Source organism: Zea mays, chromosome 10 (genome assembly GCF_902167145.1).
Source record: "Zea mays cultivar B73 chromosome 10, Zm-B73-REFERENCE-NAM-5.0, whole genome shotgun sequence".
NCBI classification, from domain to species: domain Eukaryota; kingdom Viridiplantae; phylum Streptophyta; class Magnoliopsida; order Poales; family Poaceae; genus Zea; species Zea mays.
The window spans coordinates 119,220,511-119,364,689 of record NC_050105.1 but is presented as its reverse complement, the minus strand read 5'-3'; the positions used below and the strand labels follow the sequence as shown (position 1 = coordinate 119,364,689).

General features: G+C 48.3%; 1 protein-coding gene, 1 long non-coding RNA gene and 1 pseudogene across 2 annotated transcripts; all 3 read left to right on the top strand.

The window, feature by feature from the left end:
- Positions 1 to 46,490: 46,490 nt before the first annotated feature.
- Positions 46,491 to 104,388, top strand: LOC103642748 (golgin candidate 6-like; annotated as a pseudogene).
- Positions 104,389 to 107,668: 3,280 nt separating this feature from the next.
- Positions 107,669 to 108,971, top strand: LOC103642747 (ethylene-responsive transcription factor RAP2-6). The gene has a single exon (XM_008665944.4). The coding sequence runs from the start codon at positions 107,957 to 107,959 to the stop codon at positions 108,734 to 108,736; it is 780 nt and encodes a 259-aa protein (XP_008664166.2). The 5' UTR covers positions 107,669 to 107,956; the 3' UTR covers positions 108,737 to 108,971.
- A 7,306-nt stretch (positions 108,972 to 116,277) lies between these two features.
- LOC118473587 (uncharacterized) lies at positions 116,278 to 119,874 on the top strand. Its single transcript, XR_004853267.1, has 4 exons — positions 116,278 to 118,086; positions 118,754 to 118,970; positions 119,060 to 119,346; positions 119,418 to 119,874. It is a non-coding gene; the product is annotated as an uncharacterized lncRNA (long non-coding RNA).
- The last annotated feature ends 24,305 nt before the right edge of the window (positions 119,875 to 144,179 follow it).

The window sequence follows — 144,179 nt, the reverse complement described above, 5'->3', positions numbered from 1 at the left end:
CCCGGAGGACACTCGGCAAAGATGCCTTTGCCGAGTGCCGCATCTAGGGCACTTGGCAAAGTGTATTTTAAAATTAAAAAAAATCTTTGCCGAGTGCCAGATCACGGGCACTCGGCAAAGACCGTTTACTTACCGCCAGTTAACCCTTTCTTCCTCACTCTCTCACTCTCTTTCACACGCACCCTCGCCGCCGCCACGCCCTCGCCGTCCGGTTCGCCGCCGCCGCGCCCCGCCCGGCCGCGCCGCGCCGCCGCGCGCGCGCTCGTCGCCGCGCCGCCGCCCCCCTCGTGCTCGCGCCCCTCGCCGCGCCCGCCTGACCGCCATCACCGCGCCGTCTGACGCACCCGCCCGCCGTCGCGCCCTCCACGCCGTCGCGACCTCCACGCCGTCGCGCCCGTTCGCCGTCGTGCACCGTCCACGCCGAGCAACTAGGTATAAACTCATTTTGAGATTTTAGTTGCTAAATATTGTCAAATAAATGTTTGCTTGTTGTGAAATAGAGTTAGGTTTCTTGTGTGTGATTGTGTATTGTGAAATAGAGTTAGGTTTTTAGTGGTCACTTTGCATGCATTAGGTAAGTCTTCTAATTGCACAAAAGATGTTTATGTGGTTATTGAGGCATTAATGTATATGTGTGGATGTCAGCCATCGTGCTGCTACTTATATTTACAGGCTTTGAAAACCTCCCCGTGCAGGGGAGGTGCTGCCGGATTTTTTTGTTGATAGGCTTTGGTTATATATGTTATAGGATGGAGGACTGTGAGTGGATGTACACGGGCCGTAGAGAAAGGAACGATGTCACCACTGAATGGATTAGAAAGACCGGTGATTTCGTGGAACGGGCATATGGCGAAGCTGCTAAAGGAGCGAGTCTAGTCCCATGCCCGGGCAGCAAATGTGCCAACCGGAAAAGAAAACCAAAGAGGGCCATGGTAGAACATATTTGGAAGAATGGATTTACGTTGGGCTATACTCGGTGGATCTTTCATGGTGAAGCGCATCGTACGAGAGAGGAGGTGTTGAGACAACGTGTCGAGGATTATGACGCGGATGCGGGGGTAGCGGATATGTTGAACGACTATCAGGAGGCACAGTACACGGGAGGTTGTATGGATGACGAGCCAGAGCCGACTGCAAAGGCGTTCTACGATATGTTCGACGCGGCATAGAAGCCCCTTCACGGCCAGACAAAGGTTTCTCAACTGGATGCCATTGGGCGTGTAATGGCGTTCAAGTTGCAATACAACATGAGTAGAGACGCATTCGATGGTTTGTTGACGGTTATTGGTAGCCTGCTTCCGGATGATCACGTTCTGCCAAAGAGCATGTACGAGGCACAGAAACTCCTTCGTGCACTCAAGATGACGTATGAGCAGATTCATGCTTGTCCGAAGGGCTGCGTGCTATTTAGGAAAGAATACACGGAGGCAAAGTACTGTCCCAAGTGTACATCGTCTAGGTTCATGGAGGTAGACTCTGGTGATGGACAGAAGAGGCAGCTCGACATCCCCTTGACAATCCTACGACACCTTCCGTTCATACCGAGGATCCAGCGTCTGTACATGACAGAGGAATCCGCGAAACAGATGACATGGCACAAAAATGGAAAACGATACAATCCTGACAAGATGGTGCACACATCCGATGGTGAAGCATGGAAACACTTTGATGCCATTCACCGTGAGAAAGCCGAAGAGGCTCGTAATGTACGTGTTGCGTTGGCCACAGATGGGTTCAATCCCTATGGAATGAGCGCTGCCCCATACACATGTTGGCCCGTGTTTGTTATCCCAATCAATCCCCCCCTGGTGTGTGCTTTCAAAGGCAGAATATATTTGTGTCGTTGATAATTCCCGGACACCCGGGGAATAAAATGGGCGTGTACATGGAGCCTTTGATCGATGAATTGGTACGTGCCTGGGAGGAAGGGGTATGGACGTATGACCGAGCTACAAAGACAAACTTTAGAATGCATGTTTGGTACCAGTACTCCATGCATGACTTACCGGCCTATGGGCTATTCTGTGCCTGGTGTGTTCACGGTAAGTTCCCATGCCCAGTTTGCAAGGAAGCTCTCAGGTTCATTTGGTTGAAAAAGGGTGGCAAACATTCGTCCTTCGATAAACATCGACAATTTCTTCCTGCTGACCATCCATTCCGCCTAGACATCAAGAACTTTACGAAAGGTGTCATAGTGACAGACCGCCCACCTGCAACGATGACTGGTGCCAAAATTCGTCAACAGATAGATGGGCTCGTGGCCAATACAGAAGGTGGTTTTGTGGGATATGGTGAGCAGCATATGTGGACACATAAGTCTGGCTTGACTCGGCTCCCCTATTATGACGACCTGCTCCTCCACACAACATTGACGTAATGCACACTGAAAAGAATGTTGCCGAGGCACTAAGGGCAACAATTATGGACATTCCTGATAAGTCAAAGGATAATGTGAAGGCAAGAGTGGATCTGGCAGCGTTATGTGATAGACCAAAACTAGAGATGAAGCCGCCAAGTGGCGGAAAGACGTGGAGAAGGCCTAAGGCCGATTTCGTCCTAAGCAGGGCCCAGAGGAAGGAAGTACTTCAGTGGATCAAGATGTTGATGTTCCCTGATGGGTATGCAACTAACCTGAGTAGGGGGTGAACTTATCTACTATGTGAGTCTTAGGGATGAAGAGTCATGACTTCCACATATGGATTGAACGGATTCTTCCTGTGATGGTTCGAGGCTGTCCCTGAGCATGTCTGGCTAGCGCTTTCAGAGTTGAGCTATTTCTTCCGTCAGCTTTGTGCAAAAGAGTTATCTCGGACCGTGGTTGCAGACTTGGAAAGATTGGCACCCGTGTTACTGTGTAAGCTTGAGAAGATATTTCCACCCGGCTTCTTCAATCCAATGCAGCATTTGATTCTTCATCTCCCCTATGAGGCACGAATGGGGGGGGGCGTGCAGGGACATTGGTGCTATCCAATCGAGAGATGTCTAAAGACTATTTGAAAGAAATGTAGAAATAAATGCAAAATCGAGGCTTCCATTGCAGAGGCATACATTCTAGAGGAGGTCTCAAACTTCACAATAACTTATTATGGTGACAAACTGCCGAGCGTGCATAATCCACCCCCTCATTACAATGATGGCGACAATGAATCGAACCTTAGCATATTTCAAGGCCAACTCGGAAGTGCAAGTGGCTCGACCACCAAGACCCTAACACATGAAGAGTGGCGGCATATCATGCTATACGTATTGACCAACCTTGAAGAGGTGACGCCATACATGGAACAATTTCTTCATGAATTCTGGCGTCGATCAAGGGACCCCACTCCACAGGAATATGACGCTCTTCTTAGAAAGGGTGCGAGAAATGGGTTGCCCGATTTCATTTCCTGGTTCAAACGTAAGGTACGTGCTTAGTTTGTAAAAGAGATACGTCTTTGAACTCAATTTAGCGTCTTTTAACTTGCGAATACTTGCAGGGCCAAAGAGATCCGTCTATGAGTGCCGAGTTGAGACAAGTAGCCAACCACTTTGCTTATAGGGTCAAGAAATATTCTGCGTATGACGTCAATGGATACCGTTTTCGCACAACAAACTATGACAAAAGTCGGCCCAATCAGAAAACAACGTGTTCTGGAGTCTTTACGCCCGGCCTTGACAATGTCGATTATTTTGGACGAATCGAAGAAATATATGAGCTCAATTTTTATGGTTCCAAACCTCTTACTCCAGTGATATTCAAATGTCATTGGTTTGACCCTCAAGTGACGAGACGGACACATTCTAATCTTGGAATAGTCGAAATTTGACAAGATTCCACCTTAGCAGGAGACGATGTCTATATCGTGGCCCAACAGGCCACACAAGTGTATTATCTCCCATATGCGTGTCAAACGAAAGAACATCTTAAGGGTTGGGATGTTGTGTATAAGGTATCGCCGCACAGGAGGTTACCTGTTCCTAACGATGAAGATTACAACTTAGACCCGGACACATATGATGGAGAGTTCTTCCAAGAAGATGGGCTAGAAGGGCGATTTGAGATAGACTTAACCGAAGCTATCGGAATGGACGTAGATATTGAAATGGTTGTTGATGAGGAGGATGATGAGGTGCAAAATGATAATGACTTAGTAATCCTTGAAGGCAATGACATTAATGACGAACTTGCGTCTTTCGATGATGTTGAGATTGAAATGGTTGATAGTGATGATGAGAGTTATGATCCGGCTAACCCCGACACATATGAAGATTATTTTTAATCGATGTAATGCTATATGACTTTTTATTTCGCACCTGTTTTTAAATACATCTTTTTATATGTGCTTATTTGTTTACTCTTAATTGCAGGTTGTTGGACAAATATGGTCGGCGGTAATTGGCTGAGTAGGAGGAGGGGAGGAGGAGTAGGACGGCGGACGAGGCAGAGCAAGCAGCGCAGCAGCAGGCAGCGCCTCACGACGATGACCAGCAGCAAGACGACGACGACCAGCAGCAGGACGCCTCAGGTTCAGGCGGCTCAAGTTCGAGGAGCATCTACCTGCGAGGCCCCGCGAGTCTCCCTCAGCGTCCCATACTTCGGGACAGGCGGTCGCTGATTCATCCAGAAGGGGAGAGGTATGTAACTTTATGTTCTTCATTCTTGTTCATATTATGTGTTCAAAATCATAATATAAACTAATACTTTTTATTTATCACTTGGACAGGTCTTGGACGGTTTTGGATTATGCTGGGGGTCATCATCGCCCCCCAATGGCATCCTCAGCCTGCTGTGCAGGGAACACTTCCCTGGACTTGTGGAGTACGCCGGAGTGACGGGCCCAGCCTTCACCTTCGACCACTACGCCGTCGCCCCCGATGAAGTTGACCGGGACGGCCGGGAATTCAATAACAAGGCGGAGCGGGTGAAGCAAGAGTTGTGGGTAAGTCTTAGTATAATGTAAAATATGTCGCATTCGTTGTAAATTCTTGAAATAATGTATGGATACATCGTTTTTGTATGCAGGATTTCTTTAGATGCGGTGCTGGATACGAGGCTAGGGCGGATGTGGTGGCCACCACGAGCTGTAAGAAGCTCGTCGTGGACATGCACTATGAGGCCCGAATCCAGGCCATCATCACCTACCACGGCTCCGTCCTTGGGGAGAGGGTGACCAAACCTCAAGCCCGAACCATGTCGTTGACCAGGGAGCAGTACCTGCAGGTAAAGTCATGCATGTTTGGTACCAGTACTCCATGCATGAATTTTATTTTATCTTCTGATATGCACTTTACGTGTTAACTTTATAGATGATTCCACATTGGTGTGCCGCACATCCTCTGTGCTGGGAGCAGATGGTGGATAGGTGGTGTTCGGCTGAGTGGGACGAGGCGCACACCGCTAGCCGGGAACGACGTTTGATGATGCAAGGCCCCTCCCACCACCAAGGCAGCCGGAGTCTGGGCCAATATGCCGAAGCATGGGTACGCCATCTTTTTTATTTAGATATATATCACTAAGTTAGATATTATTTCTAACTATCTCGTTGGTTTTCGTTGCAGTCGGCGTCACATGGTGGTCGGCCTTGCTCCACCTTCTCGGCCTATGCTATGGCCCATAAGGGTAAGGCGACGTCCGACGTCACCTACAACCCGGATGACGGGCCCGAGGCCTACACCAACCCCGTCGTCTACAGCCGCCTCCATGACTACACCGCCATGGCGCAGGAGGTCCATGGCCCAGACTATGATCCGAGCATCGAGCCGATCGACCCCGATGTGCTCATGAGGGTCGGAGGAGGCAAGAGACATGGGCGGTACTGGATTGCCGACGGGGCAATCAACTCGTCCTCCACTCCCACTCTGTCTCAGGTGAGAGCAAGGAGCACGGGCTCGAGTCCAGCCATACGACCTTGGCACGACAGCTCACATCATCGCATACAACAACTCGAGGTTTGTGCTTCTGTAACTCGTCCTTCCTTGAGTTATATACCTACTCTTTGAGTTACTATAACGTCGGCTTGTAATATTACAGACCCAACTAAAAGAAGAGAGGAGGGAACGTCACGAGATGGAGGCGAGGATGATGGCGGAGCGGGAGGCGGAGCGCCGGGTAGATCATCAGAGGATGGCGGAGATGTTCCAGTACATGCAGAGCCTTGGCGCCGCACAGGGCATCGCTCCGCCACCTCCATTGTTCCCTCCAGTTGACCCTGCTCTCTTCCACACTCCTGTGAGTATCAAAATTGTAGTTAGATGTTTGTAATGCATCTGGTATAACACATGCAATCTCTTCTCTGTGCAGGGCCAATCTGGGGCGGCATCCAACAACCCTTCGGAAGGGTTCAGCCCAATGCAGCCCCGGTCAAACAGCCCACCTCCATGAGTGTTGTGTTTTCATTGTTTTAGACTTCAGAACTTATGTATAATACTTATGTCTATGTTTGATACTTATGTGAGAGCTTGCGACGTTTGAGACTTATGTTTGTGTTTGATACTTGTGTTGAACACTTATGTTTGTGATGGATATTTATGTTTGTGGTGACGGTTTTATGTTTGTGTTGGCTATTTATGTTTGTGATGATATCTGTGATGTATATATGTGATATATATGTGATATCTTCTGTTTGTGTGGATGGAATACAAAAAACAAATAAAAAAGGTATATACTGGTCACTTTGCCGAGTGTAACACTTGGCAAAGAGGCGCTTTGCCGAGTGTCAGGGTCATAACACTCGGCAAAGAGCCAAAACCTGGGCACATGTTTAGGTACTTTGCCGAGTGTTATGTCGCTGGCACTCGACAAAGAGGTAGGTTTTGCCGAGTGTCGCACAGAGCACTCGACAAAGAGCCTGACATGGGGACCCTCCCTGGCGTGTTCTTTGCCGAGTGTCCCAGAGGGTGCTCGATAAAGATGTATTCTTTGCCGAGTGCCTCTAGGTAGACACTCGGCAAAGGTGACGCCTTTGCCGAGTGTCATGCTTGACACTCGGCAAAGAAGTCGTCTCCATTACCTCGTCGCCGTAACGGCCACTTTTCTTTGCCGAGTGCTCCCTGGCACTCGGCAAACCTCTTTGCCGAGTGCTCGAGAAAAAGTACTCGACAAAGAAGGCTTTGCCGATGTACTATTTGCCGAGCCTTCTTTGCCGAGTGTCACACTCAGCAAAGCCTTTGCCGAGTGTTTTTAAGGCTTTGCCGAGTGTTTCGGGCACTCGGCAAAGGGCCCGTTTCCGGTAGTGTATATTATACTCCCTTCGTTTTTAAATATATAACATCATTGTTTTTTTTAAAAAAACTTTAACCACTCGTCTTATTCAAAAAATAACGATTAAGGTACTTTGTGCTTGACTTAAAATTTTATATTTTTAATAAATATTTTGAATAAGACGAATGATTAAAGTTTTCGAAAAAAGTCAAGGATGACATATATTAATCAATCAAAATGTGCACGAGGTAACCATGTATACCGTACAAATATACTTATCTCAAGTTAATAATAGGTGGTTCAAATAAATCAAATCTAATGGAGCAAACATGAATAAAGTGGAAGAAAGAAAATAAATAATAGAAATGAGAACAAACTGAATAATGAATAAAGAGTCAACGACACATACTCATCTCCAAGAAGCATAAAGGAGTCAAATTTGAAATTATGATTGGTTTTATTTATCTCATGAGGGTAGGCATCAGGTAGATCTGGTGGTGGGGATGGCGCCCCTACCGTGTCGACGGGGCGACAACATTTGAAGGGAGGAAGGGGGGAACGCCGCCTAAGCCAGCAGCGGGACGCTATGGGAGGCAGGGAGATGGCGTTGTGACGTTCGAGGGAAGGGTGGGAGGGGGGATGCACTCCCGGTGGCGGACCAACGTCAAAATTCTCTCCGTCGGGGGTGGAGCATTGGAGCTCCATCGCGTAACAAAGAGGGCGCTGGCGACCAAGGGTCTAGAAGCATCACGTAGTGAAGATGGTGCACAAGATAGGAAAGTTCTCGCGGTTTGGGGAGGGGCGGCTGGAAGATGTTGAGACACGATCCAACGATTGGAACATTTATAGCTGACGTGGCCGCGCTCATCGCTTGCCAATGTACATATATATATATAATGAGAGAATTTCTAATTTTGCCCTAAAAAATATGGTTTCTTTGCTGGCCCAACAACTCTAAAAATTTCCCATTTGACGCTAGAAATTTTCTTGTTTCCTTTCTTGACACTTCTATTAGTTTGGAGAGATAATGATATTTCTTGCCCAGGCGTAAAAAATGTATGGTTCATTTCTTGGCCCAAGAATTCTAAAAGTTCCCTATTTGATGCTAGAAATGTTGTTGTTGTTTCCTTTCATGACACTTTCGTTAGTTGGGAGAGATAATGATGTTAAGTGCAAGGTAAAAGAAGGTTTTTCTCTACAATGTATATTGCTGATTTTATGTAAATAGTGGCTTATGGATAATTCAAAATGATGAATAGATATATATATATATATATATATATATAAATAATTATTTTTGCAAATTATAAATGTTTTAGCATGATTTTCTTGTTTTGTGTCTACCATTGTTGGTCACCTGATTTGGTCCCTGAAGAAAACCAAAATAGGGAACACTATTAGAAGTACAAAACCTTCGTCCATCTTTTCTTATCTCCTCATGGAAGATAAGTTATAGGGACAAAGGTATCATGTTTGGGGGTAACATTTTAAGGAAGAGTAAATTAAGTGGATATATGTGCAAAAATCGTTACTGCTGAGCTTCCCTTTTACTATTCTTTTTTTCTTACAAATAATTACAACGAATACCTTCGGCTACAAACGTATAAAAACACGAAGATAAATATACAAGTTCGAAGATAGAGAGTTCCCGATTTTTCCTCTAGGGCGTTCTCTCCCACGTGTGCACGACATTGTGCCTCTATTTAGGCATTGTTCGATTATTCTCATTCTATGTGGATTGGAGTGGATTGGGAGGGATTGAGGTGGCTTTTGACTTGATATGGATTTAAACCGACTCAATCACAGGCAATCCATGTGGAGTAATTTCAAAACGAACAAGCCCTTATAGTAGTGGCAATTTAGTGTATAACTTCGTACAAAATTACAATTGTGTCCTCAGTTCCTATACATATGAACTATAAAACATGTAAGGACATCATCAGCCTTCCTTTTTCAAGCGTGTTGGTCAAGCTTCTAGACCCTTCTTATTCACCTTCATCCATGTGCCTATGGAACTGAAGCTCTCTTCTTTTGCTATTGTTTACGCATTAATCTCATGAAGCCAAAGCTTCCTAGCTTCGTGTTGGTACATGCACCACTTCAGGCAAAGTTCAACCTCATTCCCATTCTGAAGCACCTAAAACATACTTGAAAGCCATTAGTGACATAATGTTTTGGCCTTCGACAAAGGCATTTTCCCCCAACAACCATTACGATAAAAATTGAGATAAATCACATTGATACCCAAATGAGATAAATAAACTTAGCATATACCAACGTATAAATTCTAAATACAATATGATTCAATAACAAGTTTCAACAGTAGGCACATATAAGTCAATATCAAGTGCATACATGTTGCATTATACAAGTTCATGTATAAATGAGAGATGGCCACAAACACAAGAATTCTCTAAACATAAATACAATTTCACATGTATACAAATTTTATACATTAATTTCATAAAGATATAGGCCAAAACTCCATATCATATGGGTTCCTCATCTTTGGAGTTAGAATGATAGTGGTGTGTTGACATCCTCTAGCACTACACCATCATTCAGAAATTCCAAAAAACCAGTAGTGATACTTGTGCTCAAATGATCCCAATGTAGCTAATAGAAGCTAGCGGTAAGCCATCTCGTCATGGAGCCTTGTTTGCGCCCATAACTGTACATTGTCTGCTCCACCCCTACAGTCAAGTGGGGGCAGACTAGCCGCTCATTCATCTTAGACGTAACATTTTTAGAACATGTTCTAGAATTAGGTCAGGCGCTAAATAATATTGGGATATGAAAATATATTTATAAAAAGTAGTATCAACATCTTCAAATTGTTCTTGAGTCATATTCATTGTTCCATCTGCCTTTTGAGAGAGATAGTTTTTGATTTCTCATGACGTTTGGCTTCAAAATAATGTGTTGTGATCCCCTTCTTTAAACCATTCAATCACAACCTCTATTTTTCCATTACTTCCTCTTGAGAAGAAGTTTGGATATGCATAACATAAGTTGGTTCTCCCTTCTAGTAGGATTCAAACTAATAGACTGCTCGTGTTCCTCTCTAACTCTCGATGGAGGAACACTACAGTTTTGTAGATATAACAAACACATTTTGATCCTACACTCTGAGGCTAGACTCAAGTTCCCTTAATATTGATTGCACTTCATTCAAATTTGCTCTACCTCAAAAGGATACCAATGCATCTCGAATGAGTGCCATGTGACTCGGATCATGTTGCTAGATATTTTCATAATGGAAATTCTTCTTGTGTCGTCTCCTCCTAGTGCCATGATTCTAGCATCCCACCACCAAGCACTTGTGGTCGGACATAGTTGTCTGAATATGCTAGACCATTTACCTCGTGCAAAAGGATCATGAAAGGGCAAGTAGAAAAAACCTACCAAAACATGCCTTTATGTTTCAATCCCATTATTGGTTATTATTCCATGTGAACAACAAGGTAATAAAACTCAAATTAGTGAAGTTGTAGACATACACCGTGTCGGTACCCTAAATCAGGGGTATCCTCTTCTACAACATGAAGGCGCCGCACCTATACGACGTCTCCTAGCCACACGAGGGACGACGCCTGACCCCACCACATGGGCAGGCCAAAGGGCGCCACGTGGCAAGGAGAGACAACACATCCCAGTAGGTCCGGGCCCCCACAGAAGGACACCGGACCCCGATATATATAAGTCTGGAGCCTCCGGGTAGGTCCGAACCTCAGCAGGGTCCCGAAACAAAGAGGACCCTGGTATGAGCAGGGGTCCGGTGCTAACACGTGTCTGGGCCTTGCCCTCCACTTCCCGCTCAGGTGGAGTCCCACTGTTTGTGGCCCATGACATAAACTATCGGGTCGAGCCTAACGTGAAGTCGTGCAGCCCCTGCATTTATTGAGGAGGGGACGCGCCGCCTGCCACTACGCTGACGGGCGACGTGCCCTCTCAGCATTTAATGTGTCCCGTCCCATCCGCTGGCAGGCGACGTCAAGGTCATCCAGCAGGTGGCGCGCCTGCTAGGTCTGCTGGCGAACAGTGCGCTCGAACCAAGCGGCGCGCTATAGCCATCCTTCCTTCTACAAGAAGCTTCCCCTGCACGCCGAAGATACGCAGATCTTGGGCACCAGGGCACAAGAAGATTGTCTCGGCAACAAACATTAGTAGGCTCCAAGCGCAATATTCTTTATGTCCCTGGGCCCACATGTCGGGGCCCAGTCTCTTTGTGCATGCCCCCCTTCAGCTATAAAAGAGGAGGCATGCGACGTTACACACACACAAACACACACACGTAATCTTAGGTCACACCTTAGACTCGCAAACTCATACAAGCTCACAAGCAATACATCTCACAGTGGAGTAGGGTATTACGCTCCGGCGGCCCGAACCACTCTAAATCCTTGTGTGTTCTTGAGATTCTTCCCGTTCATTCCGACGGTCAAGCAAAACGCCTAAGCCCCTCCTCATCTCAGGATTTAGGGCGGGTGCACTCTGCCACCCGGCCGAAGATTTGCTCTCCAACATTTGGCGCGCCAGGTAGGGGCCTAGTCATTAGGTTTTTGCTTGATCCCTTGCCTAGGCATGATGGTGCAGATCATTGAGCACCGCGCTGAGACTTCGGTTGACTTTGCGGTGGAGGGAGAAGTTGCTTCCTTCGCACCGCAAATTCCCAGTCGCCCAGCACCAGTCACTCCTGCTGTGCACGCCGCATGGCAACACACGGCAACGCAAGCGTTCCAGACTCCATCAAGGGCGTCTCCGGGGGCGTTGTCGGCGACCAGGGAGTTGTTGCGACACCCTCCAAGCTCCACGGCTTCACCAGGAGCCATGAAGCAATGGCGGGACGACGTCGATCGACTACTCGGTATGGCGCATTCTGCCTCGACCTGGTCGAAGACACGGTCATCGCGGCGCCAACACGAGACGTCATCATCTGTGCGCTCGCCCTCAGTGAGGGGCGCACCGACCAACGACCTCCGGGCAGAGCTCAACCGCAGGCGTGCGTGAGAGGACGCCCGAATATCCTTGGAAAGGGCGCGCGAGCGCCGCCAGAACATTGGTGGTCGCGACCTCGATCAAGACTTCGCTACGGTTGCACCGCAGACACCAATGGGCACCCGGTCCCAAACGGGTGTCCCCTTGGCCGGCGTGGGCTGCGCTGCTCTTGCGGATCATCTCCGTGCAGCGTCCTGGCCACCCAGGTTCTGGCCGCACCTGCCGAAAAAATACGGCGGAACGATAAACCCGTCGGAGTTCCTGCAGGTGTACGTTACCGCCATCACGACAGCAGGTGGAAACACCACTGTGATGGCAACATATTTTCATGTAGCCTTATCTGGACCTGCCCGAACCTGGCTCATGAACCTCACCCCGGGATCAGTCTACTGAGAGCACCTAGAGGGGGGGGGGTGAATAGGTGATCCTGCGAAACTTAAACTTATAGCCACAAAAACTTGTTTAAGTGTTAGCACAGTAATTGCCAGGTGGCTAGAGAAGAGTCTCACTCAACACAATAGCCACGAAGATATCAATCACAGAGATGGCACGGTGGTTATCCCGTGGTTCGGCCAAGACCAACGCTTGCCTACTCCACATTGTGGCGTCCCAACGGACGAGGGTTGCAATCAACCCCTCTCAAGCGGTCCAAAGACCAACTTGAATACCACAGTGTTGCTTTGCTTTTCTTAATCCCGTTTGCGAGGAATCTCCACAACTTGGAGCCTCTCGCCCTTACAAAAGATGTTCACAAAGAATCACGTAGCAAGGGAGGGATTAGCAACTCACACAAGACACAAAGATCACAGCGAATACGCACACACAAAACCCAGACTTGAGCTCAAGAGACTAGCACACTAGAATGGAGCTCAAATCACTAGAATGTCGAACAAGTGCGCAAGAATGATGTGTGAGTGATCAAGATTGCTCAAGGAATGCTTGGTGTCGTCCTCCATGCGCCTAGGGGTCCCTTTTATAGCCCCAAGGCAGCTAGGAGCCGTTGAGAGCAAATCTGGAAGGCCATTCTTGCCTTCTGTCGTCTGGCGCACCGGACAGTCCGGTGCACACCGGATAGTGTCCGGTGCCCGATTTCCTTCCTTAAATGGCGAAGCCGACCGTTGGCGGCCTTGGAGCCGTTGGCGCACCGGACATGTCCGGTGCACACTGGACAGTCCGGTGCCCCCTTCTGACCGTTGGCTCGGCCACGTGTCGCGCGCGGATTCCGCGGCCGACCGTTGGCTCACCGGACAGTCCGGTGCACACCGGATAGTCCGGTGAATTTTAGCCGTACGTCGTCGGCGAATTCCCGAGAGCGGCCACTTCGCTCGAGCCAGCCTGGCGCACCGGACACTGTCCGGTGCACCACCGGACAGTCCGGTGCTCCCAGACTCAGCAGAGTCTTGGCTGCTCGAGCCAAGACAATTCCAATTCGATTTTTCCTGTTTCCAGCACTTAGACACAATATATTAGTCCATAAACAATATACTAAGTCTGAGAAACATACCTTTATCCTTGATTTGTACTTTGTCCACCATTTTACACTTAAGCACTTGTGTTGGACACTAAATCACCAAAATACTTAGAAATGGCCCAAGGGCACATTTCCCTTTCAATCTCCCCCTTTTTGGTGATTTATGCCAACACAACATAAAGCAAGTAGAACAAATACAAAATCATTTCAAACAAGAACTCAAAATTGTTTTGGTTCAATTTTGGCATATATGGATCATCCTTTGCCACCACTTGGTTTGTTTTTGTAAATCAAAACTCAAATTTCTATCTCTACGTCAAACACACATGTTAAGGCATAAAGAGAGTCATTTCAAGAGTATTTGATTCAAGATTCCAAAAACTCCCCCTTTTTCCCATAATCAGCATTTCTCCCCACAAGAAGCCAACTTTTGACAGGATAGACAATAAAAGAGTTTTAACAAACAAAAAAGCTCTATTCTACTATTTTCAAAATATCTCAAGTGGTAGCTGATCCATTTATCGCTTTGGCCTTTATTTTCTCCCCCTTTGGCATCAAACACCAAAACGGGATCAATCTTGGCCCAAGAACCCCATTGCCTCACCAAAATCTTCAATAAGAATACAAAGGCAATAAGAGTACATGAGATGAACTTGGAATAAGTTACCCTCTCATCGGAGTGCAGTGGAAGTCTTTCATGGTCCAAGTCCATCTTTTCCCTTTCAAACTTCCTTTGAGACTAAAACAAGCAAACTCAAGCACATGGTTAGTCTCAAAGGGCAAGTTGTAACACATCTCCCCCTAAATATGTGCATCACTTTGCAACGGACTTGTGAGGTCCAGGGAGTGTTTGTACAACTTGAGCACCATAACTAAACAACAAAATGCATAGGGAACATGATCAAAGGCATAAACACATGTATGCTATGAGTCAATCTAGGTTCCGCGAATCTAAGACATTTAGCTCACTACGCAACCTGCAAAAGGTCTTCTCATCTAGAGGTTTGGTAAAGATATCAGCTAGCTGGTTCTCGGTGCTAACATGAAACACTTCGATATCTCCCTTTTGCTGGTGGTCTCTCAGAAAGTGATGCCGGATGTCAATGCGCTTTGTGCGGCTGTGCTCAACAGGATTTTCCGCCATGCGGATAGCACTCTCATTATCACATAGGAGTGGGACTTTGCTCAGATTGTAGCCAAAGTCCCGGAGGGTTTGCCTCATCCAAAGTAGTTGCGCGCAACACTGTCCTGCGGCAACATACTCGGCCTCAGCGATGGATAGGGCAACGGAAGTTTGTTTCTTAGAGTTCCACGACACCAGGGACCTTCCTAAGAATTGGCACGTCCCCGATGTACTCTTCCTATCGACCTTACATCCAGCATAGTCGGAATCTGAGTATCCAATTAAGTCAAAGTTAGACCCCTTAGGATACCAGATCCCGAAGCAAGGCGTAGCGACTAAATATGTAAGAATTCGCTTCACCGCCACTAAGTGACACTCCTTAGGATCGGATTGAAATCTAGCACACATGCATACGCTAAGCATAATATCCGGTCTACTAGCACAAAGATAAAGTAAAGACCCTATCATTGACTGGTATGCTTTTTGATCAACGGACTTACCTCCTTTGTTGAGGTCGGTGTGTCCGTCGGTTCCCATCGGAGTCTTTGCGGGCTTGGCGTCCTTCATCCCAAACCGCTTTAGCAAGTCTTGCGTGTACTTCGTTTGGGAGATGAAGGTGCCGTCCTTGAGTTGCCTCACTTGAAACCCGAGGAAGTATTTCAACTCGCCCATCATCGACATCTCGAATTTCTGAGTCATCACCCTGCTAAACTCTTCACAAGACTTTTGATTAGTAGAACCAAATATTATGTCATCGACATAAATTTGGCACACAAACAAATCATCATCACAAGTCTTAGTTAAAAGAGTTGGATCGGCTTTCCCAACCTTGAAAGCATTAGCAATTAAGAAATCTCTAAGGCATTCATACCATGCTCTTGGGGCTTGCTTAAGTCCATAGAGCGCCTTAGAGAGCTTACACACATGGTCGGGGAACCGTTCATCCTCGAAGCCAGGGGGTTGCTCTACGTATACCTCCTCCTTGATTGGCCCATTGAGGAAGGCGCTCTTCACATCCATTTGGTACAACCTGAAAGAATGGTGAGCGGCATATGCTAGCAAGATACGAATTGATTCTAGCCTAGCCACAGGAGCAAATGTCTCCTCAAAGTCCAAACCTGCGACTTGGGCATAACCTTTTGCCACAAGTCGAGCCTTGTTCCTCGTCACCACCCCGTGCTCGTCTTGTTTGTTGTGGAACACCCACTTGGTTCCCACAACATTTTGCTTAGGACGAGGCACCAGCGTCCAAACTTCATTGCGCTTGAAGTTGTTGAGTTCCTCCTGCATGGCCAACACCCAGTCTGGATCTAGCAAGGCTTCTTCTACCCTGAAAGGCTCAATAGAAGAGACAAAAGAGTAATGCTCACAAAAATTAACTAATCTTGAACGAGTAGTTACTCCCTTGCTAATATCACCCAATATCTGGTCGACGGGATGATCCCTTTGAATCGTCGCTCGAACTTGGGTTGGAGGTGCCTGAGGTGCTTCTTCCTCTTCAACTTGAACATCCTGTGCTCCCCCTTGATCATGCGCCTCCACTTGAGGTACCTGTTCGTCATCTTGGGTTGGGAGATGCACCATAGTTGAGGAAGACGGTTGATCTTGCTCCAAATGTTCCTGAGGCCGTACATCTCCAATCGCCATGGTGCGTATTGCAGCCGTTGGAACGTCTTCTTCATCTACATCATCAAGATCAACAACTTGCTCTCTTGGAGAGCCATTAGTCTCATCAAATACAACGTCGCTAGAGACTTCAACCAAACCCGATGATTTGTTGAAGACCCTATACGCCTTTGTATTTGAATCATAACCTAATAAAAACCCTTCTACAGCTTTGGGAGCAAATTTAGAGGTTCTACCTTTCTTCACAAGAATATAACACTTGCTCCCAAATACACAAAAATAAGACACATTGGGTTTGTTACCAGTTAGCAGCTCGTAAGAAGTCTTCTTGAGGAGGCGATGAAGGTAGACCCTGTTGATGGCGTGGCAAGCCGTGTTCACGGCTTCCGACCAAAAGCACTCGGGGGTCTTGAACTCTCCAAGCATCGTCCTCGCCATATCGATGAGCATCCTGTTCTTCCTCTCTACCACACCGTTTTGCTGTGGTGTGTAGGGAGCGGAGAACTCATGCTTGATCCCCTCCTCCTCAAGGAACTCCTCCACTTGAAGATTCTTGAATTCGGACCCATTGTCGCTCCTTATCTTCTTCACTTTGAGCTCAAACTCATTTTGAGCTCTCCTTAGGAAGCGCTTGAGGGTCCCTTGGGTTTCAGACTTATCCTGCAAAAAGAACACCCAAGTGAAGCGGGAAAAGTCATCAACAATAACTAGACCATACTTACTTCCTCCTATGCTCAGATAGGCGACGGGTCCGAAGAGGTCCATATGCAGCATCTCCAAGGGTCTTGATGTTGTCATCACATTTTTTGTGTGATGAGAGCCTCCCACCTGTTTCCCTGCTTGACAAGCTGCACAAGGTCTATCTTTTTCGAATTGCACGTTAGTCAACCCTATCACGTGTTCTCCCTTTAGAAGCTTGTGAAGGTTCTTCATCCCCACATGTGCTAAGCGGCGATGCCACAGCCAGCCCATGCTAGTCTTAGCAATTAAGCATGCATCTAGACCGGCCTCCTCTTTCGCAAAATCAACCAAATAAAGTTTGCCGTCTAGTACACCCTTAAAAGCTAGTGAACCATCACATCTTCTAAAGACAGACACATCTACATTTGTAAATAGACAATCATATCCCATATTACATAATTGACTAACAGATAGTAAATTATAACCAAGAGACTCAACTAAAAACACATTAGAGATAGAGTGCTCATTAGATATTGCAATCTTGCCTAAACCTTTCACCTTGCCTTGGTTCCCATCACCGAATATGATTGAATCTTGGGAACCCTTATTCTTGACGTAGGAGGTGAACATCTTCTTCTCCCCCGTCATATGGTTTGTGCATCCGCTGTCGATAATCCAGCTTGAACCCCCGGATGCATAAACCTGCAAGGCAAATTTAGGCTTGGGTCTTAGGTACCCAACTCTTGTTGGGTCCTACAAGGTTAGTCACAATTTCCTTAGGGACCCAAATGCAAGTTTTATCACCCTTGCATTTTGCCCCTAATTTCTTAGCAACTATCTTCCTATCCTTTCTACAAATAGCAAAGGAAGCATTTAAAGCATGATAAATTGTAGAAGGACCATTCATAACTTTTCTAGGAACATGATGAATATTTTTCTTAGGCACATGATGAATAATTTTCGTAGGCATATTTCTACCATGCATATAGGAAGAACTGGGGGCAAACATAGCATAGGAATCATAGGCATGTGAATCAAAAACATTACAACTCCTATGAGATTGTCTTCTATCATTGTACATAAAAGCATGGTTCCTTTTAGTACTACTTGCCATAGGGGCCTTCCCTTTCTCCTTGGCGGAGATGGGAGCCTTATGGCTTGTTAAGTCCTTGGCTTCCCTCTTGAAGCCAAGTCCATCCTTAATTGAGGGGTGTCTACCAATCGTGTAGGCATCCCTTGCAAATTTTAGCTTATCGAAATCACTTTTGCTAGTCTTAAGTTGGGCATTAAGACTAGCTACTTCATCATTTAATCTCGAAATTGAAACTAGGTGTTCACTACAAGCATCAATATCAAAATCCTTACACCTAGTACAAATTATAACATGTTCTACACAAGAATTAGATTTATTTGCTACTTCTAATTTAGCATTTAAATCATTGTTAACACCTTGTAAAGTAGAAATAGTTTCATGACAAGTAGATAGTTCATAAGAAAGCATTTCATTTCTTTTAACTTCTAAAGCATAGGATTTTTGTGCCTCTACAAATTTATCATGTTCATCATATAACAAATCCTCTTGCTTTTCTAAAAGCCTCCTTTTCATTCAAGGCATCAATCAATTCATTGATTTTATCAATTTTATTTTTATCCAATCCCTTGAACAAGCTAGAGTAATCTATTTCATCCTCATCACTAGATTCGTCCTCACTTGAAGAAGCATAAGTAGAGTTTCGAGTACATACCTTCTTCTCCCTTGCCATAAGGCATGTGTGACGCTCGTTGGGGAAGAGGGATGACTTGTTGAAGGTGGTGGCGGCGAGTCCTTCATTGTCGGAGTCGGACGAAGAGCAATCCGAATCCCACTCCTTGCCAAGATGTGCCCCGCCCTTTGCCTTCTTATAGTTCTTCTTTTTCTCCCTCTTGTTCCCTTGATCCTGATCACTATCATTATCGGGACAGTTAGCAATAAAATGACCAAGCTTACCACATTTGAAGCATGAGCGCTTCCCCTTTGTCTTGGTCTTGCTTGGTTGCCCCTTGCGACCCTTTAGCGCCGTCTTGAATCTTTTGATGATGAGGGCCATCTCTTCATCATTAAGTCCGGCCGCCTCAATTTGTGCCACCTTGTTAGGTAACGTTTCCTTGCTTCTTGTTGCCTTGAGAGCAAGGGGTTGCGGCTCGTTGATCGGACCATTCAAAGCGTCGTCCACGTACCTCGCCTCCTTGATCATCATTCGCCCGCTGACGAATTTTCCTAGAACTTCGTCGGGCGACATTTTGGTGTACCTGGGATTCTCACGAATATTATTCACCAAATGAGGATCAAGAACGGTAAAGGACCTTAGCATCAGTCGGACGACGTCGTGGTCCGTCCATCACGTGCTTCCGTAGCTCCTTATTTTGTTGATAAGGGTCTTGAGCCGGTTGTATGTTTGAGTTGGCTCCTCTCCCCTTATCATTGTGAACCGTCCAAGCTCGCCTTCCACCAACTCCATCTTGGTGAGCAAGGTGACGTCATTCCCCTCATGAGAGATCTTGAGGGTGTCCCATATTTGCTTGGCGTTATCCAAGCCGCTCACTTTGTGGTATTCATCCCTGCACAAGGAAGCTAGAAGAACAGTAGTAGCTTGTGCATTCTTATGTATTTGCTCATTAATGAACATGGGACTATCCGAACTATCAAAGTGCATTCCACTTTCTACAATCTCCCATATACTAGGATGGAGAGAGAATAGGTGACTACGCATTTTGTGGCTCCAAAATCCGTAGTCCTCCCCATCAAAGTGTGGGGGCTTGCCGAGTGGAATGGAGAGCAAATGTGAATTTGAACTATGTGGAATACGAGAGTAGTCAAAAGAAAAGTTCGAGTTAACCAGTTTTCTTCTCTCGTAGTCGTTGTGGTCGTCGTCCTTTTGGGAAGAAGTAGACTCATCGCTGTCGTCGTAATAGACGATCTCCTTGATGCGCCTCGTCTTCTTCTTCTTCCCTTCCTTCCGTCTATGGCCCGAGCCGGAGTCGGTAGGCTTGTCGTCCTTTGGCTCGTTGACGAAGGATTCCTTCTCTTTGTCGTTGATCACGATTCCCTTCCCCTTAGGATCCATCTCTTCGGGCGGTTAGTCCCTTTGTGAAGAGAACGGCTCCGATACCAATTGAGAGCACCTAGAGGGGGGGGGGGGGTGAATAGGTGATCCTGCGAAACTTAAACTTATAGCCACAAAAACTTGTTTAAGTGTTAGCACAGTAATTGCCAGGTGGCTAGAGAAGAGTCTCACTCAACACAATAGCCACGAAGATATCAATCACAGAGATGGCACGGTGGTTATCCCGTGGTTCGGCCAAGACCAACGCTTGCCTACTCCACGTTGTGGCGTCCCAACGGACGAGGGTTGCAAACCGTTGGCTTGGCCACGTGTCGCGCGCGGATTCCGCGGCCGACCGTTGGCTCAGCCGACCGTTGGCTCACCGGACAGTCCGGTGCACACCGGACAGTCCGGTGAATTTTAGCCGTACGTCGTCGGCGAATTCCCGAGAGCGGCCACTTCGCTCGAGCCAGCCTGGCGCACCAGACACTGTCCGGTGCACCACCGGACACTGTCCGATGCACCACCGGACAGTCCGGTGCTCCCAGACTCAGCAGAGTCTTGGCTGCTCGAGCCAAGACAATTCCAATTCGATTTTTCCTGTTTCCAGTACTTAGACACAATATATTAGTCCATAAACAATATACTAAGTCTGAGAAACATACCTTTATCCTTGATTTGTACTTTGTCCACCATTTTACACTTAAGCACTTGTGTTGGACACTAAATCACCAAAATACTTAGAAATGGCCCAAGGGCACATTTCCCTTTCATCTACTCCTAGGAAGAACTTTGTGTGCGGTTCGTGGCAAACTTCGCCAGTGCTTACCAACAGCACGGTGTGGAGGCCCACCTCCATGCAGTGAGGCAGGAGCCCGGGGAGACCCTCCGGAAGTTCATCTCCCGCTTCACCAAGGTGCGAGGTACGATACCTCGTATTTCTGATGCTTCTATCATCACGACCTTCCGGCAGGGAGTACATGATGAAAAAATGTTGGAGAAGTTGGCCACACATGACGTGGAAACTGTCCCCACGCTCTTCGCTCTGGCCGACAAGTACGCCAGAGCCGCCGAGGGCCGTGCATGGCACTCGGCCCCACAAACTGGAGCTGCCCAGTCGGGTGGCTCGGGGGCCGTCCTCTGGGACGGAAAGAAGAAAAAGAAGAAGGACCGCGACTACCAGAAGCCGCGGTCCACCGCTCTGGTGGTCGCAGCAGCGACTGGAGGTCAGGGCAACCGCAACAAACGCCCGTGGCCGCAGAGAGGTAGCAGCGGTTCATGCCCTGTGCACCCGAATGGTCGCCACAACGCCGCGGAGTGCCGCGAGATCATTGACCTTGCAAAACGCGTCAGCGAGCGGCGCGAGCAGTCTTCCAAAGACGGCTCCCCGCCTCGCCGCCGCCCCGGCAAGGAAAAAGTGGACGACGACGAAGTGGTCGCGGCTGAGCGGGACCTCGGGTATCAGTCGCCTGAGGGGGACCTAAAGGATATCTTCGCCGGAGGCTCCTACTCCGGTGAAGACAACTAGATGGACCTCGGAGGGACTCCGTGTTCCCCGACCTACGAAGTGGAAGCACGCCTTCCCCCGGAGGCCCTTCCGGACCCCCACGGGTCCAGGCTGCAGACAGGTACATACAAAAGTGACCACAACTAGAGACGGGGGCTCCGGTGTCAAATGCAGGCGGGAACCCTGGGTCGGGACCTAGCCCCACGGCAAGTACCATACCAAGGAGGGCTCCACAACTCTCCCCCAGCCGGGAAGGACCCTTTGAGGTAATGGGAGAGCACCAACCCAGGGGCAACCATCTAGCTACGACTAGAGGAGTACCTTACCCCGATACCAAACATCTCTGTAAGTTCTATCCATTGAGCAAGACTAAGGGGTCGAGTCTGTTCCCCATTTTTGTAACTAGATGATGCATACGTGTACGACAACCCGGTGGGGTCTGCCCCCATGAACCCGGCCTATTGGTCTGCACACATGCACGACAAGTTATAAAAAGGAACTACCCCCCTCAGCTGTGCTCTTGTGATAGTTCCAACTTGCTGCTCCATGGTCCTACCCTGTAGTTTTTTAGATAATGCTTTTTAGCTAACCCACCCGTACGGTTTCCATCTGTCTGATATGGCGACGACCGAATTGAACAGCCAGGCTTGTAGTTTAGGGCCCCTGATATGAAAGTAGGGAGGACCGATAGCCTGGGGGCCGACTCTAGAGAACGGGGCCCCGTTCCATAGGGTGGTCCGGAGCCCGTGTAGCCGCTCAGCCAGGTCTTGTACCGTGGGCCTACATGATCCGCCACCCCGTGACGGGAACTTAGTATCTAGAGTTATAAGTCCTGCGGGTCTGACAACCTCGGGACCGGAGCTAGAGAACGGACATTAGTCTCCTGGGGTGGTTCGAAGCCCGTGCAGCCGCTCAGCCTGGTCCCGTACCGTGGGCCTGCACGCTCCATCGCCCTGTGACAAGTGTCCTAGTATCTAGATGTGATATCTGGCCCCTGGGATGGGATGTCCTGGCCCAAGGCTTAATAGAATTAATAGTGTAATCATACCAACAAGGTGCATCTTCTTTTCGGAAGCCTATCTCGAAAGAACCTCCAAGTTAAGCGTGCTTGGCTTGGAGCAATTTGGGATGGGTGACCGATCGGGAAATTTTCTCGGGTGCGCATGAGTGAGGACAAAGTGCGCACAAAAGACTCGTGTTGGTCTGTGGGGACAATATATGATCCTAGAGAGCTGCCAGGAGTAAGTACCGCCGGTCCAGGGATTGGACGGGGTGTTACAAGTGGTATCAGAGCCGACCCTCACGGTTTCACGGGCGTGTGTGGGCTAGGGGGTTCGGGTATATGGCGCATGACGCATGTGGTCCCGGAGTGGTCACATGGCATGGGATATGACGGCACTAGACATACAGACGTGGCCAAGAGGGGAGGTTCCTGGATTGGGGTTGACCGACGAGGACGTCAGTCTGCTAAGGGAGGTGGATTGTGATATCCTGGCCCTTGGGATGGGATGTCCTGGCCCAAGACTTAATAGAATTAATAGTGTAATTGTACCAACAAGGTGCATCTTCTTTTTTGGAAGCCTATCTCGAAAGAACCTCCAAGTTAAGCGTGCTTGGCTTGGAGCAATTTGGGATGGGTGACCGATCGGGAAATTTTCTCGGGTGCGCATGAGTGAGGACAAAGTGTGCACAAAAGACTCGTGTTGGTCTGTGGGGACAATATATGATCCTAGAGAGCTGCCAGGAGTAAGTACCGCCGGTCCAGAGATTGGACGGGGTGTTACACTAGAGCCGCGTCCCAAGGGGGTCCGGACACGCAACTTGGCCACCCAGACTAAAACCTTCAGGTCCCGAGCATGTATCAAAGGGCGACTAATGACAGACAGAGAACCCTATGAGGTGTACTACTAATGCTTCCTAGCTAAAAGTTGTGCACAGATCCAGATCCCGGCGAGTTTGCCTCCCGAGGATTGTCGACAACCCTTTCAGAAACGCTGGTATCCAACCTCAACACATCGAGCCTGCATCCCAGGTGGGGGGCCAGGTACTAAGGAAGAGTCATCAACATCACACACAACAGGAGCAGGCGTTACACAGATAAGTGTTAAATACTGCTTAGAAAACAATATTTATTTGTTTACAAAAACAGGCGAAGGCCTGGGGGCCGGTTCTAAAGAACGGATGCCCGTTCCATAGGATGGTCCGGAGCCTGTGTGGCCGGTTAGCCTGGTTCCGTACCCAAAATCCTACACACTCCACCACTCCGTGATGGGTGTCCTAGTATTTAAAACTAAAGTCCTGTGCGTCCGACAACCTGGAGGTCCGGCTCTGAAGAACAGGCACTTGCCTCCTGGGGGGGGGTCCAGAAACCATGTAGCCGCTCAGCCTGATCCCGTACCGTGAGCCTGCATACTCCACTGCCCTGCGACAGGTGTCCTAGTACTTGAAGCCACCAGCTAGGGGGTTCGGACACACGACTTGCCTTCCTAGGCTAAAATCCTGCGTACATATGTTATTACATTTCACTCTCAAGCAAATGTTGTTACATTCCCTTACAAGCGGAACCCCAGCTCCATTTCTGCAGGAATGAACTGCCTCCACACCAGTAAGGGCCGCGGGATAACAAGCCCCGAGCGGCTCGCCAGCGGAGGCAACTGCGTCAGCACCAACGACGACGACCGCCTCTGCACTGACGACTCGCCGGCAGCGGCGATCATCTCAGCATGTGCGCCGCTGCGGATAGGTCCTCGCCCCGTCTTCCTACGGGGGGGGGGGGGGGCGACAACAGGCCATTAAAGCCAAAGAGTCGGAGGCCCAACGACGGGTAGCACTGATGGCCTCACCAGCGACGACAACCACCCCTGCACCGGTGGGCAACGACTGCCTTAGCACGCTTGTAGGTCCTCACTCCTGTCTTTGCTAAGGGAGTGAGGACATCCAAGAACACGGCCGCCGCTTCCGCAATGTACGACGCCATGTGCGACTCACCAGTACGACCGGCGACGCGAGAGAAGCCGTGGGTGTGGTGGACCTGCACATGGCGCAACCGTCGCCCGTGCGATGAATGGGTAGCCGCGCCCCGACCCAGTCGTAGAAGGCAGCGTCGGAGACAGTGCCGAAGCCATCCATGCCAAGGCATCGGGCACGCAGTGGCCGGCGACACCCGCAATCAGCCAGCCCTGCGTACCCGAAGTTCGCCTCCTCGCATGAACAGCGAACGCCCTTCTCCCCCGAAACACTGAGGGAAGAAGCGGGCCGCTACTCACGTGGAGGTGGGGCCCCAACTCGGCACACCCTCCTCCCCAGCACGGATGATGAACATCCTTGAAGCTGAGGGCAGGAGGGAGGCCGCAGCCCGGCTTGCTTCTCCCCACCACAAGGCTGGTAGTCATCCTTCTGGATGACCACCGGCGGGGGACTGCAGCCGGGCTGCATGATGAAAATCCTTGAAGCCGAATGATGGTGGAAGGATGCCAACTCCCATGGGGTTGCACCCCTCCAACAACAGCAAGAAGAAGACAAGACCAGCGACACCACCACGAGCACGCGCTCTCCGACGGTGAAGTCGCCGGAAGGGACGACCCTGGCACGGATCCCCCAGAGAACACCGGCGCACCCCATCTGGAGGCCCAGAAGGCGAAAGGGCGCGATGGTTGCAAGAGGAGCGAGGCATGTCTGCTGCCCGTGGATCGACCCCTTTTAAAGGCAGATCCTCCCACTCGCGCCCCTGAAGCGTCACGAGTGAAGTCTCCCCCGCCGTGCACCAAGGATCCCACCTTATGACATGGGGGCTAGGCCCCACGTGTCATACAGACTAACCCAAAGAAGGAGCGTGCAACTACCCTGCGGTTATGCGCCCCTTCATCTTCGAGGCAACCAACGGTCAGGAAGGCGAACCGCCGTGCAAGGGGCATGCAACTGCCCCACGGTTAAGCGCCCCTTCATCTTCACCATAACCAGCGGTCAAAGAGGCGAACCGCCACGCAAGAAGCGTACAACCGTCGCATGGCTGTGCGCCCCCTCATCTTCGCTGCAACCGGCGGTTCAACTCGGGGGCCCAGGCCCACATGTCATGCAACCGGTGCGCCAGCTACCGGGTGCGAAAAAACCGCACCGTCGCTTGTGCCAATGCCATGTCTCCTCGGGGCTGTCACGGGAGTCTAAAAAGGTAAAATTCTCAGAACCAGTGCAGCGACTCGAGGCAGCTCCGCGCATGGCCCAACAGTGCCATTAAGTACGATGGACACGGGCCAGTCAGCCGTGGGAATAGGCGCAGCAGCTGGCAAGGCCATAGGCGGGCCAGTAGTAATTGCAGCAACAGGCGCGCGAGAGCAGCGGTCCAACCGCCAACCAGACTCTGGTCCCGCCTGCAGGCTCGCATCCTCCTCTGAGGCGGGCCCGAGGGCCATTGTCGGTACCCTAAATCAGGGGTACCCTCTTCTACAACATGAAGGCGCCGCACCCATGCAACGTCTCCTAGCCACATGAGGGACGGAGCCTGACCCCACCACATGGGCAGGCTAAAGGGTGCCACATGGCAAGGAGAGACAGCACATCCCAGTAGGTCCGGGCCCCCACAGAAGGACACCGGACCCCGATATATATAAGTCCGGAGCCTCCGGGTAGGTCCGAACCTCAGTAGGGTCCCGGAGCGAAGAGGACCCTAGTATGAGCAGGGGTCCGGTGCTGACACGTGTCTGGGCCTTGCCCTCCACTTCCTGCTCAGGTGGAGTCCCACTGTTTGTGGCCCATGACATAAGCTATTGGGCCGAGCCTGACGTGAAGTTGTGCAGCCCCTGCATTTATTGAGGAGGGGACGCGCCGCCTGCCATTGCGCTGATGGGCGACGTGCCCTCTCAGCATTTAATGTGTCCCGTCCCATCCGCTGGCAGGTGACGTCAAGGTCATCCAGTAGGCGGCGCGCCTGCTGGGTCTGCTGGCGAACAGTGCGCTCGAACCAAGCGGCGCGCTATAGCCATCCTTCCTTCTACAAGAAGCTTCCCCTGCACGCCGAAGATACGCATATCTCGGGCACCAGGGCACAAGAATATTGTCTCAGCAACAGACGTTAGTAGGCTCCAAGCGCTATATTCTTTATGTCCTTGGGCCCACGTGTCGGGGCCCAGTCTCTTTGTGCATGCCCCCTTCAGCTATAAAAGGGGAGGCATGCGACGTTACACACACACACAATCTTAGGTCACACCTTAGACTCACAAACTCATACAAGCTCACAAGCAATACATCTCACAGTGGAGTAGGGTATTACGCTCCGGCGACCCGAACCACTCTAAATCCTTGTGTGTTCTTGAGTTTCTTCCCGTTCATTTCGACGGTCAAGCAAAACGCCTAAGCCCCTCCTCATCTCAGGATTTAGGGCGGGTGCACTCCGCCACCCGGCCAGAGATTTGCTCTCCGACACACCGCTTCCCCGAACCCTTGCATTTGGCATTCAATCTGACCAACTCCACCAAACTACTCACTAGCCTATAGAACATCATTAACATTCTCAGCACAACGCCATAAGAAGGATATATTGGCCATTGAGTAGTTTTAAAAATTCCCGACTCCATATAGAAGCCAGTAAACCTCCATCAATCACAATTCATTACATGGTCAACACCACCACATCAATGTGTATCTTATCCATATTTTGTAATATAATGCCCACCTCATCCTTCCACAACAAGGCTAGACCACAACCTCTGCCATAACTCCTAATGCTCACCCCATGCATAAATCCAAGTGATCCAAGAAGACTATCCACCCTATCAAAAAAGCATGTTTTTAAAGAGAAACACAATCACAAGGCAATGCGGCTAACATAGGCTACGAAGACCAAGAACTGCCTTGTGTGCTACATAGGCCCGACACTTTAAACACAAGATTTTCATTATGCCCGCGCGAGGGCTTCCACTTGTAGTCACCACCACTCATGCATTTTGACTGTTTTTAGATCCTTTTTCCTTCTTAATCATTGACTCCATCATGCCCCTAGAACTCTCGTAACCCCAGGCTAACTGGCACATCCATGCATACTGATGGAATTAGAGTAAAATCTGGAATTTTAGAGAACTCCATGCTAGTTGCTTTTTATTTTCTCTTCCATGTGAGAGGGTGAACGTCACCCTCACCATATGTGAAGAGCTTTGAACTTGCTAAGGATCTTGACACCCCTTTATTTTTGGGTAATCCTCTAATGGTTGCTTTAAAGGAGATTATACTTCCTAATTATCATCTGCCCCTACTAGATTTGATGAAGAATGACATGATCTGCCATATTTCATGGAGCCTTTCCCATCCGTCGATCTACCCCTACTGAGTCTAAGGAGACCTTAACCTCGAGGAAGAGACAATATTAATGAGTGAGTTGCTGCCTCAACAAATGACAATACTCTCCTCCTTTGATGCTCTTAAAGGGACATCTTAGGCTAGCTTGCCCATTTCATTGCAAGCCACTGGGTATGATGATTCCTCCTTTGAGTGCCCCATAGTTGGTTTGGTGAAAATTACGATAATTGCAACCGCTTCTAGGTCTATGCACGAGATCCTCTCTATGCCCGCTCTGTCTGATTTGAATGTTTAATTAGTATTTGAAAACATTGAACTAAAAATATGAGTTCAAGCTATATTTAAAATTGACAGCAAAAGAAAATGAAGGGAATAAGTGAAACAATTATTTTAAAAATAAGTAATGATAGACTTGTCTTTATGTATCATGAAAGATAAAACCAATGTTCTAAACATGCACACCTTTTTCCATAAAACAGTTTTTTAGGAACGGGGGATAGAAACCAGTTCTTAAAAACTATACTTCCAAACACACCATTAGATATTTGATGACATAAAAGGCTCTGTATAGTGGGATTTTGCTTTTATAACAATAGATTTGTTGGTTTAGAGTGTTTGGGTCACCAAGAGATTGTTTTATTTGAGTACTACCGGGGATGGACACAAAGAGGGGCAAAGTGGGCCATGGTCCCCTCAATTTTTTATAACTATATATATATAGTATACATTTACTGTTATTCATAAAAAACTAAAATTTTGATGGGCCAAAACTTGGTTGTGTGGGTCTCTAGACTAGCCATCGACCTCCTTCTCTGCTTACCCTTCACGTGACTGTGCCCTACACCGCTGCCCGCCTCCACTTCTTGCCTCCTTCATGTACGTCATTTTCTCCCTGTCCGTCTATCCCTAGCGCAGCAACAACCGTGCCCAAGGCCTGAGCCCTTCCCGGTGCGGTGGCGCCAACGGGAGCAGCCGACCAATGGATCGAGCCCCCGAGCCAGCAGGAGTAGTTGTCGTCCGCGAGATGCCCTGGCGGTGGCGTTGTCCTGACCAGCGGTCACGCCGCCCTGGGCTAGATGGCAACGACCCATCGACGCCTTAGACTGTCTTCAACGCATGCCGCCAGGCGCCCCCTCTCCTAACACTGTAGCCGTTTTAGGGGCTACAGTGCGACCCTAGCCCCTTCACCGGCATCCTCTTCCTCCTCCTCTCCCCTCCCAATTCCTTCTCTCTCCCGCTAAATGGATGGGCACGCTATGGCGGAAACCTCCCCCGCAGCCGCTTCCTTCGCACACAAGCGCGCGCGCTCGGAATACTCCGAGGAGGGAGCTCCAGGCGAACCAAGGGCGATGGAACCGCCGCCGGAGAAGGTACCCGTCGATCCGCCCTCGCCCGTGATTCATTTGTCTTGCTCCGGGCGGCGAGCAGCAGTGGGGGTCCCCCACGCGGATCCACTGTCCAGCTTCGCGGACCGGCGACCTGGCCGATCCGTGCGAAGACGCCGCCGCCGCTCGTCTCTGTCCGCCGGCACGTCGGCTGTGGGGTGGAGGTCAAAGGGAGTTCATCGATTCGGCGATAGATCTACGCTCAGCCGATCTCCCTCATTCGAGCTTCAAGGTCCAAGGTACGCTTCGTCGCTTCTCCAAGTTCTACACCTCGGATTCAATCCGTGTCCCAAAACGTACCTTGGATTACCACTAGGGTTTAGATGTACTTAACTTGTTTGACTGGTACGATTTATGTGTTCTTCGCCAACTTTGACAGTTAGGGTTAAGGTTAAGTCGGATCTTCGATTCGCCTATTGTTTATGTAGAACAACCAAGTTTGATATTATGGTATACTTAGATCTGAACCTATACTCAATCACGTTTTGCTAACTGATCCGTGCTAATCATGTACAACATTTAAGCTACTTTTAGTATGGTACATAGGAAACAACATTCAGACTGTTGTGTCATTTGCATATTCCTCATCCTCGTGTGCTGAATTTTGTGTAGCCACCATTTTGTCGCACGTGAATTCATTCGCAGTCATGTGGTTTGTATGTTGTTTGGTCAATGTTGCTGGTACACAAATGCATGTTAATCTTCCTATTCGAACAACTAAGTAGCAATACCGTTCAATTCCCCAACAGAACCCCTTGTTCCTTCCTTATCCATTTCTTTGAATTGGACTAAGTACCTCTGTCTATGAATTGGACTCAGTCAACCTACAATTTTGAGTAGTCTTTCCTTACATTACTAACCATTGCATGCAACTAACAAAACCTTTACTTATTATGCAGCTTGATAAAATTATTTGATTATTTGACGTCCACTTCAACTAATTGAGGTTCTAAATCCTTTTTTGCTATAGTACATTGTTTTTAATCAATTGCATAAGTCTCTTTCCATGTATGTTGTCTGTGCTTTAATGTTTTTTGTGCAACTTTAGTTTATTATATGCAACGAACATATCTACCAACAAATAGGTCAAAGTGTTTATATAATGTGTGTACATACTTTAGCATTTTAGGCCCAACAATTTATGGTGTTTGGTAACTGCCAAGAACACTTTAATTTCACTAATTAGTAACAACAGTGGCCCTATTTTTTTCATGTATGCACCTTGTCTAGCCAAGGAGATTCTGCTTGAGGATAGGAATCAAGATGAGTAGCCATGATGCCAAAGTGCTGCAAAACTTGGTCCTCAATCTTGCATCCTCAGTGGAAACTGGTGCATTCAATATTAGAAGCTTTCTAGAAGAAGCTTTCCGGCATTTGGGTGATGAGCATTACCTTCTTAATGCACTACTTGCAATTCGAAAGGAGGTCGACCTGATGGAGCAGGATGCACTAGAGAGCAAAGCAAGGTCAGACCCAGAGAAGGAGAGGATGGAGGAAGAAATTAAACTTGTGGAGCCTATGAACCCAGTTCCTAGACAATTTCCTTTCATCCCCCCTTCCTCACTAGAATTGTATGAGGCCAGTGACAATGACTCGTACGACTCCGACAGGTCCACTAGGTATAGCATTTGGAACCTGTAATTGTGGTTGCTAGACCAAGGTCTTAGTAGTAGTAATGCATCCAAATAAATAGGAGTTTCTATGTTATGTCTGTGATGCATTGGTAACCGATGTACGAATGCTTGAACCTTATGTTCCTTTTGTAGTAACCTTATGTGGAATGCTTGAACCTTATGTTCCTTTTGTATGAACCTAATGTGGAATGCATGAAACTTTCTACTTTGTACTACAAGTTTGTTATCTGTTGTCCAAATTAATTTATTGGTGTATTTCATTCCCAAAAAGGCTGAGAACAACAGAAACACACCTATTCGACCTACTGGTGCCAGCCCCAATACAGGTAACTAGATTTTCCCCCCACCAATGTGGGATCCTCAGTTGTGGCATCGTCCCATTATGTAACGGATCAAACACTGGTGAGCGATGAAGCACGTTGAGATCATTGTTAGTACCAGGCATTCCAAAGAAGGCATGCCAAATCCACAGGTCATACCCAGCAACTGCCTCTAGTATCATTGTTGGCCTAGAATTGCGCCCACAAAACTGTCCGCGCCATGCAGTAGGACAGTTGCGCCATTCCTAATGCATACAATCGATGGAGCGTAGCATACCCGGAAACCCCCTGTCGGCGTTTACACTAAGTATGCGAGCAATGTCTTCGTGGTTAGGGATACGGAGGTATCATTCGCTAAAGGAAGAGATGATTGCGCGACAGAAACGGATAAGACAGTCCCTAGCCGTAGTCTGTCCAATCTGTATGTACTCATCGACCGGATCAGTTGGTAACCCATACGCAAGGATACGCAAAGCATCACATATTTTTTTGCAATGGACCGAACCCTGCTAAACCTGTTGCATCACATCGAATAGTGAAATAATCGTCTTCTTGCTGAACGGCACGAAGGATGCGTAGGAACAAAGGACGATGCATCCGAAACCTAAAAACCAAAACAAAGCAAAAAATAAGAAAACGAACCTCGAAATCAAAATAAAAGTATTACTTAGGAAATGTACCTTCGACGAAAAACATGTGGCGGATACACTGGATTAGGTCCAAAGTAGTGGTGCTTGATGAGATTTTCTCCAGCAGCGTGGTTCCTATGGATAACTCGGCGAGGCAATGAAGAGCGCCTAAGCCGCGTGCTCGTGTCTCCTACTCCAAGGTGGTCCACATGTTGACAAACCAACAAGTTATCGATCTCATCGTCAAAATCATCGGATGACGAAGACAACACTAGGCTTTTGAATGAGTCCATGCCGAGCTGAACTAAGAGTACGTACTACGTACTTTTGATGGAATGGCGGATGATACAGAAGAGAGGAATGTGTAGATGAGTGGAGCATGCCCGCAGGGGTACCTTATTTATAGATGGCTTCGGTGTGTGAAGGAAGCCAGGAGGTCGTGGCTTGCCGTAGAAGCCAGTCGTGTGGTGGAAGCCACTCGTGTCGTGTACTAGAAGAATGCGAATTTCTAATTTTTAAAAAACATAAAATTCGAACGTTTTATTACTAACGTATTAATACTAATTATGAAGTTTGCTAATTAATTGTGGACCAAGTTACGACCGTGTACTGTGCATAGAACAAATAAAAATAAAATTAACATTGGATGATAGTTGAGTTAGTTGATGATGAAAGTATATAATATTGGTGTGGTGGGGTATAGAGGTTTGATATAGGGGGAACCGCTGTAGAGCGTGGAGATATAGGGGGAGAGAGAACGCTGACGTGACACGTGAGTGAGATATAGGGGAAGAAATTTAGGGGGAACTGCTGAACACAGTCTTAGAGCAACTCCAAGAGGTCACTAAAAAATTATTCCTCAAAACTTATTATTGGGGATTGTTGCAGAAAAAATTTCACTAAAAAAATGTAAACCCACAGCAGACTGCTAATAATCAATTCCTAAAATTTTTGAAACAACCTCGTCAGCAGCCAAGCGTGGAGGCTCCTGCAATTATTTTGCACACGGCGTTATGTGGCCATGAATGTAGTAGCTGGCTAGCTGCAACGTGTGGTCAGCGCCTTTCCTTTTTATTATAATTAAATTTTAGTCAGGATGAAGCTCTCCATAGTGGCCGAGCTCCCCATGGCGGCCTTGGAACGCCTCGCCCCAGCCTTCTTCGTCTTCATCAATGCCGCCTGAGATTGCTCTCCCGTCGCTCAATCCTCTCTCGATGTTATCGCCACTTCCCACCATCCTCCAACTAAACTGCGTGTGAGGCAAAATAAACGCGGGAACCAGCTACATACGCGTGCTAAGTCGATCGGGGAACAAATCTGTGAGACGCAAATATGAGGGAGGGAGGACATCAGATGAGGGACACGGATATTATAGGGCGAAGAAGAGGAAACTGTTGGAGCGTCGAAAATGTATTTTCTTCCTTAAAAACACTTTTGGGGTTGATTTACAGGTTTTCCTGGAGATGCTCTTAGACTGACCGCAAAGGCTGCCCCTACGCAGCCCCCTCCCCTTGCATGGCGCGTGCAGGGGGCGCTCCACGCGCGCAGCGGTGCCCCCTGCACCGCCCCCTAGCCCGCCGTCCTCCTCTCTCCCCCCCTCAATCTAGCGTGTCACTGTTCATCACCCTAAACACTGTGCTGTGGGTACACGAGTAATTGTTAGTAGATAAAAAATTGATAGTTGGTATAGAAAATGATATTTTATAGTGGTAGTGGGGTATAGGGGGAGTATTTAGGGGGAACCGCTGCGGGAGATGGAAAAATAAGGGGAAAAATAGGGGAGGAAAGTGATATAGGGGGAAAAATTTAGGGGTAACGGTTGTGGATAGCCTTATCCCGCCCCTTCGCTCTTCTCGGTGCGGTGGCGCCAGACCCGACCAGCGGACAAGGTAAGCACTAGGCCAGTAGCAATAGCAGTAGGATTTTTATTGGATATTTCGTATTTGGATAATTGGATTGATTATTGATAGATTAAGATGAAAATTTAGATTAGATAAATAGTGGATGTTTAATGCTGCTCTTTGCTTAGATAAACGAGGAGATTTTTTTCAACCGCTTTCGAGAGGTTCCGCAACTGGTGGTCACAACAATACTAATATGAACGATACGACTATTATGTAAGCCCGTCTGTAGCAGTCTACTGATAATCATTTATCTAAAACACTGTTTTGTATTGTTTTGCACTGTAGTCTATTTTATTGGCAGAGTAGAATTTGAATATGGAGATGTTGATGTATAAGCTGCTAGAGATAGTCTAACTAGTGGTCATGACACTAGTTTTTTTATAGTCTCGCTCGATTTTACTATCTAGGTTTTGTTGTCCCACCTGGTGAGTACTGCCCCTCCGTTTTTCTTAGAATTTTCGTTATTATCCATGCGATTTTCGCATTCCATGATTCTAGCGGACGTCTCGATCACAAGTACCCATCCGTAACTAGTGCACCATCACCCGCTGACGGCCCCACTACAGACCATGTGGGACGCGGTCAAGTGCAGTCCCCAAATCAAATTCCAACCACAAAAGACAGATGGCATGTACAGTAGCTTTCACGGTGTTTCCACCATCCTTCCGACCGTGTCCAGGTCTTCCTACCTCCAGATAATGCACATCTGCCACGACACATTTTCCGTGGCTGGCCTTTGTCTTTGGTTGTACTCATGTTTGTGCTTGTATACAAGTCATGACCGTCAAACTTGTTAGAATATTTGGAGTGAAATCTATTTATCTAATATTTAATAAAATTCCAAGAAAATTATGAGAGGTTCAGGATTAGTTTGGCAACACTATTTTTTCAAGAGTTCATTTTCACAAGAAAAAATGAACTATTTTTCTTATGAAAAAATAGAAATCTCTTGAAAAATAGGGTTGTCATGGCTTGATGAATGATAAGTAGTAGCAGCCATTTTTATATCTTGAAGTTAATAGTAACGATCATTTGATGGCTTACTAGTAATATATGTTTTTATGTCTTGGAGTTACTAGTAATCCTATATTGATGGGTATAGGTGTACATTTGGGCTAGACCTGAGGCTGGCCCGAAGCACGAAAAAAGCACGATCCAGACACGATACAATCCGATATATCGGGCCAAGATCACGGCCCATGGGCGGGCACCAATTGGCTCATATAAAAGGCACGAAAATGCCCATATATTCATTAGAACACACTTCATTCCACACTTTCATGTACTTGATAAAGAACACAAATCTAGAGATGATGCTAGTCAAATGTTTTTTTAGCTTTAAATTAGAGTGTGTGATATAATTTTACTTTTGTTATGAACATTAGATAATGAACTGAACTTACGAACTCTGTATATAGCTGATTATACACTTTTTCCTTCTAAAAAATGATTATACTTGATAAAGAACACAAAGCTAGAGATGATGTTAGTTATACCCTTTTATTTGTTTTATTAAATCTGTTTTGAATTTTGGTCTCTGATGTGAATTTGGGGTCCTGATTTGAATTTCTGGCCAAAAATCGAATTATGGGCCAAAAATCGAATTTCGGGCTTTTTATAATTTCGGTAAATCCGAAATAAGCCCGACATGTTTAAGCAATTACGTGCCAGACCGTGGGCTGGCCAAGCACGACCCGAAATTGAAATGGACCGAGTCAACCCAAAATTTAAATAGTCCGAGCCTTTTTGGACTTGGTCCAGGCCAGATCGGCCGTCCCGAATGTACACCTATATTGATGGATAGTTTATGGCTACCGTTGTACATGATGGCACCTCCTCACATTCGTGTGTGCGCCTATATAAGAATGGGTAGTTCTTTGATCTGAAGAGAGGAAGAGAATTTTCCATTGGTTCACACACATTGCTACGGTGTGTACTGCTTTCCCGACTATGTGTTCTTGCACGCACAAGACACGGAGTAAGCAGGCCTCTGAAACCATTGTCGTTGTAAGAGATCCTGCTCGGGATAGACGACCGATCAGGTTTTTGGGAAGCATAGCGCGGCTGCTTGATCGACATCGACTCGTTGGTGACATCGACTTGTTCGCGGGAACCCATTCGTCTTCTTCTTGGTGGCTGTTCGCGGGATTGTACTGCGAACATCATCCTGCATCAAATTCCAATCGACTGCATTGAATATACACACGAGACGTCTCATGTGAATAGAGCCACCGGTGCTTTGAGCATTGGTCCCTCTGCAGGGTACTCACTGTTACTTATTTTTGTACATGTTATTCTACTGTTTATTGCAACTGTGAGTAGTTATGCACACATGCACATATCTGTCATCACATTTATCGCGTTATATTTCTAGATTAAATGGAATATGAAAATGCCTAAATATCTAACAAAACTATCTTTATAGAACTTTTCTATAAAATATATATGTGAAATCAAATAGGTATCATATTAATATTTTATGAAGAATTTTATAATTTAAATATAAAAGTATCGTTTTATTGTTATATAAGTATTTTGACCTTATAAGTGTATCAGAGTTACGTTTTTATGGATAGTAGGTGCCGTTTGATTCATATATTGGTAACGTAATGGTCAACCGATAACATTAAATTGTGTTTGTTTAATTCCAACCGTGATTGGTACCACACTAGAAATGGATATCGGTTTATTCAAACTTGTTACCGACGGTATTCAAGTGTGGATCATTACCATTTACATTACATTTCGGTTTCTTTTTAAGAGTAAAAATCTGCTTTCTATAATACTTTTTATCTTAACTTCTAATCTTTCCGTACTTGGTAAAATCGATATAATCGCGTGAATACATAAACATGTATTCATCGGCCAATCTTAAAGATGGAATGTCACGAGAAAGAATAAAAAATATGAAATAATTTCTGATATAATAATTGTATAAGAGAGAACAAAATATAAAGATAGTTAGGATAACCTGGGAATAGTTCGAGATTCTTAACATAAAATTCTCTTATAAATTAATTTAGTATCCAAATTTTAACTTTTACACACCGTCGAAAAACCTAGCAAATATGATTTAACTTTTTTTGTCGATTATTTTTAAAACTATCGAAGACTAGTGCTAGATTACACAGGTTGGATTTGACCGACAAAATGATAGTCTCATACTAGTTTACTAGGTATATGCCCGTGCGTTGCAACGGATAATACTAATGCAGGCATAGGTCATTGTTTAGTGAGGTAATCAACCGGCAGAGTGACACTTGTGTATGTATAGGTCATTGTTTAGTGATGTTATCAACCAAACTTCATGTGTCGGGTCGACATGCGAGGGAGGTGACATTGGGAGGTAGGCTCGGGGGGTGGGGCGTCGGGTGTGTGGGACCGCGAATTGCGTCGGGAGGCATATTGGAGGGCGTTAGGTGGATGGAGGCTGCGACATGTGAAACATGGCGCGATTAGAGCGAGAGGCGAGAAGAGGTGGAGGAGGCCGGGTGAAGACAGTTCTGCCAAAATGGCCTTAGGCGAGTCGTGACTGCGTCTGCTACCCGAGCTTGGCCTTGGATGAGTCGTGACTGCATCTGCTGCCCGGGCTTGGCCTCGGATGAGTCGTGACTGGCTGTCCTGCCTGGGCTTGGCCTCAGACGAGTCGTGATTATGTCTCCCGCTCGAGGGTGTCCTCAGGCGAGTCGTGACTGCGTCTCCCACCGGGCTTGGCCTTAGGCGATTCTTGACAGCCTCTCCCGCCCGAGAGTGGTCTCGAGCAAGTCATGACTGCGTATCCCACCGGAGGATGGCCTCGAGCGAGTTGTGACTACTTGTCTTGCCGGAGGTTGGCCTTGGGCCAGTCGTGACTGTCTATCCCACTCGCAGATGGCCTCGAGCGAGTCATTACTGCCTGTCCCGCCCGCGGATGGCCTCAGGCGAGTTGTGACTATCTGTCCCACCTGAGGATGGCCACAGACAAGTCGTGACTATGTCTCCCGCTAGGGGTTGCCCTTGGGCGAGTCATGACTGCATGTCCCACCCGAGGGTGGCCTTAGGCAAGTCGTGACTGACTTTCTAGCCAGGGCTTGGCGTCAGTTGAGTCGTGACTGCGTCTCCCGTTGGGGGTTGGCCTCGGGTGAGTCGTGACTGCCTGTCTCGCCCGAGAATGGCCTCAGGCGAGTCGTGGTTGCCTGTCTTGCTCAGGCTTGGCCTCGGATGAGTCGTGATTGTGTCTCCCGCCTGAGGGTGGCCTCGGGCGAGTCGTGACTGCCTCTCCCCCCGAGGATGGCCTCGAGTGAATCGTGACTGCCTCTCCCACCTAGGGTTGCCCTCGGGCGAATCATTACTGCCTTTCCCGCTCGGGGTTGCCTCGGGCGAGTCATTACTACCAGTACCGCACGGGGTTGTCCTCGGGCGAGTTGTGTCTGCTTGTCCCGCCCGAGGGTGGCCACGGGAGAGTCGTGGCTGCTTGTCCCACCTGGGCATGGCCTCAGGTGACTCATGCCTATGTCTCCTGCCCAAGAGTGTCCTAGGACAAGTCGTGATTGTTTGTCCCATGTAGGCTTGGCCTCAAGCGAGTCGTCACTGCCTCTCCCACCCGAGAGTGGCCTCAGCCAAGTCGTGATTGCGTCTCTCGCCTGGGCTTGGTCTCGGGCGACTCGTGACTGCCTGTCCCATCTGGGCATGGCCTTGAGCGAGTCATGATTGCGTCTCACGCCCAAAGGTGGCCTCGGGCGAGTCGTGACTGCGTCTCCTGCCCGGGCTTGGCCTCGGACGAGTCATGATTGTGTCTCCCGCCCGAGGTTGGCCTCGGGCGAGTTGTGACTGCATCTCCCATTCGGGCTTGGCCTTGTGCGATTCTTGACAGTCTCTCCCGCCCGAGAATGGCCTCAAGCGAGTCGTGACTACGTATCCCGCCGGGGGTTGGCCTCGGGCGAGTGGTGACTACCTATCCCGCCAGATGATGGCCATGAGCGAGTCGTGACTACTTCTCCCACCCCGGGTTGTCCTTGGGTGAGTCGTGACTGCCTATCCCCCCCCGAGGATGGCCTCAGGTGAGTCGTGGCTAACTGTCCAGCCAGGGCTTGGTCTCGGGTGAGTTGTGATTGTGTCTCCCGTTGGGGGTTGGCTTCTGGCGAGTCGTGACTGCCTGTCTCGCCAGAGGATGGCCTTGGGCTAGTCGTGGCTGCCTGTCCTGCCTGGGCTTGGCCTCGGGCGAGTCATGACTGCCTCTCCCACCCGAGGGTTGCCTCGGGCGGACTGCCTGTTCTGTCTTGCCTTGGCCTCGAGCGAGTTGTAACTTTGTATCCCACCGGGGTTGGCCTCAGGCGAGCTGTAACTGTGTATCCCACCCGGGGGGTTGGCGTTGGGCGAGTCGTGACTGTCTGTCCCGCCCGCGGATGACCTCAGGCGAGTCGTTACTGCCTGTCCCGCCTAGGCTTGGCCTCGAACGAGTCATGACTGTGTCTCCCGTCCGAGAGTGGTCTAGGAAGAGTCGTGACTGTCTGTCATGTTTTGGCTTTGCCTCGGGCAAGTCATAACTACCCCTCCCACCGAGGGTTGGCCTCGAGCGAGTTGTTACTGCCTCTCCCACCCGATGGTGGTGGTGCATGCGGGGACGACGGAGGTAGGCCGATCGTGGGGGCGGTGCGCTCATCTCCTCGAGGAAGCTATCACCGCAGGAGGAGAGGGAGACAAGGAGGCACTACATATTTGTGACATGTCTTTAATTGGATACACGTACAAAACAATTATAAATATTGCATAAAAAATAAAATACATGCAAACAATAACCGTGTAAATTTCAAACTCATGTTTACCATGTCATGATCTAGGTAAAGTAAAACCCTTCATTCAGCACTACATATTTGTGACATGTCTTTAATTGGATATAGCTCGTCTGTTTTAGTTTCAACATCACCGTCTCGCTTTAGAAAGTTGAACTGAAAAGCATTTTCTATGTGGACACGACCTCTAGATTGGCACTTTAGATAATCTTGAGATTTTATTAAATTTATGCAATAGTCTATCACCTGCAAGTGTGTAAGTTGTTGTTAAAAATACCTATCACAATTATGAGACAGATATCACATCATATACTACGACCCTAATGTTGCAATACAACTCAAGCTTTTCCTCGATTGTTGTGAATGGCAAGGAAAAAACATGCCCTCCATTATTGACTATAGATGACAAAGGACGCAGTCCTCCAAGTAGATGATTTCAGACAATTTTTGGTAAAATGCAGAAATTAAGCCTCAATGGGGTATCTTTTTGGCTTTATCATAAATCGATTTTTTTCTAAAATTTCTGCATTTCGAAGGAGCCTAAACATATAAAACTACCATGTAATTAATCCACATTTTCCCTCCTGCGTTTTTTATGTGAACTAAACCACCTTTTCGAGTAAAATTTCCATGTGAACTAATCCACGTTTTTTTTCCTGCCACGCAAGTTTGTCATGTGAACTATTTTTTATAATGCTCAATTTTCCATGTGAACTATGCCCCCTGATGCGTAATTTTTGAGATTGTATTAAATTTATGCAATAGTCTATCACCTGTAAGTGTGTAAGTTGTTGTTAAAAATACCAGAGTGGATAAAAAATTATACATACCAGGGTCACCAAATGAAAAACTAAGCATCACTTAGATATCGTAGTTGAGGTTGAATATAAACTAACATGAGTCAAGTTGGCTAGTGGGTAGGAGCTTAGGTGTTCTGCTCAAGGCATCCAGGGTTTGATTTCTGAGCCTGGCAACAATTTTTTTTGCTGCGACAATAACGGACGGGGAGGGCAGAACGAGGGAGGGGCAGAACGGGGTGGCAGCCTACCCCCTTACATACGTGCTCAGCAGAAATAGCCATATGTGCTGGTACCACCTAGATTCTAGGCCATTTCTCTATCTCTACTATAAAAAACACTAGTTTCTACATCGTGTCCCTAACATTTAAATAATAAAAAGCTAAAATTATAAACAAATAAAGATTTGAATCATGATTGTTGACTCCGAACTCACATTTAAATCATATAGCCAACAAAACACATATATCATTATATTTTATACTCTGTACTAAAACATAAATGAAAATGTGCGAGCACTTTGCTAGTTCTTGTTTATTTTTCTGATCTGATTGGTGTGACATCGTTCATCACTTTCCTTCGGTTCACCTATTCTTGTTATCTATATTTAAATGGTAAAAAAGCTAAAATTATAAATAAATAATGATTTAGACCATGTTCGTTGGTTCTAAACCTGTATTTACATCTACCTATATAATAGAACTTACATGTCTTTTGTTTTATACACCGTACTCAAACATAAATAGGAATGGTAGTATTGTACGGACACCTGGTCGTTATGAGAGCCTGTGTTCCGGCTGCGACTGCCAGAGTGCCAGTGTCGCAATAAGGCATGAAAAGTTTTGCCTAGTACGCTGTGGATCTAGACGGGGAGGACAGAACGAGGGAGAGGCAAAACGGGATGGCAGCCTAACCCCTTACATTCTTCATAGTAGTATAGATAGATTATAGTAAGTATGACAGGTACGTGCTCAACAGAAATGGCCATATGTGCTGGTACCACCTAGATTCTAGGCCATTTCTCTATCTCTACTATAAAAAACACTAGTTTCTACATCGTGTCCCTAACATTTAAATAATAAAAAAGCTAAAATTATAAACAAATAAAGATTTGAATCATGATTGTTGACTCCGAACTCACATTTAAATCACATAGCCAACAAAACACACATATCATTATATTTTATACTCTGTACTAAAACATAAATGAAAATGTGCGGGCACTTTGCTAGTTCTTGTTTATTTTTCTGATCTGATTGGTGTGACATCGTTCATCACTTTCCTTCGGTTCACCTATTCTTGTTATCTATATTTAAATGGTAAAAAAAGCTAAAATTATAAATAAATAATGATTTAGACCATGTTCGTTGGTTCTAAACCTGTATTTACATCTACCTATATAATAGAACTTACATGTCTTTTGTTTTATACACCGTACTCAAACATAAATAGGAATGGTAGTATTGTACGGACACCTGGTCGTTATGAGAGCCTGTGTTCCGGCTGCGACTGCCAGAGTGCCAGTGTCGCAATAAGGCATGAAAAGTTTTGCCTAGGTACGCTGTGGATCTAGCCAAGGCTGAGAGCCCAGCCCAACAGTATTTTCAGTATGGTAGACGCCCGTGGAAGCCCATCCATCCACGCCAATTTGGAAAGTCCATTTGATCGACTTTAATCTTTTCTTTACTATATTAAAATATTAATATCAACAGTCATTCTGCGTCATCTTTTTACAAATAACTCCCCACGTCTATTTCAAATTAACATGTTGCTCATCCCACAGCCCGGCACGGGCCCGTTAGGCCCACACCGACCTGCTGACCGTGTCGGCCTGGCCCCGGGGGCCATTTAGTTAAATCAGCGTAACATGTTAAAAAGCGGTGCAAGAGATGAGGTTCGAACCAACGCCTTGATGGAAGAAGAATGAGAGAGACTTGGTGAAGCTATCTAACCATTAGAACATCATGCTCGGTTGTTTTTAATATTTAATATAAATTGTACATATGTATATACGATTTTTTGTAAAATAAAAAATAATCATGTCGGGCCAGCCAACACTACGGGCCGAGGCTACGACCCAAGCATGGCACGACGCTCGTACCGGACTGGCCCAGACACTATTAAATGGGCCATACCTCGGGCCGGCCCGCTAGACACAACCCATTTGGCCATATATACCTCCGCACGATAATGATGGTCATCGCCTCAGTTGCCGCCACCTCGTTCGCCATCCTGCTTCTTTTCTCTCAACCTCATGCCTCCGACTCTGCGCTACCCCATTCTCGGCAGAGGGCATGGGAGCAGGCGCCTCCTCTCCGTATTCATCCGACACCAGCCCCAACACCGACCCGCGCAGTGGTGAAAGTCACCTAGAGGGGGAGTGAATAGGCGAAACCTGAAATCTACAAACTTTAAACACGCACTAAGGCCGGGGTTAGAGTTGAAATTAAATCGGAGTGCGGAAAATTGTTTCTCTTGCTATGAGTTGCTCAAATTTGATGCAAATAACTTTGGGAGCAAACTCAGATCAATATTAGCAAGGAAACTTTAGAGAGAGGAAAGAGGGAAACAAATTAAGTGAAGATCAATGCAAGTGAACACAATGATTTGTTTACCAAGGTTCGGTTCCGAAGAACCTAGTCCCCGTTGAGGAGGCCATAAAGGCCGGGTCTATTCCAACCCTTTCCCTCTCTCAATCGGTCACACAGACCAGTCGAGGCTTCTACTTAATCACTTGGGTCACTAAGGCCCGCAAGGATCAACACACACTTAGGTGTCTCTTGCTAGCTTTACAAAGCACTTAGAAGAATGAGAATATGAAGGAGAAAGCAATCCAAGCAACAAGAGCAACGAAAGAACACAAAACGGTCTCTCTCAAGTCACTAAGCAATTGAGTTGATTTGGAGGCTTGGAGAGGATTTGATCTATTGAATGTGTCTTAGAGTGTAGCCTTTGGCTCTTGTATTGAATGTTGAGTTCAGAAAAACTTGGATGACTTGAATGGAGGTGGTTGAGGGTATTTATAGCCCCAACCACTATTCTAGTCGTTGTTGTCGATGGCACACCGAACAGTCCGGTGGTGCACCGGACAGGACACTGTTCAGTGTCCAGTGCGTGCCACGTCAGCTGCCCGTTGGGGTTTGGAACGGTTGACTGTTGAAGTTCTTTGTCTTGTAGCTGCACCGGACAGTCCGGTGACACACCAGACATGTCCAATGCGTTCTGACTTCGCAGCCTGTCATCTGACTTCTGTACTGTGCACTGTTGATCTGACATCACAGTCGACCATTGCCCTCAGTTGACCGTTGCTCCGCTGGCTCATCGAACATGTCCGGTGCACACTGGACACTCCGGTGAATTTTAGTGGAGCGACTCCAAAGAAAACCCGAGAGCGACCTGTTTGGATGGTGCTCGGCCTGGGCACCAGACAGTGTTCGGTGCGCCACGCTGGACAGTCTTTTGCTCTAAACTTGATTGAGTCCCCAACTTAATTTCTTTCTTGGTTTATGTTGAACCTTATGCACCTGAGATACATGATATCTAGGCAAACTAGTTAGTCCACATGGTTTGTGATGGACATCAAACACCAAAATCGATTATAGGAAATGATTAAGCCAATTTCCCTTTCAATCTCCCTTTTTGGTGATTGATGCCAACACAAGCCAAAGCAAATATAAAGAGTAGAGATGTAACTAGTTTGCAATTTTGATAGATGTGCATAAGTTACTTAGATTTCAACCAATTGAAAGAATTTCGATATTTGACTAAGTAAATATGATTGCTTTCTTCTATTTAACATTTTGGACCACCTTTGCTCCACTTTGCTTGTTTTTGCAAATCTTTTGGAAAAGTCTTTTCAAATTCTTTTGCAAATAGCCAATAGTATAAGAATATGATTTCAAAAAGCATTTTCAAGATTTTTAAATTCTCTCCCTATTTTAAATGCTTTTCCTTTGGCTTAACAAAAACTTCCCCTGAAAAAGTTCTCTCCTTAGCTGTCAAGAGGGTTTTTGTAATTGAAATGATTTCCATTTTTTAAGTAGATACCAAATCAAATTATACCAATTGAAACCAAATGAAATTTTGAATTTTAAAATGGTGGTGCGGTCCTTTTGCTTTGGGCCTATTGCTTTCTCCCCCTTTGGCAAGACGTATGAACCTACAACGAATAGAACAACACAAGTTTGGCAAGCCAGAACACCAACTTTTCAACCCTAGCATCCACCCTCTGCTCGATGAAAGGCGACAAGTAGGGGTCTAATCGGATCAGATATAGACGGATATCACTAAAATCATATTTGTTTTCATATTTTTGTTCGGATTCGAGTTCAAATAGGGATAGCTTCGGATACGAATACAAATGCGGATATTTTTGGATGCAAATACGGATAATCATATATCGAATACGGAACTAGCCGGAATGGATAGCGTGGGTAATGAATTTTTGTTGAATACCGTGTAAGACACCATTTCACACATACCATGGTTCTTGTAATCATTTAGTCACTCCTTGAGTCCAAATTTTTTAAGGATTATATGTGGACATATGTTGTGCCTCTGTAAACTTTCATAAATTTCTGAGGCTATTTATGTATTATTAATTTTTCATAAAAAATCATCAAAATACATTAAATTCATAAAATATTCCGGTGTCGACAAAAAATTGCAAATGAGTTACCAAGACTAATAAACATTTTATAAGAATATAACCACAAGTCCCCACATGAAAATGATAAAGTGAAGTATTGGCTATATTGAAACTTGGATACTTTTAGTGATTTCACATGTAACTTATGTAACAAGTGAAAGAGAAATGAAAAAATTACTGGTATCTTGTGAATTTTATGGTCTAAATATTTTTAAGAAATATATATATATTGTGCCTCCGTAAATTTTCATGAATTTATGATGCAATTTGTGTATTATTAATTTCTTTTTGCAAAATCATTGCAATGATCTATGGCCTTGACGAGTTTGATTGTGAGATACTTATTCCTGATCTCAACAAACTCAAGATAGATGGGGACACAATTATTCTACCTCCACATGGTTTAACGACAATTTCTAGCGAAAAACGTCCTGGGCAGCTGGACGCACGGTGCAATCTATACTACTATATTAAGACTGCAAGGGGTAGCCTGCCTCCACCTGGTTCTGTCTCGAGCCAATCTGGACTGTCCATCTATATCCATCAAATCAGCACCGTCCGATCCGTGCGCCGCGCCTCCTCCCCATTTCCTCCGCCTCCTCTCCTGCTATTCAGTTGCAGACTTGCTGCAGGTTCTCCCTCCTCACCATTTCCTCTCCCTCCTCTCTCGCTCACTAGCCAGATTCATTCTGCCTCTCCCGCATGCGCTCCCTCCCCACGCCCCGTCTCGCACTCTCGCCACACCTCACCGCGGGGAGATGAAGACGGTGGACGCGTCCTCACCTCCTCCGCCAGCTGCCGCTCTTCCATCCTCTTCAACAGCTTCTGCATAGGGAGAGGCGGTTCGGCGTCCCGACGCCGCCGCTGCTCCCCTCCCCATGGAGGACGAGGACGTCGACCTCGGTGGCGGGGCGATGCCTCCGCTCTGCATATACGAGGGTTGTAGTGGCAAGTCGCGATGCCAACACCGAGGCGGGCCAGGGCCAGGCACCAATAGGACAGCACACCCGGTTGCCAACGAGGTGGCGGCAGGGCGTGCCGCTACCGGACAGCATCTCCGGTGCAGGAGTCGGTGAGTTCCTGCGCCACCCGGACGACCTCAATGCACTGATATCTACCCGGTCTCCATCGCCGCCCTTCCTCCCTTCCCTCTCCCTGTGCCTCCCTCTCTTGCCCTCTCCCTTCCAACTGCTCCTGCCCCTGCCCCGGCCCAACCACCGCCCGCGCAAGGTCACCAATCGTGTGTGTAGGGTCGCTGCCGCTCCACACCAGGACTCCACGCACCCAACACCAACACCGGCGTTGGAAAAGCCCACCACCACCTGCGTCCCCATTCACCGTTGTGCCAGCACCAACACTAGCACGACCGACGCCCACCCGCTTCCTGCGTGACTTGTCTTCGTCTTGGACCACCGCAGGGGGACGCCTGTGTCATGTCCCGCACCATGGAGACCGACGCGTTGTTCGGCTGGTTCCTAGGTTAGTAAACCCTACGTTCAACAAGTTCCTTTCGTGTGGCGAGATCTCTCATTTCTCTGTTATGGTTGTGGGTTATTATCGACCTTGGCGAATCCGACGATGAAAAACCTGAGAAACTGGAATCATCGATTGGTGCTGTAAACAACAGTGATAACAATCACATTGTTTATGTATGTCAGCAGCATAGGTTTGCTCCTATTCTGCTCAATTTTCTTTAACTTCTGTGGCATCGCCTGGAGCACCGGCAACATCATGCAGGTTCATGTGCCTGATTCCCTCGCGCTCCTTATCTAAAACCCACCTAGGGGAACGACTGACCCACTGCGGCAGTCGTGGGGGCAAGTTGCTACCATGATTGGCATCCCCAACATATTGGATGGTAAGTCGATTTGATGCTTACTGCCTTATCCACATCAGTATTGTCGTGTGCCTTGGCAGGGAACGGGGAAATGCATTTTCAACAATGAGGGTATCGAGTCAAAGGAAGATAGGTAGACTCAGTTGTAAATTTCATGTTTGGTTTTTTACTTCACTTACTAACTCCTTGTAATGATGTCTACTCTTTTATACCAAGCAATAGTAACAATTGATTCATATGCACGTGCATCACTGTAAGTGCAATCAACCCTAATTGAGGGTTTTGGTGATTAAATGACAAAACAAATAGAGATTCTAACAAGTTTGCTCCTAGCATGTACATAGTAATTCTACAGACAGGTGAAGCACAGATCTTATGAGCATAAAAATATAAAGCACAACGGATTTAAATTCTACATCATATGGAGTGCTCCAACTGCTTGGAAACAACGGCAGTGTTCTTTTTATAATTCTTGAGTTATAGGAATCGCCGTTCAATTAAGAGGGATCCGCAATGGTTAAGTAAGTAATGCAATGAGCTAAGTTCAAAATCCTTCAAAATCATCTTAGAGAACACTTTTCTAGATCATGAATGCCTTTGAGAAAAACCATTTTTACTTCCCACAAGAGTTCCACCTTTGTTCACTTCAAAATGTTCAAAACTTGCTTTTCAGCCTTTGAAACTGGTTCAACCGGACCTAAAACCGGTTCAACCGGTTTCTGGACTGTTCCTCTGCCATCCCTGCTCTGACCTGTCTGATAGTCAGAGTTGTCAGAAAAATCATTGCAGATATTTTGTGAATCCGGTTCAACCAAAATTTTTCCCGGCTCAATCGGTTTTGGATCCGGTCGAGTCTCCGGCTGAGTATGTCAGTGAACCGAGATCTTTCTGGTGGAAACCAGTTCAACCGGTCTGTAAACCGGTTCAACCAGTTTTCGACTCTTTTCTCCCAACGGCTGTCAGCTTTTGGTGGGTCCTTTAAATACCCCCCACACTCTCTCTTCATTACTTCTGCTCTCTCCACGATTTCTCAGCTGACCAAACCCCAAACAAAGGCATTCAATTCTCATCTCACACCTGAAATCGCATCTCCTTCAATCGCTTGAAGGATCCCTGGTGTGAGGTGAAGTCAATCTAACGCGCTGTCAATTTCATCTTGATTCTCCCATTCCCTTTGTTCTTGAGCTCATTGCACACTTGACCTTGTGCGGATTTGTTACTCTTGGAGCCTTGTGTTCCTTGATGGTTAGAGGTTGCTTGGGAGTCTCCAAATTTGTGGACGACCCCAAGAAGTTTGTATTACCCGCTCTTTGAGCAAATTTGAGAAGAGATTGCCTTGACTTTTGTGGTCGGCTTGTGGAGGATTAGGGTTGGAAAAGACCCGGCCCTTTGTGGGCTCCTCAACGAGGAGTAGTGAGAGCACCTAGAGGGGGGGGGTGAATAGGTGATCCTGTAAAACTTGAAAACTTAAGCCACAAAAACTTGGTTAAGCGTTAGCACAGTAAATGCCAAGTGGCTAGAGAGGAATCTCAACAAAACACAATAACCAACAAGAGATCAATCACAGAGATGGCACGGTGGTTATCCCGTGGTTCGGCTAAGACCAATGCTTGCCTACTCCACGTTGTGGCGTCCCAACGGACGAGGGTTGCAATCAACCCCTCTCAAGCGGTCCAAAGACCCACTTGAATACCATAGTGTTTTGCTTACTTTTCTCAATCCCGTTTGCGAGGAATCTCCACAACTTGGAGCCTCTCGCCCTTACACTTGAAGTTCACAAAGAAGCACGGAGCAAGGGAGGGATTCGCAACGCACACAAGACACAAGAATCAGAGTGTCAACACGCACATAAGTCGCAACAAGAGCTCGCAACACAACTCAATGAGTTCACAACTCCACTAGAGCTCTATATGCTATCACAATGAAACGAATGCGCGAAATCGATGTCTTGGTGCTTAGGAATGTTGTAGGAATGCTTGGTGTGCTCCTCCATGCGCCTAGGGGTCCCTTTTATAGCCCCAAGGCAGCTAGGAGCCGTTGAGAGCAATCTAGGAAGGCTGATCTTGCCTTCTGTCGACTGGCGCACCGGACAGTCCGGTGCACACCGGACACTGTCCGGTGCCCGATTTCTTTCCATAAATGGCGCAGTCGACCGTTGGTGGCCAGAGAGCCATTGGCGCACCGGACATGTCCGGTGCACACCGGACAGTCCGGTGCCTTCTTCTAGCCGTTGGCTCGGTCACGTGTCCCGCGCAGATTGCGCGGCCGACCGTTGGCCCGGCCGACCGTTGGCTCACCGGACAGTCCGGTGAATTTTTAGCCGTACGTCGCCGATGAATTCCCGAGAGCGACGAGTTCGCCTGTGAACGGCCACCGGACAGTCCGGTGAATTATAGCCGTACACCGCCGTCGAAGTCCCGAGAGCAGCCTGTTTGCCAGAGCAGCCTGGCGCACCGGACACTGTCCGGTGCACCACCGGACAGTCCGGTGCTCCAGACTGAGCAGAGTCTTGGCTGCTCGAGCCAAGGCATTTTCAATTGGATTTTTCCTGTTTCCAACACTTGGACACAATACATTAGTCACTAAAACAATGTACTAAGTCTGAGAAACATACCTTTATCCTTGATTTGTACTTTGTCCACCATTTTACACTTAGGCACTTGTGTTGGACACTAAATCACCAAAATACTTAGAAATGGCCCACGGGCACATTTCCCTTTCAATCTCCCCCTTTTTGGTGATTTATGCCAACACAACATAAAGCAAGTAGAATAAGTACAAAATCAATTCAAATAAGAACTCAAAATTGTTTTGATTCAAATTTGACATATATGGATCACTCTTTGCCACCACTTGGTTTGTTTTTGCAAATCAAACTCAAATTTCTATCTCTAAGTCAAACACACATGTTAAGACATAAAGAGAGTCATTCCAAGAGAAATTGATTCAAGATTTCAAAAACTCCCCTTTTTCCCATAATCAACACTTCTCCCCACAAGAGGCCAACTTTTGACATAAGAGACAATAAAAGAGTTTTGACAAACCAAAATCTCTAATCTATTATTTTCAAAATTTCTCAAGTGGTAGCTGATCCATCTATTGCTTTGGCCTTTATTTTCTCCCCCTTTGGCATCAAGCACCAAAACGGGATCAATCTTGGTCCCTTAACCCCATTGCCTCACCAAAATCTTCAAATGAGAACACAAAGGCAATAAGAGTACATGAGATGAACTTGGAATAAGTTACCCTCTCATCGGAGTGCAGTGGAAGTCTTTCATGGTCCAAGTCCACCTTTTCCCTTTCAAACCTCCTTTGAGACTAAAACAAGCAAACTCAAGCATATGGTTAGTCTCAAAGGGTCAAGTTGTAGCACAACTCCCCCTAAATATGTGCATCACTTGCACAAGGACTTGTGAGGTCCCGGGAGTGATTGTACAACTTGAGCACCATAGTAAGCAACAAAATGCATAAGGAACATGATCAAAGGCATAAATACATGTATGCTACAATTCAATCCAAGTTCCGCGAATCTAAGATATTTAGCTCACTACGCAGCCTGCAAAAGGTCTTCTCATCTAGAGGCTTGGTAAAGATATCGGCTAGCTGGTTCTCGGTGCTAACATGAAACACTTCGATATCTCCCTTTTGCTGGTGGTCTCTCAAAAAGTGATGCCGGATGTCAATGTGCTTTGTGCGGCTGTGCTCAACAGGATTTTTCGCTATTCGGATAGCACTCTCATTGTCACATAGGAGTGGGACTTTGCTCAGATTGTAGCCAAAGTCCCGGAGGGTTTGCCTCATCCAAAGTAGTTGCGCGCAACACTGTCCTGCGGCAACGTACTCGGCCTCAGCGGTGGATAGGGCAACGAAAGTTTGTTTCTTAGAGTTCCACGACACCAGGGACCTTCCTAAGAATTGGCACGTCCCCGATGTACTCTTCCTATCGACCTTACATCCAGCATAGTCGGAATCTGAATACCCAATGAAGTCAAAGTTAGACCCCTTTGGATACCAGATCCCGAAGCAAGGCGTAGCGACTAAATATCTGAGAATTCACTTCACAGCCACTAAGTGACACTCCTTAGGATCGGATTGAAATCTAGCACACATGCATACGCTAAGCATAATATCCGGTCTACTAGCACATAAATAAAGCAAAGAACCTATCATGGACCGGTATGCTTTTTGATCAACGGACTTACCACCTTTGTTGAGGTCGGTGTGTCCGTCGGTTCCCATCGGCGTCTTTGCGGGCTTGGCGTCCTTCATCCCAAACCGCTTTAGCAAATCTTGCGTGTACTTCGTTTGGGAGATGAAGGTGCCATCCTTGAGTTGCTTCACTTGGAACCCAAGGAAGTAGTTCAACTCGCCCATCATCGACATCTCGAATTTCTGCGTCATCACCCTGCTAAACTCTTCACAAGACTTTTGGTTAGTAGAACCAAATATTATGTCATCGACATAAATTTGGCACACAAAAAGATCACCATCGCAAGTCTTAGTGAAAAGAGTGTGATCGGCTTTCCCAACCTTGAAAGCATTAGCATTTAAAAAGTCTCTAAGGCATTCATACCATGCTCTTGGGGCTTGCTTAAGTCCATAGAGCGCCTTAGAGAGCTTACACACGTGGTCGGGGTACCGTTCATCCTCGAAGCCAGGGGGTTGCTCCACGTACACCTCCTCCTTGATCGGCCCGTTGAGGAAAGCGCTCTTCACATCCATTTGGTACAACCTGAAAGAATGGTGAGCGGCATATGCTAGCAAAATACGAATTGATTCTAGCCTGGCCACAGGAGCGAACGTCTCCTCAAAGTCCAAACCTGCGACTTGGGCATAACCTTTTGCCACAAGTCGAGCCTTGTTCCTCGTCACCACCCCGTGCTCGTCCTATTTGTTGCGGAACACCCACTTGGTTCCCACAACATTTTGCTTGGGACGAGGCACCAGTGTCCAAACTTCATTGCGCTTGAAGTTGTTGAGTTCCTCCTGCATGGCCAACACCCAGTCCGGATCTAGCAAGGCCTCTTCTACCTTGAAAGGCTCAATAGAAGGGACAAAGGAGTAATGCTCACAAAAATTAACTAATCTCGAGCGAGTAGTTACTCCCTTGCTAATATCACCCAATATTTGGTCGACGGGATGATCCCTTTGGATCGTCGCTCGAACTTGGGCTAGAGGTGCCTGAGGTGCTTCTTCCTCCTCAACATGAACATCCTGTGCTCCCCCTTGATCATGCGCCTCCACTTGAGGTACCTGTTCGTCATCTTGGGTTGGGGGATGCACCATAGTTGAGGAAGACGGTTGATCTTGCTCCAATTGTTCCTGAGGCCGTACATCTCCAATCGCCATGGTGCGTATCGCGGCCGTTGGAATGTCTTCTTCATCTACATCATCAAGATCAACAACATGCTCTCTTGGAGAGCCACTAGTCTCATCAAATACAACGTCGCTAGAGACTTCAACCAAACCCGATGATTTGTTGATGTAATATTCAAAATTGTGTACAAGAAATACATGGTGATTTCCTTATTTTATGAGCCTCATTTTGCATCATAAAAAGAGCATACATGTTGAGAGTGATCAATTAAAACCAAAGACACTAAAATAAAAGAAAATGCATCATATTGGAGTTTTGTGTGTGCATTTAATAAAATAATAACATGGTTAAAATATAAAAAATGAGTTGGAGATTGGATTAAAACATAAATTTGAGTTGGGATTTAAAAAGGGTAAAGGAGAAATAAATATTATAACCTACAAAATAAATTCATATATAAATAAATCTTGTCTTGGTATGTTCAAATTGAATATGTGATCTGAGAATAAACTTGTCAACCAGTCAGGAATTTAAACTTGGGAAGAATTTGAAATTTGAATAGAAAGAAAACAGAAAAATAAAAAGAAAAAGAATAAAGGGGCTACTTGGGCCGGAAGGAACCAATTCGGCCCACACGCACACGCGCGGCCCGCTCACCAGCCCTTACGCGCGCGCTCGCCATCCCTCACTGCCGCGTGGGTCCCACCGTCCAGTCGTATCTCGCGCGCGCTCGGTCTCTCTGATCCGCGGGACCCGCATGTCAGCCGCGTACCCACCTCCCCTTTTCTTCGCTCGCCGTTGCGCGATGTCCGCCGCGAGAACGCCGGCGTTGACCGCCCTCGGACTTTGCCCGCGCTCAATAAAAGCACACTCGTTCCTTTCCCTACTACCTTCTCGCACAAGCCTAGCTTTCCCCTGAGCCAATCGACGCCGCCATTGCTACGCTCGCGGAAGGATTGTGGCCGCCACCGTTGACCCGGCCCGGTATCGCCGGTGGGTGGCCAGGGTGGTGTCAGGATTGTTCATCGGCGTGTGGGGATCGTCTGCGTGAAGTATTGCGCTCGGTGACCCGTCCAATCGTCCAGAATTGCTCGCCGTCGTCGGTAATCCGCCGTGCTCCGTGGGTAGAGGTCTGTGCCGCGCGATTCACAGTAAGTCCTCCCCATTTTGTTTCGCCTTACTCACAGCATCGTGTTGATCACCACGGGTAGAGGGATTAGCGCCCGATGCGTCACATTGGGATTCACCGGTGAGGTCTCCGCCGTGGAGGCCTGTGCGCCGCGGCGCGCGGCTGCTGGGGTTGGTGTAGCTAGGGGATGAACTGGGGGCCGTCGGATGACCATCGTACGGCTGCGGTTTGAGCTGGAAAACGATTGGGGTTGATTAGATCTGAATCGTTGGATCGTGATCCGACTGTCTTGGTTAGATCCGAGCACGCGTTACTCTGGGATCATTCGGACCGTTGATGTTGGATCGGGCGGCTCTGGGCGGGTACCGGTTCGGCCGAGATCCGATCTAATCCGTGCCCTTGGCAAGTGATCCAACGGCCAGAAAACATCCGTACCCCCTTCGCGGGTCAATTTTTATAAAGAGACCCTCACCTCTCTGGAAATCAACCCGCAGTCCAGACCAGTGGCGCGCTGTGTCTTGGAGATCTTGCGGGTTAGCCCCTGAACTTACCAGTAATTGAGGCCCGATCCAGAATTGTTTTAAATCAATTAAATGAATTAGAAATTGGATTTTTAATATGAAAATAAACCCTAGAACTTGTATAAATCATAGAAAATCTATTTTTAGTCCAAATTGAGCCATTCAAATTTCTAAAATTTTGTAATAATATTCTCTACCATTTAGTGCTTCTGTTTTGACATGAACTCTGTTAGAAAATTTATTTATCATTTAATCCTATTTCAAGCACATTAAACCTTAGGAAATTCATAACTTAAAATCTATAACTCCAAATTTAGTGTTTCCAGTTCCTATGATTTCATTTTAATGTGTAGATTTTACTGCGTATTTTATTTGCATGTTTGATGTGATGTTAATTTATGCTATACTGTGTATGTATTGTGTTGATGCGAGTAGACGAGCAAGCCACTGGGGAAACTGAGGTTCAACAAGTAGAGATAGCTGAGCAGGAGCTCATTGAAGGCAAGTTGTGCCCTTGATCACTTACTTTTCCCAGCCATGTTCTTATTAATTTTAATGATCTGCATGGGTTAATTTTGATGGGAGCCTTTATGTTACCCCAGTTTTGATTACCTCTATACCTTGTTCACCCCTGAAATATTTTTGGGTAATACTTGCTATTGCTTCATGTGGATTGGGTATGGAGATACACTATTCATGATGATTCTGTTATTATCTTGTTATTATTACTGTTCATGTTCATTAAATTAATGGGAACATGGAGCGACCACCCGGGAAAACAGTGCTACCACAAGGGTTTAATGGGACGCCCTTGGCTGATTAACTAGGAAAGCTAGTGGAGGGCTACCTTACTCGAAAGGGGCAAGGGCAGTAGGGGAGTGGTCAGTGTAGGGAGGTCCTTGTTTGATTTTGCTGCGATGGCGGTCAGGCAAGAACCCTGCACTGGAGCTTCCTATAAACTGTAGCGGGTAGTCTGAAGCTAGTGGAACTTTGTAAATGCCTCGTAGTGTTACCCTGCCTCGCTTCCTTGGTAGAGGTGTATGGGATTCATGACCCCTTGGCAGATGGGTAACACGGCTTGTGGGTAAAGATGCACAACCTCTGCAGAGTGTAAAACTAGTATACTAGCCGTGCTCACGGTCATGAGCGGCTCGGACCCTCACATGATTAATTTATGGAACCTAAATTCAATTTGTCATTTGCATTTGCATGGGATTTGTTATTAATTTTGTTCTATTATTTATTATGGTTTGGTATTTACTTACATCTAGTAATTGCTAATAAAAGTTTGACCAACATTAAAAGCAATGCTCAGCTCTAACCATTCTCTTTGATAAGCCTTACACTTCACATGAACTCCCACCTTTGGTGAGTTCATGCCACATTATTCCCCACGACTTGTTGAGCTATGAACGTATGTGAGCTCACTCTTGCTGTCTCACACCCCCCCACAGGAGAAGAACAGGTGGTCGAAGAGGAGCCGCCTAACACTGAGGCATTCGACTTGATCTAGGTGGCGTTTCTCAGTCGACATTGGCGCCGACGATCCTTAGTTCGTTTTATATTTATCTTTATTCTGTAATAAGTGTTCCGCTATGTAATAAATACTCTGATGTTTTATGACATTTATCTCTATACACTCTGTTATTATATATGTTGTCTTCCTGGCGCATGTATGAGATGCACCCGGCTTTGTCCTTTAAAACCGGGTGTTACAGAAGTGGTATCAGAGGAAATGTTGACTGTAGGATGAAACCTAGATAGAAATGGACAAAACCCTTACCTACTTATCTTATTCTGATTCATTCTATACTTACCTTACTCTGATTCTTTCTACACTCATCTTGATCTTGTCTCACCTTCTACTGTTCTACTCTAATCATTCTTACCTTTTATACTCTAAGACAAGATGGATTTCACACATTGGAATCCTATATTTATGATATTTTTAAGGGATAGGAAGCCTAAGACAAAATTAAAACTATTTTCTCTATTAAAAATGTTGGTTGATTGTTCTGATGATCAATGCCTGATTTGCTTCTTTGATTGATTGAAACATTATATATGGACATCTTAGCATGTGCCAGCATAAGGTAATAAATTAGCTATGGTAGGTAAACATTAAACTGTTTAGCTAATAAATCCCCCCCAAAGTAACGTGATTCATAGTTACTGCCTTGTCTACTATTTTCTTACCTTATGTATCTAACTCAGATGGTCAATACCAGGAGGGGTGGTGGAATTGATTTGCCTCCTAATCAACACACTCGAAGGATTTATAGACAACCTCAGCCACAGCCAGTAGGGATGAATCCTCCTAATCCTCCGCCAGGTGGAGTTGATCCACTGGTTGCTGCTCAGATGGCGGTGATGCAGCAAATGGCGGACACTATGGCTGATATGCGTGCCCAGATGCAGCAAGAACGCCAGGAGATGCGTCAGGAAAGAGAAGACATACGACATGAGTTAAGCCAGGAGCGAGAGGAAATACACCAGGAAAGGAGGGCACAACAACAGCAGATGCAACAAATGCAACAGCAACAACAGCAGCAACAGTAGCAACAAGTACCACTGCCTCCACCACCACCACCAGTCCCACCCCGAGACAAGCATAGAGAGTTCATGAGTCATAAGCCACCTACATTTGCAAGTTCGCCAGATCCACTTGATGCAGACGATTGGTTGAAGTTAATTGAGAAGATGCTGAACATTGCACAATGCACTGACCGGGAGAAGGTTTTATATGCTTCTGGACGTCTGACTGGTCCTGCTGCTGACTGGTGGGATTCTTATACTGCTGCCCACGATGCTGCTGATACTATTACCTGGGCAGAGTTCAGTACACAATTCAGGAACTACCATATTCCAGCTGGTATGATAAAGATTAAGAAGAAGGAGTTTCTGTCATTAAAGCAAGGCAACATGTCGGTCAGCGAGTACATGGACAAATTTATTCAGTTGTCGAGGTATGCTCCGGAGGAAGTTGTTGAGGATGAAAGAAAGCAGGAGCACTTTATTGAAGGACTTAATGGACCCTTGCAGTATGCACTGGTGGCACACACCTTTCCATCATTTCAGAGGCTACTGGATAAGGCTCTTGCTATTGAACACAAGCGTGTTCAACTGGGTGATTTGAAGAGGAAGGCTATCTCGCAGGGACAGGGTAGCAGCAGTGTTCGTCCCCGCTACGTTCCACCACAGGGTACACCGACTCGACCAGGAGGACCACGCCCAGTTCAGTATGCTCCACAGGGCTCTCCACAGACACCTACTCGTCAGGCTACCCCCACTGGCACCCCGACGAAGTTTTCAGGACAGAGTCCAGGCACTAATTGTTTCAAGTGTGGGAAGACTGGTCATTATGCAAATGTCTGCCCCCAGAGGATTGCTACTACTCTAGTTCAGAACAAGCAACAAACCCCTGGCAAGGGATATTCTATAGCCAGGGTGAATCAAGTCAGCGTTGATGATACTCCTGATGGTGGTGACATCGTACTTGGTATGTTTTATGTTAATGCAATTCCTGCAACCATATTATTTGATTCTGGTGCTACACATTCATTCATGTCTGCTAGATACGCCAACACAAATGAAATACCACTGCTTAATATGAGAAAACCCATGATAGTAATTACACCGAAAGGGCCTGTTGAGGCAAATCAAATGACACGTAGATTGACATTGACCATTATGGGTAGAGAATTTGGAGCTACTGCTATAATATTAGAGTCAAGCAGTATAGATCTAATACTTGGTATGTCATGGCTAAGAAAGGCAAAGGCCGTTATAGCATGTGGTAGAGGTACTGTAGAACTCACTACCACTAAAGGAGAAAGATTTCAAGTTAACATTGCAGTAACCTCCTCATCCATGCGTGCAATGTTCTTTATGCCTGAGGAGTTTGTTGGTGACAACATCCGGGTGGTTAGAGATTTTCCGGATGTCTTTCCAGAGGAGTTACCAGGGATGCCACCGGATAGAGAAATTGAGTTTGTTATTGATCTCTTACCTGGAACCGCCCCTATTTCTAAGCGACCATACAGGATGGCTGTAGAAGAACTGAAGGAGCTTAAGAAGCATTTAACTGAGTTACAAGAAGCGGGGTATATTCGTCCGAGTTCCTCACCTTGGGGAGCATCAGTGTTATTTGTACAGAAGAAGGATGGATCACAGCGGATGTGTGTGGATTATAGATCTCTTAATGATGTTACGGGGAAGAACAAGTATCCGTTGCCCCGTATTGAGGATTTGTTTGATCAAATGAGAGGAGCCAGGGTGTTCTCGAAGATTGATCTCCGATCGGGATACCATCAGATGAGGATTAGACCGTCGGATATTCCCAAGACAGCATTCTCAACCCGATATGGATTATACGAGTTCACTGTCATGTCGTTTGGATTGACCAATGCACCAGCCTACTTCATGAATTTGATGAATAAGGTGTTTATGGAGTATTTGGACAGATTCGTCGTGGTGTTCATCGACGATATTCTTATCTATTCTAAGAATGAAAGTGATCATGAACAACATCTAAGGTTGGTGCTACAGAAGTTACGAGATAATCAACTCTACGCTAAGTTCAGCAAGTGCGAGTTTTGGATTGACAAGGTGCCATTCCTTGGTCATATTATTTCTAATGGAGGAATAGCAGTGGATCCTGCTAAAGTGAAGGAGATAATGGAGTGGAGAGTGCCCACTACAGTTACTGAGATTCGGAGTTTCTTGGGACTCGCAGGATATTATCGGAGATTTATTGAAGGGTTCTCCAAAATTGCTAAGCCTATGACATCGCTTTTGGAAAAAGGAAGAGAATTCAAGTGGGATGAGAAGTGCCAAGAAAGCTTTGATCAATTGAAGGAGAGACTAATGTCGCCACCAGTATTGGTTATGCCAGATCTACAGAAGGGATTTGACATTTATTGTGATGCATGTGGCCAAGGACTTGGATGTGTGCTTATGCAAGATGGTCATGTGATTGCCTATGCATCTCGTTAGTTGAGGAAGCATGAATTGAACTACCCCACCCATGACTTAGAGCTGGCTGCCGTTGTGCATGCACTTAAGATTTGGAGACACTACATTATGGGAACTAAGTGCCAAGTATACACGGACCATAAGAGCTTGAAGTACATATTCACTCAAAAGGATCTCAACCTTAGGCAACGCCGTTGGTTGGAGCTCATTAAGGATTATGATTTGGAGATTCACTATCACCCAGGCAAGGCAAATTTGGTTGCAGATGCCTTGAGTCAGAAGGAACATGTTCACTCCGCTTTCGTTGTCCAGCTACCTGATGAATTAGCAAAAGATTTTGAGAGACTCAACCTGGGAATTGTTACACATACAGAAGGAGTTACCATTGAATTGGAACCTACCTTGGAGTAAGAAATTCGTAAAGGTCAGGTTGGTGATGCTAAGATTCAGGAGATCAAGGATCTGATAACAGAGGGTAGAGGCCCAGAGTTCACGGAGGATGAGCAAGGCACGATTTGGTTCAAGAATCGGATCTGTGCTCCCGAAATTGATAGTCTTCGGGAAACTATATTGAAGGAAGCACATGACTCAGTTTATTCTATCCACCCTGGGAGCACCAAGATGTATCAAGATTTGAAGCAAAAGTATTGGTGGTATGGACTAAAGAGAGATGAGGTTGCACATGTGACTATGTGCGATGTATGCCAAAGAGTTAAGGCTGAATACTAGAGGCCAGCCGGACTACTGCATCCACTAAAGATACCTGAGTGGAAATGGGAAGAGATTGGCATGGACTTCATTGTTGGATTACCCCGCACGTCTGCTGGATATGATTCTATATGGGTGATTGTGGACAGGCTAACTAAAGTGGCCCACTTTATTCCAGTGAAGACCACGTATTCATGAGCCAAGTTGGCAGAGTTGTACATGGCACGAATTGTCTGCCTACATGGTGTGCCAAAGAAAATCGTGTCTGATCGAGGATCACAGTTTACCTCTCGGTATTGGAAGAAGTTACACGAGTCCTTGGATACGAGATTGAATTTTAGTTCGGCTTACCATCCACAGACGGATGGGCAGACTAAGAGGACCAACCAAGTGCTAGAGGATATGTTAAGAGCTTGTGCTCTTAAGCATGGTGGTAGTTGGGATAAGAGTCTACCCTATGCAGAGTTCTCTTACAAAAATAGCTATCAGGCCAGTTTGAAGATGTCTCCGTTTGAGGCTTTGTATGGCAGAAAGTGCAGGACTCCATTGTATTGGGATCAAACTGGTGAAAGGCAGTTGTTTGGACCTGAGATTATACAAGAAGCAGAGGAACAAGTTCAGCAAATAAGAGAGAATTTGAGAACTGCACAGTCCAGGCAGAAAAGCTATGCTGATACCCGGAGAAGACTGCTTGAGTTTAAGGAGGGAGATTATGTCTATTTGAAGGTATCACCACTCCGGGGTATGAGAAGATTTAAAGTCAAAGGAAAGCTGTCTCCTCGCTTTATTGGGCCCTTTTTAATCTTAAAGCGAGTGGGAGAGGTTGCATATCAATTGGAGTTACCGGATCATCTTGCGGATGTTCATGATGTCTTTCATGTATCTCAGCTAAAGAAATGTCTTAGGGTACCTGAACAACAGTTACCAATGGAAGACCTTAGTGTTCAAGAGGATCTGACTTATGCTGAGTACCCCATCAAGATTTTGGATACATTGACTCGAGTTACAAGAAATAAGGTGATAAAGATGTGCAAAGTTCAATGGAGTCACCACGGTGAAGATGAAGCAACTTGGGAAAGAGAAGAAGAGCTTCGTATAGATTTTCCCCACCTTTTCCCTAGATCTTCCTAAATCTCGAGGTCGAGATTATTTTTAAGGGGGTAGGATTTGTAATATTCAAAATTGTGTACAAGAAATACATGGTGATTTCCTTATTTTATGAGCCTCATTTTGCATCATAAAAAGAGCATACATGTTGAGAGTGATCAATTAAAACCAAAGACACTAAAATAAAAGAAAATGCATCATATTGGAGTTTTGTGTGTGCATTTAATAAAATAATAACATGGTTAAAATATAAAAAAAATGAGTTGGAGATTGGATTAAAACATAAATTTGAGTTGGGATTTAAAAAGGGTAAAGGAGAAATATATATTATAACCTACAAAATAAATTCATAAATAAATAAATCTTGTCTTGGTATGTTCAAATTGAATATATGATCTGAGAATAAACTTGTCAACCAGTCAGGAATTTAAACTTGGGAAGAATTTGAAATTTGAATAGAAAGAAAACAGAAAAATAAAAAGAAAAAGAATAAAGGGGCTACTTGGGCCGGAAGGAACCAATTCGGCCCACACGCACACGCGCGGCCCGCTCACCAGCCCTTACGCGCGCGCTCGCCATCCCTCACTGCCGCGCGGGTCCCACCGTCCAGTCGTATCTCGCGCGCGCTCGGTCTCTCTGATCCGCGGGACCCGCATGTCAGCCGCGTACCCACCTCCCCTTTTCTTCGCTCGCCGTTGCGCGATGTCCGCCGCGAGAACGCCGGCGTTGACCGCCCTCGGACTTTGCCCGCGCTGAATAAAAGCACACTCGTTCCTTTCCCTACTACCTTCTCGCACAAGCCTAGCTTTCCCCTGAACCAATCGACGCCGCCATTGCTACGCTCGCGGAAGGATTGTGGCCGCCGCCGTTGACCCGGCCCGGTATCGCCGGTGGGTGGCCAGGGTGGTGTCGGGATTGTTCATCGGCGTGTGGGGATCGTCTGCGTGAAGTATTGCGCTCGGTGACCTGTCCAATCATCCAGAATTGCTCGCCGTTGTCGGTAATCCGCCGTGCTCTGTGGGCAGAGGTCTGTGCCGCGCGATTCACAGTAAGTCCTCCCCATTTCGTTTCGCCTTACTCACAGCATCGTGTTGATCACCACGGGTAGAGGGATTAGCGCCCGATGCGTCACATTGGGATTCACCGGTGAGGTCTCCGCCGTGGAGGCCTGTGCGCCGCCGCGCGCGACTGCTGGGGTTGGTGTAGCTGGGGGATGAACTGGGGGCCGTCGGATGACCATCGTACGGCTGCGGTTTGAGCTGGAAAACGATTGGGGTTGATTAGATCTGAATCGTTGGATCGTGATCCGACTGTCTTGGTTAGATCCGAGCACGCGTTACTCTGGGATCATTCGGACCGTTGATGTTGGATCGGGCGGCTCTGGGCGGGTACTGGTTCGGCCGAGATCCGATCTAATCCGTGCCCTTGGCAAGTGATCCAACGGCCAGAAAACATCCGTACCCCCTTCGCGGGTCAATTTTTATAAAGAGACCCTCACCTCTCTGGAAATCAACCCGCAGTCCAGACCAGTGGCGCGCTGTGTCTTGGAGATCTTGCGGGTTAGCCCCTGAACTTACCAGTAATTGAGGCCCGATCCAGAATTGTTTTAAATCAATTAAATGAATTAGAAATTGGATTTTTAATATGAAAATAAACACTAGAACTTGTATAAATCATAGAAAATCCATTTTTAGTCCAAATTGAGCCATTCAAATTTCTAAAATTTTGTAATAATATTCTCTACCATTTAGTGTTTCTGTTTTGACATGAACTCTGTTAGAAAATTTATTTATCATTTAATCCTATTTCAAGCACATTAAACCTTAGGAAATTCATAACTTAAAATCTATAACTCCAAATTTAGTGTTTCCAGTTCCTATGATTTCATTTTAATGTGTAGATTTTTACTGTGTATTTTATTTGCATGTTTGATGTGATGTTAATTTATGCTATACTGTGTATGTATTGTGTTGATGCGAGTAGACGAGCAAGCCACTAGGGAAGCTGAGGTTCAACAAGTAGAGATAGCTGAGCAGGAGCTCATTGAAGGCAAGTTGTGCCCTTGATCACTTACTTTTCCCAGCCATGTTCTTATTAATTTTAATGATCTGCATAGGTTAATTTTGATGGGAGCCTTTATGTTACCCCAGTTTTGATTACCTCTATACCTTGTTCACCCCTGAAATATTTTTGGGTAATACTTGCTATTGCTTCATGTGGATTGGGTATGGAGATACACTATTCATGATGATTCTGTTATTATCTTGTTATTATTACTGTTCATGTTAAGATCATTAAATTAATGGGAACATGGAGCGACCACCCGGGAAAACAGTGCTACCACAAGGGTTTAATGGGACGCCCTTGGCTGGTTAACTAGGAAAGCTAGTGGAGGGCTACCTTACCCGAAAGGGGCAAGGGCAGTAGGGGAGTGGTCAGTGTAGGGAGGTCCTTGTTTGATTTTGCTGCGATGGCGGTCAGGCAAGAACCCTGCACTGGAGCTTCCTATAAACTGTAGCGGGTAGTCTGAAGCTAGTGGAACTTTGTAAAGGCCTCGTAGTGTTACCCTGCCTCGCTTCCTTGGTAGAGGTGTATGGGATTCATGACCCCTTGGCAGATGGGTAACACGGCTTGTGGGTAAAGATGCACAACCTCTGCAGAGTGTAAAACTAGTATACTAGCCGTGCTCACGGTCATGAGCGGCTCGGACCCTCACATGATTAATTTATGGAACCTAAATTCAATTTGTCATTTGCATTTACATGGGATTTGTTATTAATTTTGTTCTATTATTTATTATGGTTTGGTATTTACTTACATCTAGTAATTGCTAATAAAAGTTTGACCAACATTAAAAGCAATGCTCAGCTCTAACCATTCTCTTTGATAAGCCTTACACTTCACATGAACTCCCACCTTTGGTGAGTTCATGCCACATTATTCCCCACGACTTGTTGAGCTATGAACGTATGTGAGCTCACTCTTGCTGTCTCACACCCCCCCACAGGAGAAGAACAGGTGGTCGAAGAGGAGCCGCCTAACACTGAGGCATTCGACTTGATCTAGGTGGCGTTTCTCAGTCGACATTGGCGCCGACGATCCTTAGTTCGTTTTATATTTATCTTTATTTTGTAATAAGTCTTCCGCTATGTAATAAATACTCTGATGTTTTATGACATTTATCTCTATACACTCTGTTATTATATATGTTGTCTTCTTGGCGCATGTATGAGATGCACCCGGCTTTGTCCTTTAAAACCGGGTGTTACAGTTGAAGACCCTATACGCCTTTGTATTTGAATCATAACCTAATAAAAACCCTTCTATAGCTTTGGGAGCAAATTTAGAAGATCTACCTTTCTTCACAAGAATATAACACTTGCTCCCAAATACACGAAAATAAGACACATTAGGTTTGTTACCAGTTAGCAGCTCATATGAAGTCTTTTTGAGGAGGCGGTGAAGGTAGACCCTGTTGATGGCATGGCAAGCCGTGTTCACGGCCTCCGACCAAAAACGCTCGGGGGTCTTGAACTCTCCAAGCATAGTCCTTGCCATATCAATGAGCGTTCTGTTCTTCCTCTCTACCACACCATTTTGCTGAGGTGTGTAGGGAGCGGAGAACTCGTGCTTGATCCCCTCCTCCTCAAGGAACTCCTATACTTGAAGATTCTTGAATTCGGACCCGTTGTCGCTTCTTATCTTCTTCATCTTGAGATCAAACTCATTTTGAGCTCTCCTTAGGAAGCGCTTGAGGGTCCCTTGGGTTTCAGACTTATCCTGCAAAAAGAACACCCAAGTGAAGCGGGAAAAGTCATCAACAATAACTAGACCATACTTACTTCCTCCTATGCTCAGATAGGCGACGGGTCCGAAGAGGTCCATATGCAGCAGCTCTAGAGGTCTTGAAGTGGTCATCACATTCTTGCTGTGATGTGCTCCTCCCACTTGTTTACCTGCTTGACAAGCTGCACAAGGTCTATCTTTTTCAAATTGCACGTTAGCCAAACCTATCACGTGTTCTCCCTTTAGAAGCTTGTGAAGGTTCTTCATCCCCACATGTGCTAAGCAGCGATGCCACAGCCAGCCCATGCTAGTCTTAGCAATTAAGCATGCATCTAGACCGGCCTCCTCTTTTGCAAAATCAACCAAATAAAGTTTGTCGTCTAGTACACCCTTAAAAGCTAGTGAACCATCACATCTTCTAAAGACAGACACATCTACATTTGTAAATAGACAATTATATCCCATATTACATAATTGACTGACAGATAGTAAATTATATCCAAGAGACTCAACTAAAAACACATTAGAGATAGAGTGCTCATTTGATATTGCAATCTTGCCTAAACCTTTCACCTTGCCTTGGTTCCCATCACCGAATATGATTGAATCTTGGGAATCCTTATTCTTGACGTAGGAGGTGAACATCTTCTTTTCCCCCGTCATATGGTTCGTGCATCCGCTGTCGATAATCCAGTTTGAACCCCCGGATGCATAAACCTGCAAGGCAAATTTAGGCTTGGGTCTTAGGTACCCAACTCTTGTTGGGTCCTACAAGGTTAGTCACAATTGTCTTAGGGACCCAAATGCAAGTTTTATCACCCTTGCATTTTGCCCCTAATTTCCTAGCAACTATCTTCCTATCCTTTCTACAAATAGCAAAGGAAGCATTTAAAGCATGATAAATTGTAGAGGGTCCATTCATAACTTTCCTAGGAACATGATGGATATTTTTCCTAGGCATATCTCTACCATGCATATAGGAAGAACTGGGAGCAAACATAGCATAAGAATCATAGGCATGTGAATCAAGAGCATTACAACTCCTATGAGACTGTCTTCTATCATTGTACATAAAAGCATGGTTCCTTTTAGTACTACTTGCCATAGGGGCCTTCCCTTTCTCCTTGGCGAAGATGGGAGCCTTATGGCTTGTTAAGTTCTTGGCTTCCCTCTTGAAGCCAAGCCCATCCTTAATTGAGGGGTGTCTACCAATCATGTAGGCATCCCTAGCAAATTTTAGTTTATCAAAATCACTTTTGCTAGCCTTAAGTTGGCATTAAGACTAGCCATTTCATCATTTAACTTTGCAATAGAAGCTATGTGTTCACTACAAGCATCAATATCAATATCTTTACATCTATTGCAAATAACAACATTTTCTACACAAGTTGTTGATTTACTAGCTATTTCTAACCTAGCATTCAAATCATCATTAATGCTCCTTAAGCTAGAAATTGTCTCATGGCAAGAAGATAATTCACAAGAAAGCATTTCATTTCTCTTAACTCCTAAGGCATGAGATTTTTGTGCTTCTACAAATTTGTCATGTTCTTCATACAACAAGTCCTCTTGTTTTTCTAAAAGCCTATTCTTATCATTTAAGGCATCAATCAATTCATTAATTTTATCTACCTTGGTCCTATCTAGGCCCTTAAATAAACATGAATAATCTATTTCATCCTCATCACTAGATTCGTCCTCACTTGAAGAAGCATTAGTAGAGTTTTGACTACATACCTTCTTCTCCCTTGCCATAAGGCATGTGTGACGCTCGTTGGGGAAGAGGGATGACTTGTTGAAGGCGGTGGCGGCGAGTCCTTCATTGTCGGAGTCGGAGGAGGAGCAATCCGAATCCCACTCCTTTCCTAGATGTGCCTCGCCCTTGGCCTTCTTGTAATTTTTCTTCTTTTCCCTCTTGCTCCCGTGTTCCTGGTCACTTTCATTATCGGGACAGTTAGCAATAAAATGACCAATCTTACCGCATTTGAAGCATGAGCGCTTCCCCTTGGCTTTGGTCTTGCTTGGCTGTCCCTTGCGACCCTTAAGCGCCGTCTTGAATCTCTTGATGATGAGGGCCATCTCTTCATCATTAAGTCCGGCCGCCTCAATCTGTGCCACCTTGCTAGGTAGCGTCTCCTTGCTTCTTGTTGCCTTGAGAACAAGAGGTTGAGGCTCATTGATTGGACCATTCAATGCGTCGTCCACGTATCTTGCTTCCTTGATCATCATTCGCCCGCTCACGAACTTTCCAAGTATCTCCTTGGGCGTCATCTTGGTGTACCTAGGATTCTCACGAATATTGTTTACAAGATGAGGATCAAGGACAGTAAAAGACCTTAGCATTAGACAGACAACGTCGTGGTCCGTCCATCGCGTGCTTCCATAGCTTCTTATCTTGTTGACAAGGGTCTTGAGCCGGTTGTACGTTTGGGTTGGCTCTTCTCCCCTTATCATAGCGAATCTCCCGAGTTCGCCCTCCACTAACTCCATCTTGGTGAGCATTGTGACGTCATTCCCCTCATGAGAGATCTTGAGGGTGTCCCAAATTTGCTTGGCGTTATCCAAGCCGCTCACTTTGTGGTATTCATCCCTGCACAATGAAGCTAGAAGAACAGTAGTAGCTTGTGCATTTTTATGAATTTGCTCATTAATGAACATGGGACTATCCGTACTATCAAAGTGCATTCCACTCTCTACAATCTCCCATATACTAGGATGGAGAGAGAACAAGTGACTACGCATTTTGTGACTCCAAAATCCGTAGTCCTCTCCATCAAAATGAGGAGGTTTACCAAGTGGAATAGATAATAAATGAGCATTTGTACTTTGAGGAATACGAGAGTAATCAAAAGAGAAGTTCGAATTGACCGTTTTCTTTTTCTCGTAATCATCGTCGTCCTTTTGGGAAGAGGAAGATTCGTCGCTGTCGTAGTAGACTATCTCCTTGATGCGCTTTGTCTTCTTCTTCTTCCCGTCTCTTCTTTTGTGGCTTGAGCCCGAGTCCGTAGGCTTGTCATCTTTCGGCTCATTGAAGATAGACTCCTTCTCGTTGTTGTTGACCACCATCCCCTTTCCCTTAGGATCCATCTCTTCGGGCGATTAGTCCCTTCTTGAAGAGAACGACTCCGATACCAATTGAGAGCACCTAGAGGGGGGGGTGAATAGGTGATCCTGTAAAACTTGAAAACTTAAGCCACAAAAACTTGGTTAAGCATTAGCATAGTAAATGCCAAGTGGCTAGAGAGGAATATCAACAAAACACAATAACCAACAAGAGATCAATCACAGAGATGGCACGGTGGTTATCCCGTGGTTCGGCCAAGACCAATGCTTGCCTACTCCACGTTGTGGCGTCCCAACGGACGAGGGTTACAATCAACCCCTCTCAAGCGGTCCAAAGACCCACTTGAATACCACAGTGTTTTGCTTACTTTTCTCAATCCCGTTTGCGAGGAATCTCCACAACTTGGAGCCTCTCGCCCTTACACTTGAAGTTCACAAAGAAGCACGGAGCAAGGGAGGGATTCACAACGCACACAAGACACAAGAATCAGAGTGTCAACACGCACACAAGTCGCAACAAGAGCTCGCAACACAACTCAATGAGTTCACAACTCCACTAGAGCTCTATATGCTATCACAATGAAACGAATGCGCGAAATCAATGTCTTGGTGCTTAGGAATGTTGTAGGAATGCTTGGTGTGCTCCTCCATGCGCCTAGGGGTCCCTTTTATAGCCCCAAGGCAGCTAGGAGCCGTTGAGAGCAATCTAGGAAGGCTGATCTTGCCTTCTGTCGACTGGCGCAATGGACAGTCCGGTGCACACCGGACACTGTCCGGTGCCCGATTTCTTTCCATAAATGGCGTAGTCGACCGTTGGTGGCCAGAGAGCCGTTGGCGCACCGGACATGTCCGGTGCACACCGGACAGTCCGGTGCCTTCTTCTAGCCGTTGGCTCGGTCACGTGTCCCGCGCAGATTGCGCGGCCGACCGTTGGCCCACCGGACAGTCCGGTGCACACCGGACAGTCCGGTGCACACCGGACAGTCCGGTGAATTATAGCCGTACGTCGCCGATGAATTCCCGAGAGCGACGAGTTCGCCTGTGAACGGCCACCGGACAGTCCGGTGAATTATAGCCGTACACCGCCGTCGAAGTCCCGAGAGTAGCCTGTTTGCCAGAGCAGCCTGGCGCACCGGACACTGTCCGGTGCACCACCGGACAGTCCGGTGCTCCAGACTGAGCAGAGTCTTGGCTGCTCGAGCCAAGGCATTTTCAATTGGATTTTTCCTGTTTCCAACACTTGGACACAATACATTAGTCACTAAAACAATGTACTAAGTCTGAGAAACATACCTTTATCCTTGATTTGTACTTTGTCCACCATTTTACACTTAGGCACTTGTGTTGGACACTAAATCACCAAAATACTTAGAAATGGCCCACGGGCACATTTCCCTTTCAAGTAGGACACCTTTGTGGTGGTTGCCGAACCTCGGGATAAATCACGTGTTCTTGTGCTTTCTTGTTAAGTGCCTTAAATTATTGGTTGGTTCATATTCATCTATTTAAGTGGATTTTCTGTAGGACAAGTCATTAGCAAAATCTTTCACTACTTCATAATATTTGTTTAACTGATTATTTAATCTAAGTTGAGTAGGTTCAAACTTGTTCAGTTGTAAACAAAATCAACTGAACCGGTTTGCACCAGTGCAACTTTAATTTGACCTATCTCAAAGTTTTTAGTGAAAAATTTCAGGTGTAGCCTATTCACCCCCCTCTAGGCTACTTTCAATTGGTATCAGAGCTTCGTACCTCATTTTACGCTTAACCGCGTGAGGAAACGATCATGTCTACTCAATAGGACCATGTGGATCCTCTCCTCGAGGAAATCCCCGTCACATCTTCCGGTGAGGAAGTGGACCCCAAGGTCCTCGACCTCGCCATGAAGATTGCCGAGAAGATGTTCCTCAAAATGAAAGAGGAAGATGCTAAGAAAAAGGCCAAAGAAGAAGAATCAAGAAGAAAGGCCAAATAAGATAAAGGTAAGGGAAAATTTTAATACAATGACGACCTAGTGGAACTTTTGGTGTCGAAGGTGATGAGCAAGGTAAGTCTCAACACCGAAGGATCATCTACCAAAAGTAAAGGTAACGAATTCAGTAAAGTTCAATTTGATTATTCTAGAAATTTTATTCCCAACTTCTCTTCCGCCCCACTTGGAAAGTTACCAAATCTTAGTGAGTTGAACTATAACGAGTGGGCCAATAAGATGAAGTCGCATTTAATCGGTGTACATCCTAGTCTTTGGGAGATTGTCAATGTAGGTATGTATAAGCCCGCCCAAGGAGAAGAGATGACTCCAGAAATGATGCCCGTGACATTTGGTCAAGCGGTGAGCATAATTAAAGGAAGTCTTTGTCCGGAAGAATACCAGAAAGTTCAAGGAAGAGAAGATGCCCGTGACATTTGGAATATTCTTAAAATGTCACATGAAGGAGATCCCAAAGCTAAGAGACATAGAATTGAAGCTTTGGAAAGTGAGCTTGCTAGATATGATTGGACTAAGGGTGAGTCGCTTCAATCACTCTTTGATCGATTGATGGTGTTAGTAAACAAAATAAGAGTGCTTGGAAGTGAAGATTGGAGTGACTCCAAGGTCACGAGACTATTCGTGAGAGCATACAAAGAAAAGGACAAGAGTCTAGCAAGGATGATAAGGGACCGTGATGACTATGAAGAAATGGCGCCTCATCAATTATTTGCAAAGATTCAACAACATGAATCCGAAGAAGCCCCTATCAAGACAAGAGACTCTCATGCCTTGATTACAAATGAACAAGACACACCCAAGAAGAACAAAGACCACAAGGCAAAGAAAGTGGTCGAGACATCAAGTGATGAAGATAGCTCAAGTGATGAAGACACAACTATGTTCATCAAAACATTCAAGAAATTTGTATGAAAAAATGACAAGTTTCAAAGGAAAGGAAAGAAGAGGGCATGCTATGAATGTGGCCAAACCGGTCATTTCATAGCGGATTGTCCTAACAAAAAGGAACAAGAGTCTAAGAAGGAATACAAGAAGGACAAGTTCAAAAAGGGAGGCAAGAACAAGGGGTATTTCAAGAAGAAGAAATATGGTCAAGCCCATATTGGTGAAGAATGGAACTCCGATGAAGAGAGTTCTAGCTCCAAAGAAGAGGAAGTGGTGGCAAACGTTGCCATCCAATCTACTTCAAGCTCGCAACTCTTCACCAACCTACAAGACGACTCCTACACTCCAACTTGCCTCATGGCAAAAGGAGATAAGGTAACTTTATTTAGTAATGATTTTCCAAATGATGATGAACAAATTGCCATGAAAAACAAAATGATTAAAGAATTTGGCTTGAATGGATATAATGTTATCACCAAATTAATGGAGAAGCTAGACAAAAGAAAAGCAACTCTTGATGCTCAAGAAGACTTGCTCATCCTTGAAAAGGAGAGAAACCTAGAGCTTCAAGAATTGCTACTCAATAAAGATGAAATGCTAGATGCCTTGACTAAGGAAGTATCCTTAGTCAAGGTAACTATAGAGGATAAAGAAAAAGAAGTAACAAATATGAAAACCTCTATAGCTAATCTTGCAAATGAAAAGGATGCACTTGAATCAAGCATGTTAAGCTTGAATGTCCAAAATCAAGAACTTCAAGTGCAACTTGAAAATTGCAAGAACATCAATGCCTCATCTTTATTGATTGAATCTAAGTCTATCTCCTCAAATAATACCTTTTGCAAACATTGTGCCAAATACCATGCTTCTTGTTGTTTAACTAACCATGCAAGGAAGAAAAGCCCACAGGTGAAGGTCAAAGAAATATTGAAGAGAAGCTCTAGCAATGATGGGTTAAAGAAAGTTGAACCCAAGTACAAGTCCTTAAAGTCCAACAATGGAAAAAGGGGCTTGGGTTCAACTCATCCAAGGAAAACCCTAGCATAGTGCATAAGGGGTGGAGATCCCCCAAGTTCATAGAGGGAACCACCCTATATGATGCCTTGGGGAGGATTCACTCCTCAAATGACAAGTCAACTCAAGTAAAGGTAAACTTGAGTTCCACAAAGAGTAAGATGAAGGAAGTGGGATCCACAAGTGGAGAAAAATTTAATGCTCCCATTTCTCACCCTTATCTTTGTGATTATATGTTGACTTGGGATTTAGGGAAATTTGTTGTTAAATATGTGGGTTCCTACACTAAAAGAAAAGTCATGAAAAGAAGTGTGTGGGTACCCAAGGCTATAACTAACACTGCAGGACCCAATTCAATTTGGGTACCTAAAAGCATAGCCTAAATTTGTTTTGCAGGTCTACTCCTCTGGTGGGTCAAGTTGGGTGCTTGACAGTGGATGTACAAATCACATGACCGGGGAGGAAGACATGTTTCATTCCTTGCAACTAACTCAAGAAGCACAAGAAATTGTGTTTGGAGATAGTGGCAAGAGTAAGGTGATTGGTATTGGTAAAATTCCTATCTCTGACCAACAATCACGCTCAAATGTTTTATTGGTAGATCCTTTAAGCTACAATTTGATGTCCGTTTCACAACTTTGTGGAATGGGTTATAATTTCTTATTTTTTGATGTGGATGTGAAGATCCTTAGAAGGGAGATTTCCTCAGTTGCCTTTACGGGTCGCTTGAAGGGCAAACTTTATATTGTTGATTTCACAACAAGTAAAGTGACGCCTGAGACTTGTTTAGTGGCAAAGTCCGACAAGGGTTGGCTATGGCATCGCCAGCTAGCTCATGTCGGTATGAGGAATTTGACCAAACTTCAAAAGGATAGTCACATCATTGGACTAACAAATGTTGTATTTGAGAAAAATAGGGTTTGTGGCGCATGCCAAGCAGGAAAGCAACATGGAGTCCCACATCAATCAAAGAATGTGGTCACAACAAAGAGACCATTTGAGCTTCTTCACATGGACCTCTTCGGACCTGTGGCCTACATCAGTATTGGTGGTAGTAAGTATGGCTTAGTTATTGTTGATGATTTTCTCGCTTCACCTGGGTTTTCTTTTTGAGTGACAAAGGTGAAACCCAAGAGATCTTGAAGAAATTCATGAGAAGAGCTCAAAATGAGTTTGAGCTTAAAATCAAGAAAGTGAGAAGTGACAATGGGACAGAATTCAAGAACACAGGTGTCGAAGAATTCTTAGGCGAAGAAGGAATCAAACATGAGTTCTCGGTTCCCTACACTCCACAACAAAATGGTGTTGTGGAAAGGAAGAATCAACTCTAATTGAAGCCGCTAGAACCATGTTGGATGAGTACAAGACTCCTAACAACTTTTGGGCAGAGGCGGTCAACACCGCCTGTCATGCAATCAACCGCCTTTATCTTCACAAGATCTACAAGAAGACTGTCTACGAGCTTCTCACTGGTAACAAACCTAAAGTTGATTATTTTAGAGTATTTGGTTGTAAATGCTTTATTCTTAACAAGAAAGTCAAGAGCTCAAAGTTTGCTCCTAGAGTGGACGAGGGTTTCTTGCTTGGTTATGCATCAAATGCGCATGGATATCGTGTTTTCAACAATATCACCGGTCTTGTTGAAATAGCGATAGACGTGACATTTGATGAGTCTAATGGCTCGCAAGGGCATTGTTGGGTCTATGCTTCGTCGCCGAAGGTCTTCAAGGGAGAAGCTCAAAAGATACAAAGGTTGACACAGCGCCGAAGCTGTGAAGCAGGAAAGCTTCGGCATGTTCGCAGAAAAGAGAACCGACTTAAAGATGAAAAGGCCATTTAGACCTCGATAGAGTGCTATAGAATTATCACCAAATGTAAAGGGCATGTATGTAATTTTGTATGGGTCGTACCCCGTGCCTATAAATAGGTGAACAGTACCCCCGTACTGTTCACGTTGACTTGGCATTTGCTTTTGCGTCACACTTGTATTTTCATCTCCTTCCAAGCCGAAGGTACATTTATAATTCGATATTGTTTCTATTTCCCTGTGATGATATAATAAAGTTAAATTGACAATGTTATATGATTATTCATGCTATCTTTTATGTTTCATATGCTTCGTCTTTCATTAATGTATACTGTGATGATGAAGGTTCATCCTTCATAACCTTCGTCCGAAGATCGTTATATCCTAAGGGAAATAATGCTTCAAAGGACGAAGGACTTTATCGTTTAACATTCTCTGTGTTGTCTTGTTCTTAACTCATAGCATTTGAGAACAAGTCCCCAACATTGGCGCCCACCTCCGGTGAACTCACTTCCACTTTTTGAGCTGATGGCTTCGTTCAACGACCAAGCTGGAGCTGCTTCGGACCCGAAGCTGGTGCTCCCGATCACAGGTGGCTCCTCCTCAGAGCCAGCTAACAAGAAACAGAAGAAGGAAGCACAGAGAAGGGTACAGCATGTTGGGGTGCAAGGACCCTTCATCAAGTCAAGATGGTCTCACATTCCTATTACCTTCTCCCAAGAGGACCTTCAGCTCAAAGATTACCCACACAACGATGCCATGGTTATCTCTTGTGTTATCAAAGGATTTCTGGTCCACAATGTCTTGGTTGACACAGGCAGTGCAGCTGACATCATATTTGCTAAGGCCTTCAGACAAATGCAAGAGCCAGAAGATAAGATTCATGATGCTACACATCCTCTCTGTGGCTTCGGAGGAAGATAGATTGTAGCATTGGGCAAGATCACCATGTCAGTGACCTTCGGGTTCATCAACAACACTAGAACTGAGCAAGTTGTGTTTGACATTGTTGACATGGAATACCCTTACAATGCAATTGTTGGTCGTGGCACCCTCAATGCTTTCGAAGCAATTCTTCATCCTGCCTATCTTTGCATGAAGATACCTTCGGATCAGGGACCCATCGCTATCCATGGAAGTCAGGAAGCTGCAAGAAAGGCCGAAGGTAATTGGACTGACTCAAAAGCAATCCATAACATAGATGGAGCTGAAGTTTGTGAACAGTACAAATTCATAAGGGAGAAAGCAGCTTCAGCAGACCAGCCGAAGCCTATGCTCTTATGTGAGGACATAGCAGAGCAGAAGGTGCTGTTAGGCTCTCAGTTATCCGAAGAGCAGGAGAAAACCTTGATAAGGTTTTTGTTCAATAACAAGGATGTTTTTGCATGGTCAGCCAATGATCTCTGTGGAGTTAATAGAGATGTTATCGAGCAGTCACTCAATGTCGATCCATCCTTCAGACCCAGAAAGCAAAGGCTTCGGAAAATGTCAGATGATAAGGCCGAAGGTGCTCGCAACGAAGTCAAAAGACTCCTCAGTGCAGGAGTTATCAGAGAAGTGAAGTACCCAGAATGGCTAGCTAACACTGTTATGGTAAAAAAGGCCAATGGCAAGTGGCGAATGTGCATCGATTTTACAGATCTTAACAAGGCTTGTCCGAAGGATGAATTCCCACTACCAAGGATAGATTCTTTAGTTGATGCAGCAGCTTCTTCAGAACTCATGAGTCTGTTAGACTGTTATTCAGGCTATCACCAAATTTGGATGAAGAAGGAAGATGAGCCGAAGACTAGCTTCATAACTCCAAGTGGCACATATTGCTATCTTCGGATGCCTGAGGGGCTCAAAAACGCTGGAGGAAGTTTTAGCCGAATGACTGCGAAGGTTCTCCAATCTCAAATAGGCAGAAACGTGCTAACTTATGTTGATGACATCATTGTCAAAAGCATGAAGCAGGAGAATCATATTGCTGATCTGCAGGAGACCTTCGCCAGTTTCAGGCAAGCTGGCTTGAAGTTAAATCCAGAAAAATGCGTCTTCGGAGTAAAGAAGGGGAAATTTCTTGGATGCTTGGTTTCAACAAAGGGGATTGAAGCTAATCCAAGTAAAATTGAAGCTATACTTCGGATGGAGCCACCAACTACAAAGAAGGGGGCTCAAAGATTGACAGGAAGATTGGCATCTCTCAATAGATTCATATCCAGATCAGCAGAGAGAAACTTACCATTCTTCGAAGTGCTGAAGTCAGCCGAAGTCTTTCAATGGGGACCAATCCAACAGAAGGCCTTTGAAGAGCTAAAACAGTATTTAATAGATCTAACAACATTGACTCCACCAATGCCAGGGGCTCCTTTGTTATTATATGTGGCAGCTTCGCACTCAGCGGTAAGTGCAGCGCTTGTCCAGGAGAAGCTTGATGGTCAAGTCAAGAGGCAGGCCCCAATATATTTTGTATCCGAGGTTCTTAGTTTGTCAAAGAAAAATTATACAGAACTGGAGAAGGTATTGTATTATGTCTTGATGGCCTCCAGGAAGCTTCGACACTATTTCCAAGCTTAGAACATAATTGTTCCTTCATCACAACCTCTGAAGGATATTATGAGGAATCGAGAAGCTACTGGAAGGATTGGAAAATGGGCAGCAGAGCTCAATGAATTTTGTATTGAATATGTTCATAGATCTTCGATTCAGTCACAGGCGCTGGCAGACTTTATTGCTGATTGGACGCCAGGGGCTCAGGAGGAGGAAACGAATAAAGACAACGAAGCCTGGACAGTGTTTTGTGATGGATCTTGGGGAACCTTCGGAGTAGGAGCGGCTGCTGTGTTGGTTTCACCTTCCAAAGTCAAAATTTGTTATGCGGCAAAACTTGATTTTAATTGCACAAACAACATTGCTGAGTACGAAGCATTGGTTCTAGGTCTTCGGAAGTTAAAAGCAATGGGAATCAGAAGGGCCATACTTAAAACTGATTCCCAGGTTGTTTCGGGTCATATTGACAAAAGTTGTAAGGCTAAGGATCCGAAGCTTGAAAAATATCTGGATATGGTTCGAAGAGTCGAAGCTTCCTTCGAAGGGTTTTCTGTCAAGAATATTCCTCGAGGACAAAATGAGCATGCTGATCTGCTAGCTAAGTCAGCAGCACAGGGGCTGCCTTTACCTTCGGATGTGTTCTTCGAAACAATAAAAGCACCTTCGGTGGAACTTCTTGAAAGAGCAGTTCTTAATATATCTCCTGTTTTTAGCGAAGATTGGAGAACCGAGATCATCTCTTACCTTCAGGGTAAATTTCTTTCAGATGACGAAGCTTATAACAAGAGGATAGAAGCAAGAGCTCGTCCATATGTCATGATAGAAGGGGAGTTGTACAAACATGGAGTTTGTGCTCCGCTGCTCAAATGCTTATCCAGAACCGAAGGTATAGAGTTAATGAAAGAAATACATGCAGGCCTGTGTGGATCTCATATCGGATCTAGGCCGTTACTCGGAAAAATTTTCCGTCAAGGGTTTTATTGGCCGAAGGCAGCTTCGGATGCAGCAGAATTGGTTCAAAAGTGCGAAGGTTGTCAGAATTGTGCAAGAGATCAAAAACAACCTTCGTCCTTGACACAGCTCATACAACCCACTTGGCCATTGCAAAGGTGGGGCCTTGACTTGTTAGGTCCGTTACCACCGGCCCAAGGGAACCTGAGATATGTTGTGGTAGCTGTGGAATATTTTTCTAAATGGATTGAGGCGAAGCCTTTAGCCACAATAACTTCGGCTACCGTCCAAAAGTTTTTCTGGCAGAATATTGTTTGTCGTTTCGGGGTGCCAAAGGCTATCACTGTGGACAATGGAACACAGTTTGACTCCGAAGCTTTCAGGGATTTCTGTGACCAAATTGGTACGAAGATCCATTTTGCATCAGTCAGGCACCCGGAGTCAAATGGACTCGTTGAAAGAGCCAACGACATTATAATGACAGGAATAATGAAGCTAATCTTCAATCAACCTAGAGGAAAATGGCCAGATCAGCTAACCAAAGTGGTGTGGGGCCACAACACGACAACATCAAGGTCTACAGGCTTTACTCCATTCAAGTTGTTATTCGGTGACGAAGCAATAACTCCAGAGGAAGCTAAAACCGGATCAATAAGGATAGTAGCTTCGGCAGAATCAGATTCCGAAGCTGCTTATTCTATAGAAAAAGATGCTTTAGAAGGGATCAGACTGCAAGCTGTGGAGAATATCAATAAATATCAAGCTGAAACAGTCAAATGGCGGGATAGAAAGGTTCGGCTAAAAAATATTGAGCCAGGGCACTTGGTGCTTCGGAGGGTGGCCAACCCGGAAACAGTGGGCAAATTGCAGTTGAAATGGGACGGGCCTTTCTTAGTAGCATCTTCGTCAAGACCCGGTTCATACAGATTGAAAGATATGGACGGCAATGACATTCCTAGGTCTTGGAATGCGGATGAGCTTCGGCGATATTATATATAATTCGATGTAATTTTTCATATTTTTATTTTTTCTTTCATGGCACCCTTTTCCTTTCCAAAGGGGGAGAAAGGTTTTTAATGGGGCCAGCATATGTAATTTCCTTTTTTAGTTCTATAAGAGCAAAATCCCCCAAAGAATGTAAATGTAAAAGCTGAGAATGCACCATCGAGTGCCAAAAAGTAAAGGCGAAGAAGCTCCAAAGACGTTCCTAAGGGAATGCAGAGCTTACAGCGAAAAGTCAACGCTGATTCCGCCAAAAGTAAAGGCGAAGAAGCTCCAAAGACGTTCCTAAGGGAATGCAGAGCTTACAGCGAAAAGTCAACGCTGATTCCGCCAAAAGTAAAGGCGAAGAAGCTCCAAAGACGTTCCTAAGGGAATGCAGAGCTTACAGCGAAAAGTCAACGCTGATTCCGCCAAAAGTAAAGGCGAAGAAGCTCCAAAGTCGTTCCTAAGGGAATGCAGAGCTGAGGTGTGATTGTTTTTAAGAAAATAATGGCTATGAATATGGCTTCGGATACGTGTTTGGCCATTCATTTGCACATCACATTACATCATCGCATTTGCATTCATAAACATTCATCTAGGCATATGTAGGATAATCATCTTCATCGCATAAAATGGTTGCTTCGGCAAGAAGAGAAAAAAGAAAGGGAAAAAAGAGCTTCATGCACAAAGAAGAAGGGAAAATGTTGTTTTCCATGAAGGAGAGCTTCGGAAAAAAGGAAAATGTTGTTTTCTATGCTTCGTTGCGTACGAAAAGAAGGGAAGGTGTTTTTTCGCCTTCGGCTCAAAAAAGGAAATTTCGTCCACATCAAAGCATTTCTCATACATCAGTGAAAGGTTAAGGATATATTACAAGGTATGAACAGCATACATTAAAAACAAGTTTTGTTTACATTCACAAAAGTTATCTCAAAAGTTTTTTAAGTACTGTCTGCAGTCTATTATCTAAATCTCCAAGGAGCTTCGCCTTCGGCATTATTTTTGGTCATCAGCTTCGGTTTCGTCATCCTACATGAATAAGGTCGTTGGAAGTCAAAATCAAGTTTACAGAAAAAGGTAAGCACAAGGTATGATTTCTTACTGGATCAAGGTGGCTACGAGCTTCGTCTCCAGCTTTCTCTCGACCACCTTTTGTCCATATCATTTTTACAAATCGATTCGAGATGCTTCGGGCGAGATCAGGGATGTCATCCAGGATTGATGGTGACAAAGTGAAATTTGGCCTGTTGACAATTTTCCCATGATCACAGCCAGCCTTCAGGAAGGCTGCAGCAGTTCCTCGGGAAGCCACCCAGGCACAGAAGTCGCCATGCCCAGCTATGACTTCGTCGAGCTCGTCAATCTCCCCCTCAATGTGTTCGAAGGTTTTTGGTAGATCTTCAGCTGAGGGGGTAAATTTTTCGCTGCTGGCTCCAACTGAGTGAAAAATCTTTTTTAGTCGTTGAATGCACTTGTTGCTAAATTCCAGGCATTTTTCTTGAAGATTTGTCAGTAGTTTTCTCAAATCCGAATTTTGCTGAGCTTCGGCTTCAAGTTTTGCATTGAGATCTTGTTTTTCTTGTTCGAACTGCTCAGACTGGCGGAGAAGCTTCGTGTTCAGTTCTGATATTTTTGCTTCAGCTTCCGCCAGTAAACCTTCGGCTGCCTGGAGCTCAAAGTTCTTTTTCTCAAAAGCATCTGATTGCTCCTTTATTTTGTTTTCCAAATTTCCAATTATAACTTCATGCTTTTTATCTTCAAGATCTTGCTGCATTTGCAAGGCTTTGCTCAATAGCATACTCTACACAAACACAAAACACAACCTTCGTCAGATATGCTTTTATTAGAAGCAATAAAAGTTAAGGGACAAGTCATTTACCTTGAAGTTGGAGTAAAATAAACTACCAACGACATGTTGTCGTCGGTAGCGGCTGATGTCTGATTCTAGCTTCGGGAATCCAATACTCTTGGACAAAGTACTAATAACTTTGGCCCCTGTTTGGTCTCGAATACACTCTAATTTCTCATCATCAATGCCTCCGAAGAGGAGTGCCCCAGGTTTGTATCCACAGGATTGGGCATACTCTTTAAGCTCTTCTATTTCAGCTTTTGTTAGATGTTCTCCAACTAAGTTTTGGAACGCAAAGGCTTCGTTTTCTGAAGCTTCATCAGCAATTTCTTTTCCTTTCTTTGACGCTGCGGTCACAGTCTCTTCGGCAGCAGTGGCAGCTTCTTCTGCAGCCATGTCTAGCAGCATTTGGTCAATATGCTCAATTGTGCTCTCTAAATTCAAATCTTCAGCTGAGGTAACTTCGGCGGCTGCGGCCTCCGAAGGTGCAATTTCAATATCTGCCCCCTCTGCAGCTGCTCGTGTTTTTTGGGCCGAAGCTCTTGGCGGCGTTTTGTCAATTACCTCTGTCACGGTAATGATTCTTTGTTTCCTTGCCTTGATTGTTTTCTTCGATTTCTCGGGCTCCTTGTCCTTCTGAAAAAACTTTGTCAGTTGAGGACCCAGTGGACTTAGCTTCGCAGGTAAGGATTCAGTCATTACCTTCAGGATTTCCTCAACAACAGCAGCAGAAGGTGATGCGGGAGTTTCTTCTGCTTCGGATATTTGTTGCTTCGGAGGAGAAGCTTTCCTTTTCTTCGGAATTTTCTTCGTTACTGGCTCTTTTTCACCTTCATCTAAGGCTTCAGTTACCCTTTTCCTTTTTTGGCCTCCGGCACCTTTGTTCAGATTTTCGTAGTCTGGGTATTCGAAACCCAGGGCGTCCAACACTCGATTTAGCCTTCGTTTCGGACGAGTGCCGAAGGCTGCGGTCATCAATTGATCTTCTTTTTTGGAATAATTGCCAAGTATTTCATTACACATTGCTTCAATCGTATCTAGCCACTCTTGGCAAGGTGCTTTAAAGTACTTTTTAAACTTGAAATAGTAAGGTAAACGTACGAGTTCACCTTCTTTCTTTTCCCCCTGTAGCTTCGGCATTTCCCATTCTCTCAAACTGGGAAAAACTTTGAATGCTAAAAACTCTTGAACCAGGTCCCTTGTGCTGATATGCTCTGCAATAATTCTGAATTCACTCATTGCTTGTTGTGTTGGACCTTCGGGTGTCATATTGCAGCGAGGTCGGGTTTCTCCGAAGATTAATTCCAGCGGGCTTTGTACAAGCTTTTCCTTGTCGTCATCAACCTTGACATAGAACCACTCTGATTTCCAGCCTGCTGCCCACTTGCTTCGGTAGCTAATTACAGGGAACTTTGTAGTTTTCCGATATGCAAAGTTATAGCAACCAAAATTATCGTGCAATCCATCTTTTCTAGCCTTTGTTTGATAATGTAGCTCGTGAACTCGGCAGAAGCTGTCTGCAAATGGTTCCACTGCTTGGCTTCGGAGTGCCCAGATATAAACAATAAGCCTAACGATAGCGTTAGGGGTCAGCTGATGAAAATAGATACCGAACCTCTTCAGTACCTCTCCTATAATCCCATGTAGGGGGAACCTTAATCCAGCCTTTAGAAAACTTTTAAAAATAACAATCTCATCCTTCTCTGGCTTCGGGGTAGTCTCTTCTCCACCGAAGCGCAACAGCTTCTTCTGATTTTCAGTGAAAAAGCCCGATTTTACCATCTTGGATAGATCAGTCTTCGAAACAGTAGATTTTCCGAAGTCCAAGTGGCTCGGTTTGCTTGGCATGGCAATGCGGTAATCATCTTCGGAATCAGTTTCCTCAATATCTTCTTCCTCTCCTTCAGCGATTGCTTGTTCTGTATCATCATGAGGGATCTCTCCCGAAGTCACTAGACCCGATCGTTGCATGGCTTCGGAGATGGGGAGAATCTCCGAAGCTTCAGTTTCTTCTCCCTCGCGCTCAACCCTGGCGGTAGAGCGGACTCTGGCCATTCAATTATGAACTTGTGAAACTTTAAAATTTTCTTCCTCCGAAGCAGGTTTCAAACTGCAGCTTCGTTCGGTTCTAACAGACAAGCTTCGGTGATGGTTAAAAATTTTGGCAGGAAAACAGTGCAAATAGCAATGAATGCTGTGGTAACTTTACACCTACTCGTCTGTTTATATAGTGCTGCAGGTAAGAAGGCGAAGCGCCAGAGTTTTTACACCAGGCGCACACCCGCTTGTGCTCGCTGCGCAGTGGACCGCAGGGACAAACAGTAAACTCTGCAAGGTGGGACCGCTACGTGCTGGGAAATTAAATCGTTTCTCGGCAACGAGCTCAGGGAAGGTGTTTTTTGGACCTTCGGCTCCCCGAAGCTTAAGAGACTTTTTTCACGGATCAAGCTCGTTACGAAAAACGATCTAGCACCGCGAAAGGGGCTACTGTTGGGTCTATGCTTCGTCGCCGAAGGTCTTCAAGGGAGAAGCTCAAAAGATACAAAGGTTGACACAGCGCCGAAGCTGTGAAGCAGGAACGCTTCGGCATGTTCGCAGAAAAGGGAACCGACTTAAAGATGAAAAGGCCATTTAGACCTCGATAGAGTGCTATAGAATTATCACCAAATGTAAAGGGCATGTATGTAATTTTGTATGGGTCGTACCCCGTGCCTATAAATAGGTGAACAGTACCCCCGTACTGTTCACGTTGACTTGGCATTTGCTTTTGCGTCACACTTGTATTTTCATCTCCTTCCAAGCCGAAGGTACATTTATAATTCGATATTGTTTCTATTTCCCTGTGATGATATAATAAAGTTAAATTGACAATGTTATATGATTATTCATGCTATCTTTTATGTTTCATATGCTTCGTCTTTCATTAATGTATACTGTGATGATGAAGGTTCGTCCTTCATAACCTTCGTCCGAAGATCGTTATATCCTAAGGGAAATAATGCTTCAAAGGACGAAGGACTTTATCGTTTAACATTCTATGTGTTGTCTTGTTCTTAACTCATAGCATTTGAGAACAAGTCCCCAACAGGCATGTTTCTAATGGCACTGCAGGAAATGAAGAACCACCTTGTGAAGCCATAAAGAAACTTGCAATAGGTGAAGTGAGACCTCAAGAAAAGGATGATGAGGAAGGAACTTTGTGGATGACCAATGAGGTTTTTGATGTGGGTGCAGAGGTGGTGGGTGACAAATCCTCCACCCAAGCAAACCCATCAACCTCAAGTCATCCAATTCTTGAAGAAAATCATCAACCCCAAAGGATGCCAACTGTGGTAGAAGATGAACACGAAAGTGTTAATGGTGAAGTGCCTCTTGATCAAGTGGATGATGAGGAGGAGCAAATTCAAAGACAACCATCAGTGCCCCATCCTCGAGTCCATCATACCATTCAAAGAGATCATCCGGTGGACAACATCCTGGGTAGCATCAGGAGAGGAGTAACAACTCGATCTCGTTTAGCAAATTTTTGTGAATTTTTCTCGTTTGTTTCCTCTCTTGAGCCACTTAAGGTTGAAGAAGCGTTGGGTGATCCGGATTGGATAATTGCCATGCAAGAGGAGTTGAACAACTTCACCCGGAATGAAGTCTGGTCCTTGGTTCAAAGATCCAAGCAAAATGTGATTGGGGCAAAATGGGTCTTTAGGAACAAACAAGATGAACATGGCGTTGTTACAAGAAATAAAGCACGGTTGGTTGCCCAAGGCTACACTCAAGTGGAAGGACTTGATTTTGGGGAAACATATGCGCCGGTAGCAAGGTTAGAGTCAATTAGAATATTAATTGCCTATGCTACTAACCATGATTTCAAGTTATATCAAATGGACATCAAGAGCGCATTTCTAAATGGACCACTACAAGAGAGGGTCTATCTGGAGCAACCACCGGGCTTTGAAGATCCAAGGAAGCCAAACCATGTCTATCTACTTCACAAGGCGCTCTACAGGCTTAAACAAGCCCCTAGAGCTTGGTATGATTGTCTTAAATATTTTTTAATTAAGAATGGATTTACAATAGGAAAAGCTGACTCTACATTATTTACTCGCAAAGTTGACAATGAATTATTTGTGTGCCAAATACGTCGATGACATTATATTTGGTAATACTAATGAAAAATTTTGTGAAGAATTTAGCAAAGTAATGACGAACAGGTTTGAGATGTCTATGATGGGCGAGCTCAAATACTTCCTGGGATTTCAAGTCAAACAACTCAAGGAAGGTACCTTTCTATGCCAAACCAAATATACACAAGATATGCTCAAGAAGTTTGGCATGGAAAAGGCAAAGCACGCCAAGACTCCAATGTCATCAAATGGACATCTCGACCTAAATGAAGAAGGTAAACCGGTAGATCAAAAGTTATATAGATCAATGATAGGGTCACTGCTTTACTTATGTGCATCTAGACCTGACATCATGTTAAGTGTTTGCATGTGTGCACGCTTTCAAGCTAATCCTAAAGATTGTTATCTTGTTGCCGTTAAGAGAATCCTAAGATACTTAGTCCACACCCAAAACCTAGGATTATGGTATCCTAAAGACTCCCTTTTCGATTTACTTGGCTACTCTGACTCAGATTATGTCGGTTGCAAAGTAGATCGAAAAAGCACTACTCGGACTTGCCAATTCCTTGGGCGGTCCTTAGTGTCATGGAGTTCCATGAAACAAAATTGTGTTGCACTTTCCACTGCAGAAGCTGAGTACATAGCAGCTGGGGCATGTTGTGCACAGTTGTTATGGATGAAGCAAACCCTTAGAGATTTTGGCTGTGAGTTAAATAAGATTCCACTACTATGTGACAATGAGAGTGCCATAAAACTTGCAAATAATCCTGTGCAACACTCTAGAACCAAACACATTGATATTAGACATCATTTCTTGAGAGACCATGAAGCCAAAGGAGATATCGAATTGTTTCATGTGAGCACCGAAAATCAACTAGCCGATATCTTCACAAAACCCCTTGATGAGACTAGGTTTTGCTTTCTTAGGAGTGAGCTAAATATCTTGGATTCTTGAAACGTGTCATAAAACTAAAATTTGAACACATGATTGATGGATATAAAATTGTTGCATGCACAAAATGTCATGAGAAATACTGTTTTTATTATTAAAATTACTCATGTCATATATGTTAAGTGTTGTTAAAGCCTTACCGGGCAATATCTCAAAATAGGTTGAGTAAATCGGCTGAGTAGGCCACTCAACCGGTTTTCCCCTGGTGGAAACCGGTTGAACCGGTATAAAAACCGGTTGAACCGGTTTTGCCGCCTCCGCGTCCGTGCTGTCAGTCAGCGCCGCAGTCAGCGCCATCAGTCTGCGCCGTCAGTCTCGCAGACTGCGCTGTCAGTCTGGCAGGAATTCCGCGCAGTCACATCTTTTTCTGCGCGCTTTTACTGCTCACTCTGACGCAAAACCGGTTGGGTCTGCTGACCAGCCGACGCCGCCCCCTTTTTCTCCTCCCCTTCCTCCTTTCACTTCTTACCCATTCATTTCTTCCAGCCGCCGTTGCCTACTCTTTTCCTCTCTCCCTCTCACTTTCACCACAAACCAAAGCCCATTTGTGCCATCAAATCCTTGGGAGTTTGTTGGAAGATTCGTTCCTCTCGACTTCCTCCATCAACTCCCTCACTTTCGTTGGAATTTCTGTGGTTCAATCTTCAGATCGAGGCATTACCTTATTTCTTCAAGTTTTTACTCGATCTCACCCGTTCTTGATTATCTAGTGTATCGTTTCAAGGATACATTTTAGTTTAGGTGCTTGCAACACTTAGACTATCTTCTTTTGTCTCGAACATTGTTTGAGTTTAATTGTTTGGTATTGATTCGTTGTAGTTGAACCGCTCGCATGAACGATTGAAGTGCATGCTCAATATCATACGCGTCTTTACTCAAACGTGTTTGTTAAAATCCTTGAACATCGATCTCCTCGCTCACCATAGGTTCTACTTTTTATCTTAAGGATGGTGCGTCGGAGGACCCATCAGTTGTTGAATCCGACTTCGATGATGATCAAGAGATTCATGAAGAAACTCCCCCGCGTTCCAGATCCTAGTGCGGGCGAGGATCCGGGAACGTAATGTAGGGTGGTGAGGCCTCTGGGTCTCATGGAGCTCGCGGTCGGATGGCCCGGAATCCTTCCGGTCGGTCTCGACCCGCGGCAAATCCACAGGCTTGGGAGCCAACAAGTGATGATGATGGTGGCAAGGATGATGAGATTGATCTCCCCTCTGCTAACGCTCCCATTATCCGAGGGCTGGTTCTCCACCGGGCGGAGGCTCGTCGGTCTGCTAATGAGCCTGTCACAGATTTTACTGCCAGCGGAGGGTCCGCTCTTCTCCAGGACATCCGATTCTAGAACCCTACATTGCGTATTCGTGATGCTAGGATCGATGGCAATCGGTTCTGGACCCTTCAGCATGTGGATTTTTACAACTCTGTGATTCTTCCCAAGAAGCATCAGCCTATTCTGCATCAAAGATACATCAACTGGGAAGGATGTGAAGCTATTGGAGATCTCGAGATGACACAGGCTTTGAGGGCCCGTGAAAGGAAGAAAATGAAGAATATTATGACCTTCCAATATGATTCGAATGATGAGGTCATTGCTCAGTTTTATTCCACTCTTTGGATCAAGTTGGCCGATGAGGAAAGTCCATATAACTTTCCTTATCTAAATTTCTATATCGAAGGCAGCTGGTACAAGGTGAGCTACCGGCGGTTCACTCACATTCTTGGATTCTCTAATGAAGACATTTCTGGGGACAAGATCAAAATTCATGATTTTTGGCAATCCACCAAGGATGAAGCCCGGGATCTTCACATATCTGAGACTGGTAAATTTTGGGAGTCCACAAATCTGCATAAGTTTTATAGATATATTAATTCTCTATGCAGAATGACCCTCATTCCCAAAGGGGGTAATCAGATGAACATCCTGGGTGAGAGCAAAGTCTTGCTCTCATTTATGAAGCCCAATAGCTCGGAAAGCATCAACGTTTTTGACATGATTTGGCAAGAAGTTATTCATGCTGCCTGCTTCCCTCTTAAGGGATGTCTCCACGCCCCCTTCATCATGAAGATGATTGAAGTGGTCACTCAATTTCGCTATGAGAAAGGCACAAGACATCTATCTTACACCCCCTTCTGGATTGATCCAAACAATCCAGCAGGGCATCTGAGGAAAGCGCCCTCCAGCTCTCGTGGACCTGCTGCTACCAGACCCTCGCGTCCATCTCCTGGTCGCGGATCTCCCACACCACGTGGTCGTGGTCGTGGTCAAGGTCATGGTCGTGGGATGGGTGCTCATCTGGTCCATGGCATTGCAGCATTCTTCTCCATGTGCAAAAATATATCTTTAGATGTATATGAGCTGGCTCAGCGGCAGCGGGAGACTAACGACAATCTTCGTCATCAAGCTTCCACTATGGGTATGCCATTTTGTCGGTGTTTCGAGACCGGGGGGTCCCTAAGCCGACGAGTGAATGTCACCGCGTGCCCCAGCCCAGATGGGTCGAGCGCGAGGGCGAGCACGAAGGGGGGAAGCGAGGCGGCCGGAGACCAGCGTGAGAGAGGTGGAAATCCCGTGGCCTTCGTGTTCGTCCCGCGCCTAGGTCGGGTGCGCTTGCAGTAGGGGGTTACAAGCGTCCACGCGGGAGAGGGAGCGAGCGGCTTCAAGCGAGCGCCTGTCTCGTCCTCGTCCCCACGCGGCCAACCCCCTCTAAGAGGGCCCTGGTCCTTCCTTTTATAGGCGTAAGGAGAGGATCCAGGTGTACAATGGGGGGTGTAGCAGAGTGCTACGTGTCTAGCGGAGGAGAGCTAGCGCCCTAAGTACATGCCGTCGTGGCAGCCGGAGAGATTTTGGCACCCAGCTGGTGTGATGTCGTGGCCGTCGGAGGAGTGCTGGAGCCTGGCGGAGGGACAGCTGTCGGGGCTGTCGAGTCCTTGCTGACGTCCTCTTGCTTCCGTAAGGGGGCTGAGAGCCGCCGTCGTCACAGAGTATGCGGGGCGCCATCATTGCCCATCTGGCGGAGCGAGCCAGATGAGACGCTGGTCTTGTTCCCTGTGGCCCGAGTCAGCTCGGGGTAGGGTGATGATGGCGCCTCCTGTTGACGTGGCTGGTCTGCGCCCTAGGTTGGGCGATGTGGAAGCTCCTCCGAAGCCGAGGTCGAGTCTATCTTCTGTGACCGAGGTCGAGTCCGAGCCCCTGGGTCGGGCGAGGCGGAGGCCGTCGGCTGAGGCCAGGGCGGAGTCCGAGCCCTGGGGTCGGGCGGAGCGGAGTTCGTCGTCTTCTGGGGCTGAGCCCAAGTCTGAGCCCTGGGTCGGGCGGAGTGAAGTTCGCCGTCTTCCGGGACTTAGCCCGAGTCCGAGCCCTGGGTCGGACGGAGCGGAGTTCACCGTCTTCCGGGACTTAGCCCGAGTCCGAGCCCTGGGTCGGGCGGAGCGGAGTTTGTCGTCTTCCGGGACATAGCCCGAGTCCGAGCCCTGGGTCGGGCGGAGCGGAGTTCGTCGTCTTCCGGGACTTAGCCTGAGTCCGAGCCCTGGGTCGGGCGGAGCGGAGTTCGCCGTCTTCCGGGACTTAGCCCGAGTCCGAGCCCTGGGTCGGGCAGAGCGGAGTTCGCCGTCTTCCGGGACTTAGCCCGAGTCTGAGCCCTGGGTCGGGCGGAGCGGAGTTAGTCGTCTTCCGGGACTTAGCCCGAGTCCGAGCCCTGGGTCGGGCGGAGCGGAGTTTCCTATGGTGCCTTCGGCCGGGCCTGACTGCCTGTCAGTCTCACTCTGTCAAGTGGCACCGCAGTCGGAGTGGCGCAGACGGCGCTGTCCTTCTGTCAGGCCGGTCAGTGGAGCGGCGAAGTGACGGCGGTCACTTCGGCTCTGCCGGCTGGGGGGCGCGCGTCAGGATAAAGGTGTCAGGCCACCTTTGCATTAAATGCTCCTGCGATTTGGTCGGTCGGTGCGGCGATTTGGTCAGGGTTGCTTCTTGGCGAAGACAGGGCCTTGGGCGAGCCGGAAATATATTCGCCGCTGGAGGGGGGCCTCGGGCGAGACGGAAATCCTTCGGGGTCGGCTGCCCTTGTCCGAGGCTAGGCTCGGGCGAGGCGTGATCGAGTCCCTCGAATGGACTGATCCCTGACTTAATCGCACCCATCAGGCCTTTGCAGCTTTATGCTGATGGGGGTTACCAGCTGAGAATTAGGAGCCTTGAGGGTACCCCTAATTATGGTCCCCGACAGTAGCCCCCGAGCCTCGAAGGGAGTGTTAGCACTCGCTTGGAGGCTTTCATCGCACTTTTTTGCAAGGGGACCAGCCTTTCTCGGTTGCGTTTTGTTCCGGTGGGTGCGCGCGAGCGCACCCGCCGGGTGTAGCCCTCGAGGCCTCGGAGGAGTGGTTTCACTCCTTCGAGGTCTTAATGCCTCGCGTAATGCTTCGGCTGGTCTGATCGTTCCCTCATGCGAGCTGGCCGTAGCCCGGGTGTACGGTCGGGTCCCAAGTTCTCGGGCTGGTATGTTGACGCTGTCAACGGTTCGGCCGGAGCCGGGTTTGCGAGAGCAGCCCCCGAGCCTCTGCACAGGGCGAGAGGGCGATCAGGAACAGACTCGACTTTTTTATATACGCCCCTGCGTCGCCTTTCCGCAAGGAGGAGGGGGGGAGAGCACCATGTTGCCCTCGATGGGCGCCGAACATGGTGTCTCCGGTGAGCTGCAAGCGGGTAATCCGAGTGGATGTCCATGCCCTATTCGTTAGGGGTCGGCTAGGGGCCCAGAGGCACGCCCAAAAGTACCTGCGGGTGATCTGCCGGACCCGGTCCCCTGGCGACGGGGTCCGAGGGCTCGATGCCTCCCTCTGATGGGATTCCGTTACAAGATCGTTCCCGCTGGTCTCGGAAATGTCCTAGGGTACCTCGGGAGCGCAGCCCGAGCCTTGGTTATGTATCAAACGTACCCATGGTCATCCCTCGCTCTGTGTCTGAGGCGACTGTGAACCCTTCGGGGGCCAGCCTTCGAACCCCTGATCAGTAGTGGGCGCGGAGCCCGAGTAGCCTGAGGCGGCCGTTGAACCCTTCCGAGGGGCCGGCCTTCGAACCTCTGACCAGTAGTGGGTGTAGGGCCCACGCGACCTGAGGCGGCTGTCGAACCCTTCCGAGGGGCCAGCCTTCGAACCTCTGATCAGTAGGGAGGCTCGGAGCCTGGTTCCTTCACGGGGAAGGATCCTTTTCAGGGTATCCCCCTTTTCCGGTCCCTGTTGCAAGAGAGAGAAAGAGGGAAAAAGGAAAAGGATACGAAATCGAATCGACGCGGCGTACCTTTTTTTGACGCAGTCATTATGGCGAAGGCGAAGCGTCGCCCGCTTCTCCTGCCAGAGGCGCCGCCTGTCCCGCCGCGAAGTTAATGCGACGGGGCGAGTGGCTGGCGGGGCGGCCGTTGCGCGTGCGCGAGCCATTCGAGGAACGGAACATGGGCGCGTTGTCTTCATGCCGTGAGAGAGGGTTCTCTCGCTGCCCCCGGATGGGACGTGAGCTTGGCTGACGACGTGACTGCTGCTCCTGCCCGCCTGCCATCGTCATTACTGCCGGCCCATTTTTGGCCGCATTGACCGTCGCGCCAGGCTGGCGCTGCTGGGTCGTGCGCTGGGTCGCCTCGAGTCGCGGTATTGGTTCCGCAGTCGAGGAGGCGCGGCGGTGGCGCAAGTGGCGGTGCAGCTGCATGCACGAAGCATTCGGCGCGCCGGTTGCATGACGCGTGGGCCTGGGCCTCCATGCCGGGCGTGTTGGGAGTCGGAGAAGTGCGCCCACTTGGCGCGGTTGCATGCCGCCTGCATGGCTGCCCGCCCTTTCGCCTGGTGGTCTGGGCAGAAGTGGAGAGCCGCTTGTAACCGCTGGGTGGTTGTACGCACCGCGCACGGCGGTTTGGCTTCTTCTGCTCTGAGCCGGCTTGCATGACGTGTGGGACCCAGCCCCCGCGTCGTAGGGGAGGACCTTGGAGTGTGTTGGAGAAGACTCAGCCCACGACAGCTGGGGACGCAAGTAGGGAGAGTCGCCTTTAAAAGGAGGGTGACCCTCTTGGAAGGCGACCGTGTCTTCGCGCTCCCTCATGCATCGTGTCTTTCCGCCTTCCAAGCCCCCGGATGGGGGATATCCGCCGTCTTTCCACTTCGTCGTTGGGGGAACGCAACTCCGCGGGAGTTGGTACCTTTCAGCCGTCGTTCGGCTTCAAGGATTTTCATCATGCAGCCCGGCTGCACCCCTCCGCCAGCGGTCACCCAAGATGGTGACCTCCAGTTCGATGGCGGGGGAGAGCAAACCGGGCCGCGGCCTCTGCCCCTCCCTCAGCCTCAAGGATTTTCATCACCAGGGCTGGGGAGGGGAGTGTGCCGAGTTGGGGTCAGCCCCTGCGTGTGCGGTGGCCCGCTCCTTCCCTCAGTGATCGGGGGAAGGGCGGTTGTTGTCCGTGGCACCGGCAGCTGCCGCGTGCCTGGCTCTCGGACGCGAGTGGCTTCGGAGCCGCTCCCGGCGCCGGCGTCTGCCACGACAGCTGGAAGAGGTTCTTCCGCCGACGAGATAGCTAGGGCCGCCCACGGACCGACCTCTAACTCTACGGCCTTCTGCCCGTCCTTGCCTCACGAGTTTGGGCATGGGCGGGGGCCTCCTGGCAGCAGCATCCGCCCTGAGGTCATCGCTGCCGCTGTTCGACCCCCCGGAGCAGAAGTCATCGTCGTCGCCGCTGCTGGAGCGGGCGACGGCGCGCTGTTCGTCGGTCTTCTGTTGCTCCGCAGGCCCCCCCCATCGAGTGGGGTTGTTCGTACCTGCGGAGGTGGAACCGGAGTTCCGTTTGTAATGGCACTTTGAATGCCAGTGTTTTTGTTCATTGTGGCAGTCGAGGCCTGAACATGTATGTAATTTTGGCATGGAGCCGTGTTTTTTCCTCATTTTCGAGCATTAAGACTCGCCTGTTGGTTGTCTGAACCGCTTCACCAAGCGTGAGTCACCCCGTGCAAAGGTAACGAGTGAGGTATCCGTATCCCGGAGGCGTAGGAGTCCCTCGGCTTGGTCGGCCTTGTTGCTCGAGGCTTCCCTTGCTCAGTTAAAGGAACCCCTCGACCGCTCTCCGATGAGCCGAGGCCAGGGGTAGCGGTGTCAGCATGAACAGAGGCAGAGTTGGCTCGAAAAGAAAACCTGGTTGGCCGGAGCCTGGCTGGGTCGTCCGTTAGCGGGACCGACGCCGGAATTGACCAGCCGAGGCCTCGGGTCGGGCTGATGTCCTTGGAGGACAGCTGGCCGAGGCCCCGGGGTGATCGGCCGAGCCGCCTGCTCGGGCCGGATTCTCGGAGAAGACCCTGGCGGCGACGGCCCGGGCTTGGTGATGACGCCGTCCTTCAGGGTGGAGATCCTCGGACCGCGTCGCCGTCCGAGGCTAGGTCGGACCTCGCCGAAGGTGTTGTCGATGCCGAGGGTGCCGCTGCTCCCTTCCAGCGTCAAGACCCGAGCCTGCAAGATCGGATCATCTTGTAGCGTGTGTTTTCTGCAGCCGCCGAGGCCAACACACACCCTCGCCGTGTTGTAAAGCTGCGTCTCTTTTCCTCTTGTTTCGAGTATCTGGACTTTCTTGTCGGTAACAGAAATGTTTGTGCGAGCGAGAGTTGCTTCTCGCGGAAGGTGATGAGTGAGGTATCCGTATCCCGGAGGCGTAGGAGTCCCTCGGCTCGGTCGGCCTTGCCGCTTACGCGCACTCTTACCCGTCCATGGGGCTCTGTCACCGACGCAGTCGAGAAGGCTCGAAGAATCGCTCCGGCAGAAGAGCTTCCGAGCGTGAAGACTTGTTCGGTCCGCGGAATCACTTATCTGAACGTGAGTTACTTATCGCAGAAGGTGATGAGTGAGGTATCCGTATCCCGGAGGCGTAGGAGTCCCTCGGCTCGGTTAGCCTTGGCTGCTTACGTGTACTCCGTCGTTTTCAGGATCCACTTTCGAAGTAGTCAAAAAGCACGAAAGACATTCTGGCAGAAAAGATCTTTTTTCGAGGAAAATTTTGATGCAGAGGGGGTTCCCCCCTTTTAGCCCCCGAGGGAGGGTCGGGCTTTGCCGAGGCGAGGCCGACCCTTCCTTGATGACTAAACTTTGGGTGGGAGCGAGGTATATGAACAACTTGAAAACATCTTAAGGGTAGAAGCGACGTAGCTGCTGGATGTTCCAAGCGTTGCTGTAGACCTCGCCTTGACTGTTGGCCAGCTTGTATGTTCTGGGCTTCAGAACTTTGGCGATGACGAACGGCCCCTTCCAGAGGGGCGTGAGCTTGTGCCGCCCTCGGGCGTCTTGTCGCAGCCGAAGCACCAGGTCGCCCACCTGGAGGTCTCGGGACCGGACCCCTCGGGCGTGGTAGCGTCGCATGGACTGCTGGTACCGCGCCGAGTGCAGTAAGGCCCTGTCCCGAGCCTCTTCCAGCTGGTCCAGCGAGTCTTCTCGACTAGCTTGGTTGCTTTGGTCGGTGTAGGCCCTTGTCCTCGGGGAGCCGTATTCCAGGTTTGTGGGCAAGACGGCCTCGGCCCCGTAGACTAGGAAGAACGGCGTGAAGCCCGTGGCTCGGCTCGGCGTTGTCCTCAGACTCCAGACCACCGAGGAGAGTTCCTTCATCCATCGCTTGCCGAACTTGTTGAGGTCGTTGTAGATCCGAGGCTTGAGCCCTTGTAGAATCATGCCGTTGGCATGCTCTACTTGCCCATTTGACATGGGGTGAGCTACGGCGGCCCAGTCCACCCGGATGTGGTGATCCTCGCAGAAATCCAGGAACTTTCTGCCGGTGAACTGGGTGCCGTTGTCGGTGATGATGGAGTTTGGGACCCCGAAGCGATGGATGATGTTGGTGAAGAACACCACCGCCTGTTCGGACCTGATGCTGTTTAGGGGTCGGACCTCGATCCACTTGGAGAATTTGTCGATGGCGACCAACAGGTGCGTGTAGCCCCCGGGCGCCTTCTGCAAGGGGCCGACGAGGTCTAGACCCCACACAGCGAAAGGCCAGGTGATGGGTATCGTCTGCAGAGCCTGAGCGGGCAGGTGGGTCTGCCTTGCGTAGAACTGACACCCTTCGCAGGTGCGGACAATTCTAGTGGCGTCCGCCACCGCCGTCGGCCAGTAGAAGCCTTGTCGGAAAGCATTCCCGACGAGGGCTCGAGGTGCTGCGTGACGGCCGCAAGCCCCCGAGTGTATCTCTCGAAGGAGTTCCTGACCTTCGGTGATGGAGATGCATCGCTGGAGGATGCATGAGGGGCTGCGGTGGTAGAGCTCCTTCCCATCTCCCAGCAAGACGAACGACTTGGCGCGCCACGCCAACCGCCGAGCTTCGGCTCGGCCGAGGGGTAGCTCTCCTCGGTGGAGATATTGCAGGTACGGGGTCTGCCAGTTTTGATCAGGCGTGACTCCGCTTTGCTCCCCCTCGACGTGCAGCGTCTCGCCCTCGGGGGCCGAGGGTACCTCGGGCTGAACCGAGGGCGCCTCGGGCCGGGCCGAGGGTGCCTCGGGCTGTGCCGAGGGTGCCTCGGGCTATGCCGAGGGTACCTCGGGCTGGGCCGAGGGTGCCTCAGGCTCGGGCGTGTCGTCGATCTTGACGGAGGGTTGATGCAGATCCCGGGAGAAGACGTCCGGGGGAACCGTTGTTCGCCCCGAGGCTATTTTAGCCAGCTCGTCTGCAGTCTCGTTGTAGCGCCGAGCGATGTGGTTGAGCTCGAGCCCGTAGAACTTGTCTTCCAGGCGCCGAACCTCATCGCAGTAGACCTCCATCTTCGGGTCGCGGCAGTGGGAGTTCTTCATGACTTGGTCGATGACGAGCTGCGAGTCACCGCGAGCGTCGAGGCGTCGGACCCCTAGCTCGATGGCGATCCGCAACCCGTTGACCAGAGCCTCATACTCGGCCACATTGTTGGATGCCGGGAAATGGAGGCGTAGCACGTAGCGTAGGTGGTTCCCGAGGGGCGAGATGAAGAGTAGGACTGCGCCGGCTCCTGTCTTCATGAGCGACCCGTCGAAGAACATGGTCCAGAGCTCCGGCTGGATCGGAGCTGTTGGTAGCTGGGTGTCGACCCATTCGGCCACGAAGTCCGCCAAAACCTGGGACTTGATGGCCCTCCGAGGGGCGAACGAGATCGCCTCGCCCATGATTTCCACCGCCCACTTTGCAATCCTACCCGAGGCCTCTCGGCACTGGATGATCTCCCCCAGGGGGAAGGATGACACCACAGTTATCAGATGAGACTCGAAGTAGTGTCGCAGCTTCCGCCGCGTTAGGATCACCGCGTACAGCAGCTTCTGAACTTGTGGGTAGCGGATCTTGGTTTCGGACAGTACCTCGCTGACGAAGTAGACTGGCCTCTGTACGGGCAATGCATGCCCCTCTTCTTGCCTCTCGACCACAATCGCGGCGCTAACCACCTGAGTGGTCACAGCGACGTAGACCAAGAGGGCTTCTCCGGCAGCTGGGGGCACCAAGATAGGCGCCTTCGTGAGGAGCGCCTTCAGGTTTCCGAGGGCTTCCTCGGCCTCAGGGGTCCAAGTGAAGCACTCGGCCTTCCTCAAGAGGCGGTACAGAGGTAGACCTCTTTCGCCGAGGCGTGAGATGAAGCGGCTCAGAGCCGCGAGACATCCCATGACCCTCTATACGCCTTTCAAGTCCTTGATGGGCCCCATGCTGGTGATGGCTGCGATCTTCTCCGGATTGGCTTCGATGCCCCGCTCGGAGACGATGAACCCCAAGAGCATGCCTCGGGGCACCCCGAAGACACACTTCTCGGGATTGATTTTGACGCCTTTCGCCTTGAGACATCGGAATGTCACTTCAAGGTTAGAAAGGAGTTCGGAGGCTTTCCTCGTCTTGACTACGATGTCATCGACGTAGGCCTCGACCGTGCGGCTGATGTGTTCGCCGAACACATGGTTCATGCACCGCTGGTATGTCGCACCCGCATTCCTCAAGCCGAACGGCATGGTGACATAGCAGTACATGCCGAAGGGTGTGATGAAAGAAGTCGCGAGCTGGTCGGACTCTTTCATCCTGATTTGATGATACCCTGAGTAGGCATCGAGGAAAGACAGGGTTTCGCACCCAGCAGTGGAATCCACGATTTGATCGATGCGAGGCAGAGGGTAGGGAACCTTCGGACATGCTTTGTTTAAACCAGTGTAGTCTACACACATCCGCCATTTCCCCCCTTTCTTTCTCACAAGCACAGGGTTGGCAAGCCATTCGGGATGGAATACCTCTTTGATGAACCCTACCGCCATTAGCTTGTGGATCTCCTCGCCTATGGCTCTGCGCTTCTCCTCGAAGAATTGGCGCAGAGGCTGCTTGACGGGTCGGGCTCCGGCTCGGATGTCCAGCGAGTGCTCGGCGACATCCCTTGGTTTGCCGGGCATGTCCGAGGGACTCCACGCGAAGACGTCGGTGTTCACGCGGAGAAAGTCGACGAGCACTGCTTCCTATTTGGGATCGAGCCCGGAGCCGATCCGGATCTGCTTGGAGGTGTCGCCGCTGAGGTCGAGGGGGACGGACTTAACCGTCTCCGCTGGCTCGAAGTTGCCGGCATGACGTTTCACTTCTGGCACCTCCTTAGAGAGGCTCTCCAGGTCGGCGATGAGGGCCTCGGACTCGGCGAGGGCCTCGGCGTACTCCACACACTCCACGTCGCATTCGAACGCGTGTTTGTACGTGGGGCCGACGGTGATGACCCCGTTGGGGCCCGACATCTTGAGCTTCAAGTAGGTGTAGTAGGGGACGGCCATGAACTTCGCGTAGCATGGCCTTCCCAGTACCGCATGGTAGGTTCCTCGGAACCCGACCACCTCGAACGTCAGGGTCTCCCTTCGGAAGTTGGAGGGTGTTCCGAAGCAGACGGGAAGGTCGAGTTGTCCGAGGGGCTGGACGCGCTTCCCGGGAATGATCCCATGGAAGGGCGCAGCGCCTGCTCGGACGGAGGACAGATCGACACGTAGGAGCCCGAGGATCTCGGCGTAGATGATGTTGAGGCTGCTGCCTCCATCCATGAGGACTTTGGTGAGCCTGACATCGCCGATGACGGGGTCGACGACGAGCGGCTATTTCCCCGGGCTCGGCACATGGTCGGGGTGGTCGGCTCGGTCGAAAGTGATGGGCTTGTCGGACCAGTCTAGATAGACTGGCGCCACCACCTTCACCGAGCAGACCTCCCGGCGCTCTTGCTTGCGGTGCCGAGCCGAGGCGTTCGCCGCTTGCCCACCGTAGATCATGAAGCAGTCGCGGACCTCGGGGAACTCTCCTGCCTGGTGATCTTCCTTCTTGTCGTCGTCGCGGGCCCTGCCACCCTCCGCGGGTGGCCCGGCCCTGTGGAAGTGGCGCCGAAGCATGACGCACTCCTCAAGGGTGTGCTTGATGGGCCCCTGGTGATAGGGGCACGGCTCCTTGAGCATCTTGTCGAAGAGGTTGGCACCTCCGGGGGGCTTCCGAGGGTTTTTGTACTCGGCGGCGGCGACAAGGTCCGCGTCAGCGGCGTCGCGTTTCGCTTGCGACTTCTTCTTGCCCTTCTTCCTGGCGCCGCACTAAGTTGACGCCTCGGGGGCATCCTTCGATGGGCGGGCCTGGGGCTGCTTGTCCTTTCGGAAGATAGCCTCGACCGCCTCCTGGCCGGAGGCGAACTTGGTGGCGATGTCCATCAGCTCGCTCGCCCTGGTGGGGGTCTTGCGACCCAGCTTGCTCACTAGGTCGCGGCAGGTGGTGCCAGCGAGGAACGCGCCGATGACATCCGAGTCGGTGATGTTGGGCAGCTCGGTGCGCTGCTTCGAGAATCGCCGGATGTAGTCCCGGAGAGACTCTCCCGGTTGCTGTCGGCAGCTTCGGAGGTCCCAGGAATTCCCAGGGCGCACGTACGTGCCTTGGAAATTGCCGGCGAAAGCTTGGACCAGGCCGTCCCAGTTGGAGATCTGCCCCGGAGGCAGGTGCTCCAACCAGGCGCGAGCGATGTCGGAGAGGAACAGGGGGAGGTTGCGGATGATGAGGTTGTCATCGTCCGTTCCACCCAGTTGGCAGGCCAGACGGTAGTCCGCGAGCCACAGTTCTGGTCTCGTCTCCCCCGAGTACTTTGTGATAGTAGTCGGGGGTCGGAACCGGGTCGGGAACGGCGCCCGTCGTATGTCCCGACTGAAGGCCTGCGGACCGAGTGGTTCGGGCGAGGGACTCCGATCCTCCCCGCTGTCGTAGCGTCCCCCACGCCTGGGGTGGTAGCTTCGGCGCACCCTCTCGTCGAGGTGGGCCCGACGGTCGCGGTGATGGTGCTCGTTGCCGAGGCGACCCGGGGCCGCAGGCGCTGTGTTGCGCGTGCGCCCGGTGTAGACCGAGGCTTCCCGCATGAATCGGGAAGTCGCGGCATGAGGTTCCGAGGGGTACCCCTGCCTTCGGGAGGCAGAGCTCTCGGCCCGTCGGACCACGGCGCCTTCTAGGAGATTCTTGAGCTCTCCCTGGATTCGCCGCCCCTCGGTGGTTGATGGCTCTGGCATCGCGCAGAGGAGCATTGTTGCTGCAGCCAGGTTCTGGCCGACCCCACTAGATGCGGGTGGTGGCCTGACCCTGACGTCGTCGGTGATGCAGTGCTGGAAGCCCTGGGGTAGATGACGTATTTCTCTGGCCGAAGGTTGGCCCGCCCATGCGTGCCCGACGTCCCGACGGATCGGCTCAAGCGCTCCTGCTCCCTCGTCGAGCCTGGCCTGCACCCCACGGATTTGCTCGAGCTGTGGGTCATGGCCCCCCGCCTGAACGGGGACCACAGCTAGCTCCCGTGGGATGTCAACGCGAGGCACCGGCCTAGGGAGATCACCGTCCTCCGGCACGCCGAGATGGTTGCCTTCGGAGGGACCCCCTAGATCGGAGTGGAAGCATTCGCGACTTGGGTCGCAGTCCTCGTCACCGAGGCTACGGCTACCGTCGGAACAGTCGGAAAAGCAGTAGTCGCATGCGGTCACGAAGTCCCGCATGGCACTAGGGCTGCCAAGTCCAGAGAAATCCCAACAGAAGCTGGGCTCGTCGTCTTCCTCGGACCTAGAGGGCCCGTAGGTCGAGACGTCCGTCAGCCGGTCCCAAGGTGACCGCATACGAAACCCTAGAGGGTTTGGGCTCGCCTCTACAAGAGCGCCCGCCAAAGCGAAGCCGCTAGGCGGGTTGAGGCTGAATCCAAATGACGTGGGATGGGAATCGATCGGTACCTCTTGGTCGACGAGCGGCGATAAAGTCACGTCGGGGACTGACTGCATCGTCGTCTCAGGTACGAGGGTGACGTCCAGCAAGCCTTTCGCGAGCGTGCTGGCGTCGTCCGCTTGCTCAGGATTGGCGTGTTGCGGGGAGACGACGCTCGCCTTCGTCTCAAGCGCGAGGTCGATGCCCGATGCGCCCCCGTTGGGGTGCCGGCGCAGTCGACTCGCTCGACAGCCGACGAGGCGCTGCCTCCTGCTTGGCCTTGGTTGCCCCGCCTTCCCCTCCATCGGCGGGGAAGAGGGCGGGATGAGCTCGAAGGTTGTTCCTCCACCACGCGGGGAAGACGTCGTCGATTCCGCCGCCGGCGGGCGGACTGTCGGCCGCCATTGCCGCTGCCGCCCGGCGGTGGAATGAGTATCATGTCGTAGCTGCCGTCGAGGGACATGAACTCGAGACTCCCGAAACGGAGCACCGTCCCGGGTTGTAGAGGTTGCGGGAGACGGCCCATCTGGAGCTTGACAGGAAGCTGTTCGTCAACACGCAGTAGGCCCCTACCTGGCGCGCCAACTGTCGGCGTTTCGAGACCGGGGGGGTCCCTAAGCCGACGAGTGAATGTCATCGCGTGCCCCAGCCCAGATGGGTCGAGCGCGAGGGCGAGCGCGAAGGGGGGAAGCGAGGCGGCCGGAGACCGGCGTGAGAGAGGTGGAAATCCCGCGGCCTTCGTGTTCGTCCCGCGCCCAGGTCGGGTGCGCTTGCAGTAGGGGGTTACAAGCGTCCACGCGGGAGAGGGAGCGAGCGGCTTCAAGCGAGCGCCTGTCTCGTCCTCGTCCCCGCGCGGCCAACCCCCTCTAAGAGGGCCCTGGTCCTTCCTTTTATAGGCGTAAGGAGAGGATCCAGGTGTACAATGGGAGGTGTAGCAGAGTGCTACGTGTCTAGCGGAGGAGAGCTAGCGCCCTAAGTACATGCCGTCGTGGCAGCCGGAGAGATTTTGGCACCCAGCTGGTGTGATGTCGTGGCCGTCGGAGGAGTGCTGGAGCCTGGCGGAGGGACAGCTGTCGGGGCTGTCGAGTCCTTGCTGACGTCCTCTTGCTTCCGTAAGGGGGCTGAGAGCCGCCGTCATCACAGAGTATGCGGGGCGCCATCATTGCCCATCTGGCGGAGCGAGCCAGATGGGACGCCGGTCTTGTTCCCTACGGCCTGAGTCAGCTCGGGGTAGGGTGATGATGGCGCCTCCTGTTGACGTGGCTGGTCTGCGCCCTAGGTTGGGCGATGTGGAAGCTCCTCCGAAGCCGAGGTCGAGTCTGTCTTCCGTGGCCGAGGTCGAGTCCGAGCCCCTGGGTCGAGCGAGGCGGAGGCCATCGGCTGAGGCCAGGGCGGAGTCCGAGCCCTGGGGTCGGGCGGAGCGGAGTTCGTCGTCTTCTGGGGCTGAGCCCAAGTCCGAGCCCTGGGTCGGGCGGAGTGAAGTTCACCGTCTTCCGGGACTTAGCCCGAGTCTGAGCCCTGGGTCGGGCGGAGCGGAGTTCGCCGTCTTCCGGGACTTAGCCCGAGTCCGAGCCCTGGGTCGGGCGGAGCGGAGTTCGCCGTCTTCCGGGACTTAGCCCGAGTCCGAGCCCTGGGTCGGGCGGAGCGGAGTTCGCCGTCTTCTGGGACTTAGCCCGAGTCCGAGCCCTGGGTCGGGCGGAGCGGAGTTTCCTATGGTGCCTTCGGCCGGGCCTGACTGCCTGTCAATCTCACTCTGTCAAGTGGCACCGCAGTTGGAGTGGCGCAGGCGGCGCTGTCCTTCTGTCAGGCCGGTCAGTGGAGCGGCTAAGTGACGGCGGTCACTTCGGCTCTGCCGGCTGGGGGGCGCGCGTCAGGATAAAGGTGTCAGGCCACCTTTGCATTAAATGCTCCTGCGATTTGGTCGGTCGGTGCGGCGATTTGGTCAGGGTTGCTTCTTGGCGAAGACAGGGCCTCGGGCGAGCCGAAAATATATTCGCCGCTGGAGGGGGGCCTCGGGCGAGACGGAAATCCTTCGGGGTCGGCTGCCCTTGTCCGAGGCTAGGCTCGGGCGAGGCGTGATCGAGTCCCTCGAATGGACTGATCCCTGACTTAATCGCACCCATCAGGCCTTTGCAGCTTTATGCTGATGGGGGTTACCAGCTGAGAATTAGGAGCCTTGAGGGTACCCCTAATTATGGTCCCCGACACATTTGCTCCCCGTTCGCCTGATGTGCCTCTCCATCCGCGTCCTCCAGAAATCAATGAGTGGCACCAGCAGGCATATGGGGGTCCCTTTTATGTCTCCAGAAGATGAAGAATACTTTGATGATCGTGAGCAGTTTGCCCCGCCTCCCCACCAGGGGGATCCGGGTCAATCCTCTTCTCATCCTTCGCCCCAGGATCCTTCAGGAAGTGTTCCTCCCCCAGATCAGTCTGGGGAAGAACACTTTGCATCTCACCTGGCGCATCATTTCTTTGCTCCGCATCCTCCTCCTCAGTGGTGATCTTTGGATTGGTGGCTCTCTCCTTTTTTGGTTCTTGTTGCCAAAAAGGGGGAGAAGGATTCTCATCTTAGCAGCACCTTTAATTTATGTAATGAACACCTGGTTTGTAATAATTATTATTCGTCTGACTTGTGATGCATGTGGTGATGGCTTAGAGCCACAAATTTTTTTAATGATGTGATGTGATGACATTATTGTAATAGCCAGTAGTAACATTTCATATCTTATGCTATGCAATGATGGGCTTGTTTGTGTAATACTATTCTTTTTATCATCACATCCTATATAATTGTGTTGCATCCCTTAGTTTTTGTGTTTTGTGTTGGTTGTTCACTCTCTCTAAATATGTTGCAAATTGACATATCAAGTCAATATTAACATCACAAAACTCATGCACATATTTAGGGGGAGCTGCACATACACAAGTACTTTTATCTCGCAAGTGTTCTTACTTTTTAATTTTTATCTCTACTCTAGTTTGTTTTGGCATCAATCACCAAAAAGGGGGAGATTGTAAGTGCAATCAACCCTAATTGAGGGTTTTGGTGATTAAATGACAAAACAAACAGAGATTCTAACAAGTTTGCTCCTAGCATGTACACAGTAATTCTACAGACAGGAGAAGCACAGATCTTATGAGCATAAAAATATAAAGCACATCGGATTTAAATTCTACATCATATGGAGTGCTCCAAGTGCTTGGAAACAACGGCAGTGTTCTTTTTATAATTCTTGAGTTATAGGAATCACCGTTCAATTAAGAGGGATCCGCAATGGTTAAGTAAGTAATGCAATGAGCTAAGTTCAAAATCCTTCAAAGTCATCTTAGAGAACACTTTTCCAGATCATGAATGCCTTTGAGAAAAACCATTTTTACTTCCCACAAGAGTTCCACCTTTGTTCACTTCAAAATGTTCAAAACTTGCTTTTTAGCCTTTGAAACCGGTTCAACCGGTTTCTGGACTGTTCCTCTGCCATCCCTGCTCTGACCTGTCTGACAGTCACAGCTGTCAGAAAAATCGTTGCAGATATTTTTGTGAAACCGGTTCAACCGAAATTTTTCCCGGCTCAACCGGTTTTGGATCCGGTCGAGTCTCCGGCTGAGTAGGTTAGTGAACCGAGATCTTCCTAGTGGAAACCGGTTCAACAGGGTTTTCGACTCTTTTCTCCCAACAGCTGCCAGCTTTTGGGGGATCCTTTAAATACCCCCCACACTCTCTCTTCATTACTTCTGCTCTCTCCATGATTTCTCAGCTGACCAAACCCCAAACAAAGGCATTCAATTCTCATCTCACACCCGAAATCGCATCTCCTTCAATCGCTTGAAGGATCTTTGGTGTGAGGTGAAGTCGATCTAACGCGCTGTCAATTTCATCTTGATTCTCCCATTCTCTTTGTTCTTGAGCTCATTGCAAACTTGACCTTGTGCGGGTTTGTTACTCTTGGAGCCTTGTGTTCCTTGACGGTTAGAGGTTGCTTGGGAGTCTCCAAATTTGTGGACGACCCCAAGAAGTTTGTATTACCCGCTCTTTGAGCAAATTTGAGAAGAGATTGCCTTGACCTTTGTGGTTAGCTTGTGGAGGATTAGGGTTGGAAAAGACCCAGCCCTTTGTGGGCTCCTCAACGAGGAGTAGGACACCTTTGTGGTGGTTGCCGAACCTCGGGATAAATCGCTTGTTCTAGTGCTTTCTTGTTAAGTGCCTTAAATTGTTGGTTGGTTCATATTCATCTATTTGAGTGGATTTTCTTTAGGGCAAGTCATTAGCAAAATCTTTCACTACTTCGTAATATTTGTTTAACTGATTATTTAATCTAAGCTGAGCAGGTTCAAACTTGTTCAGTTGTAAACAAAATCAACTGAACCGGTTTGCACCAGTGCAACTTTAATTTGACCTATCTCGAAGTTTTTAGTGAAAAATTTCAGGTGTAGCCTATTCACCCCCCCTCTAGGCTACTTTCAATCACTTATATCAGTTAATCCTACTGTTGGGGGTATGCTTCGTAGCCGAAGATCCTAAAGAAAGAGAACACCTTCGGCAGATCCTATTAGGAGCAGCGCCGAAGCTATCACCTATAAAGCTTTGGCACAGTGACAGATCTCAAGACGAAGGGGTGAACCGATTTAATGATGAAATGACTTAAAGACCCCTGATGTTTTATGTCATTATTGTAATCGATTGTAAAGGGCATAAATGTAATTTTACACAGGCTGCGCCCTGTGCCTATAAATAGGTGAGCAGTACCCCTGTACTGTTCACGCAATCTGGTAATCGCTAACGCATTACGCTGGATTTATTGCTTTCTGCCAAGGCGAAGGTATAAATGTACCTAAATATTATGTTTTAATATTTAGGTTCATATTATAAAATATGTGAATAATGTTATCTATTCTTGGTACATCTATTCTTGGTTCATTAAATCCTTGGGGAGATAATGCTTCAGCGGACGAAGGGCATTAACATTTAACATTCTATGTTGCCTTGTTCTTAATTCATAGCATTTGAGAACAAGTCCCCAACACCTACCATTGTGCCCCTTGGATGTAGCAATGTCGAGAGATGTTTTTACCAGATAAGCAATGTCACGATACATGAAGACTGGAGGTTTGCAATGACCGAGCTGTAATCTCTCGTGGCAAAAAGTCGCTTGACACAGATGTCATTTGGATCAATGGGTATCTACGTTCTCTTTGTACCCATAATATTTGTTCTCTAGCTGCTCTGATGAGATTGGTGTATATTTACAATTGTTTCCTTTCTAATTTTCAAAATAGGTTTTCCTATCCTCCTCAATATTTTGAAAGAAGACCATGAGGATGTAGAGCTTCTGAGAGGTGCCCTGGAGACCTTTGAGTGCATTGACTCCTACTGAGACATCACAAGGGCCAAATACTCAGGTTCAACCAGCGTTAGTGAATTCTAATATGCTATCTCAAGAAACAGAGAATATTTCTCTTATTTTAATCTTATTGGTGAGTACTAATCTTTTGCCTTTACAAATGGTTTAAAGTGCTAGCTTGTGCAAATTGAATTCAACTAACAATTAATTAAATTGCTCACGTGCCTGCTTGTTTGCATTCATTTCCTCTTCAAGTCTCTCTCCCATTTCTTCCTCTTCCTGCTCGACCGCTATCTGGTTATGATGTGAACGAATCCCATCATGCAGCGAATCCTACAACAAGGATGTCCCCATCGTCCACGTCGACATGCACAACTATAGCCTTGATGAGAAGATTAGGAGGACGCTCGAGGCACATGTTGTCGAGAAGACCGAAGAGGTCCATGAGGTTTCTTTTGTAGGTATTTGGCCGAGGACTTTTTTTAGATCCTCCAACTTTGTATATTAAAAATGAGGTCTACAATATTTCTTTGCCCCAATCAATGCAACATGGTCCTCAAACATATGGTGATACATGTCATTTTCTTGTGTTTGACACATTAGTTTTAATTCCTTATGTGTGTTTATTTAATTTGTTCTTCAATTCAAAATGCAGGCTTTTCTTCACAAGCTGAATCCTTCTGCAAGGCCAGGGACAGAACATTTGCTATTGATTTATATTCGTCCTATATAAAATAGAAACTATCAGAATTTTCTCTATCAAATAGTTCTAAATGTCTTGTAGCACTAATTATAGAACCATGTAAAAAAGTTTCACTCTTTGAGCTTCTTGGGAATATTTTCATTTTTTCCTCTTTAGCCTTTAGTATGTAACTATGCACACTATCATTTGATGCTAATAGCTAAAAAAACTAAGTATTTTTCCATGCCATTTACTGGTTCAACCTCTTAACCCATATTTGTGTAATAATATACAAGGTGCAGGTGGAATCCTCGTGATAGATCCTCTTTTCCAGCGAGTACTTGTGAGTGAATGTAGAAGTCAAAAATACCTGTCATATTTGATGAGGTATTTTCAGGATTTTGGCGTCGTGGTGTGGAGATCATATTTGACAATACCTTTTCAGAGGATAAATATATACTACTATAGTAAGGCTGCAAGGGGGTAGCCTGCCTCCACTTGGTTCTACCTCGAGCCAATCTAAAAGGAACTTGTGGAACGCAGGGTTTACGATACTCCCTTTGAGTGTCCTTACCTCTTAAATATATGATATACTGTCACTACATAAGCACACATATTTCTTGTTTTTTAATCCATGGCGAACACTTGTATCCGGATCGTATTTATTATACAAGTATAATATCCATTTGAAGGAGAATAGGATCATGTGTCTTCTCTTAACAATATATCTTGCCAATTCATGCTTGTAATATGCAATTCGGTAGGTAACTTCTGTCAATACCACTTTCTAAGGATTAGAGCTTGATCTACTTATAACACATTTCCCCCTTATTCATCATCGTCCCTTTTCTATTTCAATGATTGCCTATAATCCTTTTCTGTCTCTACTCTTTATTATCCTTTCTTATCTATTGATATTATGAATACTCAGTTACTGTACAACATCTTCTTTGTTGATAAAAACATATGTGCAGACAGTTCTTTATGTAGAACATCTCTTAAGTAATTGCTTTCCTGCAGATATTTCATCACCGGCTCAATAGGATTTTACCTGAGGAACATTTTGCTTTAATTGGTTTGATCTGCCGTGGTTGCTGGTAATTTGATATGAGAAGGAGGCAACTAATCAACAATGTTGAGGGTGCAGGGCCACACCACACATATAGACTGCTTCAGTTTGTGTGTCAAATCTGTTTTCCATAAAGAAATTGTTTAAACAAAAGGATCACATCACAGAGAGGATGGGGCAGTGATGAGGCTTTCAGGTGGTGGGCATAGCTGCTTTCGGGATAGTGATGAGGCAAGATAAAGATTCAAACATAAGTTCTGGGAGAAGGCTGTGGAGATAGATGATCTATGTGGAAAGGATGGTGCATGGTGGGGTATTAAAGGTTGCATGCGAGACAATTTCAACCATAGCAATAAGGTCACCTCGCACAAAGAGCATTTTCAGAACAGTAGGCCCGTGAAATGTGTTGGATATGTATTGGGAGCTTCGTCCTGTTACCGGTTCATCCTTAACACACCTAACAAGGTATGACCTAGCACGTGCAGTTGACCCAATCATTGAAGATGGTCACTACACCTTGTTTCGAAGCCTAGCGAGATTTGACGCCTCAGTGTTCAATTGTTACACACATATGGTATTTGTGCAGATATCAGGTTTAATGTTGAGCACAGACAATGTTTAAAGATTTTCCGTGTTGAGTTTGTTTTGCTTTTGGCCAACTGTTGATAGTCTTTTTTTTGTACAAAAGTGATGCATTGTACTATCATATATAGAAGTCTGCATGATATTGATGGTTCTAATATAGTGGTGAAATAGGTAGATTAAAATAAAAAAAAATTATGTATGGCTAGGATCACAATGGATTACAAAACTTTTTCTTATAACAATATAATACACATTTGTATATAGGGTATTATTGTATTACATATACCCGTTGCAACACACGGGCACTCACCTAGTTTCTAGTGAAAACATGTGTCGCCCATGCAAAAATGAAACAATGTGAAGCATCCTTGCAAAAAATAGGAGACCACAAGAATCGAACTCGGGTGGGCATGATAGAGAGCAGCGCTGCTGACGAGTTGAAACTCAAAGATAATTTTTGCTGGTGCATTTAATTCAACGGTTTTTTTAAACTAGCATAATTCAATGGATGAGACAACGAAGGATATTTAATATTGGTACAATCGAAAATATGACTTCTAATTAACACTCCTTGGTATACTTGGTATACGTATTGATGTACAAAATGACTAGTATTTTAATACGGGAGGGAGTAGCACTACCAGCCAGCTCTGCGCGTCGCCAGGGGCGTAGTTACGTTCAATTGTCGGGGTCAACTGACCCAATGGCTTTTGAAAAATACAATGAAAAATCATTGGTAGCACTGCACATTAAGGGTGTGTTTGGTTCGATGTAAAAAAAAGATGGAAGGAGGCGGCTACGGTTTCTATAATATTTAAATAAGAGTCACGTGGGGACGAGGTAAACACCGAAGTAATTTTTGGTGACAGCGTTGTCTCAAAAAATCGAAGGGACAATGTCACCCCCGTCTCATGTAAACACCGGAGTAATTATCGATTTTTTAGGATCATACTATCACCAAAAATTAATTTGATGTTTATACATCTCAAACACTATAAAAAACTGTGCCCGCCCCTTACGTCCCTCGAACCAAACGCACTGCTTGTTTCGCCCCTGCGCGTCGCGACATGTTGGTGGTCAAACTGCAGTCATGGGCCTTCAACGGCGGAAGGAGCACACGGCATGCTTCCAAAAAAGGGTTTTGTTCCGTCTGAGGTTTCTTTTAGACGAGGAAGAGGAGTCCAAACGGGGAAGTCATGGCAGATGATGACAGACAGCCATGGCAGCGAGCGTGCGGCACACGATCGAATCCTTAGTCGCCAAGACAGCGTTTGCCCAAGTCGGTTCGCGGAATTTTTGTGGAGTTGTTTATTGTATCGCATTGTCATTAGCAGCTTCAAGAAGAGGATGGCGCGTTCTCGTCCGTGCCGCGTGCTGCTGCTGCGGCTCATCGCAGGCCTAATCCAAGTTCGCTTCCACGTGACAATCTTGCTTCCTCTGCCATTTTCTGAGCGAATAAGGTCAGTGGGATGCTATGCTATAAATCAGGGAGTCGCTCGTGATGCCATGCCATACGGCTTTACGCTGGGAAAGAAAGATCAATGCAGCAACAGACGGCGATGCCGACGCCGACGCCGACGCCGATGGGGTGGTCAGAGCAGTCGCTGGCGGCCGAGACGGCGGCGATCGTGTCCGCTCTCACGCACGTCGTCGCCAGCGGCCGCGGGCCGCCGCGCCAGGCGCCGGCGCTAGTCATGCCGTGGCACCGCGCGGACGGCAACGCCGTCCAGCACAGGCAGGTGGCTGGGGTGGCGGCGCAGGGCACGACGCCGGCGCCGGCGCCCGCAGCGGCGGGGCCCGCGCGGAAGTACCGCGGCGTCAGGCGGCGCCCGTGGGGGAAGTGGGCGGCGGAGATCCGGGACCCGCAGAAGGCGGCGCGGGTGTGGCTGGGCACCTTCCCCACCGCAGAGGACGCCGCGCGCGCCTACGACGCCGCCGCGCTCCGCTTCCGCGGCGGCCGCGCCAAGCTCAACTTCCCCGAGGACGCCGCCGCGCGCCGCGCCAGGGACGCCGAGGCGGCCTCCGCCGCGGCCAGGGCGGGGCCGCCCGCCGCGCTGCTCGACTCGCAGGCCGTCGGCGACGACATGGCCGATTACCTCGACTATTCGAGGATTCTCGAAGCCACCGAGCCCAGCGGCATCGTGGACGGGCTCTTTAGTGGCCACGGGAACGGACGCTTCCTCGGCTCCTGGAGCATTGGGACGTCGCCGCCGTCCTCGGGCTCCGGCGCTTCGCCTGCCTGTGCCGCCTCCACTCCTCTGTTTCAACAGACTGATGGCGGGAAGCAGAGCAGCAGTAATAGTGCCGCCTTTGGGGACTAGCTCACCATTTCTAGTTTCGTTTTCTTAGTAATAGTATACAAACTAAAAGAAACAACTAGTCGAGTTTAGGTGATTTGTAGCCTTTTGGCTACACTAGGTACTTCATTCATGATTGCAAACCGTGCTATCATAGGAATTTGTTATATTGATTTAATTAGGATGGTATGGTCCGAAGAACAATAATTCTTTCGTGTATGGTTATATTTAAAATTTGGAATAAAGATTTCTTACACTAGGTATATTGTCAACTAAAATTACTCGGTTGCAGAGGGTGGACCCAATAAATAAATATTTGTATTTGAATTAAAGTTACCACTTTAAATCAAGTTGTTCAAATGCTCCACCGAATTTAAGTACAATGATTCTAGGTGTACAAGACCTTGAATAGTGATGATCCGATGGTGTACCGGACCTTTATCAGACCGCTCGATCAGTAGCCATTCTAACCTATCAGAAAATAGTCATTGTGGTCTGACAGGTCTGGTGTGCCACCATTGCGCCATGCCCTCCAAACCAGAGAATGGTCTTTCTGCACAAGTGGTCCTGTGTGCCACCGGTGCGCCATGGCCTAAAAACATGAGAATAGCCTTTTTCCGTGCAAGTGGTCCTGTGTGCTATCCAACCTCTTTGTTTCGTTGAAACTGAGTGTTGGGGCATCCAAACTCTTTGTATGAGTCAATTAAGTTCCTAGGTGTGTTTACAACTTATCCAAAGTATAAAACCAGGCAAAAGTTCTTCTATTCCAAGTGTTATCCTTTTTGTGGTTGGTTTTGAGCTGTTTCTGACTTAGAACTGTATTGTGTAGACTTATGCACCTATGAAACAAAGACTAGGCAAACCAGTTAGTCAATAAGGTTGTGATGGTCATCAAACACCAAAATTAGTTAAAAAAATATGGTTAATTTCATTTTTATATATTTTAAAGAATGTATAAGTGGACTTATACTAAGGTGAATAGGTGATTCGGATGGTTAACACGACAAACAAGTTCATGTAAGAGTCCATAGCACAAGATAGAAGAAGCACATATAAAGACATGCAAAAAATAAAGAAAATGCATGATGTGGTAGTACTGTACATGTTCGATAATACACCAGATAAAAGCAACTACTAATATCGATATCATCTGAAGAATGATAATTGCAGGCAGGTGTGTACCGAATGCCATATATTGTATGTGTTCGATGATGCACCTCATACCACATTGGACGAGGTATTCAAGAGAGGCAAAATGAAGTCAACACAACCTCGTTAAGATAATCATCAAGGGAGTGAAAAAGCTTGACGAAAGAGCAACTATGGCTTGCTATGTGCGCCACAAAGAAGGTTATAAGTCCTATTAGTGCATAGAGAAGAATGAAGGAGAAAAATAAAAGGCAAATAAAAAAGCTCTCCAACACTTGCACTAACAAGGTGATTAACATTTTTGTTTGGGATTATGTTCCTAGGTCAGTGGAGGATATGTTTGACACATGGTTTGGGGTTAAATCATAGGCTGCTACTTTACATCTTTTCATGCTTGTTGGCCTAGTTTGGGCCCTCTAGTGCAATAGAAACAAGATGGTGATTGGAAATAAAGTTTCCTAACATCACTTCAACGATCATGTATGATGCTACCTCATTCTTGCAGAATTGGCGCGTGCTGCTTAGGTCGAACGATTGGACTTTGCTGGAAGAATCTCTAGAGCCAGTGAAGAGTTGGCTTCATAATCTCCAACGATGTCTTGCAAAGATCTCTATAGCCATCACCTCTAAAGATTGACATATCCCAAGAACCTCTTGCTGAGCATATTCTTTCTGTAACAATCTCTAGAATCTGAACCAGAATGTCCCCCTAAAAAGAACCCGCAAGATTGATGAAATTGGTTTAAAAGTAAAGGCCACATTATTGCGACAAAGCCAAATAGACCAAAACATTGCCGCCACCTAAGTAGGAGTTTTTTGTCCTATATGTTGTTCCCTTGTAAGCAACCCAATTCACAATTATATAATTAATACTACTGGTCTCTCTATTTGAAGAGCAAAGGAAATAATTCTCCAAATATTTCTAGCAATATAACAATAAAAAAATAGATGTTGAATAGTCTCATTTTGATTACAGAAACTATATTTCATACTATCTTTCCTACCGTGTTTAGCTAAGTTTTCTTTAGTGAGAGTAACACCCCTCTCTAAATACCATTAAAATTTTTTTAGAGGGAGTTTTAGTTTTGAAAGCAACATATTGCGATTTACGAGAGATTATCCATTAAAAGGCAGTACATTGTGCAAACTGAGTAAATTCCATTTTGTTAGCCCCCATAGGAATTTGTCTCTCGAATGACCTAAAGAAACATATGTCACTAAATTTAACAAATTATGCCACTCGGCCCGTTTTACTCTAATAATGGCTTTGCGAAAAGATAGGTTAGGTATATTTCCATTTATAACATCTTTGACTAAAGTGTTCTTTTTGCGCACAATATTAAAAAGGTTTGAAAAAAGACCTTAAGTCGTTTCTCTAGGATCCATTTGTTGACCCAGAACTGGTCGCTTGACTGTCGCCTATATGAAACTTCTCCCGACTCAAGAAATCCTCTTTAACATTCATAAGACCAGTCCAGAAATGTGTCTCCTGTTTTCCTCACAACTTAGTGGTTGGGACCCCCTAGATATTTATTTTCTAGAATTTGCTGCCAAATACACCCTCATTCAATAACTTAAAAAGAACCATTTGGAGTAAATAAATATTTTTAACGACTAGATTTGCTACCCCAATCCGCCTATTAGGCTGACAAATAATATTCCATTTTATGAGTTTATATTTGTTTTTGAAATGCCCATGTTGCTAAAAAACGGGAGTGTATGATGTCTAGTTTTTTTAACACCTCAATAGACACCTCAAAAAAGGATATCATGAAAAAGGGATGCTACTTAAAAGAGTACAAAGAATAGGGATGACAATGGGTACCCGAAATCTGAAACCTGATGGGTAAAAACCCTATTAGGGCACGAGTATGGCGGATTTTGATACCCATGTGTATTTTATTGGGTCATTTGTTATGCCCATCGGGTACGGTGGGCATGAGTATGTTCTCTGTTGCCTCATACCCGCTACCCGATGGGGAACCCGCTAATATATGACACGTGGGTCCGGATTTATATGTCTCATATAAAATGAATGCTATATTTTGTCCACAGTTTTGTAGAATCAATGCTATGTTTTGTGTGTTTTGAAGGCATGATATTGCCATTTAATGTTGAATATTGTTGAACCTGTGATAAAATTATGTTGGGTTCGATACATTTGTTATGCTGGTACTTATTTTTGCGATTCAAATGATCATGTCTATCGTAATGTTAATGAGTATGGGTACCCGATAGGTACCCGCTACCCATGGTGGGTATGGTATGGCGTAATTTTGTACCCATGATGGATAGTGGGTATGGGTATGGGTCAATTTTTTCCTAGTGGGTATGGGTATGGCTTCGTGTGTCCACTGGGTACCTTACCCACTGCCATCCCTAACAAAGAACACGAAGAAGGTTAGAATCACGAAGGCGAAATAATATCCGATAAATGTTGGGGATACATATCATAAGCTGCATCATATTAGATCATGGCACTAATTATTCTCTCGTTGCTTACACATGTAGTCAGCGGTGGCATAGACAATCGTCATCTGCTAGGACACCAACTGCTAGTGCTGCTTAACACTAACACAGAAAGCTGTTCGGCTGACTTATTTGGTGTGCTGTTGCTGCATACATGAAAAAGGTCCGTCTATCTAGGGTCTGTTTGATTGGGCTGTGGCCGTGAAAAAGATGACGTGGATTGTGAGCCATGGAAAAAGTTATTATGGGTTGTGAGCTGTTAAAAAGCTAAAAACCGTTTGTTGGAAACCACTAAAAGCTATTAAAATTTCTTCGATACATGTTTTCACAAATCCATCCGAAAGCCACTAAAAATAGGTTCAGTTGTACTTTCAGTTTTGCACTGCGAGAAAGTTATCTTTTAGAAAAAGCTGATTCCTAAATTTAATCTTTTGGTTTGGATTTTGGCTTTTAGGTGGCAAAAGCCAAAGCCAAACCAAACACTCCCATCCCACGAGACTTTTAATAGCTTTGTGATCTTCCTGAGACAGCACTCCTATCCCATGAGACCTTTGTAAAATGACATTATTTGTGAACGGAAGGAGTAGAATCAGCACTCCCATCCCATGAGACCTTTGTGATCTTCCTGAGACAGCAGAACGTTTTTGTGACCAACAGTAATGTGAAACAATGAAAACAGATGTTTTTGTGGCCTACAATTATGTGAAACAATAAAAAAAATGTCTAAGGCCAATCGGTGGCGGACATAGAACGAAAGTCGAGGTGGGGCAATTTGCAATAGAGAAATCACAAGAAAAAATGTTAAAATATAAGTGGTTTTTTGATAATAGCATAAAAATTAAGTTGTAATATCATTACAATTACAAAATAATGTGGATATCTGTCGGCGTTTCGAGACCGGGGGTCCCTCAGGCCGACGAGTGAGTGCCGCGTGCCCCAGCCCAGATGAGTCGAGCGCGTGGGCGAGCGCAAAGGGGGGAAAGGAGCGAGGAGGCCGGAGTCCGGCGCGAGAGAGATGGGAATCCCGCGGCCTTCGTGTTCGTCCCGCGCCCAGGTCGGGTGCGCTTGCAGTAGTGGATTTCAAGCGTCCACGCGGGTGAGGGAAGCGAGCGGCCCCAAGAGAGCGCCTGTCCCGTCCTCGTCCCGCGCGGCCAACCCCCTCTAAGAGGGCCCTGGTCCTTCCTTTTATAGACGCAAGGAGAGGATCCAGGTGTACAATGGGGGTGTAGCAGAGTGCTACGTGTCTAGCGAGGGAGAGCTAGTGCCCTGAGTACATGCCAATGTGGCAGCCGGAGAGATCTTGGAACCCAACTAGTGTGGCGTCGTGGCCGTCGGAGGAGCGGTGGAGCCTGGCGGAGGGACAGCTGTCGGAGCGGTCGAGTCCTTGCTGACGTCCCCCTGCTTCCGTAAGGGAGCTGAGAGCCGCCGTCGTCACAGGGCTAGCGGGGCGCCATCATTGCCTATCTGGCGGAGCTAGCCAGATGGAACACCGGTCTTGTTCTCTGCGGCCCGAGTCGGCTCGGGGTAGGGTGATGATGGCGCTTCCTGTTGACGTGGCGGCCTGTGCCCTAGGTCGGGCGACGTGGAGGCTCCTCCGAAGCCGAGGTCGAGTCTGTCTTCCACGGCCGAGGCCGAGTCCGAGCCCCTGGGTCGGGCGAGGCGGAGGTCGTCGGCAGAGGCCAGGGCGGTGTCCGAGCCCTGGGGTCGGGCGAAGCGGAGTTCGTCGTCTTCCAGGTCTTAGCCCGAGTCCGAGCCCCTGGGTCGGGCGAAGCGGAGTTCGCCGTCTTCCGGGTCTTAGCCCGAGTCCGAGCCCTGGGTCGGGCGGAGCGAAGTTCGCCGTCTTCCGGGGCTGAGCCCGAGTCCGAGCCCTGGGTCGGGCGGAGCGGAGTTCGCCGTCTTCCGGGGCTGAGCCCGAGTCCGAGCCCTGGGTCGGGCGGAGCGGAGTTCGCCGTCTTCCGGGGCTGAGCCCGAGTCCGAGCCCTGGGTCGGGCGGAGCGGAGTTCGCCGTCTTCCGGGGCTGAGCCCGAGTCCGAGCCCTGGGTCGGGCGGAGCTTCCTATGGTGCCTTTGGCAAGGCCTGGCTCCCTGTCAGCATCACTCTGTCAAGTGGCGCTGCAGTCGGAGTGGCGCAGGCGGCGCCGTCCTTCTGTCAGACCAGTCAGTGGAGCGGCGAAGTGACGGCGGTCACTTCGGCTCTGCCGGAGGGCGTGTGTCAGGATAAAGGTGTCAGGCCGCCTTTGCGTTAAATGCTCCTGCGATTTGGTCGGTCGGTGCGGCGATTTAGTCAGGGTTGCTTCTCAGCGAAGGCAGGGCCTCGGGCGAGCCGAAGGTGTGTCCGCCGTTTGAGGGGGGCCTCGGGCGAGACGGAAATCCTTCGGGCACTACTAGAAATATGCTTATTTAAGACGCACATTTTTAGACAGATACAGGTGTATTTTATAGAAGCGTCTTTTATCATATGGTGATGAATAAGGTAAGACAGTTTGTTGGAGATCCGTCTTTAATAAAGAAGTGTTTTGAGATGGTTACATTGTAAGAAATGTCTTATGTTGATTTAAGACGGATTGTTATTGAAAACCATCTTAAATAAATATACTTTTTGATTCATTATGATTTTAAGAATTGTCTTAGATTTTGGTTAGTATATTAGACACTTCTACATATGAAACCATCTCAAATAAAGATATTATTAGAGTCATCTAGGGTATAAGAACCGACTTAGATGTTAGTGGGTATACTAGGCACTTCTAAATACGAAACCATCTTAGTATGATATTTCTGATAAGTCGTATTGTGAAAAAAAACATAGTGAATAGTGAATTCGACTTAGTTTGATGATATATATGATATAAATGTAAACTTATCTGTAACACCCCATGTGTTTATCGTCGGCTCGACCACGAGTGCGGACTTTAACACGTGATAGCGGTGAATAAAATGGACACTAAATTTTGATCATCTTCGTCTATCATGATTTTGATATCGTGTCTGTCTCCATTTGTTTAAATTGTCCTAATTTATTTTGCAAAAAATTCAGACTTTAGTAATCTTCCGAAACATCAGATCCAATATCGTTTGGGTTGAGCCATCGACGTCTTGCCCAAACTCTAATCTTTGAAATCAAATTTGGTTTCTTAAAATTCGTTTGAAATTCTTTCACGCTTGCGTTGCCCATGTCTATCTGTGGTCAGACATCATGACACGTGTGGCGGGTGCAAATCCGTGTCTGGACAGCACGCAGCCTCTCGCCCACGTGAATGTTGCGTGACGTCGCTTCAGAAAGGATCACAATTTCGATGCCACATTGATCTCTCATATTTATTTCACGAAATGTCGAATTTGTGTCTGATTAAAATTTATCGATTAAGCGGATAAGAATTTGGAACCTCGACCCACTCTTGTAATTTTTGATCTGAGTAAAGTTTATTAGAAGCTCGGCGACAAGTGTGTTGATACGAGATTAAACTAGACCGAGAAAATTGGAGTCGAGAGCGTGTATTCGCAATTAATCAGTTTCCCCATTCATTAAGGCGAAGAAATTAAATATGTTCCTCAGTAGATACATTTTTGTCCAATTTCAAACTTAAGCAAACGTTGTCTAAATACAATCACCCATATAATTTTGGTCCGACTAAATTAGACCACGTCTAAATCCTAATACCAGAACTCGGATTTTTGAAATTTGCTTCTGCCAATATAAATGAGATTCAGATAAATTCAATTTGGTTTCGATTAAATCAAAGCCTATCACAAGTACCGTCGACCCGTATCGTTGTGATCTGATCCACTTATACCCTGTTCAAACCTAATTTTAGAGCTCGGGTTTGTATTCTTTTGTTGAAGAAAATAGGAGAAAGATCTAATTTCTCTTTTACTAATCACCAGCCCTATCTCCAGCCGCTTGGGGCTTCTAGCCTTTTCTGTAGCCGGCATTGTCCTCTCAAGAATGGATCGCATAACTCCTTAATAGCCTTATCCTGGTGTAAATCGCTCAACAGGAGATTCTCTCCCCATCCTTATCCTTTCAGCCGCCATGGAGCCCAGTTTTCCTCCCCCACACGTGAGATCCCTTCACCAGCATCTCTCTTCCTCAAGCGCCATCCCTGGCTTCTCCCATGCTGAGCGTCTCCAATGCCCAAACCTCCATGGTCGACGTCGCCCTGCTTAGGTCCAACCAGCTCCCCTTCCTGTTGTTGTGTCCAGCCGATGCCCCTCCCTCCATCTTCCTCTCTGCAGCAACCCTACCATGGTTGTGGCCCTGCTTCCATGGTGAGCTCGCCACAGCCCCAACATCGGTCGTGCTGTCGCCCTCACGTCCAACTCCTCCATCCCCCTGGTTCCCTCCCTGCTCCGACCAGGTTTGCCAGGTCTGACCGTTCTACTCGTCGCGCCCTCCCCATGCCAGCACGCGAGCGCCCCCTCCCGTCCCTGCTCCTCTCCATCGACACCCAGGCCGATGCCGAGCTCCCAGCCCCTCCCGATGGCATGGTCAATCATCTAGGTATCGTTCCTTTTCGGACCTCCTCTGCTTGGTCCCTAGCTCCACGCCGATGTTTGCTCAGGTCACATCCGTGTCGTGTTTTGCTCTATTCGTTTCCCATCCGGCGCTCGTGCTTAATTATTAATTGTGTATATGTGTGCATTTTTGGTGAAGAATTGAAATCCCCATGTTTGAGCAAGGAAGTAATTAAAGAAGTGAGGTCATGTGATGCTCGCCAGGTATTCGGTGGGACGCCTGAGCCATGGGATTGACGTCGTTCTTGTGTATTCGGAATTGATTGAGGTTGATGTGCTCTGGGATAACCTCATGATCCGTAGCAGTGCTTGCGTGCTAGTCCATTGAGTTATACAGGGAAGGATTCTTTCCTCTCTTTTCTTTGTAGATATTGTGGTGGTATTAAGTATTTGTAGTGCTTATATTAGATGATCGTTGAAGTGTCTCGCCATAAAGTGTTTGTTTAGTTGTCCCATTATTTATAATGATATGACCAAGTCTAGGTTTTATAGGTTCGATGTTATGATTGTGGTGAACTAAAATTGCGTAGGATGAGTTCAGAATTTTTATCGGCTATCTGACGGGTCCTATCAGTGTTGATGTGTTGATTGTGTTTATATGTGAAGTTTAGGTCTAAAATTATGAGTTTATTTGAAATGATTTTGTGCACGATTATGAGGTGGACTAGTACATATATGTGATTAAGTGGGTGATTTTAGATCTACTTTAATATAAGGTATTAGCATATTTGAAGTATTAGGCACATGAAAATTTTAGAAGTTAACTAGGAGTTAAATTAGGATTCTTGCTGTTGGGACTGCATGACCAGTTTTAGTTAGGCAACTAGTTGATGAGGTAAATCTTGTACAACATTGCATAAGTGCTCACTTTATTCATGGGTACAACATTCACCACATTATCTTACACTTAGTTGTAGGCCACTTTAGGAATGTATTTTCTATGAGTAACAGTTTTTCTTTTATAAGTAGAGTTGGTATATTCATACATGAGTATGGAGCAAACAATTACTTCAGGCGCACAATACAGAATTGTTTCTCATATCATGTGATGGACCTGCAAATTCAGTGTGCGGCAGTGCGTGGGCGCGTAGGCGAGCAAATGCGTGGTGCTGCAGGAGTTGAAGTTGTAGTCCTTCATTAGATAGACTTCTTGCACAGTGAGGGCAGCATGCTGGTGGATTTCAGAGAGACTGGAGAAAGCTTCATGTCGCTTCTAGACGAATGATGGAATGAGCAGCGAAGGTACCTATCTTTTGCCTGCTCCGTTTTCTTTTTGGGCTCAAATAAATGCACATAGTATTTTGCTATTTTATTTATTTCTAGACATGATTGTGTGGCCTGCTGAACTTGACAGAATGAGCAGCAGATGTGTTAGAACTTGTAGGTTATATGTTCAGGGTTGGATGGTGAAACCATTAGGGCGATATAGCTCGACTTTGAAGTCGCGAGGTAGAGTGACGTGGCTGACCCTACCTTGGATTGGGAGTTTGGGACAGAAGGCCTTTGTCGTTGTTGGAAATGCAAAACACAAACATTTTGCAATGCACATATTTAAGTTTGGCACACTTATATGGCTACTAAGATAGTGTTTGTTGATGTAGTTAGTTATACTGTTGTTTTGTAAAATACAAATTAATTGTGAATAGCCAACCTTTCTTAAAACATGTAGTTGTTGCCATAGCTTTGTATGGCTGTGCCCCTTTCTTTTCTGTCATACATGATAGTGTTACCTTTTTGCCAATCGGAGTTGAAAACGTTGGGGGTAATATATTAGGACAATTTTTATCTAACTGTTATTCTATATGGTAGCTTCTGTAGTGTGCTATTTATTCAATATTGTAGTGAAATGTTTGAGTTGCTAATAACAATCATATGTAGTTCTGGTGCTAATTTCTCTTCTATTGTTCAGGTTACTGAAGAAAACCTCGCAGCACTATTTATAAATTGCAGACAGGTACAAATTTATGGGACAGTTGTAAACCCTCTTACATGTATTTAGTTCCCCATTTGATTTTGATCCAACTATGCATAATCTTGGATATGCTCTCTGAAGGTTGTGGACTGTCGCATGTGTGGGGACCCAAATTCAGTCCTTAGGTTTGCTTTCATAGAGTTCACTGATGAGGGTAATATATCCATATACAACCATGTTTCAGTTTGCTTACTCTGTGTAATGGATCTACTGTTTATGGGGTGAAAAACATCGATGTCCTAGAGGGTGCAAGGGCTGCTCTGAATCTGTCAAGAACCGTGCTTGGATATTATCCTGTCAATGTTCTGCCGTCAAAAACTGCCATTGCACCAGTCAACAAAACATTCCTACCCAGGGTATGCAAACCTTTCGGAACCAACATGCTTGTCTTAAGTTCATGGCTCAATGTTCATGCTCTATATGATATGGTCTCTAAGAAAGTTGGTCGATTTTCTGTGCTCTACAGTCTAACGATGAACATGAAATGTGTGCAAGGACTATCTACTGCACAAATTAACATTGACAAGAAGGTTTGGTACCTGCACTCATGCTACTACCACTAGGTATTCATTCTGTCATGGTTTTGTTTTAATACACGCAGGTCACTCAAGCAGATCTAAAGTTATTCTTTGAGTCCATATGTGGTGAGGTTGGTCGTTCTTTACTCCAAACACAATCTCCCTTCTGTATAGCTAAAAGTTTGCAGAAATGGCACCATCAAGATCGATCTGGAGACCAACAAGATCATGGACTTCATCAAGTTTGACGTCGGCAACGTGGTCATGATGACCGGCGGGAGGAACACCGGGCATGTAGGAGTGATCAAGAACAGGGAGAAGCACAAGGGCAGCTTCGAGACCATCCACGTGCTACTTGGAGCTTTTTGCTATGTCTAGTTTTCTCCTATTTGTTGTACAGGAAAACATAGAATGGAATTCAAATTTGGTGGCCGCAAAATGTGCAGACTTTAATTCATATAAAGTTAGGCTTAACATTAGTGCAAACAGTTGTATTTTAGTTTAGATTTAGAGTACACTTATGTATGTGTTGTTTGACAATGCTTATTTATGATATATTCAATGGTACTTATTTATATTATATTAATTATAATGTTGTTCAATATATGTGTATGTATATTTCTCTTTCAAATTATTATAACGTGATATCTGAAAAAATGATTATAAATTGAAGAATGTACTGTCGTGTAAGTCATTTCGTTTAAATCTTAATAAGATGGTCACCAAAATGTCTAATATCAGTCTCCTAAATAAGACGGTTTCTAAAACGTCCATTATTAGTCACCTAAATAAGATGGTTTTCCTATTGTAATCGTCTATTATTGTAGGATATTCGAGACAGTTTGATAAATACTTTATGACTTATAATGTTTGTATTCTCTACGGTTCTTTAGAAGCGGTGTCTTAAACAAAAACCTAATTCAAGACGGTTTATCGGACAAAATGACTTAAACAAATACCTTTTTCAGACGGTTATAAATTAAAAATTGTGTTATATAATATCTTTTAAGACGGTTTATAACCATCTTAAATGTGGGACATCTTTTATGACTCCATCAAATTTGGACACTTCATAAGCGTCTTAAGAACTGAAAATTAACAGGCTCATATAACATGTTTTGTAGTAGTGGGGGTCGGCTGCCCTTGTCCGAGGCTAGGCTCGGGCGAGGCGTGATCGAGTCGCTCGAATGGACTGATCCCTGACTTAATCGCACCCATCAGGCCTTTGCAGCTTTATGCTGATGGGGGTTACCAGCTGAGAATTAGGAGTCTTGAGGGTACCCCTAATTATGGTCCCCGACAGTAGCCCCCGAGCCTCGAAGGGAGTGTTAGCACTCGCTTGGAGGCTTTCGTCGCACTTTTTTGCAAGGGGACCAGCCTTTCTCGGTTGCATTTTGTTCCGGTGGGTGCGCGCGAGCGCACCCGCCGGGTGTAGCCCCCGAGGCCTCGGAGGAGTGGTTTCACTCCTTCGAGGTCTTAATGCCTTGCGTAATGCTTCGGCTGGTCTGGTTGTTCCCTCATGCGAGCTGGCCGTAGCCCGGGTGTACGGTCGGGGCCCAAGTTCTCGGGCTGGTATGTTGATGCTGTCAACGGTTTGGTCGGAGCCGGGTTTGCGAGAGCAGCCCCCGAGCCTCTGCACAGGGCAAGAGGGCGATCAGGGACAGACTCGGCTTTTTTACATACGCCCCTGCGTCGCCTTTCCGCAAGGAGGAGGGGGGGAGAGCGCCATGTTACCCTCGATGGGCGCAGAACATGGTGTCTCCGGTGAGCTGCAAGCGGGTAATCCGAGTGGACGTCCGTGCCCCGTTCGTTAGGGGTCGGCTAGGGGCCCAGAGGCACGCCCAAAAGTACCTGCGGGTGATCTGCCGGACCCGGTCCCCTGGCGACGGGGTCCGAGGGCTCGATGCCTCCCTCCGATGGGATTCCGTTACAAGATCGCTCCCGCTGGTCTCGGAAATGTCCTAGGGTACCTCGGGAGCCCAGCCCGAGCCTTGGTTATCTATCGAACGTACCCCTGGTCATCCCTCGCTCGGCGTCTGAGGCGGCTGTGAACCCTTCGGGGGCCAGCCTTCGAACCCCTGATCAGTAATGGGCACGGAGCCCGAGTGGCCTGAGGCGGCCGTGGAACCCTTCGGGGGGCCGGCCTTCGAACCTCTGACCAGTAGTGGGTGTAGGGCCCACGCGATCTGAGGCGGCTGTTGAACCCTTTGGGGGGCCAGCCTTCGAACCTCTGATCAGTAAGGAGGCCCGGAGCCTGGTTCCTTCACGGGGAAGGATCCTTTTCGGGGTATCCCCCTTTCTCGGTCCCTGTCGCAAGAGATAGAGAAAGAGGAAAAAAGGAAAAAGGATACGAAACCGAACGACGCGGCGTACCTTTTTTGGCGCGGTTGTTTCGGCGAAGGCGAAGCGTCGCCCGCTGCTCCTGCCAGAAGCGCCGCCTGTCCAGCCGTGGAGTTAATGCGACGGGGCGAGTAGTTGGCGGGGCAGCCGTTGCGCGTGCGCGAGCCGTTCGAGGAACGGATCACGGGCGCGTTGTCTTCACGCCGTGAGAGGGGGTTCTCTTGCTACCCCCGGATGGGACGTGAGCTTGGCTGACGACGTGACCGCTGCTCCCGCGCGCCTGCCACCGTCATTACTGCCGGCCCACTTTTGGCCGCGTTGGCCGCCGCGTCAGGCTGGCGCTGCTGGGTCGCGCGCTGGGTCGCCTCGAGTCGAAGTATTGGTTCCGCAATCGAGGAGGCGCGGTGGTGGCGCAGGCGGTGCAGTTGCTTGCATGCAGCATCCGGCGCGCCGGTTGCGCGACGCGTGGGCCTAGGCCTCCATGCTGGCGTGTCGGGAGTCGGAGAAGCGCGTCCACTTGGCGCGGTTGCATGCCGCCTGCATGGCTGCCCGCCCCTTTCGCCCGTTGGTCTGGGCAAAAGTGGAGGGTCACTTGTAACCGCTGGGCGGTTGCGTGCACCACGCGCGGCGGTTTGGCTTCTTCTGCTCGGAGCCGGTCTGCATGACATGCGGGACCCAGCCCCCGCGCCGCAGGGGAGGGCTTTGGAGCGTGTTGGAGAAGACTCAGCCCGTGACAGTTGGGGGTGCAAGCAGGGAGAGTTGCCTTTAAAAGGAGGGTGACCCCTTTAGAAAGGCGACCGTGTCTTCTCGCCCCCTTATGCGCCGCGCCTTTCCACCTTCCAAGCCCTCGGATGGGGGGAACCCGCCGTCTTTTCGCCTCATCGTTGGAGGAACGCAACTCCGTGGGAGTTGGTACCTTTCAGCCATCGTTCGGCTTCAAGGATTTTCATCATGCAGCCCGGCCGCACCCCTCCACCGGCGGTCACCCAAGATGGTGACCTCCAGCTTGATGGTGGGGGAAAGCGAGCCGGGCTGCGGCCTCTGCCCCTCCCTCAGCCTCAAGGATTTTCATCACTAGTGCTGGGGAGGGGAGTGTGCCGAGTTGGGGTCGGCCCCTGCGTGGGCGGTGGCCCGCTCCTTCCCTCAGTGATCGGGGGGAAGGGCGGGAGTCGTCCGTGGCGCTGACAGCTGCACCGTGCCCGGCTCGCTGAGCCGAGCGACTTCGGAGCCGCTTCCGGTGCCGCCTCCCGCCACGGCAGCTGGAAGAGGTTCCGCTGCCGACGAGTTTGCCGGCGCCACCCGCGGACCGACCTCCAATTCTGCGGCCTTCTGCCCGTCCTTGCCTCTCGAGTTTGGCATGGGTGGGGGCCTTCTGGCAGCAGCATCCGCCCTGAGGTCATCGCTGCTGCTGTTCGGCCCCCCGGGACGGAAGTCTTCATCGTCGCCGCTGCTGGGGCGGGCGACGACAAGCCGTTCGTCGGTCTTCTGTTGCTCCGCAGGCCTTTCCCCCGTGGAGTGGGGTTGTTCGTACCTGCGGAGGGGGAACCGGAGTTCCGTTTGTAATGGCACTCCGAATGCCAGTCTTTTTGTTCATTACGGCTTTCAGGGCCTGAACATGTATGTAATTTTGGCACGGAGCCGTGTTTTTTCCTCATTTTTGAGCGCTAAGACTCGTCTGCTGATTATCTGAATCGCTTCACCAAGCATGAGTCGCCCCGTGTCAAGGTGACGAGTGAGGTATCCGTATCCCGGAGGCGTAGGAGTCCCTCGGCTCGGTCGGCCTTGCTGTCCGAGGCTCCTCTAGCTTAGTTAAAGGGACCCCTCGGCCGCTCCTCGATGAGCCGAGGCCAGGGGTAGCGATATCAGCATGAACAGAGGCGGAGTTGGCTCGAAAATGAAACCTGGTTGGCCGGAGCCTAGCCGGGTTGTCCGTCAGCGGGATCGATGCCGGAGTTGATCAGCCGAGGCCTCGGACCAGGCTGGCGCCCTTGGAAGATGGTTGGTCGAGGCCCCAGGGGTAACCGGCCGAGCCACCTGCTCGGGCCGGATTCCCGGAGAAGTCCCTGGCAGCGATTGCCCGGGCGTGGTGATGTCGTCGTCCTTCGGAGCGGAGATCCTCGGACCGCGTCGCCGTCCGAGGCTAGGTCGGGCCTCGCCGAAGGTGTCGTCGATGCCGAGGGTGTTGCTGCCCCCTTCCAGCGTCAAGACCCGAGCCTGCAGGGTCAAAGTGTCTTGTAGCGTGTGCCTTCTGCGGCCGCCGAGGCCAGAACACACACCCTCGCTGCGTTGTAAAGCTGCGTCTCTTTTCCTCTTGTTTCGAGTATCTGGACTTTTTGTCGGTAACAGGGATGTTTGTGTGAGTGGGAGTTGCTTCTCGCGGAAGGTGATGAGTGAGGTATCCGTATCCCGGAGGCGTGGGAGTCCCTCGGCTCGGTCGGCCTTGCCGCTTACGCGTACTTTCACCCGTCCATGAGGCCCTGTCACCGACTCGGTCGAGAAGGCTCGAAGGATCGCTTCGGCAGAAGGGCTTCCGAACGTAAAGACTTGTTCGATCCGCGGAGCCACTTTATCCGAACGCGAGTTACTTATCGCAGAAGGTGATGAGTGAGGTATCCGTATCCCGGAGGCGTAGGAGTCCCTCGGCTCGGTCAGCCTTGGCTGCTTACGTGTACTCCGTCGTTTCCAGGACCCACTTTTCGAAGTAGTCAAAAAGCACGAAAGATATTCTGGTAAAATAGATCTTTTTTCGAGGAAAATTTTGACGCAGAGGGGGTTTCCCCCCTTTTAGACCACGATTTGATCGATGCGAGGCAGAGGGTAGGGAACCTTCGGACATGCTTTGTTGAGACCAGTGTAGTCTACACACATCCGCCATTTCCCCCCTTTCTTTCTCACAAGCACCGGGTTGGCAAGCCATTCGGGATGGAATACCTCTTTGATGAACCCTGCTGCCATTAGCTTGTGGATCTCCTCGCCTATCACTCTGCGCTTCTCCTCGTCGAATCGACGCAGAGGCTGCCTGACGGGTCGGGCTCCGGCCCGAATATCCAGCGAGTGCTCGGCGACATCCCTCGGTATGCCGAGCATGTCCGAGGGACTCCACGCAAAGACGTCGGTGTTTGCGCGGAGAAAGTCGACGAGCACTGCTTCCTATTTGGGGTCGAGCCCAGAACCGATCCAGATCTGCTTGGAGGTGTCGCCACTGGGGTCGAGAGGGACGACCTTAACCGTCTCCGCTGGCTCGAAGTTGCCGGCATGTCGCTTCACGTCTGGCACCTCTTTGGAGAGGTTCTCCAGGTCGGCGATGAGGGCCTCGGACTCGGCGAGGGCCTCGGCGTACTCCACGCACTCCACGTCGCATTCGAACGCGTGTTTGTACGTGGGGCCGACGGTGATGACCCCGTTGGGGCCCGGCATCTTGAGCTTCAGGTAGGTGTAGTTGGGGACGGCCATGAACTTCGCGTAGCATGGCCTCCCCAATACCGCGTGGTAGGTTCCTCGGAACCCGACCACCTCGAACGTCAAAATCTCCCTTCGGAAGTTGGAGGGCGTTCCGAAGCAGACGGGAAGGTCGAGCCGTCCGAGGGGCTGGACGCGCTTCCTAGGAATGATCCCGTGGAAGGGCGCAGCACCTGCTTGGACGGAGGACAGATCGACGCGCAGGAGCCTGAGGGTCTCGGCATAGATGATGTTGAGGCAGCTGCCCCCATCCATCAGGACCTTGGTGAGCCTGACGTCGCCGACGATGGGGTCGACGACGAGCGGGTATTTCCTCGGGCTCGGCACGTGGTCGGGGTGGTCAGCTTGGTCGAAGGTGATGGGCTTGTCGGACCAGTCTAGGTAGACTGGCACCGCCACCTTCACCGAGCAGACCTCCTGGCGCTCTTGCTTGCGATGCCGAGCCGAGGCATTCGCTGCATGCCCTCCGTAGATCATGAAGCAGTCGCGGACCTCAGGGAACTCTCCTGCTTGGTGATCTTCCTTTTTGTCGTCGTCGCGGGCCCTGCCATCCTCTGCGGGTGGCCCGGCCTTGTGGAAGTGGCGCCGAAGCATGACGCACTCCTCGAGGGTGTGCTTGACGGGCCCCTGATGGTAGGGGCACGGCTCCTTGAGCATCTTGTCGAAGAGGTTAGCACCTCCGGGGGGCTTCCGAGGGTTCTTGTACTCGGCGGCGGCGACAAGGTCCGCGTCGGCGGCGTCGCGTTTCGCTTGTGACTTCTTCTTGCCTTTCTTCTTGGCGCCGCGCGGAGTAGACGCCTCGGGAGCCTCTTCCGACGGGCGGCCCTGGGGCTGCTTGTCCTTTCGGAAGATGGCCTCGACCGCCTCCTGGCCAGAGGCGAACTTGGTGGCGATGTCCATCAGCTCGCTCGCCCTGGTGGGGGTCTTGCGACCCAACTTGCTCACCAGGTCGCGACAGGTGGTGCCGGCAAGGAACGCGCCGATGACATCTGAGTCGGTGATGTTGGGCAGCTCGGTGCGCTGCTTCGAGAATCGCCGGATGTAGTCCCGAAGAGACTCTCCCGGCTGTTGCCGGCAGCTTCGGAGGTCCCAGGAATTCCCGGGGCACACACACGTGCCCTGGAAATTGCCGGCAAAGGCTTGGACCAAATCATCCCAGTTGGAGATCTGCCCCGGAGGCAGGTGCTCCAACCAGGCGCGAGCAGTGTCGGAGAGGAACAGGGGGAGGTTGCGGATGTTGAGGTTGTCGTCGTCCGTTCCACCAAGTTGGCAGGCCAGGCGGTAGTCTGTGAGCCACGGTTCCGGTCTCGTTTCCCCCGAGTACTTTGTGATAGTAGTCGGGGGTCGGAACCGGGCCGGGAACGGCGCCCGTCGGATGGCCCGACTGAAGGCCTGCGGACCGGGTGGTTCGGGCGAGGGACTCCGATCCTCCCCGCTGTCGTAGCGTCCCCCACGCCTGGGGTGGTAGCCTCGGCGCACCCTTTCGTCGAGGTGGGCCCGACGGTTGCGACGATGGTGCTTGTTGCCGAGGTGGCCCGGGGCCGCAGGCGCGGTGTTGCGCGTGCGCCCGGTGTAGACCGAGGCTTCCCGCATGAATCGGGAAGTCGCGGCATGAGGTTCCGAGGGGTATCCCTGCCTTCGGGAGGCAGAGCTCTCGGCCCGTCGGGCCGCTGCGCCTTCCAGAAGATTCTTGAGCTCTCCCTGGATTCGCCGACCCTCGGTGGTTGATGGCTCCAGCATCGCGTGGAGGAGCATCGCTGCGGCTGCCAGGTTCTGACCGACCCCGCTGGATGCGGGTGGCGGCCTGACCCTGACGTCGTTGGTGACGCGGTGCTGGAGACCCTGGGACAGGTGACGTATTTCTCCGGCTGGGGGTTGGCCCGCCCATACCTGCCCGACGTCCCGGCGGATCGACTCGAGCGCTCCTGCTCCCTCGTCGAGCCTGGCCTGCGCCCCGCGGACTTGCTCGAGCTGTGGGTCGTGACCCCCCGCCGGAACGGGGACCACAGCTAGCTCCCGCGGGATGTCAGCGCGAGGCACCGGCCTAGGGAGATCACCGTCCTCCGGCATGCCGAGATGGTTGCCTTCGGAGGGATCCCCTAGCTCGACGTGGAAACATTCGCGACCCAAGTCGTCAAAGCTGCGGCTACCATCGGAACAGTCGGAGAGGCAGTAGTCACATGCGGTCATAAAGTCCCGCATGGCACTGGGGTTGCCAAATCCAGAGAAATCCCAACAGATGCTGGGATCGTCATCTTCCTCGGACCCAGAGGGCCCGTAGGTCGAGACGTCCGTCAATCGGTCCCAAGGCGACCGCATACGAAACCCCAGAGGGGTTGCACTCGCCTCAACAAGAGCGCCCGCCAAAGCGAGGTCGCTAGGCGGGTTGAGGCCGAGTCGAAATGACGTAGGATGGGAATCAGTCAGTACCTTTTGGTCGACGAGGAGCGACATAGTCACGTCGGGGACTGATTGCGTCGTCGTCTTAGGTACGAGGGCGACGTCCTGCAGGCCCTCCGCGAGCGTGCTGGCGTCGTCCGCTTGCTCGGGATTGACGTGTCGCGGGGGGACGACGCTCGCCTTCATCTCAAACGCGATGTCGACGCCCGACGCGCCCCCCGTTGGGGCGCTGGGGACATCGATTCGCTCGACTGCCGACGAAGCACGGCCTCCCGCTTGGCCTTGGTTGCCCCGCCTCCTCCTCCGTTGGCGGGGGAGAGGACGGGGCGAGCTCGAATGTTGTTCTTCCACCACGCGGGGAAGATGTCGTCGATTCCGCCGCCGGCGGGCGGGTTGTCGGCCGCCATTGTCGTTGTCGCGTGACGGTGGAAGGAGTATCATGTCGTAGCTGCCGTCGAGGGACATGAACTCAAGGCTCCCGAAACGGAGCACCGTCCCGGGTTGGAGAGGTTATTGGAGACTGCCCATCTGGAGCTTGACGGGAAGCTGCTCGTCAACACGCAGCAGGCCCCTACCTGGCGCGCCAACTGTCGGCGTTTCGAGACCGGGGGGTCCCTCAGGCCGACGAGTGAGTGCCGCGTGCCCCAGCCCAGATGGGTCGAGCGCGTGGGCGAGCGCAAAGGGGGGAAAGGAGCGAGGAGGCCGGAGTCCGGCGTGAGAGAGATGGGAATCCCGCGGCCTTCGTGTTCGTCCCGCGCCCAGGTCGGGTGCGCTTGCAGTAGGGGATTACAAGCGTCCACGCGGGTGAGGGAAGCGAGCGGCCCCAAGAGAGCGCCTGTCCCGTCCTCGTCCCGCGCGGCCAACCCCCTCTAAGAGGGCCCTGGTCCTTCCTTTTATAGACGCAAGGAGAGGATCCAGGTGTACAATGGGGGTGTAGCAGAGTGCTACGTGTCTAGCGAGGGAGAGCTAGTGCCCTGAGTACATGCCAATGTGGCAGCCGGAGAGATCTTGGAACCCAACTAGTGTGGCGTCGTGGCCGTCGGAGGAGCGGTGGAGCCTGGCGGAGGGACAGCTGTCGGAGCGGTCGAGTCCTTGCTGACGTCCCCCTGCTTCCGTAAGGGAGCTGAGAGCCGCCGTCGTCACAGGGCTAGCGGGGCGCCATCATTGCCTATCTGGCGGAGCTAGCCAGATGGAACACCGGTCTTGTTCTCTGCAGCCCGAGTCGGCTCGGGGTAGGGTGATGATGGCGCTTCCTGTTGACGTGGCGGGCCTGTGCCCTAGGTCGGGCGACGTGGAGGCTCCTCCGAAGCCGAGGTCGAGTCTGTCTTCCACGGCCGAGGCCGAGTCCGAGCCCCTGGGTCGGGCGAGGCGGAGGTCGTCGGCAGAGGCCAGGGCGGTGTCCGAGCCCTGGGGTCGGGCGAAGCGGAGTTCGTCGTCTTCCAGGTCTTAGCCCGAGTCCGAGCCCCTAGGTCGGGCGAAGCGGAGTTCGCCGTCTTCCGGGTCTTAGCCCGAGTCCGAGCCCTGGGTCGGGCGGAGCGAAGTTCGCCGTCTTCCGGGGCTGAGCCCGAGTCCGAGCCCTGGGTTGGGCGGAGCGGAGTTCGCCGTCTTCCGGGGCTGAGCCCGAGTCCGAGCCCTAGGTCGGGCGGAGCGGAGTTCGCCGTCTTCCGGGGCTGAGCCCGAGTCCGAGCCCTGGGTCGGGCGGAGCGGAGTTCGCCGTCTTCCGGGGCTGAGCCCGAGTCCGAGCCCTGGGTCGGGCGGAGCTTCCTATGGTGCCTTTGGCAAGGCCTGGCTCCCTGTCAGCATCACTCTGTCAAGTGGCGCTGCAGTCGGAGTGGCGCAGGCGGCGATGTCCTTCTGTCAGACCAGTCAGTGGAGCGGCGAAGTGACGGCGGTCACTTCGGCTCTGCCGGAGGGCGTGTGTCAGGATAAAGGTGTCAGGCCGCCTTTGCGTTAAATGCTCCTGCGATTTGGTCGGTCGGTGCGGCAATTTAGTCTGGGTTGCTTCTTAGCGAAGGCAGGGCCTCGGGCGAGCCGAAGGTGTGTCCGCCGTTGGAGGGGGGCCTCGGGCGAGACGGAAATCCTCCGGGGTCGGCTGCCCTTGTCCGAGGCTAGGCTCGGGCGAGGCGTGATCGAGTCGCTCGAATGGACTGATCCCTGACTTAATCGCACCCATCAGGCCTTTGCAGCTTTATGCTGATGGGGGTTACCAGCTGAGAATTAGGAGTCTTGAGGGTACCCCTAATTATGGTCCCCGACAATATCGAAAATCCTTTTATCGATGTCAAATCATCAATAGAAAATCCAATCTACAATTAGAAAAAAGTATTAGATAAGCATCAATGTAAGTAAAAAGAAGAAAACTTAAAGAAAAACAACGAAAACACCATTAAACCGTCAATCTTGTGGTGCTGTGGCAGCTTCCACTCTAGTGAGGGACCGTGGCGAGCGCCGAGTGCAGGCGGGCTGGCCATGACGGACTATCGGCTAGACGATGGGCTGGTGACGATGGCAAGCGAGCCACATGCTAGCTACAGTGTGCTGACGGCTGGCGATGACGGTTGGGTGGGCGGTTGGGCGGTAGGCCAACGACAATGAGATGACGGTTGGACCACAACGAGCGCTAAGACTTAAGAGGGGGGTGGATGCTACAGACGTACGGTTGATGTCTTCCTCATTTTGTGTTTTAGTCGATATAGGTCTTGGCCTAGAATGGTTGGCTAGATCTTGTGGGTTAGTGGATGGTATGCTGTGGTGGAACTGATGTTTATCTAATTTGGTCTCATATACTTTATATATTTTTATTTTATAGTATATACAAAAGATAGGTATAAAAAGTTCTAAAAATTAAGGTAGGGCCATGTCCCACTTTACCTACAATACATTGTGGATCCGCCCGAGGTCAATACATATTTCAGTTTTCTTCTTCCAAAACAACGGTGCTAAGATATAGATGCAAGAAACCTTGTATTCCAAAAGTCATCTTTTTAGCTTCAAACTGTATTAAAAAGATTTTAGGAACTCTTGAACATTAGCTAGTTTTCATCAAATGATCGATGAAACATGCTCATGAAGAGTATCTTGTAACATAAACATCTTTTTAGTTGGGTGTGTATAGAGACAGATAAATTCATTTTCATTAGTTGGTAATAAAGGTTCTTACTACATTATTGTATGACTATATCATGTATTGAGAGCATAATAGTATCTCACACAGGGATTACAATTTCGTTTGTAATTTTCGAAAACCACTTTGACCACAATTTGACTTTTATGTTTTCAAATTCTAAATCGGAATACAACTAAAACCGAACTAGTTTTCGTTTCTCGGTGAGTAGTGGTAACGGAAAATTTTATCAGAAACCGCTACTTACCGAGCGAGATTGTAATTCGTGATCTCAGCTTGAATGCTCCATTTAGATATTTTTCTTCAGATTTTAAATAAATATTTTTTTACAATTTCTCTTATAACAAAGCCGGTTCAAAACGGCGCATACGGGGCTATCCACGTCATCGTTAAAGTGTGCACCATTGGATTACAAAGCAAGGGCTCTTGTTGCTTCTGCTGTAGCAGCTCGTTGATTGGTCAAAAAAAGGGGCGACCAAAAGGAATGGCAGCTGCTTTCTAGAGAAATCCACCGGCCACTTCTCTAGTTCTCCTTGTCTTGCTTCTCGCTTCTTCTCCCAACTGTGACGCTCATCACTTTCTTCCTTTCTGGATCAACACAGGCGCTTCATCTGTTGCTGGGCTCCTACTCGGCTCCGTTTTTTTGTGAGATAGAGGTTTTGCTTATCCCTTCCTCTCTGCGTTCATTCAATTTCGTCGGCATTAGGTTCCTCGTTGACTCCGCCTTCGTACAAAAGTTTCCTCTCGGTCAGCTTCCTCCTCGACTCCAGTTATTTGCTCAGATACGATTTTTTATCTTTCGTCCTCCGTTTCGATTCGGTGGACATCTATCTGTTTCTAGATCCATGCTTTCAATCATGCTCAGCATGCTTTTATTGAGATTTTCTTGTACCTGAGAACCTCATGCTTTTTTGGATACATTGAGTTTCGAAAAGGCTACTGTTTTAATTATCTCATTAACTAAGTGTCTATGTTCTTCACTCGTTTCTCCCAAAGTTTAGGGTTCTGGTTTGTGTGCTCCATTACTGTTCGAAAGGATAATTTTTTACTTTGTGCAATGATCGAACATCTCTTCTCCTCAATTTCCCCCAAAATTTTAGGGTTTAGGCTTCTCTCTAATTTTGGCTTCTCGATCTAATCCATGATTTTCTGCTCCATTTTATGGTGCGTCTTTGCGTGCGTTTAATTTCGCCGATAAAACATTTTCGTGCTCATAGATTGTTGCAGGAACTCTTTTTGGGACATAGGAACTCCGAACGTCTCTGCTCCTCAATTTCCCCCAAAAATTTTAGGGTTTAGGCTTTTCTCTGGTTTTGGTTTCTCTGTCTAATCCATGATTTGTTTCCTCCATTTTAGGATGTGTGTATTGCTTGCGTTTCATTTCGCCCACAAAACATTTTTCGTGCTCATAGATTATTGCATGAACTCTTATTTGGGACATAACAACTTTGTCGCCTAATTGTTGTACAATAAAAATAGTAATCTGTTTCACCTTTGTAAAATCTAGATTCGATTCTATTCCTTCACAATTTCTACATCCTCTCTTAAAAGTTCTGGTGTTACTCAAAATGCTTCTCATTTTGTATCTTGTCCTCAGATCTTTGTCTTCATTTTCCCTGCTTTAACCAAATATAATTTTTGATTGTTGTTGGTTACGTAAATTTCCTTGCCTCTCATTGTTTAATGTGTAAGTTTCCTAAGATCAGCCGATGCAGCTAAGGCACATCGAGGTCAAGTATTGTTCAAGCTTCAGGTTGAATAGGGTTTACATATTTATTGCATTATTACTACGGCTGCGTAAAAAGGGCTAAATCTATGTTCTAAGCTTTTTTATAAGACATTCTGGCAGAATTTGATCTGGGCTCAAGGAATAATTTCTCCAGTCCTTAAAGATTTTCCTAACGAGGTAATTATCACCTACTTAGACTTGATCTGGCACAAGGAATGACCATACTATTCACTCTGGAAGAAAAGCACCTCGCTGGAAGTTAGGTATGTATTTGAACCTTCTAGAATTACGTCTCTTTCTTTACGTAGTCTTTTGTTTATTAAAATTGCATTAGTTTTATAATTCCTTGTCCAAAACATTATATATGTTTTAAATGAATTGTTCTTTTTTTTGTTTCGGTGCAAATGTGTACCTATACATTTTTCACATATATATTCATCTACTCTTATATTTGTAAGAGTATTTGTTTCTTATTGTTACAACTATTCATAATAGAAAATTGCATAGTTGTGTTTTCTCATGCATTCTTACATCCCTACAATTACATAGAACAATGAAGAATAATCACAACAAAAGCTATCTGACCAACTCTGTACAAAAACATACTCCCTCCGTTTTTAGTTAACATTTTTAGTGTAAGAGCATTAGCCAGCGTCAAATAAAAAAACAGAGGTAGTACTATTTTCTGGGCAGTCGTCCATTCAACAAGGTACAAAATGCAGTGAATTTATTAACTAATTATATTTGTTTGTTAAACCCCTTTCCATGTTGTACTCCCTAACACATATGCTCTCAAGCTTTGTGGCCTACAACAATGGTATTTACTGCGATAGAAGCCATGCCCCAGATTTTTTTTGCAACCAATACTGCTATTTTTTCTATGTGAAGTTTTTTGATCAAACATTGTTGTCGATGTCATAACATATGAGTTATACATATCTCCAAAGTCTCTACTACACATTACTCGCTCTTCCTTATTTTCCTTCACCTCCTCGCCCAAGAATATCCGCTTCATCTAGTTTTGACTATTCATTTTATTGATATTTTTTAGAGCAGACACTTACATTATTGTTTTTTCTTCACTATGAGGAATTACACAACTACTGTTTCTCTTTCCTCTCTGTCAATAACCATTCCATTACTCCAATGATCATCCTATTCGCTCTGAAAGAAAAAAGAACCTCATTGTAAGATAGGTATGTACTTCAACCTTACTTCTAGAAATACATCTATTTCTTTGTGTAGTCTTTTCAAATTCAAATTGCATTAATTTCCTAAATTTCTCCCTCAAAAACCTAGATATGGAACTGTGCATTTTTCTTGTTTCGGTGTAAATGTGTACCTATATATTTTCCACATATATATTCATCTAATCTTTTATTCATTTATTATCGTTACAACAGTTCATAATAGAACACTGTACAATTGTGTTTTCTCGTGCATTCTTACATGCCTGTATTTATAATGACCATCCTATTCACTCTAAAAGAAAAAGAATCCAAATGTAAGATATGTATGTATTTCAACCTTACTTTTAGAATTACGTCTCATTCTTTACATAGTCTTTTAAAATTGAAATTGCACTAATTTCCTAATGTTCCACAAAAGCATAGATATAAAACTGTGCATTTTTTTGTTTCGGTGCAAATGTGTGTACATATATATTTTCCACAGATATATTTGTCGGCCTCTGTTGCGGGCGGTGACTGGCACAGGACGAGGGAATGCGTGGACCTAGGGTTCGTCGGCTTCGCTTTCAACTCCGACTGCAACGTTCTATCCGAGGTCATTACGGATCATCCTGCGAAGACCTTTGCCGTGCGAAGAACTAGGCTTCTCCGGCTTCGCCCTCTGCTACGACTGCAATACGCTCTCTAATTTCATCAAGGACCGAGGTACAGGCGGTTGAATGCTGTTGCAACACATGCTGCTGCAACATTCATTGATTTTTGCCACTTTACTGCTACTCAGGGATATTTTTTCCTCCAGAACCTTTAATTTTGTGTACTATAATAGAGAATAGTCCTCCGACCATTTATATATGAGCACATATATTTTTTATTTCTTTTTATACTTAGCCATAACATCAGTTTCTACTTTTCAGAATCTTCAACCCATTCTTCATTACATCAGATTTTGTTTAGCAGTTTTCACGCCCTTCTTCGTCATATCAAATTCTATTTTGTGACCTTTCAAACTTTTCATTGCACCAGATCCTATATTTCGAGTTTCAGATCCTTATTCATCACATCAGATTTTACCTTTAGATTTTTCACACCCTTCTTTATAAAAACTAATTCAAACTTTTCGGTTTTCAAGTTCTTTTTGCAGGCTTTGAACAGGCCCTCCCCTATATGCATGTTCTACATGTAGGCTCACCATCCCCACTACTTTCACTAGCTTTCAGAACTGTCCTTCTACCTCTCCTTAGTTGTTCATCTCAAACCAGAAAAAGCATATACATACTCATATATTTATTATTTCTCTTTACATCTAACATTTCCATATAGTTATGATGTTCGGCAAGAAAAAAACAACTATTGCATAACTTCTTCCATTGCATACCAATATCATAATCAGGATAGCTTCTCCTTATAGAACATGGCAATAAGCACCTGATATCCTAAGAATATGGCTGACTGGTAGTTGATAAATGTTATAGCATTTACCTGTGTGTTAGTTTTTTGTTAGTTAGGTAAAAATTATGCGCAGTTGTGAATTTTGAACATCACTATGTTCAACTGCAACTTGAAGCATTTTAAATCCTCTATTTTATTGTTTCTACAGACCTTTGGTTTCACTTACGTATCCACTAACCTTTTAGATAAACATATAGACGCTAACTATCTTCCATTTAATGGTTATTGTTTTTGTTTTATCTCATTGGGCATTTTCCACGAGTATGCCTCTATTAAAGAAAATGAAACAAAATTTACCGTGGATGTTCAGAAAATGGCTCATGTACTAGGTATTGTACTCATTTATCACTCTATTCGAACTCACCTTTGCTCCAGTAGTCGAATGGTAAAACAACAAACTATCTGCACAAGTGGGCATTTCATCAGCTTTAGTTCAGTGTGTAGTTTGGAACTTACCATGATGGTCATATATGGAATATTTTTTGGGATATAAACAATTGAACAATTCTGTTTTGGGAGCTTTCAATCCCTTTTTCATTACACTAGATCCTATATTTAGTGTATTCAAATTCTTATCACATCAGATTCTACCTTTGAAGTTTTCAGACATTGATTTCCAAATTTTTGGTCGCATTCCTGCACTAGTGTCATCTAACGTTCATATGCTAACTACATTCTGAAAGGGAAATAGGCTTACACCGTTTCCTAATTGATTTTGGTGGTTGAATTGCCCAACACAAATAATTGGACTAACTAGTTTGCTCTAGACTATAAGTTTTACAGGTGCCAAAGGTTCACAATAAATCAATAAAAACACCAAGAAAGGGTTCAAACAAAAAGAGCAAAAGACAACCGAAGTGTGCCCTGGTCTGGCGCACCGGACTGTCCGGTGTGCCACCAGACAGTGTCCGGTGCACCAGGGAACTCCACTCTGAATAGCTCACCTTAGGGAATTCTGGGAAGCCGCTCCGCTATAATTCATCGGACTGTCCGGTGTGCTAGCGGAGTAACGTCTACTACAACGCCAATGGTCGCCTGCAACAACATTAGATGCGCTACAGTGCTCGCAGAAGTCAGGCACGCGCCAGAAGGCGCACCAGACAGTCTACAGGACCTGTCCGCTGCACCACCAGACTGTCCGGTGGCCCAGAAGACAGAAGCTCCAACGGTCGAACCCTAACGGTCGGGTGATGTGGCTGGCGCACCGGACAGTGTCCAGTGGCACACCGGACTGTCCGGTGCGCCATGCGACAGCAGCCTCCACCAAACGGCTAGTTTGGTGGTTGGGGCTATAAATACCCCCAACCACCCACCATTCATAGTATCCAAGTTTTCAGCCTTCAAACACCTTACAAGAGCTATAGCATTCAATACAAGACACAAACAAAGAGATCAAATCCTCTCCCAAGTCCAAAGATCATTCTAATCAAATAGTGGCTAGTGAGACAAGGATTACGACTCGGAGGAGGTCGAACAAATCCAACACTTCAACTCCCAAGCCTCTACTATACTCCTCGCCTCTCTAAGTCGAGAGGAGTATAATAAGGTGCAAGGGTTGAAGAGCGCAAAGGAAATTTGGGACGTGCTCAAGACCGCGCACGAAGGAGACGAGGTGACCAAGATCACCAAGCGGGAGACGATCGAGGGGGAGCTCGGTCGCTTCATGCTTCACCAAGGGGAGGAGCCACAAGCGATGTACAACCGGCTCAAGACCTTGGTGAACCAAGTGCGCAACCTCGGGAGCACCAAATGGGATGACCATGAAATGGTCAAGGTTATTCTTAGATCACTCGTTTTCCTTCACCCTACGCAAGTTCAATTAATTCGTGGTGATCCTAGATACACACTTGTCGGGGACCATAATTAGGGGTACCCCCAAGACTCCTAAATCTCAGCTGGTAACCCCCATCAGCACAAAGCTGCAAAGGCCTGATGGGTGCGATTAAGTCAAGGCTCGGTCCACCCAAGGGACACGATCTCGCCTCACCCGAGCCCAGCCTCGGGCAAGGGCAGCCGACCCCGGAGGATTCACGTCTCGCCCGAGGGCCCCCTCAAGCGACGGACACACCTTCGGCTCGCCCGAGGCCCAGTCTTCACCAAGAAGCAACCTTGACCAGATCGCCACGCCAACCGACCGTATCGCAGGAGCATTTAATGCAAAGGTGGCCTGACACCTTATCCTGACGCACGCCCTTCAGTCGACTGAGCCGAAGTGACCGCAGTCACTTCGCCGCTCCACTAACCAGTCTGACAAGAAGACAGCGCCGCCCGCGTCGCTCCGACTGCTGTGCCACTCGACAGAGTGAGGCTGACAGCGGCCAAGTCCGGCCTCGGGCGCCATAGGAAACTCTGCCTCGCCCGACCCAGGGCTCGGACTCGGGCTCGGCCCCGGAAGACGACGAACTCCGCCTCGCCCGACCCAGGGCTCGGACTCGGGCTCGGCCCCAGAAGACGACGAACTCTGCCTCGCCCGACCTAGGGCTCGGACTCGGGCTCGGCCCCGGAAGACGACGAACTCCGCCTCGCCCGACCCAGGGCTCGGACTCGGGCTCGGCCCTGGAAGACGACGAACTCCGCCTCGCCCAACCCCAGGGCTCGGACTCGGCCCTGGCCTCAGCCGACGGTCTCCGCCTCGCCCGACCCAAGGGCTCAGACTCGACCTCGACCTTGGAAGACAGACTCGACCTCGACCTCGGAGGAGCCTCCGCCTCGCCCTACCCAGGGCTCAGACCGACCACATCACAGGAAGGGCCATCATTACCCTACCCCTAGCTAGCTCTGGCTACGGGGAACAAGACCGGCGTCCCATCCGGCTCGCCCCAGTAAAACAAATAATGATGGCGCCCCGCGTGCTCCATGACGACGGCGGCTCTCAGCCCTCTTACGGAAGCAAGGAGACGTCAGCAAGGACTCGACAACCCCGACAGTTTTCCTTCCGCAAGGCTCCAGCGCTCCTCCGACGGCCACGACATCACACGAACAGGGTGCCAAACCCTCTCCGGCTACCACGACGGCATGTACTTAGGGCACTAGCTCTTCTCTGCTAGACATGTTAGCACACTGCTACATCTCCCATTGTACACCTGGACCCTCTCCTTACGCCTATAAAAGGAAGGTCCAGGGCCCTCTTACAGAAGGTTGGCCGCGCGGGGAAGGACGGGACGGCGCGTGCGTAGGCCTCTCGCTCCCTCCCGCGCGGACGCTTGTAACCCCCTACTGCAAGCGCACCCGACCTGGGCGCGGGACAAACACGAAGGCCACGGGTTTCCCCTTTTACGCCTGTCTCCCTCCGGCTTTCCCCCCTTCGCGCTCCGTCTCGCGCCGACCCATCTGGGCTGGGGCACGCGGCGACAATTTACTCGTCGGTCCAGGGACCCCCCAGGGTCGAAACGCCGACAGTTGGCGCGCCAGGTAGGGCCCTGCTGCGTGTTGACGAACAGCTTCCCGTCAAGCTCCAGATGGGAAGTCTCCAGCAACCTTTCCAGCCCGGAACGGTGCTCCGTTTCGGGAGTCTTGAGTTCATGTCCCTCGACGGCAGCTACAACATGATACTCCTTCCCCCGCCGCGCGACAGCGACAATGGCGGCCGATAACCCGCCCGACGGTGGCGGAATCGACGACGTCTTCCCCACGTGGCGGAAGAACAACATTCGGGTTTATCCCGTCGCCTCCCCCGCCGACGGAGGAGGAGGAGGGGCAACCAAGGCCAAGCAGGAGGTGGCACCTCGTCGGCTGTCGAGCGAGTCGACGGCGCCGGCGCCCCAACGAGGGACACGTCGGGCATCGACTTCGCGTCTGAGACGAAGACGAGCGTCGTCTCCCCACAACACGCCAACTCCAAGCGGACGGACGACGCCAGCACGCTCGCAAAAGACTTGCTGGGCGTCACCCTCGTACCTCAGACGATGGTGCAGTCTGCCCCTGACGTGACTTCGTCACCGCCCGTCGACCAAGAGGTACCGACCGATTCCCATCTCGTGCCTTTTGGATTCAGCCTCGACCCACCAAGCGACTTCGCTTTGGTGGACGCTTTCATAGAGGCGAGTCCAAACCCTCTGGGGTATGGTATGCGGTCACCCTAGGACCGGCTGGCAGCCGTCTCGACCTATGGGCCCTCGGGTTCCGAGGAAGATGACGAGTCCGACTTTTGTTGGGATTTCTCCGGACTTGGCAACCCCAGTACCATGCGGGACTTCATGACCACATGCGACTACTGCCTCTCCGATTGTTACGACGGTAGCCGCAGCTTCGGCGACGAGGACTGCGGCCCAAGTCGGCGACGAGGACTGCGACCCACGTCGATCTAGGGGGTCCCGGCAAAGACAACCATCTTGGTATACCGGAGAACGGTGATCCCCCTAGGCCTGTGCCTCGCGTTGACATCCTACGGGAGCTAGCCGTGGTCCCAGTCCCTGCGGGGGGTCAGGACTCACAGCTCGAGCAAATCCACGAGATGCAGGTCAGGCTCGATGAGGGAGCAGGAAAACTTGAGCCGTTCTGCCGGGACATCGGGCAGGAATGGGCAGGCCAACCTCCGGCCGGAGAAGCGCGTCATCTACCCCAGGGCATCCAGCACCGCATCGCCGACGATGTTAGGGCAAGGCCGCCACCGGCTTCCAGTGGGGTCGGCCAGAACACGGCTGCAGCGGCAATACTTCTGCGTGCGATGCCGGAGCCATCAACCACCGAGGGGCGGCGTATCCAGGGAGAGCTCAAGAATCTCCTGGAGGATGCCGCGGTCCGACGGCCCGAAAGCTCTGCCTCCCGAAGGCAGGGGTATCCCTCGGAACATCGCGCTGCGACTTCCCGATTCATGCGGGAAGCCTCGATCCACACCGGGCGCACGCGCAACACAGCGCCTGCGGCCCCCGGTCGCCTCGGCAACGAGCACCATCACCGCAACCGTCGAGCCCACCTCGACGAGAAGGTGCGCCGAGGCTACCACCCCAGGCGTGGGGGACGCTACGACAGCGGGGAGGATCGGAGTCCCTCGCCCGAACCACCCAGTCCGCAGGCTTTCAGCCGGGCCATACGATGGGCGTCGTTCCCGACCCGGTTCCGAACCCCAACTACTATCATCAAGTACTCGGGGGAGACAAGGTCGGAACTGTGGCTCGCGGACTACCGGCTGGCCTGCCACCTGGGTGGAATGGACGATGACAACCTCATCATCCGCAACCTCCCCCTGTTCCTCTCCGACACAGCTCGAGCCTGGCTAGAGCACCTGCCTCCGGGGCAGATCTCCAACTGGGACGACCTGGTCCAAGCCTTCGCCGGCAACTTCCAGGGCACGTACGTGCGCCCTGGGAACTCTTGGGATCTATGAAGCTGCCGCCAGCAGCCGGGAGAGTCTCTCCGGGACTACATCCGGCAATTCTCGAAGCAGCGCACCGAGCTGCCCAACGTCACCGACTCGGATGTCATCGACGCGTTCCTCGCCGGCACCACCTGCCGCGACCTGGTGAGCAAGCTGGGTCGCAAGACCCCCACCAGGGCGAGCGAGCTGATGGACATCGCCACCAAGTTCGCCTCTAGCCAGGAGGCGGTTGAGGCCATCTTCCGGAAGGATAAGTGAAAGGGAATTAGGCTTACACCTAGTTCCTAAATAATTTTGGTGGTTGAATTGCCCAACACAAATCTTTGGACTAACTTGTTTGCCCAAGTGTATAGTGTTTACAGGTGTAAAAGGTTCACACTTAGCCAATAAAAAGACCAAGTTTTGGATTCAACAAAGGAGCAAAGGGGCAACCGAAGGCACCCCTGGTCTGGCGCACCGGACTGTCCGGTGTGCCACCGGACAGTGAATAGTACCTGTCCGGTGCACCAGGGGACTCAGACTCAAACTCGCCACCTTCGGGAATTTCCAAGGCGACTCGGCTATAATTCACCGGACTGTTCGGTGTACACCGGACAGTGTCCGGTGCGCCATGGGAGGTCAGCCTCAGGAACTCGCCAGCCTCGGGTTCGCGCGGCAGCCGCTCCGCTAAAATTCACCGGACTGTCCGGTGTGCACCGGACTGTCCGGTGTGCCAGCGGAGCAACGGCTCCCTACGGCGCCAACGGCTCCCTGCGGTGCATTTAATGCGCGCGCAGCGCGCGCAGACGTCAGGCACGCCCATACCGGTGCACCGGACATCAAACAGTACATGTCCGGTGTGCACCGGACACCCAGGCGGACCCACAAGTCAGAAGCTCCAACGGCTAGAATCCAACGGCAGTGATGACGTGGCAGGGGCACCGGACTGTCCGGTGTGCACCGGACTGTCCGGTGTGCACCGGACTGTCCGGTGCGCCATCGAGCAGACGCCTCCAGCCAACGGTCAAGTTTGGTGGTTGGGGCTATAAATACCCCAACCACCCCACCATTCATTGCATCCAAGTTTTCCACTTCCCAACTACTACAAGAGCTCTAGCATTCAATTCTAGACACACCAAATAGATCAAATCCTCTTCAACTTCCACACAACGCCATAGTGACTAGAGAGAGTGATTTGCTTGTGTTCTTTTGAGCTCTTGCGCTTGGATTGCTTCTTTTCTTTCTCACTTGTTCTTGAGATCAAAACTCCATTGTAATCAAGGCAAGAGGCACCAATTGTGTGGTGGCCCTTGCGGGGAAGTTTTTGTTCCCGGCTTTGATTTGAGAAGAGAAGCTCACTCGATCCGTGGATCGTTTGAGAGAGGGAAGGGTTGAAAGAGACCCGGCCTTTGTGGCCTCCTCAACGGGGAGTAGGTTTGCAAGAACCGAACCTCGGTAAAACAAATCTCCGTGTCTCACTTGCTTATTCGCTTGAGATTTGTTTTGCGCCCTCTCTTGCGGACTCGTTCTTTATTGCTAACGCTAACCCCGGCTTGTAGTTGTGTTTATATTTGTAAATTTCAGTTTCGCCCTATTCACCCCCCCCTCTAGGCGACTATCAATTGGTATCAGAGCCCGGTGCTTCATTAGAGCCTAACCGCTCGAAGTGATGTCGGGAGATCACGCCAAGAAGGAGATGGAGACCGGCGAAAAGCCCACTACAAGCCAAGGGAGCACTTCATCGGAAGAGTCCCGCACCAAAAGGAGGGAGAAGAAGAAGAGCTCCTCCAACAAAGGGAAGGAAAAGAAATCTTCTTCTCACCACAAAGAGAAGAAGGAAAAAATCTTCTTCCCACAAGCCGCATCGGAAAGGCGACAAGCACAAGAGGATGAGGAAGGTGGTCTACTACGAGACCGACACTTCATCAACATCGACTTCCAACTCCGATGCGCCCTCCGTCACTTCTAAGCGCCAAGAGCGCAAGAAGTATAGTAAGATCCCCCTACGCTACCCTCGCATTTCCAAACATACACCTTTACTTTCCGTCCCATTAGGCAAACCACCAACTTTTGATGGTGAAGATTACGCTAGGTGGAGCGATTTAATGCGATTTCATCTAACCTCGCTCCACAAAAGCATATGGGATGTTGTTGAGTTTGGCGCGCAGGTACCATCCGTAGGGGATGAGGACTATGATGAGGATGAGGTGGCCCAAATCGAGCACTTCAACTCTCAAGCAACAACAATACTCCTCGCCTCTCTAAGTAAAGAGGAGTATAACAAAGTACAAGGGTTGAAGAGCGCCAAGGAGATTTGGGATGTACTCAAAACCGCGCACGAGGGAGACGAGCTCACCAAAATCACCAAGCGGGAAACGATCGAGGGGGAGCTCGGTCGGTTTCGGCTTCACAAAGGAGAGGAGCCACAACACATGTACAACCGGCTCAAGACTTTGGTGAACCAAGTGCGCAACCTCGGGAGCAAGAAGTGGGACGATCACGAAGTGGTAAATGTTATTTTAAGATCTCTCATTTTTCTTAATCCCACTCAAGTTCAATTGATTCGTGGTAATCCTAGATATACTAAAATGACCCCCGAGGAAGTTATCGGGCATTTTGTAAGTTTTGAGTGCATGATAGAAGGCTCGAGGAAAATCAACGAGCTTGGCGACTCATCTGAAGCCCAACCCGTTGCATTCAAGGCAACGGAGGAGAAGAAGGAGGAGTCTACACCAAGTCGACAACCAATAGACGCCTCCAAGCTCGACAATGAGGAGATGGCGCTCGTCATCAAGAGCTTCCGCCAAATCCTCAAACAAAGGAGGGGGAAAGACTACAAGTCCCGCTCCAAGAAGGTTTGCTACAAGTGTGGTAAGCCCGGTCATTTTATTGCTAAATGTCCTATATCTAGTGACAGTGATCGAGGCGACGACAAGAAGGGGAGAAGAAAGGAGAAGAAAAGATACTACAAGAAGAAGGGCGGCGATGCCCATGTTTGTCGGGAATGGGATTCCGACGAGAGCTCAAGCGACTCCTCCGACGACGAGGACGCCGCCAACATCGCCGTCACCAAGGGACTTCTCTTCCCCAACGTCGGCCACAAGTGCCTCATGGCAAAGGACGGCAAAAAGAAAAAGGTTAAATCTAACTCCTCCACTAAATATGAATCCTCTAGTGATGACAATGCTAGTGATGAGGAAGACAATTTGCGTTCCCTTTTTGCCAACCTTAACATAGCTCAAAAGGAAAAATTAAATGAATTGGTTAGTGCTATTCATGAAAAGGATGACCTTTTGGATTCCCAAGAGGATTGTCTAATTAAAGAAAACAAAAAACATGTTAAGGTTAAAAAGGCTTATGCTCTTGAAATTGAGAAATGTGAAAAATTATCTAGTGAGCTAAGCACTTGTCATGAGATGATTGACAACCTTAGAAATGAAAATGCCATTTTAAATGCTAAGGTTGATTCACATGTTTGTAATATTTCAATTCCCAATTCTAGAGATAATAATAATGATTTGCTTGCTAGAATTGAAGAATTGAACATATCTCTTGCTAGCCTTAGAATTGAGAATGAAAAATTGCTTGCTAAGGCTAAGGATTTTGATGTTTGCAATACTACTATTTCCGATCTTAGAGATAAGAATGATATTCTTCATGCTAAGATTGTTGAACTTAATTCTTGCAAACCCTCTACATCTATTGTTGAGCATGTATCTATTTGTACTAGATGTAGAGATATTGATATTAATGCTATTCATGATCATATGGCTTTAATTAAACAACAAAATGATCATATAGCAAAACTAGATGCTAAAATTGCCGAGCACAACTTAGAAAATGAGAAATTTAAATTTG

Coding starts and splice junctions, on each gene's coding strand:
- LOC103642747 (XM_008665944.4), top strand. CDS start 107,957: ATGCAGCAACAGACGGCGATGCCGACGCCGACGCCGACGCCGATGGGG.